Source organism: Corvus cornix, chromosome 10 (genome assembly GCF_000738735.6).
Source record: "Corvus cornix cornix isolate S_Up_H32 chromosome 10, ASM73873v5, whole genome shotgun sequence".
In the NCBI taxonomy this organism is placed as follows: domain Eukaryota; kingdom Metazoa; phylum Chordata; class Aves; order Passeriformes; family Corvidae; genus Corvus; species Corvus cornix.
The window spans coordinates 4,647,604-4,773,992 of NC_046340.1; the positions used below are offsets into that span (position 1 = coordinate 4,647,604).

General features: G+C 41.6%; 1 protein-coding gene and 2 long non-coding RNA genes across 7 annotated transcripts; 1 reads left to right on the plus strand and 2 right to left on the minus strand.

Annotated features, from left to right (window-relative positions):
- Window positions 1-2,918: 2,918 nt before the first annotated feature.
- On the minus strand, window positions 2,919-101,804 carry ARNT2 (aryl hydrocarbon receptor nuclear translocator 2). 5 transcript variants are annotated; one of them, XM_039557673.1, is made up of 20 exons: window positions 101,675-101,804; window positions 76,857-76,968; window positions 71,155-71,202; window positions 68,052-68,096; window positions 65,271-65,484; window positions 63,161-63,374; window positions 45,820-45,922; window positions 43,754-43,819; window positions 43,266-43,351; window positions 35,645-35,721; window positions 33,548-33,682; window positions 32,692-32,766; window positions 28,573-28,724; window positions 22,743-22,815; window positions 22,462-22,585; window positions 18,286-18,382; window positions 15,561-15,699; window positions 12,560-12,725; window positions 9,880-10,016; window positions 2,919-7,494 (listed from the first exon to the last, which is right to left on the minus strand). In XM_039557673.1, the coding sequence occupies exons 1-20, from the start codon at window positions 101,703-101,705 to the stop codon at window positions 7,396-7,398; spliced, it is 2,193 nt and encodes a 730-aa protein (XP_039413607.1). In that variant the 5' UTR covers window positions 101,706-101,804; the 3' UTR covers window positions 2,919-7,395. The 5 variants fall into 5 exon arrangements, with proteins under 5 accessions (XP_039413607.1, XP_039413606.1, XP_020439103.1 ...); XM_039557672.1 differs by having other exon boundaries at window positions 18,286-18,385; window positions 101,675-101,803; XM_020583514.2 differs by lacking the exon at window positions 101,675-101,804 and adding an exon at window positions 82,876-83,017 and having other exon boundaries at window positions 18,286-18,385.
- A 341-nt stretch (window positions 101,805-102,145) lies between these two features.
- On the plus strand, window positions 102,146-104,412 carry LOC104683949. The gene is made up of 2 exons (XR_005602780.1): window positions 102,146-102,530; window positions 104,113-104,412. It is a non-coding gene; the product is annotated as an uncharacterized LOC104683949 (long non-coding RNA).
- Window positions 104,413-107,501: 3,089 nt separating this feature from the next.
- Window positions 107,502-114,409, minus strand: LOC120410523. Its single transcript, XR_005602726.1, has 4 exons — window positions 114,071-114,409; window positions 112,305-112,351; window positions 110,528-110,687; window positions 107,502-110,414 (listed from the first exon to the last, which is right to left on the minus strand). It is a non-coding gene; the product is annotated as an uncharacterized LOC120410523 (long non-coding RNA).
- Window positions 114,410-126,389: the final 11,980 nt, after the last annotated feature.

The window sequence follows — 126,389 nt, forward strand, 5'->3', positions numbered from 1 at the left end:
GCGCTCTCTTGGAGAAAGCAGCAGCAGGTAACAGGAGGAGGATGAGACACATCCACTAACCGTCCCATTTAAAAATGAAATAAAATTTAATTCAGCAGCAGCAGCACTGTACAGTGTTGCCTCCTGATGACTTTTGCTCTGAATTACACGAACCAGAAACAATGCAACATTTGTTTGAGTGTGATTTACATGAAGGAAGGAATCCCACAGCATTTACATCCCCTCCGTGAGTCACGCTTTGGTATCCCTGGTCCGTCACATCCAGGACGTGTTGAAATGACAGGCAGGGAGAGGAGAGCTGCTTTTGAGACAGTTCCACAGGACAAACTCCTTCACTGAGTGGGAAGTATTATTATCCAGCCTTTGCCCCCTGCTACACGCACTGCAGTGAAGGCAGTGGGTTGTGTTTACAGTGCCAGGGCAGCGTCTTCTCTTGTGTGTTCATTTAGCAAATTGGAGGCCTCAGATAACAAAGCAAACAGCACCTCAGGTCTTCAAAATCCTTGCTCCTCAGTGGCAATGGGTCTAACAGGCCAGTAATTCCAGTGCTAAATGGAAAATAACTATCCTGTGATTTTATTTTGTAGGCTGAAGCCGCTTCCCATCAGGGCCACACACAGAACTGCTCTGGGCTCCAAGGGAAGGGCCATTAGCCACAGCAGCCAGGGATGGGCAGTGACTGGGGGAGGCTCTGAGAGCCACCCAAAACGTGTTTGGGATGACAGAGTGCACCACAGTAGTTCAACCTTGCACTGCTTCATGTTTTTAGAAATGTATTTAAGTATTTAAAACCTCGCCTTCCTCACTGAAAAGAGGTACTTGCTATTTCTAACAGGCAGCAGGACACCGAAGTGTTGGGGGATTCAGTCTCCTCCAACAAGGGGTGTGTGCACTGGGGAAAGCTCCCAGATGGGGCTGTCTCCTGACCCCAGGCTCTTGCAGTGGTGTGTGTACAGCACTTTTGCCTGCAAAAGCCACGGCAATGCACTTCTGCACTGCTGCATTGCCCAGGGGTGAGCCTAGCAGTGACATTTTTTTCAACTGGGTCCCAAGTGGCACATTTTGTATATTAGTATTTAGAGCCAGTCTATAATTAGAAGATAATTTTTTCCAGAGCTAATGAAAAGATGCCCCAGCAACCTCTGGATCTGATCCCAAATCCATTAATACAACTCAAGTGATTCCATTTCATTTTATGCGGGACAGACCACGAACTTTGAAGAAAGATGCTGCCAAGTATTTTCAACCAGGAATATGTTGAAACTTGGTAAAAAAGGATGGAAGAATTCATCCTGTATCTGTCCCTGTTATATACAACTTGGCGAGAAACTGGGAAAATTTAATGAGTAATGCTTCCTGAACCATGATGGTATTTTGATGGAAATGTGGCTAAGAAATAGCTCCCATGGAAAAATTAAGAAAAATGTATTTCTATCATCGTAATGAAGACTTGACCTGCTGTTCTGAGTCATTAGTGTCAGCTGATAGAGGCAAAGATGGTGAGTGTAGGGACACAGTGAGCCTTAGCTGCAACTTTTCCCTGCCTGCCAGTCTGGGTGGATTTCTACCACGGCATCCTGCTGAGATGCAGCGACCATCAGTCACCAAACACGTGGCTGCATTCCACATCCAGCATCTCCAAACCCAGATTCCACACCAAAATCAGTATCTCCCAGCACTCCCACACCCAGCTGTCACCACGGTGTCCAGAAGTGCACTTGATTTAGCACGTGAGAGCACAGCTAATGATGACCCGTATGAAAGGAGTGCCAGGAGGGATCTTAAAACAGCCCAACCACACTGCACCCTGCTTGGCATGGGTGCAACACCCATTCTGTGTGTGCCTTTCTGTTTGGATAATGTTCTTCAAAAGCAGCTACAAGCCTATTAAAATGCACCGGAAAAGCTCCAGGATGAAAGTGGCTGCACTTCCAAATGGGGCTCAAGGTCTGGCACATGGCCCCTTCATCAGAGACGCTCACCCAGCACCTGAGCAAATGCCAAAAGAACATCACTGCGTTGAAAACCCGATTTTCACAGCAAAACAGCACGAATGGCCCGTTTTCACTGACCAGCCTGTGTCTCTGGGATGAGCACACAGTGAGCAGAGCCCAGCAGAGCAGGGGGGGCTGGTGGCTGCATCTGATTCAGCCCATCCCAGTGCCCCAGCTCCCGGCCGGGTTCCAGCAGAGCCCATGCCTGTTCTCCACAGGCAGAGCCCTGAAAATGGAGTATGAGCTGTGGAAACACCACCTACCCCGTGCCAGGAATGCAGGCCCTGGAGCACAGTGCCCTCAGCTCCTGCCATGGCCCAGTCACCAGCTTTTTGGATTGATGAGCAAGGTAAATCCCGCTCACAAAGTATCAAGTTGACAAAGAAATAACAACATAAATGCAATGCAGATCCACAGTGAAAGGCAAATGTGCCTTACATAGGCAATCTGAAAAGGTCAGCAGAATGTTTGTGGCAAGGATACAAGTATTTCTAACTTTGAACAATGAGACCAAAAGGTGGACAAGGAAACCACTGTGATAGCACCCCAGGGAGTGAATAAATACTGCCCCAGACCATGAATTAACTCTAAACCAATTGTGTTCTAATGAAACCCTCTACAATACAGACACCAATTCACACACCTCAGCATCATCAGTAGAACAGGCTGTTAATTAATGTTTTTCTGGAACACTTTTAAAAGTTGAGCTCTCAAACCATCATTCCTCTCCTGCTCCCTCTGGACAGCCTTTACAAGGGATGAAAGGGAACATCCTGTCCCCAACCACACAGCACTGGAGGAGATTTCAAAGACAAAGATCAATGCCTCATCTTCTGATTTTTGGCATTAATCTTATAATTCAGGGTTATTTCTTACTTGACAATTCCCAACAGCATATTTTACTTATTTACAGAAAGACAGGAATTAACAACAGCTCATGACATTTTTATTTTAATGAAATTTAAAAAGGCAGTTATTAGTTATACATACACACAACTGATTCTGTACTTGTTAGTCATAAATATAGAACATTCAGAAGTACAAAATACACTTTATCCACAGCACAATTTCACATCAATATGAAGAGTTTAAACAGATACGTAGCCAAGTGCCTAACAATGACAGAAGCCCATTTTTGGAGTTGTTTTTTTTTTTTTGTTCCCTCTCCCTTTTTTTTTTTAAAGACCATTAATCTACACAAAGTAATCAGTGCCCACAGTCATCAATATCATGAAATGCACTCTGGTTTAGAGTAGGAAAAGACTGACCTTTTAAAGACAATTAGATGCCATCACCTTTTCTTTGCTCCATTAACAGCAACAAGCCCAAGCCCACATTCTCTTCTTCTCACAGTTAACAACTGTGAAAAATGGGGCTCTGGCAAAAATCACCTGAAGCCAAACTTGAGCACTGCCAGGAAAAGTGAGAATATCTGAACTAGAAATTAGTCCACTCGATACCTTGCAAACAAAGAGCAACAGCAGTATGACACCAATAAGGCATTAATGACAAAATGGCTGTATTATTCTCGAAAAAAGAGTACACCTATGTATAAAAATATATGTCATAGCAATTGGGTAAATCCAACACTATTTAACACTGTGCCAGAAGTAATTAAGAGTTAAAAAGGCAGTTCTGCAAGAAGTATTTACAGTTTCATACTGTACTTCAAAAGAAAAGAAAAGGCAACAAAGCTACAAATGGAACTATCTGGTTAAAGCATCACTGTAAGTACTGCCAGTAGCACTTGTACAAGTAATGTGATGGAGTCTTGGATTGCTTGTCTGAATAAATGAATAGAAATATTTTAGTATCTAAAATTGTCTCAGTCTACATGTCTGCTCCTTGAAATAACTCACCCAGACCATCACTATTTGCAGTTTCTTGCTCCATTAGTTTAAAACCCAAAAGACTCAGTTTCAAGAAACACCGTCTTTGCAACAGTTCGATCAGAAACCACAGCTTTATTTCCAGCTTAGAAAAAAAAAAACCACGAAAGAAATCAGAAATCCACCACCTATGAAATTCTGGAAATTGGAAGCCAAAGTGCCAACAAAGCTACACTGACAGCACGTAATAAAAACATCAGCATTCCCAATGCACCTTATAACTGCAGCTATAGGATAAGTTAAGTCGCTTTAGTAACCAAACACGAGATACAGCACAGCCAAGGCTACACAGCTCTGTCAGCCACAGGACCTGGAGCAGCTGTTTGGGAGCAGCAGGCGCGGACACGGCCAGGGCAGCGCACGGCGCCCCGCAGCACGAGCAAAGCCTCACCCGCAGCGTTTGCTTGCTCAGAAGCACAAAGTTGCCAGACTCACTGATTGCTCCCTCCTCGCTGGCTCTGGAATGGCAGCCCAACGCCTCCCACCCAGGGTGGGAGAGATGGGCTGGCCAGGAATGGGAGAGGAGCAGGGGAAGGGTGGAAATGCCGAGAATAAAGCGCTGGCTCGGGATGGCACAACAGAAACGGGGGATGGTAAGGGCTGACAAGGAAAACCCAAACCTGGCACTATCCACACTGCCCTTAACAGAGCAGCCATCGCCTTTCCCAACCAGAAAGGCAGGAGGAGTCCACAAGGTGAGAAGGAGTCCATGCTCTGATCCCTCAGGCGTACTGACTTCAAAAAAACAACAAGAAGAAGAGAGATGTGCTTAAAATTCTTCTAACAGTGCACTTCTAACGGCACAACCAAAATCTGTACACAGGGAAGCCTTCTCCAGTAGTATAAAACCCACGACACGCTGAGGAAGTTATCATTGCTGATGTCAGGAGAAAGAAAATTACTTTAAAAACCTTATTTTTAAATTGAATTCAGGAAGCAAAATAAACTATAAATATACTTAGAGCAGTTTGTTGGATAAAATAAAACAGAGGAACAGCACTTTTTCACTGAATTCATTACTCACTTTACGGAGAAATTTATAAAAATTTCAGAAGAACTGACATTTATCATGTCAACCATCTTCTGTGCAGAGACAAACTGCTCACCTACTGCTCCCTCCCTCACAATCAGCCCGTTTCAAAACCCTGCACAGACACTGAGCACCTCACTCACTGGTGCAGCATCCAGGCACATCTTACAGACACCAGTGAATTTTACTCTGAGGCAGCAGAGCTTTGCCTATCCAATTCCATGAGCAGTCACTCATTTGAGCAGCGTGAGGGGAAAGGGAGATGGCTCCAAGAGAGTAAACATCCATGTATTTAAAAGAAGAGTGCATAAGCACATGGCTTGCTCACCTAAGATGGTATTTTCCTGATCTCTGGGGGAGAAGAGATAGGAGGATTTTTGTTTGTTCTCAGTGTGATTTGGTGAGGCAAGTGCAGACCAGGAGATCTGAGGCCTCTCCAGTACTTCATCTAGAAATATACAAAACTGTCCTAAAAAAAAAAGACTCCCTAGCCCCACTTGCACATAGGGTAAGAGATTGGTCCCAGATTTAGTGAGAGAAATAGTAAGGACTCTTCCTGGCTACTGAACACTGCATGCTGATCTGGGAGAAGGCTGGGACAGCAGTGTCAGATGGGCACAGCCCCACCTGTGCCAGCCATGTCCCTGGGCCACGATCGCCTGAAACCTGCATGGCCAGAGCGGGCTGTGGGGGCAGGGCCTGCCTGCTCTCCAGTATGTTATCCCAAAAATATGGACTGTGGTGATATGCACCATGTCCCCCCTCCTCAGAGACACCCCAGAGAGGGGCTATGAGAAGGCAGAGCTTAATCCTGTGAAGCCTAAGAATCGCTGCACACACTGAGATCTTCTGGATGGGAGCTACACTCTGGGGCTGCTCTTTCAAGGTCCGTGATGGCCCCTGAATGTCCAAAAGCTGAGGCAAGCTGCCCACTCCTCCTCTGCAGAGGCTGGCTACCACCACCCAACCTCAAGGTTATGAACAACCTGCATGCAGGAACTCGGGGCATCGTGAGCAATTCTTTCTCCTCCCATCCCAGAAGACATGATCAAGATAAAATCCTTACAATCCAGCCTCTGTAAAGTCATCATGCATATGAAATAGTGAACAAAAAGATTCCTACCACATCTCTGATGAAGACATAAGGCAGGTGACTTGCCCAAGAGGAAGGTGATTAACTTACCTCTCTGGAAAAGCATACGGCATTCAGAGAAGCCAAGAGTCCTCAACAAACTTGGTAAGCTGAAAATCCCATATTTAACGGAATAGGGTTAACAGGGTTTAACAGAAGCATTTGCTTGGGAATCCAAGCAAAAATTCAAGTTATCACTGTGTATGCAGTGGACAACAGTCCAATCAATATCTATTACCAACTCACTCTAAAAAAATTACACACTACAAAACCTTCTCATTGCTTGCAGCAAATGAGCTTGAATGATTTCCTAGTAACAGGCCACCACCCTGCACTGTTAAAATGTGAGGTTTCACAGTATAAAAAAGTACTTCACAGAAAGGAAATGCAGCTAATATAGAAAATGCAATCTCGATGTGTTTACAGTCATTTTTTAAGAGGCAATATTTTTGGGAAAGCAAGAACAATAATAGTTAAAGCAGCCAGTGAGAAATGTACAAGGTTATAGGCCTCAATTCAGTGCAAAACCAGACTAATAGCTTATGTAAGTAAATGTTTGTTCTGAATAGAGAACCACCTGAATTAAAAGTAAGAACACCTATGTGAAGTGATGGAGACTTCCACGATATTCAAATCCTTCACATACATCATCAACCTTTTCAGTACACTCCAGAATGGACCCTTTGTAAAGGCAAAAGAAACCAGTACAGGAAATCACTTCATACAGCACAAGATATACATAAAGTACCAAAATGTACACACATTCAAGTTTAAGTTAGAAAAGGCAGAGCTGAATCTTCTGGTGAGAGAGGCCTACATTATGTTGCTTAATCTCAACATTTAAAGTGACCTAAAACCTACAAGAATCGAAGAAAACAGAATATTGTGTCTGCTTTCAGAAACTTAAGCTTAAAGCAAGGCATCGAAATTGAGCGGTAGGCACTGTAACGAGACATGAGCTTACCTTTTCTCTGTTAGTCTTTGTTACTTCGTTATCTATTGAAAAATTACCATTCAAAGGAAATATTATGTATCATTCACATTCAAATATTTGAGACTCAGAGATTTTTTTTTTTAAAAACAAGCAAAATTTTTATCTCTGAGGTAGATGACAATAAAATAAAAAAAAAATAATGCAGCTGTCAATGAACACTACCAAGTGCTGGAGCTCCTCTGTCGGCACTGATGCACCCCAAGGAGGAGAGAGCAAGCCCTACACCACTATCTGAAACATGAGAAATGTGTCTTCTGGTTTAGTAGCTTCTATAGAAATGCAACACAGAAAAAGCAGCGCCAAAATTACACTGAAATGGCCTTGGAGAAGAAGAACTTCCATTTCTGCTTCGCAAGCTACTCGGAAAATGGTGGAAACATGCCCAGGTCAGCAAAATCTTCAATGTTGTAATTGCCAGTACCCTGTGTGGGATCCCCCGGCATCGGCAGCATGTCCTGCACGATAAGGAAAAATCAAAGTGAAGTGTCACTTGCCAACACATTATCCAGACACAAACTGTTTCCTGTTCATCTTTTCAGTGTAAAACCAGAAAAGGCCAAGTTTAGATAAGTAAGGTGAAAACCAGACCTGTGCAGGGGGCTGGGCTAAGGTTTATGTGCTACTTCTGTTTTGCTGCAGTGTTTTTGAACAAGAGGTGGGACTTAAGCAGGACAGAAGTTTTGGATTGCTCCTCTGAATAAAATATATTTGAGCTGCCTCCTACTCCTCCCAGACTGAAACAGCTCCCCTTGGAATGGGCAGCTACGTACGGAGAGAAGCAAACTCTCTGGTTTCACTGCATGGGGAGTACACAACATCTCACACACTGGAGCTCCAGCTGTGTCAGGATGGCCTTGGGCAAGGTCTCATCTCCTCACCAGCACTCTCTAGGTGAACGCTGCTCTGTGGAACACCCAACACTGGACATCCACCCCAGCTAACAAGGTGCCCAAGCAGCCTTCATGAATGTACAGAGGCAGAGGAAATAGCAGGAACTCAGGAGAAGTGGGATTTCGTGGTAATTGCTCTCAAGGGTCTTGAGCCAAGTGAGGTCTCTGCAGGAGCCTTCAAAAAACACTCAACCTTTCCTCTCAGCTGGAGACTGAAGCCACAGGGAAAAGATATCCCTTGCTGAGAAAACCCGAGTTTACGCTTGCTTTTCCTGTCAGTCCTTACAATAATAAGCTCTTACCACAAAGCCAAGTCTTGTCAGGGATGGCTCATTATCCTTACAATAAAACAAAACCAAAAGAACAAGTAAGAAAGCTCACAGGATCTGCTTTGTGAAAGAACAACCAAGAGCTGCTGCATACTGTGAAGTTCCCCCAAAATAAAGACTGATCAAAATCCATCTGAAGTCTTCACGCATCCCTGTCAACGTGGTGAGAGAGACGGTGAACACGACTGGCAGAGTCTGAGCTGCCAGGGTCAACCTTCATTTTCTGACCAAAACTTGCATTTATTTCATGTTTTCCCACATTCCCTCACAGCCAAAGGGAAGCTGTAGCTGCCCCCTCCTGTCTACATTTCCATCTCTGAAGGCATTTCTGCTGCTGGGGCCTCTGTGGCAAAGTCTCCTCAGGCACAGATTCAGCAAGGTCTCCTCTTGAGTCTGCCTCTCTCCTTAAGCCCAGCTAACCCACGGCTGGCTTTGGGCACAAACAATCCAAGCTACTTCTTGGAGGCCTTTAAACTCATCCAAGTTTCTGATCACATCCAGCTATTATCCTACTTCCCTCCAAATGCACGCTCGCCTCCAAGAGCTCTGCAGATGAGCTCAGTTCTCCTTTTATCCCACGGTCCTCCTTTCCACTAACTCCATGAGAAGTTTGTTAAGAAACAAGCAAGACACTGTCTCTGCTGGCCATCAAACCATGCTGTCCTCAGCGCCACTGGAATTACCCTGCATATCCTCTTGGATAGCAACTAAACTTTGCTAACACAAAGAGATGCAACAGACCAATCCACCAATCCTGCCTGGGCCATGGCTTAGAGCACGCAGACAGGCAGTTATTCCAGATGAAGTGCTGTTGTTTGGTCTTGTGTGGAAGCATTGGTTCATGCACACAGGAGTATTCCCATGCTCACATCTCTTCTGCAGCGTTCCTGCGAGCAGCTGCACACGAGCCCAATCTTGCAGGTGAATTTACTTTCCGAAAGATAAGGAGATGCCCCACTTTTAAACCTTGCTTGGGGCTTGAACTGTCTTTCCTGCATTTATCTGCATTGTATTCTTGTAAACTGTCTTCTTCATCTAATTTAAAAACCAGTTAGGCAAGGACAAGTATGTTATTAGCCAACTTCTGAAAGCCTACTCTATATAGGACTTCACTATGTGTAGTCAAGGCTCAGAATTATAGCTAATTAGGTAGATGAAGACGACTGCTTACCACCTATCTGATATCTGACTGGGTTTAACCTTAAAAAATTATTGGTCACTATCTGCTATGCAGTATCAGACTCCTTTCCTTCATGAACTGTCAAAGAGAATGACATTGATACCTAATTGAACCTGAGAAGTCAGAGGCCAGCACCAGAATGAAAAAGACACTTCACTTGGGAATACTTCACGGGTTCTCTGCAAAAGAGGCAAGCCCTAAGTACAGGGTGCAAAGAGAAGGGAAAACAGTGTTTTGCATCAGCAAAGATGCTGCTGTGTGGCAGAAACCCAAGCCACCTCAGTAGCTAAGGGCAGCTAAGAGCAGTGCAGGCCTATGGCAGCAGACAGCAGCAGGGAAGTGCTCCAGGCCCTGCTGCACCCTGATCCTTGAGGGCCACGGCTCTTCTCTCAGAACTGAAGGGCTCTCAGAGGGACTCTGGGCTCGCTGAGCGCTCCTCACCTGGAACACCTCGGTCTGGCTGGGCTGCGGGTGCGAGTGCTGGTCGCCGCTCTGCTGGTTGTGGTGCTGGCTCTGCCACTGGGACCACACTTCAGAAGGTCTCCCCTGGAACTGCCCACTGCTCTGGCCACCTTCAGCTGCATGGGGAAGGAAAGGGCAGAAGTCAGAGAGCAGCTCCTCCGAAACATCTGCCAGCTTTGGTGCGGCATCCATCAGTGCCTGGATTTGCAAAGGAGCCTTGGAGAAAGGCCCTGAGTGACACCAGCCCCATGAGGAGGAAGCTGGAGGGCATTTCAGCCCCAGAGCAAAGCTCAGGGCCATGGCTGCACAGCCATGAACTGCCCAGAGCAAAACACACAGTGACACGGTGAGCCAGGCACTGGAAGACAATTTTCAAGCATCTCCCTGTTGTTTTTTAATCAATAATAAGGAGCGCTTTTTCATTTCACTTAAAAACCAAACTTCACCATCTGAATGCGCTTTCTCTTCAAAAAACTGAATCCTTGCAGAGCAGTGGGTGCATAGTTTGCTACTCATCTAAAAAGCATGTAAGCAGATCCAGGATTTTTTTAAGCAGATGTAGAAACACTATGATCAACAGACAACAGCCTCACTGATTAAATACAGGCATGGCTGGACTGTCTTGTCCTCCAATGATACAGCTGCAAAGGGATTTATTTAATATGCATTTCATAGCAAATTATTATCCTGTCAGTATGGTGATACTTTCTTAGAAGTCTGAGGCCATTTACATTTGACAGAGTAACAAGAATAGCAAGGCTTTATTGTAAATACACTTAAAGTGATGATTTCCAGGAGATTAATTTCTTCTAAGTAGTCTACCAGAAAAAAACCATGTTGCCACACATTAATTTGGTTACCTATTACACATACATTTTTCATGAGTACACAGTAACAGATTACACTTAAGGTGGACTCATTTTACCTTGCATTTCTACAGACTGCCACTGAATTACAATATTTTTGGACAATTTTCCATTCATTAGTTACAGTATCTCCTTCTAAGAATTAGCATTTTAGAAAGCTTGCCACCAGGCTCATGCTTTTCTTCCAAACATTTCCTCCTCTTTCTTCTTCATGTTTTTTTCTCTGTAACTGCTCCAGCTATTTTTGCCTGTTTCCCTCTCACAGCAGAGGATCAAGCTGTGTATCGCTGGTTCTTCCTGATCACCAGCATCCTCTGCCAAGGGTGCCAAATTTCCTCTGCCGAGCTTCCACACCTGTGCTGTGCCACACAAGTCTTTGATAGCCAGACTCCATCACGTCAAATCAGCCACTACTCACAGTCCCGACTTCAGAAAATACAGCCACACGTGTTCAACCCCATCCCTCTGGGTACCAGCAAAGCCATGCAAAACTGATAAAGGGAAGGTTTTACAGGAAAGTAAACAGGCTGCAGTGATGCACTTCTATCACATCCGAAGTAGATGACTACAGTTCTTCCCTTACTGACATTACCACAACCAGTAATTCAGCTGACTCAAAAACCCTGCAGACATTTTAAGGGCCAAAATACAATTCATCTAAGCTACGCCATAAAAGAAAGCTGCAAGTTTGTTTTGGATTTTTTTCCCCCTCAGAACAACACTTTGAAATTAACTGAGGGAAACAAATGATGCTTCTTTTCAGCAGAACAGCTCCTGCCAGCCGGCGGTCGAAGCCATTCGTCTCCGTGAGGGCTGTGTTATTAATAGCACCCAAACTGATGTAGGTCAGGAGATGTTTCTCATTAAGTGAAAGGGTTCTTGCCAAGTAGCTTAAGCCTGAAATACAAGGCTGTCTCATAAACAAATGTACAATGCCTGGTGCAAATGGAAATGGAGGCAGGAATAAGCTGTGTGGGAAGAATTCCATCTCAATGCCCTTTTTCTAGGCACCAGCAGGGCCCATCTGCAACAGGTTTGTGCCAGATCTGCTCCCCAGGGACAGGAGGAAACACCACACATTAGCACACTGCTACCTGTGCTTTTTGGAATTGCACATTATTATCAGCCAGTGACATTTTTCATGGAACCCATTAAATTTTTTGCTCTCGAATATTACTATTCTGGTGGAGTGCAGAAAACTTACCAAGGGGTCACCTACTGGGTCACGGTCTGAAAGCCACTAAATTAGCACATAATAGGAAAAGAAAACCATTTCAAAATCTGGCACCTACTCTGAATAGGTTAGTAGCAGTGGGGGTACAAAATAAATCCCATTTCCAGCCAAACACCAACACACAATCTCTGTGCAAGAGGACATCACCATGAAAAAGAAGACAAAAACCGAAAAAAATGCAAATTTGTGCCTTTTAAGTGTTATCCTGATAAGTAGAAAGAAATTGAAGAAGCTGACCACAATTTGGGAGGATGGTTACTAGTGATACGAGCAACTTCTGAATCTTTCAGGACACCATTTACTGGGAAAACATAAAAAAATTCCCTCATACCACAAAATGACACAATATTCTGAAGTGTATTGGATGTGGGGGAGATGCAGCGTGAAGGGAACAGGTCAGCTCTGTCCTCTCTACTCAGCAGCAGAAAGCAAAACCCTTTCACTACCTGGGTTTCCCACCCGACCCACCAAAAGAACCTGCTGGAGGATTTTTAATGGAGTTAATGCTGAAGAGTTTCGTTTTTATGAGCATTTCTGTGTCACACCATTTAAAACTTACCAAAGCCTGCACTTCGGTTTGCTAAGCTGGAGTAGGCATTCCCACTTGGAGAAGAGGTGGCTGGGCTGGACAGGGGGCTGTAGGATGATGGATCAGCTGGGTAGGTGTGACTTGTTCCAATGCCAAAGGGAGACGACTGAGCCTTGCCAGACTGAGATGGAATTTGCTGCAGAGTAAAGGGTAAAAGAAGGAAAAAGTTTTATTGTTGAGGAACAGCACAGCAGAATCACCTTTTACAACATAAAGCAAAGACTAAATAAACTCTGTGGATGCCAGCAGGCACGTTTTTCCTCTCTCAGCCATATTTCATTTCTGTCCAAGCCAGCTTACTGCTGCAGAAGGAATACAACAGACTATAAACCAACATTTACAGCTCTCCTGCTGATTAGCTCACATGTACTCTATCAGAGGTATTTGGAAAACCAGGATTTCCTTCACCACTGTTATGAGGATTAATCTCAAACAGAACAGGTATGAAGAATTCATCCTTATTTTCCAGGTGTATTGATTTTGCAGTGCCACAGTAAAATCAGTTACCTGAACGTCTTGCAGGACACATGCAGGTCTTACATGACCAGAGTATCCAGTGCTTGGGACTAAATGGCCAAAGAAGTTTCAAAACTAATGAGCTGCTTTCTCTTCCTGCCTATGAAATACAGGCAGCAGTTATTTTGCTTTGCAAAAGGCCTGGAAGGGTGAATCACCAAGTCCTGGTAGAAGAGAAGAAACAGTCTAACATTGCTTTAATTGGGCAGCTGAGTTAATTCAAAGGTACTAAAATCCAGCTTGCTGTCATTTCACCTACATAATGGCTCTGTCACAGGATCTTCCAGAATGTTACACAAATGATGAAACACTGCAGAGGCTGCTTTGAGACATGTACAGCTTGAGACTAAAGGGAGTGAAGTGTTCCATCCCAAGTCATGTGCTAATGCACAGACAGAATCTGCTTATAAACCATTTCCCACATTATGAGTAAGTCCAGCAGTCCCAAGAAAAACTCACTAACCAATCCCACAAACAGAAATTAAAAGTGATTACACCTCTGGATGCCTGTAATGATGTGCACTGTTACTGGCAATCAGTGCATGCAAATGAAGCTGGTTTTCCCTGGAAGAGAGGGATAGAATGAAGCCCCCACAATCCAAGGGGAAAAGGTCAGTGACCTGCTACACCACTCATATTACCACAGGCCTGGGCCCTAGGGTATATCACCGTGTCCCACAGCTGTAGGGAGGAGGAGGAGAGAAGATCCAGCAGGCAGGAACTGTGCAGCAAGATTGATTTATTTAATTATTTTACAAACTCTTTTACAGACTTTTTTCTTCATAATCTAATTGGACAAAGGATCAGCCACCCCTTGGGGGTGATTGGCCAAAATCCTAAAACATCCATTGTCAAAATATTTTTCTACTGTACCATAAACAAGACTTTTCAAGGCTGCAGGTGTTTGGTCATTTACATAACTCTGCTCCCTCTTCTGTGAGAGAGAAAAGTCTCTCATGGACTTAGAAAACAGCAAGAAAATCCTTGCTAGCAGCATTTTTGTATCCACACACTCAAGACACACACAAGTGCATGGGTTGGGCAGGGTCCACCCAAGGGCACTGAGGGAGCTGGCAGAAGTGCTCACTGAGCCACTTCCCATCATTTCTTAGCAGGAAAAATTCCTTCACCAAAAGGGTTGTCAAGAACAGGAAGAGGCTGCCCAGGGAAGAGATTGAGTCACCATCCCTGGAGGTGTTTAAAGGATGTGCAGATGTGGCACGTGGGGATGTGGGTTAGTGGTGGAATTGGCAGCAGTGGGTTAATGGTTGGACTGGGTGATCATAAAGGTCTTTTCCAAACTTAACGACTCCACAATTTTTGGGCAAATGCAGGGGAGCTGGGGGAGGAAAACAGATCCCAATAGGCATATAACGTGGAAGATGCTATTAAATCTTCAGTTCCAAGCTAAGAAATTGTACATTTCTGAAGGTTTCCACAATGGCAGTGGGCGCTCTGCATGTCACTTCTGCAAGGCCTAACTCTATTTTACTTTATTTAAGATGGATGAATGAATTCCAATTTCCTTACACTCATATACAAACTCAGTTGACTTGGACAGAATTTGTGCAGTAAGAGGGATGAGTAATTTGTTTTAGTCATTTTCAGCACCTTCCATATGATTTAAAGAAACGAGTTAATGTTATGACTGGATTTGATTAACCAGGTGTGACAGATAACCATGACACACTGAGGGCTGGGAATAATCAGTGATTAATGTGGAAACACTTCAGTTACTGAAACATTATTTAGTGACCACCCCAATATGCCATTCTGGCCTGCCAAACAATGGGAACTCAGGAGTGATTAAGAGCAGCATTATTAAAATCAAGCTTGATTATTTCATATTATTTGTCTTTTAAGAGCGTTTCAAAGCATTTTTTAAATTGTTACACAGAACAAGAAATGATTTCTGGGCTAACACTGACAAGCACAGCGCATCTGATGGAGGTATGTGCTGTTTCCTCCAGCACACAACAGTGTGAGCTACACTGGGCAGTGCTAACAGAGGGGCAACAGGCCGAGCAGCCTCTCTGAATCCATGCCTGGATTTGTACGTGCCCCTTCTGCCCACCCTGATAACAGTGGGTAACATTGCTGGGTGCAAGGTGCTGCTCCAAGAAAGATTTAATTCACAGGCTTAATACGAAAGCAGAAGATTTGTCCTTTTTTCCTTCATCCAGTGCACACATAAAACAAATGCAGGACAAGACCTTGCACTGGGGTTTGGGTCAGTGCAGCAGCTGCCACCTCAATGAACACCATCCCAAACCAAATGTGGCTGCACGTGGGGCAGCTGCTCACCCCGCCAAGGAACAGAAGCGAGAGACCAGCTCCACCCCAACCACAAATTAATTACACTGACATTATAAATGGGTTTACGAACACTTCTGTAAAAAGCACAGAAAGTGCAAATCTTTAATAACCATGAAAATAAAGCACTTGAAACCAGTACCTGTCCTGGAAATGGTGGGCGATTTCCTGTCCAGGCCACCTGGCTCTGGTTGAGCTGCCGGGATATCTGTGTCAGGTTCTGGCCTGTTGAGGAGGAAGACTGGATGTCGTTGACACCAGGCACGTGCACCACAGAGGAACTAAGGGTTCAGAACACAGACAGAGCCTCATTCGTAGGGCGTATTCTCAAGGCACAAACCCCAGATACAGAAATAGCGACGATACATAAAAACGAATTATTCGCTCTATCCTGATGAAAAAATGACCGAAAACCATCACAAAACTATGAAACATATTGGCATTCTAAAATGTCAGTTCTAATAGACACAGAAGGCAAAATTACTTTGATTTAGACTTCAGTAATCTCTTCGAAAGGGCTTCTAAGAATAAAAAGTCTCACACACAGTGCATGCACACTTAGCCCCACACCAGCTTAACATTTAATGCATTAAAAATCCTGCTTGCAGAGAGTATTTGAGCAGGTACTTCATCATAAATTTGTGCCTAAAGTCAACAGTATTTAAGCATTTGCTTAAATGCCATTTTAAATGAAGATGGGCACAAAAGATGATACTTATAACCACTTCCTTATTTGTTTCCTGCCTGGGAAATGAAGTATGTGCTACATATTAAAAAGAAGGGCTTTTAATTCCTTTTTTCACCAACTGATGCTGAAGAAGAACAGGCAGTTATATACCCAGGCAAAAGAATAATCAAGACAGGAAGTTAAACTCATGTAGTAACTTTAAAACACTAATAATAATAAAAAAATAATGTTTTTAAGGAACTTTTTTATATGTTAGCTGTTTCCTAATTACTGAATTTCACTAGAGAGAAATACCCAGAAATTCCTAATTATAAGAAAAAATTTATGAAGGAACAGCTCCACATCACTATTTTATTCTCATGGAAGTCTTGAGCAACAGAATCTACACAACCACACATTGTGACTGTACTTTTATACATAAAACCATACTTTTTACATGTCATATATAGATGAATAAAAATGAAGACAGTACACAAAACCACTTTTGTGCATCCACTGAAACAGCTTGTTCTTTTCTCCAATCCCTTCCCTATTGTTTATTTTCACAATCTTACACAGAAAGAAGAGAGCAGATTGGGGAAAGGAAGTAAACAAGGCTGAACAGAGAGAAAGCAGGAATCTGAATCCTCGGAGAAGGCTGACAGAATCCCTCCCAGAGTGTAAGCAAAACGTGGCAGGCATTTGAATATTGGAGTTGTTATTCTGGATTTCTTAAGCTGCCTAAAAGCAAAGTGTATGTTTAGAAATTCTTTGCAGAGTTTTTCTAATTTTTTTAAAATTTATTTTATTTTTATTTTTTTACTATCACAGAGTCTCCAAAGAGGGAAACGTAGACCAGAAAGTCCATCTAAATCTGGCTGGAGCAGACAGCAGCTGCAGGGGAGGGCTGGCCCTACTGCCAACATCTTCTCAGCTGGACTGGCAAGTCCCATCATCTAAGGAGCTTGGACTGTATATGGAACACGTACTTTGAGAGCAGGATTCTGCAGAATAGTGCCTAGAGACTGCCCAGGCTCAGTGACTGCACGGGCCAGGCTGGAGATTATTCAAAGGGGCCAGTTCATTGAGAGTGGAAGTGCTGGCAGAAATGCAAGCCATTACTTGATGTAACAGAATAGCACTAGGAAAAAAGCTATAGTTAAACATCAGGAATTAACACAGGAAACGAACAGAACACACACCAAACCCCACGATGGCAAGTCAGCCACCCAGTAGTACACAACAGCCAATTAAAAGACATTTTAATTTACTGTCATCTCCCCAAGTTATACTTGGCTCTAATTTGACAAAACACACTCACATGGATCTTACTTCTCCCCACTGAGATTATTAGCAATTACAACTTTAAGAGCACATTGGTTTAAACAAAGTCAGTGTTTGCCAATGTTTTCCAGTTCCTGGAACTGAGAGGCTCTGAATGGCTGTTCCCTCACTTTCACAGCCTTGGCTGGTCTGAACAGGAGAATGAAACTCCAGTAAGACAGTGGTGGCATCACAAGGCACTAAGGTAAGTACAGTTGCTGTTATCACACTCTCCAGAAGCGACCAGAAACGAAGACAAACTTCAGATTAGGCAAACCTGTACTGCCAGCTGGTAGGCAGTGACACACACTTACAGTAATTCAATAAAGCCTTGGAACATGCCAGACCACCACCTTACGTGTATTTGGAAGCTGCCTTAGAAAAGCATTCATGCCTCTGTCCCAGTCCTCACCCAGGACTATGGATGCAGCATCCCTCTGTTCCCTTTGATGAGGTACCCACATCAATGCCCTTCAATGCAGCCTGCAGGAGCAGTGACAGCTGTGAGTGCAAAGCAAATCTTTGCACCTTCCTAGGTTGGCTGAATGTTCCTCAGATCTCTGACCCTGTCACCTCTCAAGAGTTATTTCCCTTCAGGATTTGTTGATGCTTCTTAGCTTTTTTCCAATTACATTATCACAGCAAGAAATACCTACTTACCAGACAATATTTTTAAGAGAGATACCCAAATCATCTCAGCTTGTAAGCCCAGAGTAAGTGATAAGATACCTGCAGCAGTGAAGTGTACACAGAGTAAAATTCATTCATGTAAAGAAAGCTCTTGCACCTTGGGTTGGTTATGTTTCCACCACACTGAAGGGGGACAGTCCCCCACTCTCAGACAGAAACTGATACATTCAGGATCTGGACTAAATACCTGAAAGTCTTTCCTGAGTGTCCTGGCTGAAATGGGCTTCCCTGTGAGTAAAGCTGCTGGTTTCCAGCTGTGGATGCAGAGGCCATCATTTTTTTATCTGCTACAAGAGAAAAACAAATTACAGAAAAAGAATTTATTTAGGGGAGGAGATAATGAAGGAAGAATTATTTAAAGACAATTGCAGTGTATATATGCAGCAGGAAGTTTTCTTTCCTTCTTCAAGCTCCATGAAGAAGCCCTGTGGAACACATTAGCAATGACACAAAAGGGCTGTATGACAATTCAGTGTGAAACCAGAGGCACAGCTGGTTTGTGTCTCCTCTATACCCTCCTCACAGGCTGTGCCTCGTTAATGCCATTGTTTGCATGGAACGCTGTGCTGGTTGTGCCCTCTGGCCACACAGCCCAGACCTGCTGGAAGCTGCTCCTAACTGGACAGAGCACAACTCTGGCCAGAGTGAGGAGTGAGTGGTGCATGGCCCCCAGCCACAGAGTGGAAAGGGCAACAAAGCTTTTCTGGAAGAAAGGTGTGAGGGTCTGCCCAGGGGGATGGAGGGATGGCACATGAAACAAGCCTGGTCTGAGAAAGGTGTGATGCACGTGCACCTCCATGGCTCAGGTGAGGGCACATTTCTGGCACCAGGAAAAGCCCTCCAGCCCCACTGCTGTTACCACAGACTGACACCCCACCGGGTTAGAGAACCCAAGGGAGGGTGTCCAAGAGCTCTCTCCTAACCAGCTGCTGATCTGCTTCCCTCGGGACAGCCCAAGCAGCACCCAGCTCCCTGGCAGCCTGGTGGCACTGCCTGCTCATCTCGGGGTGACAACCTGCAGCCCCACCTGCATCGCAGCCCCACAGGTGGCTGGAGGCACTCTGCCTCTGAGTGTCACAAGACCTGCATACCTGAGCTGTGGCAAGGCAAAACACAAGTCTCTCGTGGAATGTGCTGTCCTTTTGTGGCTTGGGGGAGCCATGAAATAGGATGGGGAGTCATGAAACAGGATGGAAGCACCCCAGAGGGGTGGAAGACAAAGTGAGTAACATGCACAAAGAAATGGCATTAATTTTTATAGTCTACCCTTAATGTGGCAACTGGAGATCAATCTCTGATTGAATGAAACAAGATTGGGTGAACAGCACCTTAATTTAATTTTCTGGCACTGGATTATTCCAAAGCCCAGGGAAATCTCACTATTAGTTTTCTTAAAATAATTTACATCACCCTTTATTCACTTTCTCCATCTCCCCTCCAAGTGCAAAACACCCTGCAACTCACTGATGGTTTTGCAACCATGTGTTGCTATGTACCTGACAGGCTTAGAAATCAAGTCTGCCTCCTCATTTTCCCCTTTGCTCTTTTCAGATTCCCACTCACTTCACAAGATGCTCTCTTGGACAAAAGGCCCACTCAACTCATATGTAACAGAAGTATTTTTTAGGTGTTTAAAATTTTTTTAGCTTTCCCTAGCTTTTAGAGACCTCCTGAGTGTGACTCACCAAAGGCCTCCAACACACACCAGCTCTTCTCTGTTACCTAAGTTGTTCTTACATTATGTTCCTAACAAGAATCTAAGCCTGCCTCCCAAAAGAAAAAAGTCACCTCAAATTCCCTCAGAGGAGCCTCGGGGAGGGCTTGTGGATGCCACTGATGCAAGCTGTCATTGCTTGTCCTTTGTAAAGCAGAAATTTGTAGAAATTCCTCCCTGGCTACCTACTGGCCAGCACAGAAACCAAGGCTGGGCTGCAAAACTGTGCTCTTGTATTAAAAAAAAAACAACAGGGAGAAATGGGCACAAACCTAGAGAAGGTTGTATATATAGTAGGAAGAACTGAGAATGGGTTGGGATAGCTCTGAGAAGAAGGACAGATGAATCTGTCTTTTTCTGCAGTAATGTCATTCTTGCATGAGACGTCCCATTTTCTAAGGCCACCCTTTGCAGGGACACCAAACTCTCAGGGTTGGAAGAGACTGAGCCAAAATCCTGTGGGTGCTTTAGATATTTGACAACAACTCACCAGAGAAATTGAGAGTGCCCCAAATGAACTGGGATTCCTCAAGTGCAGCAGAGTTGCCATGGCAGCTACCAGGGTCTGTGCCACAGGATGAGGCCAAGACAAAGGGAACAGCTATACTAATAGCAAGCAGCTAATTCTCCTTCCTGAGTTACCCTGAATGCTCTTTACCCTGAATACCTCTGAATCCGGCCCACATCTCTCCCAGCTGTATTCCTACTCAGCATTTTACACACAATCCTCTGCTCTCACCTTTGGTACAGCACTGAATTTTTTTTTTTCTTTGGTATGTTTTACTTGTTTCTCTTTAAACTCTACCACTGTACTGGACAGTGATGTCCCTTCTCCCAGCAGGACCAGTATTTCCAACATTTCTGCCCCTTGACTGAATCCCTCTCTAAGAACTGCATCATCCTGTGCTTCAAAGCACTTGCATGAATCAGTAAAGCCAGGCTTCCTCTCCCAGCTTTTGGGGTTTTAATTATGTGTGGCCACTACATGCAATTATGGCAGCAATCTCCCCGTGTCAGCCCATGTTCTTACAGAATGAGATCAGGTATCAACATAATGCAAATGTCTGGCAGGCAGCATGCAGTCTTGTCAATATTGGTTTTGGACAGGGTATCTCATCCCTGACCGTGAACCATCCTTTATCATTCAGAGGAGACCTTGATCACAGCTCCCATGAGAAATTCAGAGAGGGAGAACGTCCCAAAAAAAGCACAGCCTGTAAATTGATAAGAATGAAAAGAGAAATGGCATTTCCAGGAACATAACCTCCCAGCTACCTCACAGCTTGTGACACCCTTAACCTTAACCCCTCCCCACAAACAGCTGAGAGCTGCCTGAAAAAAGAGCCAATAAGGCAGCCAAAAAGCAAGATGTTCTTGCTTGGAAAAACATATTCTGGTGTTTAGGGTTGGAGTCCTGCTACCTTCTAATGGACCCCTTTTATGGCCTCAGCTATTGACTCCACTGTTAAACAGACAAAGATGAACAGGAACAGCAGAGAAGTCCTAGCAACAGGAGGACAGAATATCAAGTATATATTGCAGTTACAATGTCTTCTCTCCATTTGAAAAAGCCAATCCAGACATAAGAAACCAATGGAGCGAGGTCACTTTCCAACACCCCTGGAGTCAAACCCTGTGGGTTGTTTCCTCCCTGCACTGCATGACACTTGCACATTGATTTATTTAAAACAAATGTAAAAATTCCTCTTTTTCAGTGAGGACAGTTAAGAACAATAAACAATAAATGAATTCTTCCACAAGCAGTGGAATTAATGAACCTGGTTTCCTACAGATATATTTCAGATGATCCCTTCAGCTGCCAGCCTTAGTGATTTCTGTCTGTTAGGGCAACAGGCAGCACAGGCTGGGGCTACTTTGAGACAGCTCCATCTGTCTGACTGGCAATGGCTGTCAAGCTGGCTGTTTCCTCTTAGAACAGGGCTGGGAAATCCTTTGGTGAGGGCATTAGTGAGGACTCTGTCCTCACGGTAATTTCCAAGGAATATAGAACAACATACTGTTCCTGAGACTCCTATCTCTCTTAGAAGAACTTGCTAACAAGTTCAAAAGTTGTGGGAAAAAGAGTAGAGACTCCTCACAACCAGGTAACATGACTGGAGGTGCCTCAACTGACCAGACAACAAGTATATTATGACACTTCAAGGCACCATATGCCCCTGAAAGCACTGATACAAAAGCTGGTGATTTGATAAAAACCTGCAGCCTATCTTAAGACTATATGGTAAGTTTCTTGTCCCTATTTAGAGAAATACATCCCTATTTAGAGAAATAAATTTATATATCCTGTTTAAGAAGTCAAATATACACACTTAGAAATGGAAAGTTCTGCTCAGTATATTTAATATCTAAGAGCAGTGCCTAAGGTGTCCCTGTGAAGCGAAAAGAGAAACAAAACCAGGTGGCCCTGATGACACAAAAGCCATCCTTCTCTCCTTTAATTTGCTGCTATCATCTTTAGGGGAAGCACCAACTAATGACAGATCCTAGGAAAGGTCCCAAAGACTGATGCTGCTTAGAAAATTCCCTGCCATGTTGCAGTTTCTCTTCATTCTCTTGAAGCTGTGCTCTACATCATGTAACCAAGCTTAACACAGTATTAAAAATTAAACATCAAGGACATTCACTTACAAGCAGTTATTCCAGCAAACATCTCAGCAAATCTAGGATCTCTCTCTTGGGAGAAGATAGCATCAGGCTTTTCCACAGACTTTCCACCCTCGTGAACATTAGCTGGTATACTTGGAACAGGCACCTGTTGAGATACACAGAGGAAGGTAATTCCCTCTACTGTATTTGACTAAAAGGAATTCAGGGGGAGTCACAATGTACTTTCAGTATGGCTGAAATCTGCTATTGTTTTACATTTCAAATGATCAGAGGCACAAAGAGAAAAATCTGAGAAATTTCACCTGAGATAAGTCATAGGATGACAGCCCATCTCTTTGATGTACTTCAAGTTCTGCTTGCTGTTGCTGAAGTTGTCTGCAAGGGAGACAAAGTGACTTTCTTACAAAAACCAATTAAGATACAAAAAGGAATAGTCACAGTCCCCTATTTTACAATCCCAGTGAAACGTCTCTCAGATGATTTACTAAATCCTTTCCTGTGAGATCCATCTGGTTTTACAGCTTCCTCACTGAGAAAACCTGCACCACAGAAAGCAAAAGGGCACAGGAAGAATTTTGCTGTGAGAGCACAGAAATGTACGTGGGTAACGGAGGATGGCACACAATCTCTTGAGAAAGGATTTTTAAATTCACTGTTCTTCATTCATCGTCTTCCTCGTGTTAATGTCGAACACACCAGACCCCCTCTCTGATTCTGCTGAAGGAAACAGTAAGCTTGCTCTCCAGGAAGATGCCTAATGACAGAACACCTCAGCAGCTGGAAGGTTATCCAGATGTTTTGCACCTCCCATTAACAGTTGCTTTCTGCTGCTTGGTCACAACAAGCAAGAAACCTTCTGGCCTGGAGACGCACAGGTAGAACACTCAGCTCAATTAGCAAAGAACATATAAACCCCTCCAGTCATGCTAGAGCTCAGAGATTAGGATAAGATTGAACTGACAAAATACTTGGATTTGATACTTGTAAATGATCCTTGACATTGCTCACAGTTTGTGTATGTTTCTGGCTCTTTCTGGAGGACAAATCACCCCAAAAAATGGGAATGACACACTGTGTGCATCTTCCCCCAGAGAGACATGATACTTGGACAGCCAGGAATAGATGAGATTTTGCAAAACAGCAAGATTGTGGATTTGAAACTCTGGAAAACTGCAATATATTTTTAGCCACAGGCTTAAATTTTAGATTTTCATCCAAATCTTCTTTTAAATTTTGAAATAGATTCAAATGCCAAGGGATTGAGAGACAAATTTGCAGACGAAGTCAAATGACGAATTAGACACAAACTGATGGAAACGTGAGGAATCACTCAAACAAGTTAGGGAAGTAAGTAATAGATTTTGCCATCCCTTGAATCTATTCCAGAAGACACTTTGGTCAGTTACTATGCTTCATGGCACAAATCTGTGATCTGCAACACACAGCAGGTCGGAGTAAGTGGCCAAAAGCCTTCTGCAAGCCTTACAGTGTGAGAACACATAACACAAGGAATCTCTTTTGTCCTAGCAGTAACATGCAAAAAAAGGCAGTCCTCCAGGTCATTAGAGAGCCATGGATTTTCCCTATTATTTTAGCTAACAGAAAATTCCTAAAAATTACATCTGGAATGCAAAGACATTCTTTGTTCACAAGCATAAAATGCATACTTTTCCAACAGAACTACGGGAGGCAATTTAATCCTGGGGAATCTATGGGGAAGTTTCTAAATACCACCCCGTGGACAATAAACACTCATTAAATCCCGTTGTTAACGTGAAAGCTAATTACACTGTTTCATTTGTTTTTACTACCACCGACTCGGTGCGTGTGTCAATAAACAGCACATTAGGTCTCCTCTGTTCCCTATAAAGAATGTTTTCTTGATTCAGCCATATACATACAAATGAGCCAAACCAAACAGCACACTCACTCCTTATTTGTTTTGTAGGCACTTCTCTAACTTAGTGCTCCTTCACCCTTCTCTATCTTTCATCTCTAATACTCATTAAGCTGCAGTACAATATAAACACCACACTGTGTTAACAGCACTGAACTTTGGGAACAACCTCCCCAAATCCACTTCCTATAAAAACCACATAGTTGCATGTATCTTTACTGAACTCTGTGCAAGCTATGCTGCACTTAATTAAGACTGAAATGCAAAGCCAGGATAGCATCTTCTGTTGTTGTTGGCTGCTGCTGTATAAATAGTTTAAATGGTGCTTGAAACCTGAAAGGAAATGTGCAGCAAGTCATGGAGCAGCCGACCAGGGAGAGCTCAGTGCTGCTGCTGTGGCTGCTTCAGACCCTGCCCTTCTGACAGCCAACACAGGCAGGTCCCTTCAGTCACCCAACTGCTGGACAGTAAAAATGAAACAGAACAAGGGATTATTACCAGTTTGGGGCAAAACTCAAAGTGCCTTCTGACTTTGAACCCAAAAATTGTCCTTGGTTTCAATTTCAGTTTCAGGGGTTCAAGGAGTAAATGAAAAATTTTTTGGCTATACAGGATAGCCAACACAGCAAGTGAGGCATTGTCTGGGTCAACAGAGGATTCTGCAGTAACTCACTCACAGGTAAATATGAAACTGGAAAAGCCCCTGGCTTGGACAAGGAATGGTTCAGTAAATCAGAAGGCTTTGATAGTTACTTCAAATTTACTTTAGTAAATACACATGGAGGAAAAAGGAAGATATTGTGCAAGTTCTTTTTACATTCGAGATGATGTTAAGCCCTCTCTATGAAGTCACTGGTTCCCTTTTCAAGCATCAGAGTAAAGAAAAACAATTTGAACTTTAAAATTAACAGGCTCTTTGGTGGGAGATAAACAACACTACTGCATCCCTACCAAGCTATTTTTATGTAATACAGGCACACGTGCTTCCTGTGGCTGATTTGGACAAAAGCAGAGTAGTAAAAGCCTTGGGGCTGTGGTTGTAAAATCCTCTTTCAGAAATTCTCAGTATCTCCCTCTATTAGCCTAGAGCTTCAACTCACTCCTGTGAAAGGGTCTGTCTAACACCAGTATCAGACAGACCACAGATGGCACGAGAGCATGAGAAAGTCTTTACCACCACTACCACCAACTGGAATTTCATCAGGATAGTTGATCTCTTTAGTATTTTGGCCCACGAGAATCCAGACCAGAAAGCATCTCTCCCAGAGGCTGATTCATCCAGCAGGCTGCTTCCAGCAGTGACCTGTGCCAGCTCACTCCGACACAGAAAGTCTCAAGACTCAGGACAACCACAGGATTCATAAATTCATACAGTGCAGTGCAGGATTTGGGGCTTCCGAAAATGAAAGATCAGATATTCCACTAAGGTCATAAAACTATGTCTCTTCTTTATTTTGATGTATATACATATAAATAAATAAATATATATATATCTATATAAAAGACCTTTATATAATCTGCCACCACAGCATTATCATATTCAAACACTGTTCTATCTGTCTATTAAATAAATGCTGATAACAATTATTTTTTCTCTTTGGAAATCAAACAGTCCCAACTACACAGGAAGACGTGGTCAAACAGGGGACTCTTCAGCTGAACACAGCACAAATGCAAAAAGTTAAATGGTTCATTTCTCCAGGAAGTTTCTCTTGGATGACTACACCCAAGTGAAACTGAGAGAAGTTTTCTTTTCTTTCTTTCTTTTTTTTTTGCAAAGAACTAAGTGAACATTTGAACCTAATGTTTCCTCATCCTTCTGTACCAAAGGCAAGTTTGGACATTTGACTGTGTGAAACTCCAAAGAAGTATCTTTATTTAAAAAAAAAGGAAAAAAGAAAAAGAAACAAACAGAAAAAGAAACAGAACAACCAAACCAAGCCAACAAATAACAGCAAAAATCAATTAATCCCTCCACAACTGGAATCATCACTGCCCTCTACAGTCTTTTGGGAAAATGCTGTTCACTGACCAACTTGAGCTGTTCCATTAACAGACACACACTGTGTGTGTTATGTTCTGTGGCTTTAGGCTATCTTAAGTTAAACACTGATTTAAACCTAGATTTTTCAGCTACATTGTCTTTACAATTCCATGCTGAATTTTTAACTGCCTCAAGCCTGTATTTTATGGGGCTGCCTCGGTTACCACAGTGATGGGCAGATCAAACCTGTCTCTGTGCCTTCAGCTGGGCAGAGCAAGGCAGCCCTGCCTGGTCTCCATGGGAAGCACCTCACTGGACCCAGAACACCTTCCAGGAACACACAGGGATGGCCACACACACCTGGGCTGGTGCCAAACCACCAGTCCCAGCAGCAGCTTAACGAGGAGTTGGAAATCACCAGCTACACCGTGACGTACAACTCTTCAGGGCAGCTGGAAATCAGAAGTCAAAACATGACCCCAAACTTGGAAAAAAAAAAAACCAGGCAGGAACTTCAGTAACAGGCAGGAACTTTACAGTAAGTCCTCTTTGGAAATCTGAGAAGGGGGAGAGAATAAGGGGAAAAACAAAACCAGTCTGAATGATGCATTCTTTCTACTATTCAAAAGCAGGAGTATAATGGGCTGTATCTTGCCCATTTCAGAACATTTTCAACATGACAGGAAAGAGGGAACATCCTCTGTCAAAGTAGCAGCAGGCAACTTCCATATTAGGTCAGCATTTCTGGGTTGTTATTCAAAGCTAGCAAGAGAGAGGGAAGCAGAGCCAGGAGCTGGCACAGTCCTACTCATCACAGCGAGTGCTGTGGTGCCAAGCTGAACTGTACAGTGCAGGCTCAGGAAAAAGCATTCCCAGAGTCAACACAGCATAAGCCTCCAGCCCCACTTTTTCATCCGTGGCTTCTCAGGAACAAAGCACAATTAAGCCAGCCTGGGACAAACCTCAGAAGATGTTTTATACTTTGCAGGCCTGTTTTTGCATATACAAATTATTTGGGAAAATATTATGGGACAGCAGAAATGTGGAAATAGCTATTTTGATGCACAGTGCAGACAAGCTGTCTGATTTCAAGACACAACTGCCTGTTTTCAATGAGCTTAACTATTCGGTTTAAGCCCAACTTTCTGGGTATGCAGAAAAAAAGTGAGGAAAACAATTGTGATGCTGGGTTTCATGTAAGTGAATGCACAGCCCTTCCTTCCACTCCAGGTATGTGCCATGTCCAAAGAAGCAAGACAAGGAACGCCCAGAGGCACTTCCAAACTCCAGTGCCAAAGCCCCAGGGGCTTGTTTTTGCGGTGGAGCTCTCAGCAGGCACCTCCACCAGCAGACTGCTCGTTCAGCATTTCTGATATATGGTCTAACAGGCTGAGATCTCAAACCCAATAACTTCCTCTCAGCTGAAGACCTCGCAAAAAATCTCTGGTCAGACCAGAAGCAGATTTAATTTTAGGAATAGATTAAGTTTATATTGGAAAGAAGAAATGTTTATTAAAAAACCCCACACTATAAAGCAATCAAGGCCAGATTAGCTTCTGCAGTTACTGGCTGAGAACTCAGCAGGCTCCAAAAGCATCTCTGCTCAGTCCACAGGGATGAACCTCCACCACACTCTGAGTGTTACCTCCTCCTAAGACGCCAAATGAAAGATTTTTGACAATACTAATTCCAAGACAGAATGATTTCATTTCTCTCTTAAGATAAGGAGTTGGATCACCCCCATACTTGGGGATATTCTATCAGACCTAAACTATCAGGAACCCTTCCCACTCAAACCTACTAAGAAATAATTTTGCCAGCTTCATTAGGTCCTAAGAGTAGACACAGCTCAAGCAGAAGAGCCCAGAACTACAGAATGGTATGGTCACAATGAACATGGACATGGAATTTTCTTCTGGCTCAGGAGTCAGGCTAACCTTCCTCCAGGATCAGGACAGCTGCTGTGCTGCTGGAAGCTCTGTGTTAGTTCAAGGTAGCCTGGATTGAGATCAATGGCCTTGTTTAATGACATAACAGATAAGTGACGTTTCCCCCCAGCACAGCCAGGTCCTGGAAGCATCACGGGGTAACGACACAGAGGAACAGCTACACTGGGAGATGTCCTGATGCAGAAAAACCCTGTTACAGAAACAAAGGCACCTGTTAAAAAATTGGGATGTGCTTCACAGCGGAAAAGAATGGTTACAATTCCCTCAAAAGCACAGGGCTGAGCACCCAGGAAGGCACATACTTTACGTTAGTGTTGGTGCAGATGATGTACTCGATCTCATCCGAGTAAGGATTCTGAAACGTGAAGCTGCTGGTTCTGATCAACATCCATTCCCGGTTCTTGGTGCGAAAACGATACATCACAGACAGGACTTGACCTTTCAGTTTCACCACCTGCAAAGCCATTTGGAAAGGTTAATAACAGGAGATTGCTACCTGCTGTGCAAATGAACAGTCAACAGCAGCAACTGGTACGTTTTAAACTTGAATTACAGAAAGCTAAGGACACAGCAGAGGAACTCTTAATTTGGAGAGAATACGCAAAATCCTATCCACGTTTACAGCTATTTCCTTCAGAATGAAATCCTCGTGCTTTGTCATATAAATGCCAATTTCCAGCCTGCTTATTTAAAGAATACAGGACAATCATCAGGTTGTGCTGTTATCCCAGCAGAGAAACTTTTAAGAATGTTTAAATGTGAAACACTCATCGAGAGATTGACAGAAACCAAACTGAGGATCTTTTAAATGTTTATATGTAAACCATAAACCAATCACTGCAGCTGAACAAAAGCCTACAAGAAACACCATTTTGAGGTTGACTGCTTTTCTGCTTGGATACCCAGCTATACAATTAATACATGTGATAAATCAGCATCAAATTTTAGGACAATGCTTAAACACAATGGTGTTTAATTTTTGGTTTTTTAGAAACCATCAGGTTCCCCCTACCCCAAACATATAAAAAGACTCTCTAGGATAGCAAATTGCTAACAAGCAACACTTGGTTCTGGCTTTCAGAAGAAAAAAGAGTGAGACAGTGTTTGAATGGAGAGAACACTGATAAGCCACTGTCCATTTTAATACTATGAATTCCTTGCTTGCACAGCCTATTTGTTTGTAACTAAGAATTCAGATGTCTGGGTTTGGTAGCTGAAGTTTTGTTCAAGTCAACAGTTGGGCACCAAGTGAGCATTAAGATGCAGCCAACTGAAGCACATTCAGAGCAATCTCCACACACTGGCCCTGCAACTGCATTTCACGTGTCATCCAGCAATCTGGGGTTATGCCAGAAGGAAAATTTCATGGGTTTAAGTCATTCAGCTGGCACTTACCTGGCCTATCTCTGTTTATATTTTACAGCTTTTCCACCAAGCTATCTCAGGGCTGCCTCAAGGAAGGAAAGGGAAGGTCTACTGCAAATAAATGCCATATCTTGTGGGTTCTTAATCCTTCACATCTGGAATTTACTTTTTATTAGCTATCTGCAGCCCGTATTCTCTAAAAGTAGAAGTCCCACTATGTACTTTCTGTCTTTACTGACAAGCAATTGGATTAAGAAAAATGTTCCAATCCTGTTTTCTTCAGAGGTTTGCACTTCACATTAATCAACTGGATATAGGATTAAATGGAAAGAATGCAAATAGAACGACAATTCAAATAGGAGACACAAAAAGCTTTAGCAAAGCCCAGGAAAGTTCAAAATCATCCTGAAGTAAATGACTTTCGGTTGGTTTTGTTGGGAGTTTTTTAATGCTTTTATAGGGTTTTTCTGAGTTTACTGAGCGACATTCTTTTATCAGCAATTTTTTACTACCACACCCAGGGTAGAAACCACAGAGCTGGTGTAGAAGTGTGGAATCTGAATAGTATCCTACTGGGTATCCAATAGTTGTATTCTGGACCCTTTGATATTAACCTGTATTTGTTGGCCTTAGCCTTGAGACTATCTTATTCTGGCCTGATTTTTCCCACCCTGATGAATGAATTTATCTTACCAAGGAAGTAAAGCCCTGAGATAGATACTGGCAATTGACCAAAAATTGCAAAACCCTCCCTCCCTTCTCTGTTATGCACCAGCCTGGTTCTGATGCTGTCAGCAAATTAGAAGTGTCAAGTTTTCAGGTTTTAATAAAAAAAAGAAGAGTTTATTCACAATCACAGTTACCTTTTTAATTAAGAAATTTTTAAGTCCAAACTAATAATAATAAAACAAATGGCAGTGATCTATTACCCTGAAACCTTGATTAAGCAAACAGTAATTCTGTAATAATATATAAAGCAGAGAGATTGCTGCTGGGAAAATCCTGAACTGCCTTAAGACAGAGCACACAAACAAACCAGCACAAAAATTTTCAAAGCTAGTGATTAAACTCTACTTTCTTGTATTCTTTGGAAATAAAGACCACCTGGTGCAAAACTTAACTGTTTATTTCAGTCTTTTACTGCATGATGGGAGTAACAGGCCCAACAATCACACTGCTACTGTACCCAACAAAAATATACCAAAAAAGGCATAGCCTGCTGAAGAAACAGCACAGTATTGTCACAGACTGGACATAGACTGAGTGAGCAGGAACTTTCACTTCTAACTGCACTTTTTCCTGCTGTCTTCCTGTATGACCTTAAGCAGATCATGAAGGTCCCTGATCCAGCTAATCACTTATGCACATGCCTAGCAGTGAGTGGTGACAGTGGGGTCCCCAGCAGCTGAGCTCAGGGACACTCTGGCAGCCTCCTACAGCCTGATCTCCCTCCCGGTGAACACAGGGAGGCCCAAGTCATTAACTGCAATGTTCATTAGTCAGCCCTGCTGAGACCCAGGCAATCCCAGGATGGATTCACTGTAGGCGGATGTTTGATGGGCCATTATCCAGCAGCTCTCTGCCACTGTCTCTTGGACAGATGAGTGGAATCAATCATTTGGGCACCAGTGAAAAAACAGCATATGTGTTCTCACTGCTCCCGCACCGCTGACGCCACCAGGCACCAGCTCAGGGAGCTGAACCAGCCGAAAGCTGAAAGATCCATGCAAAAGGAATTAGTGCCTTAGCCTTCCCAGCAAGTCCATCTGTGCCAGCACCAAGGCAGCAGGAAGGGTGGGGAGGAGGGCAGGCAGGAGAGAAGAGGGGAAGCAGGACCTGACTCCAGGTGACAGGTTGGGAAGGTTCAGCTGCAGTATCACACCCCCAACCAAGGTGGGGCAGAGGAGATGTCTGGGTGTGGTGACCTGTTTAAAGCATTGAAATCTCTCACAGCCTGTGAATCAACATCTTGAATTTTAAAAGGCTGCTGTTTGAACTCAGTGTGTGCAAGGGAACAGCTCAGGAGCACTGATATCTTACACTGTCTCCAACGCTTCTGCAGAGACTATAACCTCAGTTTCACAGTCTGTTCTAGGGACACAGCATTTAGTTGTTTTTCCCCAAGAGGCTGTGTTTGTGCATGCTATGCCTGAACAAACAGTTGGCTATACGAATTATTTAGAAGTCACTTCATATTCACGTTTCACAGCTGAAAATACATCTCAGCATCCAAGGCAAGGTGGATCAACACAACTTGGTTGAGCTGTTGGCTGTTGTTAGAAAATCTGGAACCACTTAGATCAACTGAGCCTCAGCAGTCGGTTAAACATCCTGTGCTGGGCATTCTGGTGCAGCAGGAAAAGCACTGAAAAGCCCAGCAGTAAGGAGGCAGCTCAGGGAAAGCACTGCTCCTGCATGTCCCAGCCCAAGCTGGAACAGTGAGCTCTGAACGGAATAAATGCCATGGATACAGCTGATGTAAATGTGGCCCATGGTAAAAACAAATCCAAACCAGTAGCTCTTCCTGTATGTTGTATTTCTTTTGTTACTCCCCTCCACATTTCAATTTCTAATTGGGAAAAAGGGCCAAATTACACGTTGATGTAAAGTGGCGTAACTCCATGGAAGTACATGAAAAAGCAAATCATCTGTGCTAGCAGAAAACTCAGTTACAAACAATCCAGTGTCACAGAGGGATGTAACACTACTTCCAAAACAACAGCACATCTTGGAAGGCAAATCATTTTGGTTACCACTTAACATAGTGGGATCAATTCAGGCATCTCCAAAACAGCTCACCCTGTGCAGCAAAAAACCGAATATATAACGAGAAGATTTATTTCTGAAAACACTGTCAACCCATGCTGCAGTTTCAACTACCATTTAATATGCAGCTTAACTGATTGCTAACTGACCAACAAATTGATTTGTATCTTGCCACTCCTTCTCCTGCATAACAGAAAAAAGTACCTTGAACTATAAAATAAAAACTACTTCTGTGGTCAAAATAATAACAAAATAATAAAGTGTGGAACAAAAGGAGCAGGACACAGCACCTGTTGGAAACTCTCTCTCAAATGGCTTTGATCTTCAGGATGGCAGAACTCTAAAATATCTTTCCCCAGAAGATCCTAGAATAAAACATAAAGCTATGTAAAAAACCCAAACCACAATACAAATCCACATGCAGACCTGCAAGTAATTCTTGCGAACACAAGATCTACCACCCTTAATGGGGCTACTCAGTTAATCAAGGATGAGCCACACAAACAAGGTTTGTAGGCATCATGCCCCATGTTTTTACAAAAAAAGTTTAAGTGATTTTCTAACACCTGTGAAATGGTATCTTGAAAAGACTGACATCTACTACTACAGCTCATTTTATGGCACTATTTTTTGTAAAAACATTTGTAAATTTAAAATAAAAAAGATAGGAATTAGCAAATGAGCAAGGAATTACTTTTGCCTCTAAATTGCAACTGTTGGGAGTTATCTGAGGGAGAGCTGTGGTTCATTTACTATTCTGCTCAGTTCTGCACTAGCCTCCTGTTCAGAGGAGCAGATGTAAGCCTAAAGGAAAATAGATGCTGTAAATTATGTTTGCTTACTGTTCAAGAGATTGGCAGAATCAAAGGTCTACAGGACTAAAATTCTCTCCAAGCACTGTTAACTTCCTATCACAGAAATGTCTTCATTGGAAAGCTGTGCAAGGTTCGGAACACTCTGCTGTTAGCATTTTAATCAGATCTAAAGGTATATAAAGACACCCCACACAGAGGCACGGACAGCAAAGAAAAACGAACAGCATTTAGTGCATGATGCATGAACTACCAGCTACAAATAATTCATGTTTGCAAATGGGATTTTCTCCATTAGCTCAACCCACTCTCCACATTCCCAGTGGTCACAGACCTGGGGCTGGTAGCCAATGACGCTGATGCACCTTGGGTCCACGAAGGTGATGACCCCATCAGAGTTGTGCCTGGACAGGAACTCCGTGGGGACCGACATGCCGTTCATGTCCATGCACACGGGAGAGCTGGTCACCTAGGGCCAAGCAAGTCCACACCACAGTCACCTACAGCCAAATGGGACTCCACAGCTAAAGAACAGAGTCTGCTGGCAGACTGCTAACTGCTAAAGGAGGTCATAAATAAAACAACAGCACAGATAAATGACAGAACAGCCTTTAGGGCAGTTTGCAGGGCAAGCATCTCACCCCATGGCATCTATCAAGGCTTAACAGCACAGCAGAAAAACAAACACACCACAAGTTCCCAAGAAGGGGGGATACAGTGAGGACAGAAGTCCAGCTGGATTCACCTCACTTTGCAGCACATCAGGCATCATGGTTCCTATCTTTGTCAACCAAGAATGAAAGACTTGCAGAGGACAATACTGGCCACTCATTTTAGGATAGGAAGCCAACCCATTATCTGTAAACATAACCAACAGGACTGTTCAGACTAAACACTCATGTTTCAGGTGACATGAACCCCACCTGAAACACCTACAGAACATGAGCCAAGTCCTCCAGAGGCTGAGGTAGGAGACACTAGACCAGCAAGTGGCTGCTTATAATGAAAAACACAGTTCTCTAAGTATTTCTCAAATCTCACCAGAGAGAACAATGTGTTTTCAGCTCTCTGCCTGAAATCTGTGCCATAAGGCCACTTCATACCCATTCTTTCCCACTGGAGCTACAAAGGAGACCACTGATTTTCTTACAACTTCCAGAGCTATCTCTGCTAACAATGCAAAATGAGCAAAATCTCATTTTTTTGCTAACTTGGAGTTGATTAGCCAGTTAACTGTACGCAAGATTTCAAGTTGCTGTTACAGAACAAGAGTTTCTAATTTGTGCACCCTGACTCCTTTCTGATTTAAGCCACCCACAGAGCTTCCTCCTGCCCTCCCTCACATACCCCAATGGCTCCTCTAAAGTAACAGACATTTTGACATCACTTGGAAATCATCTTTCTTTGGAAGCTGTAACACACAAACCCCCATAACTTCCTTCTTTCCATTAGTGGAATATATTACTCTTGATTATGAAAGCATGATTAACCTAAAAACCATCCCGGAGTACTTCTGTAGCTCTTGCATGGCCATGGAGAGCCACTCTGCAGACGTGCTAACGCTTGCAGGCTGTTCACCTTGGGTAAGACAGGTTTGGCACCTGTGAAAGGGTCAATCCACCTTGTCAGGAGGAGTGATCCCCTCCTAGCAGATGGCAGCGAGTGCAGGGGATCATGCAAGAGGCTCAAACATGTTCACCCATGGCAGAATTCCCAGACCAGGAAGATAAAAACTGTCCTCCCTGCTGTGGTGAAGGAGACTCACCACGACTGCTTTAGCTCAGAGCTCTGAACTCTGCTCAGCAATGCACAAAGGAAGGAAATGCACTACAACAATTGCAACTGTCTGCACAAAAAGGAAGGAAAATTCTGTTCTCCCAGTTCCTTCAGCTCGCATCTGATCTGAATGCACAACACAATACAGGCTGAGAATAAAGCTATGGTTCCTGAAGTGCCTCTTGACTACCTTATCTTTACCATTTTCAGAACAACTCCTGCAATCACAGTTTTTCAAGTAGTTGATTAGCTGGAGAGAGAATGAATGGAAAAATGGCAGGGAGGGCATCACTGGCTTTGGGGGCCCCTTTAACCCAGCATCTGCAGCACCTGTACTGCCACGTTTCTCACTACCCACAGTATCCCAGCCCTACACATCCTAAAGACTGGCAGGTCTGTACACACTCATCTTCAGGAGCATCTCTGCTGTTGTTACTGGATTAAGTACACATATGCACCAAAATCAGCTTCATTTTGCTCTGCTGACAAGTTCTAGACAAGTCACTGACTGCACAGACATCAAGGCACTTTATAAACTGGAGGTATATTACAAGTTACAGTCTAGTAGCAAAATAGCGTGCAGATCTTTTACAACTACACCAGAACAATGATCATGCTTTCAGAAATAGTTTGTATATGGAAAGACTGGCATTACCTGAAGCCTTCCTATTGCCACGAGGCAGTATTTACTACCTTGTCCCACATCAGCATCTTCTTCTGGTATCGTCATTCCTGGAGCAAATGATAACAAATACTGTTATAATTAGGAAATTGTGATAAATAGAGATGCTGCTGTCCTGGCTCTGTACTTTTCTAGATGTTCTAACTCTTACACAATAACCTTATTTTCCCCTCTAAGATTCAGTCATTATTTCTGGGTTCAGATCAGATGATCCTTCTCAGTTGTGCTCAATCCTACATACCTCACATATATACACACAGTACCCATAGCAGCAATTTTGATTGCTGCAGACAAAGCAGATGTTAAAATCCCATCATACACTGAGATGGCCAGTAACACTTCCACGAGTGCTGCTGCACCAGCAGGAACCATGGGGTCACTTAATGTGGTCAGTGAATGCACACTATGTTCAGTTTTCTTCGTGAATAATATCTTATAATGAGCCTTAAAAACAAGGCACAGCCTAAATTAATCATTAATTCTGTGCTCATATTTAACAGCTGGTTTTACTTTTTTCTATAATGGCCCAAACGTGCGTCGTTACGTTGGAAGACTGAAAAAATGTGGATGCTTTGCTGACACTGCTCGTTCCAGCTGTGTAACAGGAGTAACTACCATAAACACAGGAACAGTTTCAAAACATACATGTGTACTATTTTCCATCTCAGCATTTCACAAATAGGAACATTCAGATTAGCACTGTTTGCTTGCTTGTTGGCTAAGCCTTGAGTTAAGGCTATTTCCCAACTCCAGTACTGAGATACCAAGCTCGTATGAAACACTTGAAAAAACATCCTCCAGGAGTGACACCACTGACCTATTTTAAGTGATCTATAAAACTCTTTCACAAGGGTTTTTAAGGAACTCAGTCATAACAGGCAGTGAATCATTTAAAAGGCACTTAAAAGCATTAATGGAATTAATTGCAAAGCAGCTACCATTTCTGAAACAACAGCCACTTCATTCTCTAAATGTATAATCCCCAGTAGAAGTCAATCTTTGGACAGTGCAGAGGATGACAGCACACCACTTTCTTAAATGACACCTCTAAAAACAGCTAAAAATGCTGCTGAATGAACTGAAGTCATATCTAAGGATGTTATTTTGTATCAAAACAGTGGAATCTTATCTGACCATCAGTGTCTAAATAGCACTTTACAGGTATTTTTTGGTTCTCTGATGCCATGAAGATTTTTTGCCTTTTTATACTCCTGTCATACCTTTTTACAACTTCTGTATTCTTAGTGCTTTTTGCCTACATTCTTGGACTTGTTTGTTCAGCTAGGAGACTAAACATTTTAGAAGCTTCACAGGTGTGCCCCAGACCCCAAGGTCCTCTCCAGAACACATTCTGTAAACCAAGATAGAACCATCCAGGGGAAGGTTCCTCGGAGAGGGGGGCTCATTCAAGCCTCTCATTGGGGAATCTTTGATAGATCTGCTAATTAGTAACACCTATAATGTTACACCAGATCTTTTGGGGGTGCATTGCACTGTGCACTGAGGTGCATATGACCTGGACGTGTGCACCTGAGGATCCTTAAAATAAATACCAAGGTAAAATCCCTTTTTCCCTTCTAACCATGTATGACTCTTGATTTTAAGACCAGGAAAAGGCATCACTCACTGAACTATAATAAAATAAAATAAAATACAGCAAGTCTGAAAGAAACCCCCCCCATGTTTTTGTATAATATATTGAAAGTTGTTGTGCAATAATTTCACAGTCTGGGGGGCACAACATTATTTACAGTGCCCTGCTGGCAACCAGAATTTTACCAAGGGTTCTCAAGAGCTTTACAAAGGAGGAGCATTATTGTCCCATCTAACAAGTGTTGTGTTAAGGACGCAACTCCTGGCATTTTAGCTGGATAACCTTAACCAAAACATCCCTTTCAAATGGAGTTTTCCATTTGAGAAGGACAAATTTTAGGAATACTCCCTTCATTTCAAAAGCTTTTCCAGTCATTTCCTTAGTGGCACAGAGTATTGCAAAGGACAGCAAAGATAGAGCTGGACAGCTTCCACTTTGCATAATCTTTTTTTCTCTTCAGCTTTCAACAATGCTTTCCTTTTTGGGAACTTGGTCCATGCTTGCTACTGCTCAAATAAAATCAAAGTAACATGAACAACCTCCAAAATTAAACCTAGCTAAGAAACATTATTTCTGATGTCACTCTGTTGACAAAGGGAGGCTGTTGTCCTAATTTTCATCTTTTTTTTTTTCCCTTTTGCCCAAGATGGATTACATTTGGTCTGTATAGCACATTGGAAAATGTATTAGTTGGGTTATGCCACAAGAGACTCTATGAATAAAAACCAATCTGCCTGGAATTAATCAATACATGACCCAGTGGATTGCTAACCCCTTCCCAAAGTGCCTAGAGGAGAAAATATGCAAAATAATTGTCTGCTTCTCTGCAATGTAGGTGCTATTACTGGCAGCATTCCATATAGAGAAATTATTTTCTTTACTCTTCAGCTGATATTTCCAAAGATTCAACTCTGAGTGTCTTTATATGGGAGGGTGCATTTGCAGACAAGATTTACTTTTGCTTTAGCCCATTTCCTACTGAACACACTCCAGTATGGACAGGTAAATAAAGATGTGCACTGCACTTAATACCAGTTTGTCCAGCTCTTAACACAATGTAATATTGCTCCTTCACATCACCAAGTACCATCATTATCTCCAAAAAAACTTGTAAGAGCTTGGAGGAAAACAGCCACGAAACTGATCTTTAGGGGGCACCAACAAAATAAACACACTCCAGTTATTCACATTCTTTATGTGTAACCCTGCAAGAAGCTTTATTTCTCAACACCAAATATGCACCCCTCTTGAATAATAAATACAGCACTGTGCTTCCTGAGTTCATATCAACAATTGGCACAGCTAAGCCACAACTGAGCATCACAAATAAAACGCTGTGCCGTCAGAGGCTATATTTAATTTCCAAGTGTCCTTCACACCAGCAAGCAGTTTCCCACAGGGCAACAGCATGTGTTGGTGTGGACACAAGGAACTTTTCAGTTTTCCCAATGAGCTTCCAGTTGGCTCTAACAACCGAAAAGCTTCATTTTCTGCTTTCTTTCTCTACCCTTCTGCCCCAAATTTTCTGCGAGCCACAGAACAGCGTTAGTTGATTTATAGTTTTATTTCACTACACTAAGATGGAATTTAAGTGTCCAGTGGTCACTGGCAATCCCCTGATAATGCCTGTCTCCATTAGAACCATTTCTGATAGTTACTTGCCAGGGAAGGAACTACACTGCCTGACTTTATCTCCCATAGAAAACAATGGAAAAAGTCTTTCACAAAAAAGGCTGTGGATAGCATACCAAGGATAAAAATCTCATGAAAAATCCCAATAAAAACTAAATTAATCACTCGTTCAAAAAAAAAAATAAAGCCTTAAAAATGACAGCACTGCAAGCAATATTCAAGCAACTATTTTGTTTTGTATTGGAAGAGGGAGTACTTTGCACAAATGTCCAGATTCTGGCCAAAACTTTAAAATAACCTAACAGCTTTGGCATGCTGTGGTTAAGATGTTACCGTAAGTCTGACTTGGAAGACTAAAATGTTTCTTTTTTAACTAAAGGAAAAAAAAAAAAGATTTCAACATTATCTGAATTTAACATTATTCTGTGACTTTTTATTTGAAGTTTTTGAAACATGTATCTATCTCTTTTCTTCACTATGTGCTTTCTGCAGATCCTTGCTTTGATTTACAGAAAACTACCAACATCCTGACAGACTTTATCTTCTCTCTCCACCAAATCCTATGGCATGAAAAAAAAAAAGCAAAACAAACCTATTAGGAAAGTATCATATGGACCACAGAGGACTCATTTCCTTCCAGGAATGAGATCTTCAGAGGGGAGAAAAACACAGAAGAAAAGCAAATCTTGCTTAAGTTGTAAATGGGAAGAAAAACCCAGAAGAAGGTCAGCACTTCTCAGTTTTATGACTGGTTATGAACTCGAAGCACTGTCTAGGCTGAGGATCACAAATTCTACCTGTGCTGCTTTGCTGGGAGCTGAGGGACAAAGGCTGGACTCGCTGCTCAGCTAGTTTCACACAAGGGGTCCTTTGACCTCATTTAGAATAACCCAACACCACACTCATTATTTAACCAAACACACAACATGACTGGCTGCAACATCCATCTGAAATATCTGACTCCTTTTTGCTTTGACTTCCACACCAAGTTCACCCTGATTACTTGAGGCCAGCACATAACCCATGGGGATGTAAGTGTGTAGGTATCTTATGCCAGGTTTTGTACTTGATCTTAATTTTACCTGTCTTTTTAGCCACAATGGAGGAAAATGAACAGACCATTAACACATCGCCTGAACGGAGGGCAAGGCATGATGCTTCCTGTGTTTTCTCTCCCTTTTCTCAGTGAAGAAGGGGCTGAGGACAGTCTGTCAGTACATGAGCCTTGCTGCTCCACACAGGTGAGAAAAAACACAAAGGTAGGCTGGATGTGCAAAAGTGTTTTCACATTGAACATAGATCTGAGCCACAACACAACAAACCCAGTCCTTAAAATATGCCACCAGCTGTCTGTAGCTTATTCATTTTCACCTGTTTGAAGTACTCAAATGACTTCAGATTTGCACACACTCCTCACTGCAGCAGCACACAGTCTGTCACACCAATAATGATCACAGAACAGTTCTTCTCTGGATACATCTGTATCAACACTGATTGTTTTATTCAGTGCGGGACTAAAAAAACTGAACAGTGGCCACAGAAAATGCAATTCATCCCAGAAAGAGAAAATACCAAGTGCTAAATAAATGAGACTAAGTACAGATTAAGGGCATTTGGTAAGATTTGTTGTTTTGCTTATGAACAAATTGTATCGTGTACTAGCTATATAATGCACATGCCACACTGCATGTTTTGAAAGAAAAGGATCTGGAGTTTATATTAGAGTGTCCACTTGGCAATTGAAAAATAAATGCAAATTATCTTTTCAACTGCTGAATTTTTAAACAGCTGTGATTTAGCACAAGCCCATTTATTCCCAAGAATCCAGGGATGATGCAGGGCTTGCTGATTCGAACAAAGTAATTTTATTACAGGGTAGAGAAGCCTTGGCAAATTCCATTACTGCTGTGGTTATCTCATTTGCTTTGCAGATTATGGTTGAATTACCACTGGAAATGAGAACAAATGCAGTGATGTTGTCACTTATTTACTCAAACATATAGGGGAACAATTCAGCCTATGGATATTCCCATTCAACTTTGAAAGTCAATGGATACATGACAATCACCAACACAAAGTGGGGAAGACTGGGAAGGCAAATAAACACTCATGAAAAAGGCCTCGATTCAGTTCTATGTGCCCTGAAAAAGGCACTCAGACATGACTAATAGGAGTAACAATTTCGATGGTAACATAAAAGACCACTGAAATTCCACATAAGGCTGCCAAAATCAAAAACATCTCCTAGGATTGTGCTATAGTTTGGAGGCATGAACATTGTGAAGGAGCACTGGGATATCATAAGGGAGCACCATGTGATTTTGAGGAGTGGAGTAATAGAAATGGGATGAAATCCAACATTACTAAATGCATAAGCATGCACTTGGGGAACAGTAACAGTCATAAGCTAAAGCAACAGAAATAGGATGGAACTTGGTATTACTAATTGAAACATCACACAATTCAAAGCAAGATTTGCAGTTGAGAAGTGAGAAGAAGGCAGCCTGGAAGATATATATATATTTATATCAGATGTCTTAGGATGCCTGCAGGATGCAGCACACAAAAGAGAAGGATGCTGTATCCTACACTGCCAGGCAAGACAGGAAATATTGTTTGTGTAATCCATCTCTACAATCTCATCTGAAACAGGAATGTATAGTGCCAGTGACCTACATTTTGAGAAGGGGAGTGAAAACAAGAACAATTGCAGAGAAAAGTCACAAGGGTAAAGAGAATGAATTTTGAGAATGGAAAGTAGAAGTGGGCTGGATTGTCTTTGCAGAGTCCAGGCTGACAGGGTATAACCTCCTTCTGGAAATGCACCAGAACACTGGAGAGACACAGAGGCACAAGGCAGGAAAATTCCCATAAAGTAACTGACCTTCAGTGAAATAAAAACTTCCCATAAAGCAATGAGGATTGAAAATTAAAGAAGCTGTTAGGCATGGGGAAGCAGTGATGTTTTGGAAGAGATGAGATGGGGAAAAGACCTCACCAATACCAGCTGGGATTTGCAATGTGATTGATACCTGGGCACTGAAAGACCCAGAAGATCCTTTTAATCCCATGCTGCTGTCCTGCAGAACTGGTGGCTGAAGGGCACACACTGCCAACGTCAGGACCTAATGCTGACATGAGCTCTTGCATCTGCAGCTTTGCACCAGCAACACCCACCCCTGAAGAGTCAGATCTCTTTAAACATCCCACAACATGCAGCAAGATTCTCATTCAAGCTAAACAAAATCTTAGTTGACCTCCACCTTCCTGAGGAGACATCCCATATATCAAGGTTGAAATTCCATTATGTTTGGAATTACCAATAGAAAAGTAAGTCTTTTTATAGAAGAAAACAGAACAGAAAAAAACATCCATTTTCAGAGCACTTTACAGACACTGTGCTCTCACACTTTTGAGATAGAAGCAAAATTGAAACATCTTGACTCCTATTAAATCCTATTAGCAACAAGAGGGGAAGTTTTCCTCTGCTTCCGAAACCGCCTTGCAGCAGAAAACCAACAAGAAGTTCACATCTGCATGCTGGTTGCACCCATTTGGTACAAACCACCTCTCAGGACTCATAATCCCTGGATCAATGTGATTTATGGCCGTGGTGTACAACCACAAAAGGGCAGGACAGCTCCTGGTTAGATTCATGCCAGCAGGCGCTGTCGCATTGCAAACAACCTCTTCAACTCCTGCCAACGCCAAGGTCAAGGAACCCCGCTCATAACGAGGTCTGGATGAGCTCCACTGTCTCCTCCTGGAATTTTTCAAAGGTAAATATTCCCACATGTAACACCGAGTTCCAGCAGGTAAATGTTTTTCTCCGTAGATCAAAGCAATATGCCAAGACTTGATTCCCAGAAAAACAGCCTCAAACCAGAATTTATCACAAATACTGAACGTTCTCGAATAACACCATCACTGTGAACATCCATGTGCCTAAACCGAAATGACATGTTTTCATAGAGAGGTGCTTGCAACTCAGCACTTAAGTACAAAAGCATTAACTGGTGTTTTCTAGAGGTACACATGCTTTGCATCCACCTTTTTAAAATCAGACCATTTCTATGTTGGTTTATCAATATAAGTTGAAAACTTTTGACCCCAGTTTCTGGAATCCTGCATTACTGGCAATTCCTACAGCTGCTCTGTGACAGTGAAATTGAGAAGGGTGCCACGTGGAAAAAGGGCACTGAGTAACCTCAGCTGATTTTTTCTTACCAAAAGCTTCTCAAGGTAAGCTTTAATTGGTTACCACACTACAGTTCTCCCTGTTTTTCTTGCAGCATGCAAACCTGAGCCAGGTTTTCAGCTGTCCTAAGGACAGTTTGGTGCACACTGCCTTCCACGAGGGATACAAACCTGCTGGTGGCCAAGCCTTGATATAGCCAGTGCAATGGACAACAGCATACTGTGCTTCACCTTCTTTCACCGGGCCCAGGCCATTCCTGAATGAACAAGAAACACAAAAACATCACGTTGATTGATATGAAGAATAGCTTTATGCTTTCAAACTATGAGTACTAGTGATTTACCAGTATTTGCAAGTTATGTTGGAACCACCCAAGCGTCAGCCTAGGGTCCTGTACACTGCCAGCTCTGTTATGTTGCTATTCAAGCTGTACCTGTTTTCTTGTAATATTTCTCTGAGAAAGATATTGAAGATTGATTCAGAGATGGAGCTGGTGTAAGACAAAGAATTGGAGTGACACTTGCAAAGACATTTTGTTTGCAAAAAGATCCAGTGGGTGCAGGACCAGGTAACACTCCTGGAGTGGGCATTAACCCACTGGCAAGTGAGAGGGCCGAGGGCAACTACAGCTGCTTTGTGGTAAATCAAGTAATAGTACCTGTATCTTTTTCTCATGGTGGTTATTCTGTTCAGAGGTAAATGATCCAGAGGAGCATTTCCACACCTAAAAGTAAATTAATACTTTAAAAAGCTAAAAAATTAATATAAATACACACAATGAAGATTTTGAGATCTTTATTACCATATGTAAGTAGGCAATTATGGATACTTATTTCTGGCAAAAAGTTGCATGTTCATGTTTTTTTAGAACGTGCTGCTTCCATAGGCTGAGCTTTTTAGGTGTGCTACAAATATTTTCTTTGAGAAAAATAAAAGAGACTAGGAAAAGATTCCCTTCCAAACTTCCCCAGCCTAAAGACTATTTGAAATTGATATCCCACATGTGGCTAAAGAATAGACACACTTCAAAATGCCATAAAACGAGTGTGAAAACTAGAGAAAAGTATGTCAGGTATCCCAAATATCCACACAGATCAATCTCAGTCTTCCTACAGCTTCCCTGAACAGAAAAATTCCACTGCCATCCACCAGCTACAATGTCTGTAGACATTAGGATAATGTTTGCAAGATCAAACTATTTAGACTGTCAAGTAACTTTGCTGAAGACTTGTTCATGTGTATTTTGTGGTATTTGTAAGTATGCCTAACTGTATAATTTCAACAATCCATCTGAAGCTGAGTAAATAGTTTGAAGGGTAAAAGCAGTTCATCTTTAATGGAAAAATAATAACAATGAAAGAAGCAACCACAAGGAAAGTTCACATTATCTGAGGCTCATTCCTCCCAGAAGGTTTTCTTTTTATTCCTTGAATTTTTTTTGCTTAGCAGTCACTGCCAAGGAGAAGAAACGAACAACTAAAATAAGATTTAGAAATACAAAAACAGTGGGGTTACTGGCACGTGTAAAATCACTCTCATGTACTGGAGTTTATAGAATCAGGGTGCTAGGAAATAACTGCAATCTGAATTGTTTTGAAAGCTGGGGAACAACTGCAAACAGGACACTAAGCCTGGTTTTCTTTGCACAAACAAGTCCTCTTAATATGATGTGCAGCTTGGAGGAAGAAAAACCAGTGTTCTCAGTGCTGCTCTGCTGGGCTGTATTTCTTCCATCCCAGTTAAGAGGGGAAAAGGTTCTATAGCTCTGAAGTCTGATCTTACAGATATAAAGCATATAAACACCTCAGAAAGGCACCCAGGAGCCAAACATTCAGCATCCTCACAGGACTGGAAAAAATCCACCACATAACCAGAGTACAGGTATCTGTACTTTAATATGTCAAGTATTTTGCTTTGTGTGTTTCATTCTGTCATGAATTTTGCATTTGCTGTTTTCAGCATTTACACTGGACATAGCCTACAGATGATGTACTTTCATCAGTCTGTAGTTGATGTACAGCTGTGTACTTTCCCCTCCTAACCACTGACAAAAATTTATTGCAATAGAAACAGGGGTTTTAGCCTGCTAGCACTAAAACAAAAGAAGTGCTCATGACCCCCCCAAAAAAGCACTGGGCAGACAGATCTCTTAAAAGCCCAAACAATGCAGGAGAAGTTGGAAAACTGCAAATTAAAAACCCTCTAACAATTACTCATTTATCTAGCATCAGCCAGCTGACATCTGGTTAATTCATACCAGGCTTAGGTTAATTCCTACATAGCTGGCAGGTTTGCAACTGAATTCCTGTTTATCTTCAAGATTCTTCTAATATTCTTGGTTTGCTGAACAAATACACAGAGCTGGGCATTCGTTACCCTTGCAAAAGCTTTGTTTCCAAATTGTCAATTTGAGTAACTTTACTAGAAAAGACAATGGCTAACAGTCCAGGGGTGAAGCTGTCATGAAGTTCCCTGGAAAAAGGAACCCACACCCCACACTGACAATACTAACTACAACAGAAATGAGGTGCTGTTTCGCCTTTAACTGTGAAGGAAGACCAGGTTCAGTTTCACTCCAGTTGCTGAAGTAGTATTCTAGAAATACATCATGGGAGCGTGTCATTCCAGCTTTAGCTTGTAATCAAGGTCAAATTAGTGCAACAAAATGTCTGAAGTCTAAGCTGAGGACTGGAACCATTATGGGAATACAGGGTAAATGCATACCTCATCCTGCAAATGAAAGAGCGCCTGGATCCCATGCACATTCTCATTGAGGACTGCTGACCCTCTTTCTTTACTGTCCCAGTCTTCAAGTCCAGGATTCGTCCTAGAAATGCCAGGGAGAGCAACTGGTGTTGAGTACATAAATTTAATTCCATTTACTAGAAACTAAGATAACAAAAGTTCACGAGCTGAATGCCATTAGCCCAGTTAGGGGAAAAAATACCAACAAAAAACATCTTGATCCTGGGTCTCACAGGGGAGGATCAGTTATGTGCTGGTTTAACTAAGGATTTCAGCAAGGCTGACTCTGAGTCACAAGAGTGATGGCTCCTTCCTTGGCTGGCCCAAGACCAGCTTCCAGGGCAGAGTCAAATGCCTGGAGGCAAACAAGGCAATGACAGCAGGCACAGCTTTTGACTTGATCCGCTTGCTCCACTCTTTACCAGAACTGTGGATAAAGCAATATTTATCAATCCCCTGACAGCTGCTCCTCTTTTCCTGTACTTGTGCCTATCTAGAACACTCTCACCACAGCACCACCTCACAGTGGGAGCTGTCAGGATGGTGAGATGCACAAAAGACCAACCTTTTCTCCTTGATGATGAGATACAGGATTTGTTGCAACAGCACTTATGGTGGGGGCCTTTCAAAGCTGATAAAGAACTGACATGTCAACAGCATTTCTAATTTTCAGACAGATCAGTGAGGTGATCTGATTCACCACACAGCAACACAAGCCTGCGCAAGGTCCAGGGCCAGACCCTGCTCCCTACAACCCTCAGAAGCACACACCACAGGCACACCTTGGAAAAGGGACAACAGCCACCCAGTCAGCTCAAGAGAGGACAAGACAAAGGGAATGCAAAGGTAGGAAGGGGGCAACAGATTAATTTTTTCATTTAAAACAGAAGACTGATTACTACAGACAGGTTCAGATCAGGGACTTCAGGACACTGGGTATCACCCAGAATCCTTCTGCTTATCACCAAAGAACTAAGAAAATGGACTTTCACATCTACAGCTCAAATGCTAAGAGACGACTACAAAACCCAGCACAGACTAGAAATGAATCACTGGCCCAGATCCACAATGCTCAAGGGCTGGATGCAGCCACAAAAGTGACAGTGGGCAAGAGAAATGCAGTGGGAACAGCTGCCAGGCAATTAAACGCCGGCCACCAGTGCTGACAACACACGGCCATGAGCAAACCCACATGTTTAAGGTGGGTATCTTTCAGTAACTGAAACTATACAAGCCTGAGTCTTCACTGTGGTAAAAGTAGCCAGGTTTACAGCAATATAAGGTGCCTATTCTGTCTGTACTGAATTGAAGACAACATGCAGAATACATTCAAAGTCTCCCTCACCAGACCGACCTAAAAGTCTCTGTCCAAAAATTCAGTTCTGAAATAAACCTACTGCCAAACACTAAGTTCAGAGTTACTCTACCTCTAAATATTTACTTCCATCCATGAATGGGAATGAAATCATTACATAATAGTTTAAAGATTAACATTTTACATAAGGAATTAGGCAGCAGCATTTTAGTTTCAAGGTATACTCCAGAAAACTCCTTCCGGAGGAAAGCCACCCCTGCCAACAGAAGGTCAGACCTCACTTGGTGTCATGTCCAAGGTGCATCTCTGGTTAAGAAGTCAGCATGACTGGGGAACAATTCCTAGGGGTGCTTCAGTTTAAAGCACTGGTCTATATATTAATCCTGGTCTATGATTCAGGTGTGAGCTGGGAAGAAATCACACCAGACTTCCCAGCTCAGCTGTGCTGACCCCACAGCGTAGGATGGATCTGAAGTTCTAACACTCTTCCCTTCCCTGCACTGGACAGTCTCTCTCTGTCTCTATAGCCAAAGTCACAGTCTATTTCCCCATCCCTTCAACTAATCAGACAATTGAGAAAATAAAATACCATCGGGCAGGAGGCAAACTTGTTCTCAAACCATGGCAATATATGATAAAGCACATAAAGACAGAATATATGTGCAGGACCCAATGGCTGTCCATGTGAACAGGCCAGTGAAATCAAACCATTAAAAGCAATTTTCTCCCAGGGCACAATAGCTTTGTCATACACACAAACAAAAGAAAAGTTGTTTTCTGTGCACATTCTTTTTTCATTCCAATATAAATTCTTGAAGAGACACTAATATTAATCAAAAAACAGTGACAGTAAATGTAACTCAAACAGCTAATAGGAATTTCTGTTTTTATCATCCAAGAGCATCTATTAAAAAAAAAAAGAAGGATATTTCACAATTACGTGGCCACTAAGTCTAAAACTGCTGACACATGTTCCTTTGGCATGTCTGGAACCCCCAACAACAAGTGTCAGAGTTTTTAAATTTAGCTTTTTGTTTGGCAATGTCTTTGAAATATGTACCAGATAACAAATAGAGTTCTAAATTTTGCCCTGACTTACAAAATCACTGCAGGGGGTATGTGAGTCAGAGAAATGCTTGCTGTCCTGATATTATGACAAAGCTCTCTCAGCAGCTTGTTTCAATAGTCCAGTAACTATTAGTCCATGTGTCAACCTTGTAGAGCTCTAACAATGTGCTACAGATTTTTATACAGAACAAGCAGTTTGTGCCTCATTTGTTATTAGAATCTTATGATCACATTATATTAAAAAGAGGAAGAGTTATAAGAGTGTAAGATTAATCATAGCTACATATAGACATATAGAATTATAATTAATTATAGATTAATAGACTAAATCAAGGAAACTAACATAAATTGCACCTAAGAGTCACACAGGCAGCTCAGTTCAAGGAGGTGGAATGTCCCAATGATAGCTCTGTCACAGAACCATAAAATATTCCTATCTCTGTTTGTTCCAGCATCCTTGGCGATAAATGTTCATTTAGGTTTCTCCATGGACAAACACAAAGCACATCTGATGTCAAACTTGGCAATTATATTCTTATTAATAAGAAATATTAATAGGATGCTCTCACAACTTCTGTTAACTGAACAGTGCATGTGTGTCTTTTTTTAATTTCTCCTTCTAGTTTCTTCAGAAGAGCCGTTTTACAGCCCAGTGCCACCACCAGCTGGATCCCTTATGAGCTTCCCCATAAACTGCTAATTGCATGTAGCTCATTTTCGTGTTAAACTTTTCCCCTCACCAGCTCCAGACACAACCCTGTGTGCAGCAGCACTGCTGTGACTGACACTGCTGTCTTATTGCCCTTTACAGCAGCTGCACAGCTCAGAGGAAACCAGAGTTTGCTCTGCTGAAAGGAGAAAGCAAACAAATGAGCACAATGCTGATTAGAATGGGCACATAAATCTCTCTGGCTGGTCTGGGTAGAACTGATAATCTGCTGAAATCTCCCCACTACAGTCCCCATCCAGAAGGCAGTATTGACTCAACCTGTAATAAACCAGTTGTTCTCTGAGCAGGAAAACCACTGTGTGATCCAGGAACCTGATGTCAGCTGCTGTGACAGGCAAGGGCTGGCACACAGAGACATGGAGGTGAGGACAATGGGCAAGTTCATTATTTGGGCACAATCAGAGAAGCCACATAAAGCTCTTACCAGTAAAAAGATAAGTTGGTAACAGATTCAAGTACTGAGCACATATGCCAGAAACACTCCCTGCAGGGTGTTTGCAAAGATGCTCTAAAAACATTCTCATGATGATCAAGGGAGCAAATGTTCATGTTGGCACTGATGTGCCCCTTGCGTGTGCAAACACTGACTGGATTATGCAGAAACCTTCCCCTTTTGGATCTCCAGTTGCTACTGAGAATGTTCAAACTTGTTTTCTGTGCTTGCAATGTTTTGAGATGAAGCTAAGCCAAGGATTGGCCTGGGCCTACTGAAGTTCATGGGGTTTCAAATCTGGGCGTTTGGCTCAGATCCACCTTCACACAATAGTACCAGCCTGTTGGAAGATTTGTTCCTCCACGTTTATGCACTGCATGCTAAGGTTTATAGCTTGGTAATCAAACACAGTCTGCTCTTTTCACTTTTTTCAGTTTCTCTTTTTTTTTTTCTTTTGTGGATTCAAAACTCCATAAACTTCAACACCTAATTCTGCCACAAATGGATTTCTCTGCTGGATTTCCAGCTCCTAAGAATGCTGCAGTCTGCAGCTATAAAGAAGGGTGGTTGCATAAGGGCATTCTTCTGCAAAAATTTCAGTGCAAGTTGGAATGGTTGGGTCTGAAACAACCATACAGTGCTCACATCCAGTTTGCAGCATGGAAACACCCAGCTCACAGATCTCAAAAGAAATTTGTTTTGGCCTCATGTGCACAAATATACTGCTGGCAAAGTACATGATACAATTTTCCATTTCCTTCTAGCTCATCAGTAGATGGACTTTTGTCTTGCACAGAATCATGGGCCTGATAGGGAAACAGTCTGAATTAATATATGGACTCTCACCTCGACCTCAACACCTTCACCAACCCAGCAAGTTTCACCTTTCAGATGATAACATCTTGTCTTAAAAAGTCAGATATTTCATAATTATTCTCAGCCACCGATTGTTCACGTATTTCTTTCCAGGCAAAATAAAATAAAGGATAAACTAAGTTTGGTTTGGACAAGGTAACAAAAGATGACTTTGTGCTCATCAAAAATACTCCACAGGCTGCTCAAGGAAGACAAACAGAACACAGGAATACTGCACCCAAAAATCCTTATGAAAACTAAAACCATCTTTATCTTACTATGAAACCGGAAAAAGCAAGACAAGGATGGAGGAAAACAAGAGGAAATAATTAAAAATGAAAACAAAGTGATGGTCAAGGTACTGTTGCTGCTGAACACAGCTCCAAGTGTGAGCTCACCCTCAAACTAAAGGGTCAGGGAACAAAGGACTTCTGTGGCGATGCTCTGTATTAGTACATTAAATCTTTAGAAATTAGCAGAAAAGATCAGCTTAAAAATCTTTGACTGTTCTACAGTTTGTAGAGAATCAAGATACAGGTCACTGCTTGGGATAAACAGTCAAGTTCAACAAGACAAGGTGAAACTCTTCTTGAAACTGCCATTTATCAGTTTACACATATGCACTGACTACAGCTGAGGTGCTCAGCTGACAGAGTTCCTCTTCAAAACAACAGATGCATTACAAATGCATAAACAAAATGTCTCCAGTAAGATTAAAGAGCCTAAATTTGATCAATTTATGTTAAATTACTCTTGATAAGCTTATGCCAGAGCAATTATTCGGCATTAATTCAACAAGTAAAACGAAAGAAAAAAAACTTTACAATGTACGCCTTACTAATGTAAGGGATACAATTTTACCTCGTGTTTAGTGCAGCTCAGCAAGAGCTTTATGCTCTATTAAGTGTAATAAATATACATCCACCCTGTGGATTCCAATATAAAAAAAAAAAAATTACAGAACACATTAGGAATCATAACTGCCATGCAAACACAGTACTGGAAGGCTCTCCTTCCAGGATCTCATATTTACATAAACCAGAAGACGTTTGCAATATACAAATAGAACAATCTGAAAATGAGCACGGACAGTCTTTTTCTTAGCATTCTGGGGTTTTATTATTTACATAAAGGCAAGGCTCATAAAAGCAAAGATGTACCTACCATGCACATACCCATATCAGAGTACACACCAAACAGTGCAATCCTAATAAAACTGTACTGACAAGAAGTGCATCTCTCTGCCCCCTCAGCGAGAGGAAAGCAAACACATGAGCAATAGGAATAGCATCAATACTCAAAACACAGGTGAACTTAAGACCATCCTAACTTAAAATTACAAAGTTAGGGCAGAACCACAAGACTGGCATCAGTTACCCAGTGCACCTAGAACCAGTGCTGATTTTTACAGCCTGCCTCTCTTGCTGACATCAAGGTTACAGCGCAGCTCCCAAAGCAATACTCACTGTCCTGCTGTTTACTGTAACATTCCTCTTTCACATTCCTCAATGAGTAAATGGTCTGTTCTCCAGACTGTCTCCCCTGTGGTGCAGGAGCCCCTGGTTCTGCCTGGCAGGTGTCTGGTAGCACAGGTCATCCCTTACTGGTACCACAGCCTTTATGGACCAGAATCACCACCTCCATCCCTGGCTTGTGGGAAACTGAGGACCAGGCAGAGGGCAAGGTGGGGGGGACAACGACAAAAATGGACACGTTCCTATCATGTGGAGATTGTTGATGCAATCTAAATCTTCCATGATATTAAAATCATGATCCTTTCAGAGGTTTCAAGGAGAAAGAACCACTGCAGGTGGAAATAAGGTCTCCCCATGCACACTGCCCACTCTTGCTTCCCAGCTGGCCTGACTCTACAGGGAGGATGGGATCTGCCCACGTGGGACTGCACCCTACCAACCTGCTGTACAGCAGCACATTTACACCTCTCCCCTCTGCCATTCAGGATTTTGTGCCTGGCAAATCCTCCACAAGAACAAAGCCAAGGGGACATTGGTATACTAATATCCATTGAGAATACAGTAGAACTGTAAAATCAGCCAGCCTCAACACAGCCTGGAACAACATCAGGGACCACACAGGACTTCCCAGCTGTGATTATACTGCACACATACCAACCAAGACACTTGTGGGGTGGCAGGGATAAAATGCAGTTGCTCTTGCTCCAAAGCTGGCACTGCCTTCCACCCGAATGTTATGAGACCGCTCCAGCTCTTCCAGGCTGGGGCTTCCCTGCCCTCACATCCTTGTTTTGTCCTGCAGCAGGAAGCAGCCCCATAACCCTACCCCACTGCACACACCACTACATTGCAAAGCACTGTTAATACACTGAGAAATAAATGTGTTGACTTACAAAATAGACAACTGGCTTGGAGCACATGTGCTGTCAGCAGACATCACAGCAACTTCCAGAGGACTTCTACACCTTTACTGTTATTTTGAACATGAGGACACTGAACCCAAAGGAATGGTTTCTCCTGCCTGCAGTCAGCCAGCAGCAGAGGTGCAGCTAGGAACAGGGTCCAAGCTCACATGACTAATATGAGTTCTCAACATGCTGTAGATAAAAATACTCAGTAATGTAATGCACACTGATTCTCAGTAAGTCCATATAAATCCCATGACACCTATATGCTTAACAGGGCATAATCAGCTTAAATTTATGCTTCCAAGAGAAGACTACAGGCTGAGTGTCTTATTTATCTTTATATGCAGTGGTAACCTCTGGATGTATCAGCATAAAACCTGAAATAAATTAGCCCAAAGGTCACAAAGATGCTCAGACGGCAGGAGCACCTTTGCAGTGCAGACAGGCTGGGAGAGCTGGATTGTTCAGCCTGGAGAAGAGAAGGCTCTGGGGTGACCTTAGAGCCCCTTCAGGTACCCAAAGGGAGCCTCCAGGACAGACGGAGAGAGATTTTTTACGAGGGCATTCAGCAAAAGGACAAGGACGAACGGCCTTCAGCTGAGGAAGGGCAGGTTTAGATTAGACATGAGGAAGAAATTCTTCACTCTGAGGGTGGTGAGGCCCTGGCACAGGCTGTTCAGAGAAGCTGTGGATGCCCCTTCCGTGGAAGCATTCAAGGCCAGGTTGGATGGAGCTCTGAGAAACCTGGTCCAGTGGAAGGTGTCCCTGCCCATGGCAGGGGGGGAGCATGGAACGTGGAGATGATCTTTAAGGTCCTTTCCAAGCAAAACTATTCCATGATTATAAATATAAACCATCAAAGCTCACTCTCCTCACTAGCTTAGCTTCTCGGGGGGATTACTTGAACCTCTCTAAATATGTTAAGGTTTACATCATCTAATTGCAAAAGGCGTTGTATAAGCATTAGAGTCAAGTTATGACATTCCCACAATAGAATGAAGAGTTGATCCAATCAACAGCAAAGTTAAAAAAATAAAAAAGAAGTAATGCAATTGAAATGCACCTATTTTTAAATATCTGTCTGCTTCCTACTTACCAGCTGGAGACACTGACCCACAAGGGGGAAATTGAAAAGCTTTCTCACCCCCTCTTGTTTTTCAATAAGAAACCCCTCATGTTACACAGTTGTTTGCTTAATACAACTTGTTATTATAAAAGCTCACGAGGCCAAAAGGTCCCTGCTGTGCCTGCCTTCATGTTTGACTAACCAGTCTGCATCATGTCATTCTCCACAGTGTTGGGCAAATATGCATCATTTTAATTAAATTAAAAAGGAAACTATGTGGGCTTTTGAGCCTTGCTATTCAGTTAATTTTAAGGGACTATCTGAAGGGATAGTGTTACAGATCACATGCAAGTCTCTCTGCTGATGGACCTGGAAAAACTGGACTTGAAACTGGAGCAAATAATTCAAAGCATATGTTGAATGTCAATTTGTAACACAAAAAAGCCCCCCTCAAAAATCAACCCACAAAACACTTTAACTAAATGTATGTTGAACTCCCAAGAATGGTTACTTAAAGCATGGGACACTTTCAGAATACTAAATAAAATAGCTTATAGAAGCCCATACAGATGTGTAAACTCTCCCTAGACATAAATACACAGCATCTATCTGTGATCTCTGCAGGTGTTTTTGGCACCTAAACAAGCACCTATGACAAAGTTCATGGTTCCATGATTTGGGCATCTGGGGTAGCCCTTCTGTCACAAATATCAGATCCACCTGAAGGAAAGACTGAGCTGGAGAAAACCATCATAGTAAGGCCTGCCAGTGATCCAAGGTACAAACAGCTCCTCAAAAGACAGTTGGACTTTCTCTAACTAGAAAAAGGGATGGAAACCCCAGAAACTCCAAAGCACCATCAGCAGACACTCCCAGGACAGAACAGCTATCCAAAATAACACTGGAATACATAATTTATTTTTCTACCATTCACAGCTGCATAATAAATCAATAGATAAAGGTTGTAAGTAGCTCCTAAATTAACCTATTTGTTTCACTTGGATGCTCAGCAAGAAGCTTTACTGAAAAGCCCTTTTGCCAAAAAAGCCTCAGCTCCTGGCATTCTATATTATTTGTACTTCATTATCAAACTCAAGTAACTGGGATTTATGCTTTATTAGTAAATACTAGTATTGTCTGGTTCTGAAATCTGGCTCTAGTGACACACCATGGAATAGCTCATTAGAGGAAATAAATAATGACCACAAGATGACCTTGTAAGATATTTTGCTGTGGACAGAATTAAATTTAAACACATGAGAAGGGAAAGAGAGGGAGGAGAAAAAGGCTCAAGGATGTTGTCTGGTTGTTTTTACAGACTACTTCTTTAGTTCAATTAAAATAAGGTGTGAGGGGCAAAATACATCATTATAGTATAGTATTATATGTACGTATATACACATCATTTAATTCTCTTTTCAAAGACTCAAGACACTTAAAAATTCCAGGCAAAAGTCTCCATATTGCAAAAATAGAAAGAAGAATGTTTGATGATGTAAGTTCACATCCCAGGGACTGCAATAAAACAGCTCAAACTGAAGAACACTGCCCATGGGCCACGTTCCCACCCTGGTTGTGAGCTGCCACACAGGAGGCTTTTCCCTCCATGGCTCCATGCAGGGTATCAAAGAGGAACAAGTGGGAGCTGTGGAAGGCCAGGGAAGGATCAAAGACCTAGAAGTGCTGCCTTTGCTGCCACAGAGCTGAGCCTCAGCTAAGGATGGAGAGATGACAGCAGCACAGGATAAATCAATTATGGGTGGAATACAACCACACACAAGGCACCCCTCCTCCCCACGCCTCCCTAGGCTGCTACTACAACTCATCACAAATAATAAAATATTTTAGTGCCTTGTATTGACTTCACTGAGACAACACAACATTCAAAGCTCCTGTTCCACAAGGCAGATGTTAAGGCTGAGCTCTCCCAGCATCTGTTGCCATCAAAGCACAGAAGCACCTGAGAGGGTTGCAAGTTTGCCAGTGCCAAAACCCTCCAAGAGGCACACTTGGACTGTTTTATTGCCAATGTGTTAACCAAAGAAGTTGTTTGGGTATTTGAAAACACCAGTATTTTTGAAAGGGGGGAAAAAACCCCACTAACTCCATATATCTCATCATGTTTAACAAAACAGAGCAGGTTGAACAAATACTGACCATTAAAGAAGTACCTACCACCCTTGAAATCCAGCAAGAGAAAGTGATCCAGTCCAACATCTGTGATAACAGACCCAAGAATTCAGCAGTTTCTGAGTGGGAAACTCAAGGTGAAGACGGAAAAGAAATGGTAACCACAAAACCCACTTACACGTGCATGTCCAAACACCTGAAAATTCACCCTAGAAGCATTCCCTAATGCTAATCAGGTGTAGTAAGTTTGTCTCAGGAGTACTAGGCTAAAGTTCTTTCCCTGTTTTGGTAAAAGCATGTACTGACCTCTTTAAACCACCATTATAATTACCAAAGTAATTTTTAAAAAATGCCATTTATTATCACTGGTTTTCCTTCCAGTACTATCCACCCAAATGGAATGTGTGAGCAGCAGGGAGACCACTGGACCACTGTGTTTGTGTAGGAGTTGCTTTTGAACTCTTTTATACATAGTTGGCTTCTCCGAGCATTTGGGATTTTTTTTCCCCCCAGAAACAGTCCTAGAGACCAAAGGAAAACAAAATTCTCTTGGAATGTTTGAGAGATTAAATGTACTATACATTTAAAATATGATCACTTGGAAGTACATATTTTTTGAGGGCAGACCATGTGTTTTCCTATTTCTGTGTTACCGTCTAGTGTGTCAAAGGGCAGGAATGGCACCCGAGGATGCCCTACAGTCACAGGCTCCTCGTTTCCTGCACTCATTCATTTACTTGCAAACAGAATGGGGATGGAAGAAGCAGGACATTCATTTCCTCCAGTAAAAAACCTGCAGGCTGAACAGACTGAAGTTGAAAATCCACAAATTCCTATGCTTGGCACTGCCCAAGTTCTAAGGCCATCTCTGGCTGGCACTGTGACCCTCCTGCTATGAAAACAAACAGTCCAAAAAAATGTGGGCAGGTCTTTTTCTCTGGAACAACGGCACAGCAATGGGCTGGTGTGGATGGAAAGTCTCACATCTGAAACATCCTCTTCACTCTCTGCAATGCCAGTGGGACCACATAACTTTAACTGAAAAACAGGTATCACATGATGATTTGGTAGTTGTCAACAACAAGGCAAGTCTCTTTCCAGATTTCACACTTAAAAAGACAAAAAGATGCCTTGCCAAAATGGGCTTTTTCTACAGTAAAAACAGACTGGAACCTGATATATTCTGTTCACATCAATCACACATATATATTCTATACATGGCAGTATGTTTCAAGAATTGTCCCTTCTTATTCAGGGCAACCACAGTCTTGAAGCACCTATTTTCAAAAATCTCTCTGTTACCTTCCTTTGCAGGTACAATAATCCTGACACAGCTGCCTCCAGCCTCCACCCCTCCAAGGAATAAAGTGGGGGCTGTGTGGGTATGTGTGTGTGGGTGGAAAATCCCATAAAATACTGAGTCAAGTCTTGGACAGTTCTGCAGAGACATAAAAGAATTCAGGACATATCATGTCTATGGAAACTTTCTCTCCTTCCCATCCCACCAGCTTTGCTGTGTGTTGTTTACTGGGTGCCTTGCTTGTCTTCACTCTACAGGTTGTGGTGCTTCCTGGACATTCAGTGAAAACAGCTGATGAGGAACCTCTGTTTTTTCCTGGGATAAAAAGCATGAGTAGCTATTAACTCCCTATAAACAAAACATTATACAACTCATTCCCTACCTGCCCTGAGGCAACAGTCTTACTAGTCAGTCATTCTGTACTAAGATGTTAAAATCAAAAATACTGGGATCTGGTTTTAATTCTCTGTTCTCTGACTTCCTGATCTGCTGGGCTGGGCACGTTTCAGAGACAGATGGTTCTTTAGGATTCATGTACTTAAAAGAGCTCACAGACAGAAATGAAAAAAAAATAAAGAAATCAAGTGCTGTTAGTTGAAACAGCCCTCCACACGCAGAGTACCTTTCTGATGCATAAACCTCTGATAAATGTGCTCTTCAGAACCAAAGGCTACAGAACAAAGTCCCAAAGGAGCTCTACGACAGCTTCTTGTTTAGTCAACTGTCTCAGCAAGAACACACTTCCCTGAAAAAAGGGATTTTTTATTTCTTTTCATTTTTTTTCAAGGAGTGTTAAGAGCTCTGAGTAGAAGAGTATCAATCTTTGACAAGTCTACAAAAGACAGAGGAAAGACAGACCTTCTGACAATATATTTTTGGTATAGAACTTCTGGCACAAATACCTACAATAGACTTTCTTGCCCTTTTTTGTTTTTTTTAATAAATAGGCTGATACAATTTGTAAGTGGATGTGGAGAAACTAATATGGTGATTTGCCAGTATAGTGCAGAACTCAACCCATACATTGTTTTGATAATGTATTACTTTTCCATTAGACATAAGTTCTACTGTTACTGATGATGACATTTAAGGCAGGACAGAACTGTATTTGCCAGGGCTGTGTTTCTTGTCATGCCTCAATTCAGTCTTTGAATTTCTTTGGAGAATTTTATATGGGAAGCCAAATAGGAGTCTCATCCAGCTCTTCTCTGTATCAGCTGGAGTTCTAAATAATTCATGGAAAGTCAGAGTTCAAAACACATTTGCATTCCCTTGGCTGGTTGTCAATATGAGAACCACCCCCTTTCTTCTAAGAAAGATCACGCAGAAATCAGAGCTGGGAAACAGACATGGCAGTGAAAGACAGCTCACAGACCAAAAAATCCTGTGCTGATCTTCAGGAAGAGTATGTGTTGAGGAGAAAAGTCATCCCTAATCTTCACTTTCACATGGTTATTTATCATCTGTTCAGTGCTGTGGAATGCTTTACTCTGCTTCTCCACTGGTGAGCCTCTGGTCTCTGGCACTTCCCTCTTTCGAGCTGAACACTAATTTTCTCGTTTTCACAATTTGAGTATCTACAACATCTGGATTTCGTGGCTGCTTGGTAACAAGGGTTTGCAGCTGGACAGAAAACTGCCTAAGCTGAAATCATCACTGCAAGACAACGTGTTATTAGAAGGTTCTGTGAGACAGGTTCCCCAGTCCAAATCTCTGCTTGTGTAACATGGAATGATGCTTCCATACTACACATGAACCACAGAAAACTGTCACACAATGCTCTTTTCTTCTCAAGGGACACCTATCAGCTCAACGTTTTCTGTGGTCAGTCACCATTTCCATCACGAAGTTCTACTTTGTCGCACTTATAAAATATGGCAATAAAAGATCACGCCAAGACTAAACTTGGCATACAAGTTCTGCCCAGAAGTAACCTCAACTAATCTCTTTCAGTTAGCAAGTGAAGTGACTTAGTCATTTTTGAATCACTTGAAAATGAAAGCTGTAGAGGTTCTGGTTCCCATCATTTTCTTGCAGCCGCTGCTCTGCACTTTCAGCACCCCTTAAATGTTCAGCTGAAATGGTTTGCAAGGACTCCTGGGGAACCTGACTGTCCTGAGGAGCCTTTGTCATGGGTGGGATTACATATCCTGCTGCCTGCCTCGTCTAAGCAGAGAGGGTGAGGCTGAAGGGAGATGTTATAGCTGGATTTCTATGTGCCATGCTGCCTGCAGCCCAGAATTGAAGGTGACAAACCTGGGTATTTCCCACTTGCACCACTGGAGATGCTGGGTGCAGGAACAGGGATCTTACAGCCCTGACACATCTCAAGACACATCATGGAATCACTTGGGGTACTTCCAGGCAACCATACAGAGGTGTCTGTATTCATCACTCTTCTCTTTCATGAACTACTTATGGAGAATTAGATTTGTAGAAATCAGTCTTGCAAAGTGCTCTGGAACACTGTATTTTAATAGATGGACAGTCTACAATACTTGCTCAGTGGTTTTTTTGGAAGTTAATGTAGCAGGGGAATTCTTCAAAAGTGTTTTTTCTCTGCACTTAAATCTAAGTTCTGTCTGTTCCCTGCACCATTAGAGATTTGCTGTCTGCAAATGTTGAGGCTCTCACTTGTACTAGGACTGAGCCTGCACCTGAACCCAACATCCACCAAGTTCCACTGGTGCACCCTAAGTGCAAAGAGGTCTCTGTTAACAGATCCTCCTGTGGGATCTGATCTTCATCCGTGTTTGAAGTGATTTATTTTGACATCTGCAGATTTTCAAGAACAAAGAAAAAGTGAAAAGAAAGAAAAGGAAAATGAATTATCACTCTGAATAACTGCCCCGTTCCGATTAATCATGCACATGACGCACATAAAGACTTCTTGGGAGTGCTATTTGTTGCCATCATCACGGCTCAGCTGCTCTTTTCTAGATCATTTCAAATCTTTCATACATTTCACAGTTGAGCTTTCCTGTTGCTACAATGTGTTAGCAATTAATGCACCATAAACAAGCAGACAATTGTTCCATTTCCAGGGAATAAAATCTCCAAGGACACACAATGAAATAGCAACTATCCATCCTTCCCCATATCCTAAGACTTCAAAGAAGAGCAAGCAATGAACTCCCCAAACACACCACATGGTTGAGGCCATGATTAACAGGCACTTCAATCTGACACACATTTTACAACTCCTGAAGTCCTGTCTCCTCCGAACTATCCACTTCCTGCTTCTCCTTGGTGTCAGGACTCAGAAGACTTCAAGAAACCCCAGGATAAGGTGGGCCAAAGAGTTGTCTCTACCAAAACCAAGAGGTTTTAGCTTAGTTCAGCTTTCAGCTGGATCAGACCCTTGATGTGACTCATATGTAGTACCACATAAATGCCAAAGGAGGAGAGGGTGAAATGAGGTGAGGATTGCATAAGCTGTGTGACTGCCAAAGAAATGCTCATGTGAGCACAGCCCCAGTCCCAGTCTTATTCCTGGGGGCAGAAATGTGAGCAGGAGCCTGCTTCCTCCACTGGCTTGTTCCCTGTCGCTCCCCTTTGGCAGTGGCAGCCTCCCAAGTTCTCAGGGTCTGGAGCAGCATCTCTGTGTAGCAGGACTGCTAAGAGGTGCTGGGAAAATCCCAGCATCACTGCACTAATGATCAGCACTCACAACAAGACAAATACAACCAAGGGACACTGCTCGGATCTGCCGCAAGGCAAGTGAAGTTTCTCCTTTCTGTCACTGCTTCCCCAGCTCAAGGGCTGAAGGGGGAGGTTATGGCATTGAGAAAATGGACCCTGAGAAATTGAGGAAGAGAGTAAAATTAAAAATCATAACATAGTGTTACACTTTCACTTGAAAACCTAGGCAGATCCTGTGCTCAACAGCCAGAGGTCACTAAAAGATGAGGATGTTCCTGATGCCTGAAGGGAACTTCACTTTGAGCAAAAACCATTTCACATGCAGATGACTGGCTTGTGGTTTCCATCACTTTCAAGCTCTACATTGCTCTTTGTTCTGCATGAAACATGCCTTTGGAAAGCCAATGAAAACTTGGTTTAATAAACACCGAATCAGAGGATATGAATCTGCCTCCTTGACATCTTCTAAAATGTCACTAAGGCACACATTATTTCAGGTCACTGCAGTATTTCACTCAGGACCTGTTACAAAGCTGCTACTCTCAGTGTGGCCTGTGTTACAGCAAGGGAAGTGTAACTGGCTGAATTGACTCTAGAATCAGCTCTCTCCCAGAAAGGTATCTCAGAGGAGCAAGAGTGGAGTGATGGTGCTGAAGTCCTGCTGCATGCTGCTTATGAACAAATTGAGGCTGGACTGACAGTCCCTATAGAAGACTGCTTCTCTTATTTAATGGTACCTTATGGAGCCAAGGAAATACAAGTTTAAAATAATAAATCTAGAGCTTTCTGGTCATCTATATGCTCCACAGACTGACAGAACTACTTGTATACGAAATTACTGCACTTCACCAGCCACACCTTTAAAACAAAACGACTCAAAAAGCTGAGCAGGCGACCCTACTTTGCTCACACTGGGAAAATGTTCAGCTCTCCATGTACACCAGATTTACAGGCCTTCTGTGTCAATCTGACAACTCCAAAACACTCAGGCAGGGAAAAGATTTCGCTCTATAAATACTACTGAACTTCTCTTTCCACTGGCTACGGATCAACTCAGTGCAGAAGAAAAGCCCATAGCTAAGGCTGGAAAAAATACAGAGCTGGGTTTTCAGAAGTGCTCTGCATTTGTCTAGTCCAGCTCTAGTTTGAGCAGGTTAAGTCCCATAACTGAGCACTTCTGGAAGTCAAAACATGACTGCTCACTGAGGCTCTGGAGCAATCACTTCTTGGACAAGACGGTACGTACGTTAAAATGTATTCCAGGCTACATAATAAAAACAGAGGTTGTGCTCTTTAGCAAGTCTCGTGGTATGAAACTCAGCTGTTCTGCCCTGCACAGGTTTCCCTGTTAACTTGGTTTCTATCCATCTGGATTTTCACCACAGAATTTTGCTTTGAGCTTCCAATTTGAATACATGAGAGCTCTGCCAAAACCACATCACATTCAAACCACAGGAAATCATGAATTTGGCACTGTTTTGACATGGAAGCTGTAAACAGTGTGCAGGTTCACTCAAAACGGGATCACTGTCCTCTGAGTTATGAAACACAACAAAACTTCCAGCAAACCAGGTCAGAAATCTTAACTACTAAAGCAAAAAGAAATTATGTGACTTTTGTAAGGATCAGGGCTTTTTAATATTATCCCCTACATTTTTTCCTTCAGCTATAAGCCTAATACATGAAGAATAAAAAGAGAAGTTAGGTTTCCTCCTTTCAAAGTTGAGTTACAACAGGATTTAGCTAATTCTCAGCTCTAGCACACACATATCCTATTAAAGACAAGGTAGTTTCCTATTGGTAGCTTTGAGCATGTATAACTGTAAAAGCCAGAGTTGCAGAGGAGATATGAATATGGTTTAGTTTTACGTGCAACATGATAGGTAATTAACTTACAAGTAACTTACACTACTGCACAGGAGCCTCATGATTAAAATCCAGTATATTTTCAGTTGCCAAACACTGGATTTTTTCCCCTCAAGACTCTGATTAGCAAACCACAAGGAACTTGTATGAAAACAGAAAAGTCTAAAGTATGATTTTTGACTTCAAATTAAACGCTGCCCTAAAGAAACACATACTTGCAAAGAAGTCACAAGTTCATTGAGGATGAAATGAAAACAATCTAGATTTCCAAACCAAGCCTGAGAACAATCCAGATTCCAAACCAGAGTTTGAATGTAGAGCTAACATGAAGATGGCTTGACTGAAGTCAGATGAATAGGAAGCAAAATGCAGTCACTCAAAAGATTTATGTTACTGCATTGCCTGCAAGAAAACACAGTTTAATCTTGCTGAGTTTCACTTTAAGCAGATTTTTAAACCAGGCACTCCAAATGTCAGGAAAAGCTCTCCAGGGATGTTGAACACATAGAACCATACATCAGACATATCTGACCTGTCATAGAGTTTTCAGATGTACACAGTTGCTCTCGCAGCTTTTCCACATCGTCTGGATGAACTTGTTCATACAAAGTGCTGCCAAACCACTCAGACTGAGGCTGGTTTAGCACAGGAGTCACAGAATCTGATACATAGATCACTCTTCCCGTCTCAGCTGCAACTACAAACAGGAACCCATCTGCAGCCTCCAGGATAAGATGTTTCAGTTCCTTCCAAAGAAAGAATTTGATTAGAATGCCAGCCAGGAAAGGGAATTAAATATAACATTTGTCACTGTTACAGAATATTGTTTTCTTGTGATCTTAGTAGCTGATCAAAACCCAGACAGAAATTTTCACTGATGTAACAATACAACCAAACTCGCAGCAAGGCATAAATTGCCCATCTCAATAACAAACAACATTTTGTTTTCCCTCACTGCCTTTCATCTGGTGATCTCCACGCACTTTAGGAAAATAAACAACTAATACTCACTGCATATACTGTGATAGGCATCTAACATTAAGAACTAAAAAGATATTTCAGAGTACAAACAGAGGAAATGAACAGCTCTAACTCATGGCAAACTCATCCCTTAATTAAAGGTACTGAATAATTTAATTGGAAAGAAACCAGTAAGACTTTCTAGTTTGGTTCCCCCTGGCCCTGCTCAAGATGAGCTCTGTTTGTAAATCAAACAGTCACTGGATAAAAGGCAGAAAACCTAATGGGAACAAGGAAAGAATCCCCAGGCTCTTCTTCCATTAGGGGGCCTGAGCCACTACACAAGAAGATTCCATCGCTTTTTGCTTTCTTTTTCCAGCCTGTGAGTACAAAGCCTCAGCATCACCCAGAAGTTCTACCTTTCCTTAACAGAGCTTGAAAACCTCTCACAGCAAAGGATGGCAACTACCACTCCTGGAAAACAAGTGTGAACAGCCTTTGGTGGCTCTTAAGATACTGCACCTGGAACTCAAACACAGAGCTCTGGACAACCCCAGTCCCATTCCAGGCGAGAAAGCTCAGCAGGATTAGTGTGCAAGTGGTAGGTATTAGCTGATAAAGTGAGGATAAAAACCTGGCAAGCTACTAAGAAATGGGTAACTCATCTCAATAAACAACAGATTGTCAACTTCTGCTGCTGTGCTATAGAGAAAGCACACTGATCCTGAACCACTGACTAAACCAAAAACTTCATAGCACAGCTGGCCACACTATACTGAGGATAATAGAAACAGTTTTGCACAAATTATTAAAAAAGAGAGGAAAAAACTCTGTAATTCTGCAAGAATTTAGAAAATTTTAAAAAATAATTAAAAAATTAAAAAAAAAAACCCAAAGAAATTGCAATGAGAAGTGACTAGGGTGTGCCACCAGCAGAATGGCACAGTCCCTCCAGAAACACACCTCAGGAGAGCTGGAATAAGCAGCAGTGAGCACAGAGAGGTCAGCAGCAGCTGCTGTTTATCTAAGAGAAAGAAGTATTGCCTCCGGCCATAACTTCCATTTGTAAGTGCTTAAATCACTTCAGACCACAAAAATGAACATTAGACCCATAGGACTCCAAAAACAATGGAGGTGGTAGGAATTTTCAATGCACTCAGTAAACACAGGTTTCCTTCAAGCACTGGGTGCATCTTCCTTCTTCCATCAAAAATGCAACCAAGCACAGCCAGCACAGATGGGATTCATCTCTGCCCAGTTCAGCTGCTGGGAACGCCGGCATTAAGACTAAACAAAGTTTTTAACCTTCCTCTAATCCCCAGAGGGAGAGGCAGGTCTTTCCAGACTCATTTTTACTTATTTTAGAGAATCTTTGTTAGGATGGGAAGAACCCAGATCTGGAGGTGAAAATTCCCTTCTGCGAGGCAGCGAGTGACTTGTTCTTCAGGTGGACAGACCACGATAAGAATGCCAATTTGATTCTCCTAAAAGAAAGATCTGTCACAGTCACAAAGATCAAGTTCAAACAGTCACAAAAAACTCTCTGTATTCACACCTTGGATATGTAACTGGTACCAGCTGCTACGCTACAGGAACGGATCAAGGCTCTACTCCTCTCAGCATTTCCTCACATCTTTTAAGACCAAAAAAACAGAGAAAACCAACATTTTTGTAAATTCTACCTGCTCTGTAAGAAAGGAAGGCTTGTAAGCTCCATCAGTAGATTTGTTTCCAGTGCCCCTCATGGATTTCATGTGGGAAACAGCCATCCGAAGAATGGTCAGCTTGTCAGGTTTACGAGCCAGGGCGCTGCACGTGGGCACCATGTCCGACAGCTCGGTGATGTACTGGGTCATCTTATTCCTCCTGCGCCTCTCGATCTCACTGTGATTCTCCCTGAGCATTTAAAGAAACACCAAAGCAACAGAAAAGAGACATGAGTGGTGTAAATATCTGAATTGGAGGTAGTGAATCATAATGATTCGCATTTGTTTCGCTGCTTGCACCCCAGGAGAGCAAAGTGCTTTACAAAGCCAGCCACTGTTACCTCTCAGTTTACAGACAGAAAATCCAGGCCACAGACAGATAAATATGATTTGCCCATAGCTGTGAAAAGAACCCGTATTCCTACTTATTGGCTCACGGCCCTAATCTCTTAACCAGTTTAATCTCCTTTGGTTTAAGGACAAAAATGAAGTAGAAATGTGTGAGGAACTGACATCTGCCAACTCCAGTCAAACTCCCAAATTTGCTGTGATGCATCTCTCAGCTGCTTATGAAAGGTGTGCTTTAGAGGAAACCTCTCACTAACAACTGGATCAGGTCAGCAGGAAGCATCAGCACTGACTTATGAAAAAAAACCCCACTCAACGACAACACAGATCCCCAACAATGCTGTTTGGAACATCCCATATCCCTGCAGGGAGTCACTACATGCCTGCAGGATCAGGATGCAGCACTGGGACCATATATGGGATAACAGTACATACCAAAAAAAAAAAAAATCCCAATAAGTAAATAAAATGAGTACAAAAGACAGCAAGTAAACATCTGGCTCATCAGACATAGACTGGAATTTATGTTCAGGGACAATTTAGCACAGCAGGGAAGCAACAATGACAGTACTTGATGCTGCCCCAAGTTGGGCTGGGCTGCAATGTTGTCATCCTTTAGAGGAATCATATGACTGAGGTGGTGAGTCAAATTTGAGAAATCCCAAAATGGACACCCACCAAAACCTTTCAGAAACAAAGATCTCAGAGTTCAGTTTTCCCATTCTGGACATCACCATTGCTTGACTGGCATTAAGGAATCACACCAATATATACATTTGAAATGGCCCAAATGGACCTAGAATGCTTCAGTGCCCAGCACTTATTCTTCTCATACTGTACCTGTCAGGTGGCAGCTAAATACAAGTACACGACAGGTAGATGATGCTTCAGTTGTCAAAGCAGCATCTTCCACTGATTTCAATGAGCTGTGCATGGCATTGTCTTGTGGGATCGCTGGCTGATCCAACAAGATGTGAGAGGTGATCACTTGGAGAGTCCACCAGCATTGACTGATGTGATAACACAACATTAAAAGAAACTGCAACATTCTTTGGAGCTGACTGCTATGAAGACTGACCATGAAAGCAAAAGCAGGGCTTGGCACACTTTTGGGACACTTTTAGGCATGAAGCCTTTTCTTAAAATGCAGGAAAGAATTGTATGCTGCTTCCTGAAACGAAGGAATGCACGGCTTGCCCTGCTTTGGGTATCCTGCCCCTGCACATACAGGTGTTACATGCATGAGGCACTGTCTGCAGAAATACCACTTGTTAGGGCTACATGCAGAGTTGTTATTACTGTGTGGTAAGCAGAAAATCCAGCTGTGACAGCCCATGGCTGCTCAGTAAATTACAGCCAAGCCTTGCCTGAGGTCACTGTCTATGGCTCTGTAATAGTGAACCTTTCATTTCACCTGGCTGAGGAACAGCCCTTGTGTGGGGGTCTGCACAGATGTAGGAGGGAACAGGGCCTGTGGGCGTTGGATCATACACACACCACACAGAACAGCTGGTGTGACAGTGCACGTGTACACAGAGCACACGTGTGCACAAGTCAGCTGGGACACGCAAATAAAGATGGACATGGGGAAGAAAAAAGTGTTTTTACATGATGAAAGCTTGCTCTAAGTTCAGCATTCTCACAGAAGCGGTGATTAAGAAAAAAAGAGAGAGAGACAAAGAACAGACATATTCAACATACATTTTACACTTATAAGTACATATTACATTGTCTACCACTCAAGTATTTTCGTACTTCTGGACATTGAAAACAACCATTATAGAGAGTAAACAGACTGTAAAACTTCCTGAGAGAAAAAGAGTAGCCCAACAGTCCATTTCATTTATGATTTTAAAAGCTAGGAAGTAATAGCATGTTAATCTACTGGCTGTGAAAATGTTCAAGCAGACAACACCCCAGAAGTTTCCTGAAACTAGTTCAAATTTAAATCCTTAAAAGAAAAAGAGGGGCTGTGCTCCTCTTCCAAAGTGTGTGTCCTAGGAATCCTGGCATTCATAAACTTGAACAGAACAATGTCCTAACTCTGTCATTTCTAAATTTTTTTTTTATATACGGAAATTAATTTATATGGAAATTACAGAGGGACATAAAATTTTGGGATACTGGTAAGCTGATCCAAAACCACTGAGGGTTTGTAATTCTGATTTCAAGCAGTTTTGGAACAGCCAAAAGATTAGTATGAACAGCATCATATAAAAGAAAAATGGGGGCAAACTATGTTTGACTTCCCTTTTTCCTACCTGTCCCTTCTGTGTTAGCAATACTTTGATCATCCCACCTACAGCAAAATAACCATCTCTCTAAGCTAAGGCACACGTACTGAGATTTTTTGGACACGAACATCCCCCTCTTTTCTCTCAGCAGCAGAGCTCTACAGGACACGCCTACCTTGCAAACTTTTCCTTATCACCAGTGATTTGATCACCATCATACCTAGAAACAAAAGATAGTACATCAATCAACAAGGGTTATGCATTGCATGATAGCCAACACACAGCAGAAAGCAAAAAAATTCACAACTGCAAACAGTTACAAAGAGCAGCAAGAAAAACGAGGGAATGAGAATGATACAGCAAAGAAAACACAGAGTCTGATGATACTTCCAAGCCATGCCAATTCAGAAGCTTCATTTGTATATTTAAAAAAATAGAAGACACATTTCAGTGGATTTAAGCAAACACTTTGACATACACTGATTTCTTGGGAAACTTAACAAGCAGCACCAGTACAGAAAACACCAGTGAGCTTTAATCCACGGCAGCCCATGAAATATTCATTGCTGCGCTGGAAGTGAACGGGCTGTATCTGTTCCAGCTTGCAACCACAGCTCCCTCCATTCAGCAGAGGGCACTGATGGTCTACAGATAACACAGGAGGGCAGAGACACGGCTGAAGGGTGATGCCTTATGTAAGGGAGCCTTCAGGAAAAAGTTCTGTAGGTACAGACACTGTACTGACTGCTGTGGAGGCTGGCAAGAGGCAGGCAGGCAGGTGAAAATGCTGGGTAAATAGAAGTGAAATTTAAACTGGCTTAATTCCCTAGAAGTAAACAGGTACCTCATTCCTACACAACTCAACAGAAGCTGGATGCCCAGCCAGGTATGTGTGGTGTTTGAGCAGCACCTTCATGGAAGAAATCCAAACCAATGGCATTTTTGTCCTGTGGGACTAAAGCTTCACTGTTTCTGAAGCATTGTCCCAAAGACAGGCAGCAATGTGACATTTCAGTAAAAAATTACATGCTGCTCCTCTTTCTCTTTCCTAAAAAACACACTAATCATTTGAAATTAGATTTTGAGGACGACTCATTTGTTTGAAATCAAACTGCTAGTTCCAAAACACAAAATGTACGTTTTGGAAAACACAAAAATAAGGTAATGGCTTTTCTAGAAGTGAAGAGTGTAAGTGCTCAAGAACAGTTAAATGAGATGTTGTATTAGACTCACACCTTTCCAAAATGATGTAATTTATTGCAACAGACAGCCTATGAAGGTCCCAGGTATTAGCTAAAAAAGTAGTACAGCCTAAACAAGCATGTTTTTCCTCTTCTAACAAATCAATAGTGAACTTTTTCTTTATTTCTGTCTGAAACAAATTAAAACTAATCTTAAGTAATCCACCTATGCAAGTTCCTCACTCAAACACTGAAGACAAAGCTTGAACGAGTCTTGAGCTGTGTTTCTTTAAGTTGTGTTTTAACACCAGCACCCTCAAAACATTCAAGTGACAACACCACTTTATTCCCCTTAACTCTGCCCAGAGAACAGGCTGAATCCGAGTAATTTTCAGCAAAAAGACCAATTCAATAAGGAATGGGCACATTACAGGGGAAGCACATGCACAGGCTCCGTGTGAGGATGAGGTGCCATGCAGGGATACCTGAGCTGAGCTGGAAGCCCTGGGAAGCAGAGCGTGTTACCTCCTGTGGAGCACTGAGCTAACACCACTGCTCCTGCACTCCCATGAGCCTGGAGCTTCTCTCCTCATCCATCTCTGCTTGACTGGGCTGAAGATGTTATTGCCTGCAACTACTGGTATTTCCCTTCCAGTCTCCCAGCTGAGCTCTGCACACATGCTCCTTCAGGCACTCCAGTCAAAGCCAGCTGGGTTAGCTTCAATATTTAAACAGCAGTTCTTTGATAAATTTGACCGAATTATTATTATTAATCAAATAATTTTGACCGAAACAAGCTAGGAATAAGTCATGGGAGCAATGTGGAGAAGGGAATAACTCGAAGAGGATGTCTGAACATAGCTCTGGGTGTCTCTGCATGGGTTTTCTGTACTCTCTCAAAACAGAACAATCTTGGGTCTATACAACATTTACAACGTAAATATCAGATTTTGATCTGACACCTAAAATCAGCTGTATCTAAGCATAGCACAGCACACCTCTCCATTAAAAGCAATGGAATTATTGGCTCAACACACCACCAAAGTTTGAAAGGCCAAAACCAGAATGGGGAAGGACCAATGCACGTGTCCCCATGTGCCCAGAAACCCTGCTGCTTGTGCAGGCACAAATCAGGTCCCATTCCTCACAAATCTTGTTCCCATAACATGTGTCTTCTAGCAAATACTAGGACTAAGCCCTCAAATCACCAGTTTTAACACCAGGGACTGGAATAGCCTTTCTGGAAATGACATCAACCAAACAGGAGTGCTGTTGGTATTGTCCAGTAAATTATGATATGGTGTCACAGTGTATCTTCAGCACACTTCTCCTTCGGACTGACTGGGATAACCTTGTTAATAAACCCTACAGTGACAGCTGTGTTTCAACAGGGCTGCTGCTACAGAGCTGCAATTACAACGTGGATAATCAGCAGTTACCCACAGGCTTCAAAGTACCTACACCCCTCACTGCAGCTGCTTGGTTTCTAATGAAAAAATGCAAACAGTGTGACCAGAAAAAAAAAAAGGAAAAGTGAAAAAATCGCAATGAGGCTTTACTGTTTATTTCTAGCTTTGAATATTCCGTGTGAATTAACATTTTTTTGTCAATTTTTACTATTCGGTTACACTTAACGGTACATAATGTAAAGCTCATTAACTTTAAAAAAACAATCCACCTCTAGGATCTGTCAAATTGTCTTAACAAGCAATTAACATCTGAAAAAACTTAGAAATGAAATTTCATTTTCAGTGGCCGAAAGACAACTTCAGCAACGTCAAATAACCAAAGTTCATCTACAGCAGTTGAAATAATAAGCTAAAAATCACAAATTTTCTCATTTGATATAGCTGCAGAGTGAAACTGTGACACACACACACTGTCAGCTTTATAAGCCAATAACTACATCAGGCACATTTCTGCCAGAATGCCTAATTTTCAGAGGAAGCTGATAAAAAGAGTAACTAGTACTTGGGTCAAGATGTTGGCAAGTTCTTCACTCGTATTTATATTGCTTTTAAAACATCAGTAATGAGACAGCTGTCTTTCCCCACTGAAAGAAGTCAGTGATTTGGCCAACTCTTTGTACATGCTCACCTTGAAAATTTGCTGGGCCCCTCCCCATCTTCATCATCAAAGTCCATTCTGTAAAAGCAAGATTTCCAAATCAGCAATCAAGTCGTTGGCAATGGTGGCATGAACATTCAAGCCAGCTGTTCTCAATATTGCTGGATTTGTGCTTTGACTAGAGGTGTTAACGACTGAGGAATCCAGTCTTGCTCACACTCTCCAGTCCGAGGAGCAGCTCATTAGCTGATTTATGTCCCAGACCTTCTCTAGGCAGTGGAAGAGAGGAGTCCTTCCTTGGGCCAAATCCCAGCCTGCCAGTTTGGCTCCTCCAGGGAGCCACAAAAAGCAGGAACCTCTTTCTTCACGCCTTACACAGACAGACCAGGAAGATTATCTCCTTAATTTAGACATCTAAATTAGATTCCTATATTAGGCAGTGTTATTGTCTCATTCTCATAGATATTATCACTACAAAGTCATACGACAGTATAATTTACAAAGCATTTTAGACATTTTTATACCTCTAAAAAGAGGTGGATAAATATCCATATCCCAAATTACAAGGCTGTAACTCTGCCATTTAAGTAGACAATCAGGCTGATATAAAACTATCATATACAGTTATTGTGTTAGTGTATTTATTTTAATAAAAAAATACATTAGTATGATATACAGACCTTGATCAATCACTTTTAATTTGTGTAGACAGGAAATCATAGTTTTGTTTTGCAAACACTTTCTCAGATTTTTTCAACACTCTAAGCTTTCTAACCTTTCAGTGTAATAAAACTTCCTACAACTGCAGATTCCATGTCTCCAGCACTGTTCATATTAACAGGTGTAAGTCCTGTTAAAGGCAAAACCCCTTCAAAGTGACAATAACATTTATCTCAGTATTAAAAGAAGTCCTGCCAATTACAAATTCAGATTTGTATGTCCAGAGCACAGGAACAAAGATGCCAAAACACTCTCTGAAACTACAACAGCACAGAGAAGTACGAGTGCCAGTCAGGCATGCCCTTCCTTCCTAAATTCTGACAACCAAGACAGACTGGCCCATAAAGGATGTGTCTGAGTCACAGCAACCTCTGTACAATTGGGATGAGGGCAGCAAGTCAGCACAGGAACTGGACATGGCACTAGAAAAGTTACAATAATATTTTCCAGATGGCAACAGTGATTATTCATTTCTGGAGGAAGCAAAGAGAAGACCATTTTCCCAAAAGAGCTCTAAGAAAAGCTGTGTATTTAACTTGCTTAACTTTGATGCAATCACCATTTTCACTACCAATTACGTCTTTGCTCACCTCATTACCACCAAATCCGGTTCCAAGGTCCGTGACCCCTCAGCTGCCTTGTGCAGAACACCACCGGCCCCCAGTGGCCAGTGCCCCCACCTCTGCCACAGGGCTGCAGCTAAGACAGGACCCTGCTGCTGCTGGCACCCCAAATGCAGCCTTCAGTGCTGGCACCAGCAGCCTGGATCCCCCCTGACCTGCAGCACATGCAGCACTCCCAGGAATTTAACATTTACACACCATGGTCCAGCCCAGGGTCTCCTCTCACCTACCTGCTTCCTCCTCACATGTAATAATGTGCCTGCAGGTGACATTCCAGAACAAACTTCCCAGTTATTTTAACTGCAAAGTTTCTACCTGCACTGAAAATGTGAAAGTCAGTGTTACAGGAGAGCTGTTGGTTTACAAGTGGAGGGCACTCACAAAAGCATCACATCCTTACTTGGTTTCACTGGCAACTGAAACACAACTGAGAGAAACCCAGTTTCAAACAGGGGGGAAAGGGCTGCAGAAAAAATTATACACCTGTGGGGGAAAGCCTTTTCTTCAGGGATTTTATGAGACACTGGTTTAATCTGGGACAGATTAATTTTGTAACTCCTTTCCTTCTCCAGTACACTGAGATCTCATGCCTTGGTGGATATGGTTCTATGATTTACTTTGCTTCCAGCCAAATACTCCAGCTGAGTGCTAAGGGATGGATTTTCCCCAAAATCAAGTATTAGCTGTACTGCATTTAATCTAGTTCATTATTACTGCAATACAATGCAGAGAATTAGAGAAGATGGTAACCGTTTAAGGCTTGATCCTGCTGCCTGCACTGTATCCCCACCTCTGAAGGAGTAAGGGGGACTAACACACCTATCTATTTAGATGGTTGGATATCAGCTTCTCACTTTAGGAGATCCTTGATGGGTTAATATCCACAGGTAACACCTCCCACATTAACTGTGGGCTCATCAGAGCAGAACCTGAATGCATACGGTATAACATCAGTCTGCACCAGACTAAGTCTTTAAAAAACAGCTTTGCTGCATCAAACTACCCAAACCCCTTTATTCCACATGAAAATTGAACATAAATTCCATTAAAAATATCAATACTTTTTAAAAATGCAACAGCAAATGCATCTCTGTCCCATCTTTGTTAATAAACACATTTCCTAATTTCACTGTGCAAAATGAGAAAACCCTTTGAAACATTTAAAAAAAACCCTTCAGGTATAAAGTCATTGATTCCAATGTCCTGTCTGATCCACCGTGTCTGCTTTACAGCGAGGCAAAGACAGTGAATCAGTTGTAACCTTTAGCAGAACACAGCAGAACACATAAAAATAATATTCCATCAACCTCCTCATACCCTGACAGATAAGATCTTCTGTTTAGATAGAATATACTGCACATTAGCAAAACAGTAGAAGCAGCCTCCAGGAAGACAAATGACATCATTTCAGAAGATTCAGAAAGACTATCTTTTATCTTCATTTAAAATTCCCATTAAAAAGAGGCTTTAAAAAAGAGCTGCACTATGCTCTTTTGTTTTGAAGAGACAGCATAAATCTTGTTTTCCTCTTTCATACTGTTCACATCAATCGCAAAAAGGCCTGATGCATGAGGTACTTATTAAAATATATTTTCCTTAGAAGATGCGGGGCTACCATAAATACAGCGATAAAAGTATTTTTTAAAATTTAATTATTCTCAATTACACACATTTCCATAAAAAACCTCAACAAACCAAAACCAGAACTCCTCCAACAAGACGGACCTGCAAAAAGATTGACATGCAAGAGGATTTCAACACTGCAACAAAATTAGTATGTAAAACTCCCAAGAAATGTCAAAAGATGCTTGCCGTGATTACACAGTGTAGGAAGGGGGCAGGCAGGAATGGTCAGGAGCAAATGCAGCTGAGAAGCAGATGGGGATCTGTATTACAGCCTTTTATTCAGCACAATATTGGGGGGTAGAATGATGGGATGAGGTCTCTTTTCCCCAGATCTTTTCTCTGGTTCAGAGAAAAGGCAAGACTACACAGTGAACCAAAACGAAACCAATGCAACTGAAACCAACTCATCAAAAAACCCCCAACCCTCCCTGCCCAAGAACAGACAGCCCAGGAAGGTGAAAGAGCCCCTTATCCTCTAATACAGCAAAGCCTAAATTAAAAACACATTAAATAAAGAAGTGAGAGTGCATTAATCTAAGCTAGTCATTGACCACTGCAGTGCATTATCTTATGCTGTCACTTTTTTCTTTGAAGTAGTTGGTATAATTTATAGAAAGGAAAAATATTTTTCCAAGCTGTCAATGAAGCCAAGTGCCGACACGGCAGAAACACCTTCTGGATAGCCAATGAGTTTAAACTGATCTACATTCAAGTCCACACAGCAATTATTCTGCCAGCTTGCCTCAGCAATTATGAGAAAAGAAACAATTTTTAGAGATAACCAAAACTGGGAAAGCTAGCTCTGTACGCAAGCTCCGCTCCTTTATGTTTGACACAAAACATTCACTTCTAAAATGCCCAAGGATTGAGGTGTACGAAGATGTATCACCAGCAATGAAAGGATCGAGTGTTAGCTGCAACTTTGTTCAAAGAGAAGCTCAGAGGAATTAGACACAGCAGGCATTCTTTCCCTCAAGGTCTGAATACACACACACTGAACATAAAAAAAAAAAAGAAGCACTCTCAGCTCAGGCTTGGAGAAGGGCTATTAGTTCAGAGCTATGCTGCACAGATGAAATACCATGGTCTGGGTATAAAATGGAATCTGTACTAATTTACTCACTGAATTTACATGTTAAGTACATTTAAAATAATTTGATTTTATGTTCCTCCCACCCTCCCCTCACCTTCTCACAAATAGATGACAATATTTTAAATGCAACAGTTAAAGCATTTCAATTAATATCAAGTCAGTATTTAATATAATCAGAATATTTCACAGTCAGCAGCATCAACCCTTGGCAACAGTAAATTGCGAACTGATATTCAGAGCTGACATGGTTTATGATCAAAAAAGAGATCAAATATCCTGCAACTCAAGTACAAAACCTTATCTGTGTTAGGTAGCAATGAAAAGATGTTAATGCTTTGTCTTTTCTTTTGAGCTCAAGTTTAAAAAGGTTTTCCCACTGAGCAGCTTGAAAATAAAAATGTGATGCCTGTCAAAGACAGATTTTAGGAGTTTCTCAAACCAATTTCATACAGTTAGCTCAGCATAAGAAGGGCACTTAGTGGGGGGAGATATTCAAACTGTTCTGTCCAAAGGAACACCCCTCACACAACCACCCGGAGTGTTCAGTCACACCAACTTAGCTCCACGTTCCAAGGTCAGCCTTCTCCCTTGTTAATTCACTCCGAGATTGAGACTCCAGCACTGACACTGGAGCAGACACCGAGAACTGGCAACGTACCTTGCTGAACAACTCCCAGAGCAGCTCTTGAAAGGAATAATATCCTCCTTAGGTGTTCGCCAGTGAAGGTTTTACTCACACTGTCGATCCTGTTAAGCCCTACCACTGTCTTATTTAGGGCTAAATATAAGACTAATCAATCTCTTTCGAAGACACTCTCAGATCAGGTATCTCTAAGAAAGCATCACCCAAAAACCATTATTATTTGTGATCAACCTTTGACAAAAACAGGGTGGTTGTCAACACTAGAGAGTAGTTTTCTGCTCTTCCCAAGCTCTTGCTACACTGTTCTTCTAACACAGAGAACTACTACGAGTTGCCACAGAGCAATCTGGTGTGGGAAACTACCCCTACACCACATCAACCTCTGAAGCTAGGTAAAACAAATTTTCTTCTTTAGCAGAGCTCTCAGGCTTGTGTAAGGGCTGATTTTGATTCAGGCCCTTCTCCCAGAAGAACATCGTGCTGCACTTCCAGTGAGACCTAGAATATCGTAGTCCACAAGCTCTGAAGAGTGAGTGCTCATGTTATTTCTGTACCTGGAACTACTAAGAAAACATCTTTAACTAACAGGCCTATCTTTAAGAGATTCCAAGTGTAACCCTCAGAGGAAGTTGATCAAGTCTGCATGTGCAGTCTTGCTACCTTATTCACATGATAAATCAGTGTGAGGTTAAACAGATGTAGGCAATATGCATTCATTGTATCTACAACAGCCACAGGATCCAAACTCCTTTCTGGATGCTTTGCCAAACCTGAAAGTCTTTTGAAACAAGCAAAACAACAAGCCATACACTGATCAGCAAGTTTCATCTTGCAGAAAGAACAGATGCATTGAAGAGAAAAACAATACATCAGTGACTAATATCATAATGCAGTTTACATAAATAAAACATTACATAATAAACATACACATATATACAGGTACATTTGGAGTTTTACAACACAAGTAATTTCCAGTTTTGGACCTGAAAAGAAGAAAAAAAAAAAAAAAAAAATAGAGACAGCTTACCCAGAGCGACGCTTTCCTCCCCTGGAGGGCATGGATCCTGCCATCCTCACTTGTCCACTCGCCATTGGAGCCACTGGCAAGGCCACCGAGCCAGGAATATCTGATGCCATTTCTGTAAGGCAGAGGCAGGGGAAGAGGTGGGGGAAAGCCTTTAATCCACTACCTTCAAGGAGAAACCTCTGCTGATAACATTAGAGACAGGCCCTTCCCAAAACAAACAGAGAAAGCTTTCCTTTTTATTTCTAAGGAAAAGTAAAGCCCCGCAGATTCACAGATCCTTTACAAGAAGCCGAGTTGGGTCAACAGCCATTACAGTGCCTGGGAGACAGAGAGAATTGCAGGTAGGTACCTCTGTAATTCCACTGACCTAATGGTTCTCATTTTAGGTCTCAAAGGGGCTTGTCAGATGAAGGCAAACAACTTTCTGCAAGTTAAAGTGCCCTATACAGAAACGCAGAGCTGAATTCCCAAGGCAAATGAAGCTGCGGATCATGGTACCAGGGCACCAAGAAAAATAAAAGTTCAAGAACTCAGTTTGCCAGATAGGCCAAGAGTTGAGAGCAGAGATGAATGATCAGGTGATACTGGTTTTTACTATTTATATTCTGGAGGCATTCAGAGGGCCAGACTGAACTTAGAAGAGCTCAAAGGCTTCCTGCATTTCTGTGTGGTGTCTTGCAGAACAGAACTGAGCCCAAAATCCAGGCTGATATTCATCCCTTTGCCAGGGCTCGAGGTATAGACACAGGTTAATGAGATCCTCAAACCTCAAAACTCTGATGTGAGGACTGCAAAAGCTCACCTTATGAAACAGTTTTCAGACTGCTAATGGCAAGTACTTCTGAAGTCTGTTAATAACAGTTCATTACACTTCAAAAAAGAAAAGTGGAATATAACATATTTATACCCTTTTCTTCTATCCCATTATTAAACATGGGACTAAGAATATTTTTCCTCTGTGTAACTCTCACAAACTATATGAGCAATTAAAACTTTTTTCTAATGCACATATACTTTATTCACTCCGGAGGCAAAATCTACAGTCAAAACATTTAATTATCTTGAAAGAAAATGCATCTTCCTTCCAACTTTTTTTTAAAAAAATATTGGCAAGGTGTCTGGAGCTACAGCTAAATATAATTACTAATGGAAAGCAAATCTGTTTTAAAAATCTTGCTATTTTTTCCCCAACAGATAAGTATGAAATAACTTCAATTATGGAAACAGGAATCCATGCTCTTTCACTATGTCTGGAGAGCACTTCCATTTCTGCCACACTTTACATACATCCATTATGCAACATTATGTATTTCAAATAATAACATTTTATCTGTTCACTGATTTCACGAATTTCTTCCAGTACATTTAGTTTTATTAACTCCTTTTCAACTAAAAAGCAGCAGAGCACAAGTCTGCAAGGCCAAAAAATGAGACCTCTGCCTATGCCCCCACACCACAGAAAGTTCCGCAGTGGCTAAAGCTGCAGCTGTGTGTGGAAACACAGCATTAATGCACATTAGCATATCTCCAGACAAATAAAAGCATCAGCATGCAAACAACTGGTAAATCACTATTTCCAGAATAAGTACCCTTAGCTGTCTAATGCCCATAATTCACTCAGAACATTCAAACTCATCTCTCATGGGTAGAACCGAAGGTCATTTTGAAATGCTCTGCTCACTCATTTATTAAAGCAGATGGTAAAAACCATAATAAATCTATCTGCAAAGTGTCCCTGTCACTCAGAAACACACTTCAGTATAGATCATCAAGGAGATCAGATTTTTTTAAAGTAGTTACTGTAATACAAAACTGTATTTTAAGAGTAAGAACAACACCATATTTGATACTGTGACGAGAAACTCTTGTAACCTCATTTTCCTCAATCTAAACCAAAGATGATGAAGGCCAAGGGATGGATTCATCTACTCTTACAAGTCCAAGAGCCAAAGCTAATTATTTAAGGTAACTTTACCAAAAAAAGGAAACAAAGCCCCCTTGCCCTCCTTTATGCATTCCATGCTTAGAGGTACATCCAAAACAGACTGAGCAAACCTCTTTCTGTAGGGCCCTTGCTCTCACCACTGACAAGTCAGGGAGACCCAGACAGATAGCTTTGATCATTGTCCAATTTAGGTGGTTGTGGACAGGCAGAAGGAGTTGTTTTTCTGCACTTACATTCAGCCTTCATTGTATGCAGATATAAGAAGCAAGGGCAGCTAGGCAAGATTCAAGCAGGAAGGACAAACAGAACTGTGTATTTTTTAGAAGGGGGAAAAAAAAAGGGTTAAAGGAATGGCCAAACCAGAGGCATTTTACAACAAACAAATCATCTGTCTAACAGGGTATAAGCTAAAGAATTACTGTGTAGATATCTGGATTCTATAGAATGGCACATCCAAAACAGTGCAATACAGAAAGGGACTTCTTAGACAAATCAGCCTTCAGATACGTCTTCACAGTCCTGGGAGAATGAAATCAAGCTCATTGTGCTGACTGCTCTAAAAGGGGGTCTTCAAAAATTTCCATTTCCAAGCTATGAGCACAAGAAGAAAACAAAATTTAATCAGGGGATGCACCGACACTCATCCACATGAAAGCTCATCTAAGAGGGAGGAAAGGTTCAGGCCCTTCCAATCACAAGACTTTCCATTATGCAGCAGTGTGGTGAAGTTGTGACAGACCTGCACTCAGATCAGTGTGTAAGACACCCAATTTACCCTTCCATTTCAGAGCTTCCCATGCCAGGGACACCACCATTCTGTGAGCTATTGCAGCTCTCGTGAGGTGCTCAAGGGTGGACAAACACTGCTGAGAAAAGCAATCAGCTTTCCAGGCTCTCTCTCCTCACACTACAGAAATACGAGATCTGCAGATGGAGAAACCAAGAGGCTTTGGTCTCTTTGAGGCCACACAGCAAAGGAAACAACTCCAAGGGCAACAGCACCATGGAGCACGAACACCCTGAAGCTGACCCACCCCAGCCAGGGCAGCAGCAGAGCTCCTCACACACTATCCTGGTGGGCCAACAGTGACACCAGAGCACTACAGGAGGACTTCAGAGACGACAAAGTGACCTCAGTGCTCAGCTGCAGCCAGCTGGGTGTCAGGAGCCCTATCCAAGTTGTATGGCTGTGCAGAAATGTAAGCAATAGATTGTGGCTGTAAAGACTTAACTCACACGAGCTGAAGGCCGCAAGAACATCTGGAAAGACGAAGGAATGGAACTGAACTGCTTCCCAAATTATGTTCCTCTCTACTCATTCATGAGAATATCAAAAAAAGAAGCAGATCTTGATGATATTTTTACATCTATAAAATATGCCTGGTGAGAAGCCAAAAGCAAAATCTGATGGAACAATCAGCTGCTTCTCTGACTAAGCATCTGTGAAGTTACCTGTCTGTGTGTGCTCTGGAAAGAAAACAAGAGAAAGAAGAAAAACAACACTCATAAACTGGAGTCTCAGATAGAAATACTGTGCTAGAGAGGCATTCCAGGGAGCCTATTAGCATAAACAAAACAAAAAGCAGCATACATCAGATACAGACCAAAAGAAAAAAAATAACATGAAAAGTCTTGAGAGCAGCCCACAATTCTGTATAGTTACATAAATTTAGGGCAGTCCCAGTTACTCCGTTGGAGCATAAAATCATATGGAAGCACAGACCTGCAGCATCAAATTGGTTACAGATATATTTAAAAAAAAAAAAAAAAAAAAAAGACATGCTGGGTCAACAATCATAAAGATCATGTTTTCAGGCATGAAAAATGCAGAACTAAACCCACATCCAAGATACATGTTAACACTGATGTTCACAGAAGTGTTTCAGCAGCAACAAGTGTTGCGAAACAAGCTGTGCTCTTTCTGAGATTGAATGTTCAAAGAGAGGACTTCCCTTCTGCCAATGAAAATAAAACTAGTGTTGCTTACTTTACCCAAAATTAAAACACCAACATAAGGGTATAATTCTCAGGAAGTAAAACAAGGTCAGGCTGAACATTCATGAAAATCATCTGTAACCATCAAGGCAACGTTCTGAACAAATTTCTTTAAAATCTTTAAAAGGTGTTCCTCAGTGTCAAATAGAAATTCTTTTTTTTTTGCTGAAAAAAATGCATGCAGTATTTCATCTGGAGGTTACAAAGTTCCTAGAGATCTGCCAAAGAACACAGAAATGTTATTAGAACAAAACCCAGCACAAGACTTGCAATCTTTAGTGAACATTCGTCCAGCTGGACAACACTTAACAGCTCCTGTCTTATCACTGTCATGTCTGCAAGCAGGCCAGATCCTGCCACTAACATTTATGTTCATCTTGGGGATCCCTGAGGAGCTACACTAACCCAGAACCATGTTAGTGCTCAATGTAAAAGCAGAATTAGTCCCTCCATTTCTGCTCAGACTTAATTTCATTGCTGAACGTTCCAAGTTTGGACATTACACTTTACTTCAGTGCCACATGTAGGTCAACCCCAAAATATTCACTGATGTTTCTGAAATAAAAGACAATCTGCAAACGTACATTGACAATACTGGGATAAAATAGAGGGATTTATGCCCCAAAAATCGACGTTCATCTCAAGCTGTTACATAGATCTGCAAAAGATATAGCTGCTTCACAAAGCAAAGCACAAAGAGCAAGCTAAATGCTGCACAAGGATACCATGAAACTGCATGAGAACCCAGATCATGGCAGAATTACTAAAAAGTGCAGCATGCCAGGATGAACCTGGACTTCTCTTTTATGGCAGGGAATTATTAAACCACAGCTCTTAAGCCCAAACTTTAAATCCCGAGCCCCACCCCAGATCCGCTGCCTGAAATGCAGCTCTATCTTGTTTCTGACACAAATTTGGGACTTGCTGAGGTACCCCCCAGAGAAGGGCAGCTCTTGGGCCAGGTATCCTCACAGGGAGCATCACACAGCCCTGGAGATGGTGGCCCCTGCTCTGCTCCTCTCCACAAACCACATCCATGCATCCTGCTGGGAAGCTTTGAAATACAACCAGATGCTGTGCATGACAAGACTTTCTGACAAAAAGTCCTGTTAACTACACTATTTTCAGCCACTCGAGCTATATTCCCCTCACCTAAATACAGCAGACACAGACAGGGCCAGGTTAAAAACCCAAAGTCTACCGGAGAAATGTTTTTGCCAACTCCCAGAGACTTTGAATCCCTGACATTAACTGTAAGGATCAATTCCAGGTTTGCTATTCCATGTCAGGTACCACTGAGCATGCTCTCCACAGGGCTCTTTTATCCTTCAGCATCTACTGTAATAAACAGGATTAAAGTCAGATACCAGCATTTGACTAAACGAGAGGAAATTCTACTTTTATCAATACAAATGTGACAGATTTCCAGCCACTAATCCATAGAACGATTGAGATGTCAATCACTTCCAAGTAAATGTGAATCTAAGGCTAAACACAGAATTATGAACATGCCCAATCCCATCAACAGCATCGTACACAGTGATTTCAAAATGTTCTTTTAAATATTCTAAGAAAGCAGATTTCAAAAACTTCTTTAGAAACTGTATTTTTCATTACCCTGAAGTCATACGGGAGTTAGATGCATCTCAGTTAAATGGTTTTGATTGCAGTCAGTTGCAAGGGGGATTTTCTGCCTAGTGCAGAGACATTTAAGAATATATCATAGCTCTTACTTTAGATATGCCAACAAAAATACAAAGCCATCATGTAGTCAAAAATATTTCACAGAAACACTAATGCTAAAAATCTAGCTGTATATTTAGTCATTGCTTTTACGTGTTAACTACGGAGATGATAAAACAGAGCTCACTCTCAATATAAAAACCCCACATTTTCATTGTTCCTGATAACTCTGTTAATACTGTTTTACTTGCATTCCTTTGCCAGACACTTTAAATAGACTCCACATCAAAAACATCTACTGTACAGAGAGGATATGCAGAAAAGCAAAAACATTCCTTTCCATGCTCTCGACAGAATTACGATTACAAAGAAACCACAAAATATAAGAAATCCCACCTTTAAGGAAGACTCTTACAAAGATGCTATTTCTTTCCTGCAAACAAAACCTTCTTGGAGAGAAATTTTATCCGCATATAAGAAGAGTCAGAAACCTCTGGGAAGAAATGTAGCAGCATTGGTATTCTGCTCAGAAAATGTCATCACAGATCTGTTTACCTTAACTGTGGACCATGATTCAGCCGGTGACAACCGTCTTGCATACTGATCAATTTATTTGCAGCAAAATTACTAACATTTTCTACTTTAACCATTTAGGTTCTGGAAAGAGCTACTAAGACAGGAATAATATAAAAATCCTAATTAACTAAAAACTTTCCCCTCCACCACAATGCCCTGTGCTTTGGGGTGTCTCCACCCGTAATCCTGAAGATAAATTAGGGCATATGGTGAGCAGTTACTAGAGAAACGTTCTCTTTTTTAAAATGAAAATCAGAGCTTTACCCTCTGTCTGCATCACAGGTGAATGTTAAGCACACTTGAAGGGGGGGTGGAGATGATGTGATTGAGCTGCTCAGTTGAGGGGGCACGGTCTGTTCAGCAGGGATGGAGACCAAGCATTTAAGAGAGTGGCCTAACTGGTGTTCCAGAGGCCAAATCCAGCTACCTTGCTCCCTGCCTTCTCTGCTGTGACTCTGGAGGAGATGCCAGAGTCAGTGGTATCTATCACATGCCCCATCAGGAAACTGAAGAGCAGGTTTCGAAGTCAAAGAAGTGAAATCCTCTATGGTGCCTCCACACTTGAATGTTGTGTTCACACAGGCCATGCATGTGGGATGCCCTGGGATCTCACCGCAATCCAGACCTTTCTGCGTGCCCCATAGTTCAACATCACCACCTGGATGTGCAAAAGAAGGTGGGATGCAGACACTGAATTGGAAGTAAACTGTGACAAAAGAGAGTTTTGGTCTACTTTAGGGGAATTCTTGCCGCAAGTGCTCAGCTTGAGGGACAAGGTGAGACCAATCACTGCAGGAGTGAGACCAATCACTGCAGGATGAGAAGTCAGTGCTGAAAACCAGGATCCAATCCTCTGAAGCATCCAAAATTAGACATGCCGTGCAGAAATCACAGTACCCAAAAACCCCACTGTGGAAACATCAGTCTTATGATTTGTAAAACGAAAAATTATTTCATACATTACTACATGATTTTGAATGGTTTTTTGACAGTACTTCTTATGTTTATTTCCAATTTTCATGTTAATCACCTTATTCATTCCAGTCATATCGGTAATTCCATTTATCCATACCTACCCTGTGGTCAAGGTACAAAAATTTCCAGAGACATCATGGAGTAAGGGAAGGATGTGGATATTCACTGCCAAAATGACCAACACAGCCCATATACAACTGAATAAACTCAGAATGCTCTTCAGCACAATCCAGAAGAAAACCTGGAGTCACATCTCTGCACCGACTGCACAGAATGTTATAGACTAAAAATTAAACCTGGAGCACTGACAAAAAATGCACTTTGCTACTTAAAGTTAGGCTGGGAAGAAGGGAAAGGGTAGCTGCTTCTTCATTCCTCCCATCTTCCTGACAAATGGCATGGAAACTATGCCTCTGCATTTTTCCCTGGCTATTTTTCCACTTCTTATTCCTAATTCCTTATTATCTCTTCTTGACCTATTCAGCCTCTGACTGAGGTGAAATATTTCTTGTACTCTTCAATAAGCCAATACATCCAACAGCTGACAAGTCCTGCAAAACTATGACCATTTCCCTCAAAAGAGGTTGCTGAAATTCAAAACAGAGAGCAAAGGTTAAAAAAGAAGCCTTAACGGCTCCTGTTCTGAAAGCATGTCTCTAGTCTTGGAAAACAACAAACCCTCTCAGAATTAAAACAAGGCTTGTATCTGCACTGAAGAATGAACGTGAAAACTGACCTGAACCTAAGCCTACCCCTAAAATTTGATAATCTTTCCCACTGCAGATGTGGGGGCTTTAGCTCAAGCAGAAGAGTACCCAGGTCTCCACCGTGATTATGATGGATTGACACATTAGAAGAAAAGTACTTCTCACATGCGAAGTCTGGAAGTGCATGAAGGAGTGAGCCAGAAGCAAATCCAAGGACCTGGGGTAGACTCACGCTGAAAACACAACCTGAGCCTCCAACACTTGGCAAATGTCTCAGGTATAAATAGTCACAAGTGGGAAAGTGCACATGCAAATCGGGCAGGGAAGTAGGGCAGCTACTGTAAAAGGCCAGTTTACAGAGAGGATGAAAATCTGACTTTGAAAGGCTGTTTCAGGATTGATGTAAACATTATTAAAAGAAGAGAGGCGGGTGCTTAGCTTACGTGAAGGGTCACAGTAAAACAGCAGACAACAGCAGCAGGACCATTTAAGGTGTCTGAATGTGACCCTACCTGGTCTTTGGCCATTATATACATGATAATGCACTCATACAACGTAATTCCACACATAATTGTCTCTGCATTAATTTGCCCTGGTTTTATTGACATCATTTTGGCTGACATTACTGACATGTGGCAAAAGCACTAAGCAAATCACCAAAAAAACAAGGCTCCCCAAACTGTGCATCATTTCCATTTGAAAAGAATGGTGATTCTCCCTCCTTCTCTGACATTTCATATTTGCCAAAAGTAACTGCATAATTACAAGTTATGTGCAAGAAACAGAAGGTAACATTCAATGTTATTTTCCATACTTTTTACTTAGCATCAGACCCAGCAAATAGCATATATGGCTGTTCTGTTACGTACAACTGCCCACAGCTGACCCATTGATGAACTCACAAAAACTGTGCAAGCACACGCCCAGCCTGGGCAAACAAGCACCAGGAAAAAATAATAAACTCCAATGACTTTCTTTTAAGTTTCTCAGACACAGATCATGCTCAGTCCATTAATTCTTCATTTAACAAGTCTGTTCCATTTAGCTTGTTTTGGTAGGCATTCAATTAGAAATTTATGTACAGGACAATTTTTTCCCTTTTTAAAACAGAACACTTGCTGTATTTCATCCAGTAAAACATTAGGAGGTAAAGTGAAAGCTCCAAGACCAGCTAAAGCTACACTAAAGCCAGGCACAATAATCCTGAATTAGGGAAATCGCCTGCACATGGCCCTCTCCACAGGATTACCACTAATTGTTAAAAGGGCCTGGTAAAATTTGTTTCTCAGTAAATAAGCAAAGAGAACAAACTGAGAGTTACCCAGATGGCAACTGCAAGTTAAAAAAAAATAACCCTCATGGCCATACTATCAGCTTTGCTGTGATTTCAGTTATGGATGAGTTTTGTCATATCTGCCTCTACATTCTTAAGATTTATTGAGATCAGGACTTCTGTCTACACAGAAAGAAAAGCCCTCTCATCCAAACACTTCTCATTTCCTGCCTTGCAGACCACCAAGTCTCTTGCTGGCCACCCTCATGACTATATAGATAGATAGATAGATATATATATATATATATATATATAAAAACCAGAAGAGTTAAGCCTGGATTCCTCCTCCCACTGCATTGCTTGTCCCCTCTTGGGAGTCACCCCAAGCCAGTCCACTCCTCAAAGGCAATGTCAAACTGCTTCAGCCACTGTCACACTATCCCACCACTTCCCCCTTCTCATCTTTCTTACCTTCCCACACCTTTAGTGCTTTTGCCAAGCTTTCCAGACCAATCACAACTATCTCTGGATGCCCCAAACTCCCTGCAATGGGCAACTGTGGATGCCAAAAAACTATATGGGTTCTATGCAGAGCCTATCCAAAACTGTGGAAAAGAAATTCACTGAGCTCTATAAATCAAACATCATGCCTGGCTCAGGAAACCTCTGAGTCACACATGGCTGGAGGGTGGGACAGTAGCCAGGGGAAGCACCACACATGCTTATTCTGATTTTTATACTCCTTCAAGCACTTGCTTTTGGTCAGTGCTAAAAAAGATATGCTGGGCTCAAAAAATTTTACTTTCAGGACAAGACAGCATGTTTTTACATCAGGAGCAGCAGACACGGCATTTCTTAAGGGTGTTTCTTCTATAAAGGTAAGAAAGAAAGGAAATTAGCCAATTACCGCTCTTACTTTATTTCATTAACAATGAAATCAAGCATTTTCCATTATATGCCCTTGCTCTAGATCACCAATTATAGTTTTATACCATCACTGCTACTTGTTCTTTCCTAAATTCATCTTGTTTCCTTTCCCTCTTCTATAATCATCAAAATATATTTGCAAGCAAATTTCCTTTTAGAAATTCCTATGTAACTGTTTTACGATAAAGAAATAACAGTGACAGTAACGGCTCAATAGTTTATCTGCACTGTGTCACCATTTGAGGTTTCATTTTTGTTCATCCATCTTCAAACTATTTCTTTTAAAATAACATTTCTGCAATCTTCTAGCAAGTAGTCTGGCTTCTTACTACCTATCTAGCACTTATTTTCCAGCAATAGAAGCTGGTTGAGATTTCAAGCAGTTTCAGTGCTTGATCACAAATCTATTTCGTTCATGTACAAGTTCAACTGCCAATTTGTGGAAATTATTTTGAAGCTGCTATTAAAATACTTGCAATGGTATACATAAGAAAAAAATTCCACTGAGATCAATACTCCAGAGTTTACATCATAACAAGATGACAGCACTCTAAACTCCTATCAACTACATAAAACATAGTCAATAGCTGTATAAAGGCAAAGAAATAAAGCTAATTGGTAATAAATCTGTCTAGAACATTCACCAAAATGGATTTTAACTAAATGCAGATCAGGGGAAGCCTAGCTTTCTCACAAACCCAATGTCTTCTCTCAACTATTTCATTTCTTCCTCTACCCAGAAATGCACAGAAAGTCATTGCCAACATCGCTTGTCCATATTTTCTGTTAATTACAGGAGAAATCAGCTATCAGATTTCATGAGCATGCGAGGCAGTATTTATGACTATAACTTCTGGTTCACATCCGAAGAAATTTGACAAGATACTTCTTAAATAATGAGCAGAAATATTCATGTGAATTAATAAATTCTTGGTCCCCTCATATAATCATTTCATAAAAACATTCTTATATCACACTTTCATTGAGAAAGCACTGTCTAGGTTCACAGGTGCAAGCAGTTATACAAGTAGTTTATCCCAAATGCAGACATTTGAAAATCCACGGAGCCAGACCAAAGCAGAAGTGTTATCCTGCCCCTGACCTGCCCACTACAACAGAGCACGGGGCAATCACCAGGAGGAATCTTCTCTACAGTCACTTTATTGAGCCAAGTCACCAAGGGGCTGGCAAGGAAGACCATGAAGGATTTGTACATCCTTTTTCCAAGGAAGTGGCCACTGTCAAACTCCATCACACCAAACCCAGCACTGCTCTGGCAGTGGCCCACGAGCTGCCCTGCAAGCCACTGACCACGCTGGGGTCACAGACCTGAGGTCTTTGTGGTGTTCCCACACAGCCCAAGACATTTACTCCCCATCAGCTGCAGAAAGCTCGGGAACAACACAGTCCAAGTACAAAGATGTAAAACATGGACCACTCTGGTTCAAATTATTCATTGAAAATTACTGACTTGTGTCCTTCAAATGCCTTTATTATTTATTACAAAGATTTTTAAGTGTGCCTCAGAAGGGTATGTTAATTTTAAATTTCATTCAGAACAGCAACTTGCATTACCAAATACTTAATTATCAGTAAATTTACAGTGTCCTTGGGCACTGTTGGGTAATCAGAATGCTATTGTTTTCATTAAACAGCATTCTATTGATAGCACTAATGACTTCAGTTCTGCTTGATCAACAAGCAAATGATGCTTATTTGATGTTATGATAATTAATTGGCCTTTCAGGTGTTTTCACACCCCAATTCATTACTAAGAATAAGAATTTTAATGTGAAACACCTTAAAAATAATATCAGCATTCATCAAAAATACATTCTAAAAAGTGGTTTAATACTTTTTCCTTTTCTCATGATTTCTAATACAACATTCTCTGCCTAAAAACTGCAGGGGGAAAAAACCACACTTAACTCCATTTCAAAAACCCAGGCTGAGCCTGAGCATTGTAAATATTCAGTTCATTTTATGCCTGTCTGAAATTCCAATAAGTCTAAGGAGACTTTCTGATTGAAACTTCTTTTGTTTTTTCTCCTCTGAAGATTGAAGAAAACAGCCAACCTCACTTTCCCATAGTAGCAAGAAGGATCAAAAAATATGACTTAAATGGACTGTAGAAGTGAACAGACTGCTCGTGCAACCCAGCCATTCCTGCTCCAAACTCCACACCTGGTGGATGAAATACTGTAGTCCAGCCTTCAGACCATGGAAGAGGGCTGTGGATAAGAAAATTCCAGATTCAAATTGAACTGCACCTTGAAAAGCCACCTGAAAAGAGTGCACCAGTCTTCCCACCTGTCACCAATGTGGATGCGTTCAGTTTAACCTCCCAACAAGGACAACCTTCAGAACATCTTCCCATGTCTTAACTAATCTGATATACCAACCCACATCAGCAGTTACCCTCTTCTTTGCAGATGAGTTTCTCAAACCCTGGATTTTTTCTGCAAGCAAAAAAGCCCCAACATTTCAAATAAAGGTCTTAGTGATTTTTCTACTTTTCACTGCCCCTTCACTTCACTAAATATTTTTAGAACATTCTGCCTTTTAGGTCATTTCAAAGATTATATCTTTCATGTCTGCAAATTAAAAAATAAATACTAGAAGTTCACAAGCTTTTGGGTGCTCAAAGGTAACTGTTATTTGCTGCTGTTGTTGTTACTTTCTAGAATTTTTTGTTCCCACAAATGTTCCAAATGGCACACCCCAATGTTATGGCATAAGGGAAACCTTCATGGGCATGTAGAAAATACAGAATACTACTAAGCTCTACTGAAGAATATTCCTTAGTGTTACTTTAGGTTTACTACACTCCCAAGAATTTGTCATGAATTTTTGGAACACTTTTTTTTCTGCTTAACTTCTTCCCAGAGCTACTTCCTGAACATATCTCATAAAACTGAATCTCATGCTTTGCTTTTAAAAATTATCAGTTTTTAAAGAGAGAAAATGCTGTTTCCAGGTAGGCTGTGCTAGATTTTCTGACATGATCAGCTGTAATGGCGATGCTCTTACTTGCTTTTTCAGAATTACAGAATACAAGATTTGCTGGATGTTCTACCAGTGAACTATCAAACAACAACAACAAAAAAGCATACAACAACAACAAAGCATTATTCTTCTATGTCCCCATATTCATATTAAACATGATTTGACAGCCATTACAAGCCACTTGTTCCCAAAAGCATACAGACAGTTCTGTGGATATATCAAAGGCAGAAGTGAAGAATGATACTGAAAAAAACCTCACTGTAAACAAACTGGATGTTTGTCAAAAAACAAGCTGATTGTTTGTCTGTAAATATTGACCAAACTAAGGTTTTAGCTTTGCTATTTGCTGACTGAAGAGCAGCACAGGCAAGTACACAGGACACACAAGATTAGTCTGAATTCCAAACTTGGCAATCAGGTTCCAGCTACTACAGGGACTCTACGCAACAAAGCAAACAACCAGTGGCAGCCACATGCATTTACCAAGAAATCACTACAAATATTTTATCATTATACTTCAACATTAGAAAGAATCACGATTTGGTTGCTGAGAATGTATTTACTTCCAGGGACAGCTCATTGATTTGATTTAAAGAGCAGTTTGAGTTAACCCACTAATCAAATACCCACATATGATAGATACATTTTCCTGCTTTTTAAATTTAACTTGCAAATGCACAATGAACACTTGAAAAGTACCTCATAATTTTCACTTAGTGTAACTGTGTTTTTCATACAGTCTGATCATCTCTTTGCTGCATGAAGCAATGTACATTTTGTTCTCAATCTTAATAGAAACTGTAACTGGATGAGAATGAACTAACACATTTTTAAAGGCAAATTTAAGCACCAAAAGCAACCGTAAGACAGCAAGACATAAGTTGTAAAACCCATACTAATACTTTAAAGCCAGGTGGATTGTTGCTAGTTCAGCACTGAAATAACTATCTATCGTGTATATTCTGCCAAGACACTTAAAAAGCACATTATCCAAATATCCTACCTACTCTGTAAAGAAAAAAGAAATTAATGGTTATTCATGTGCTCAGAATAAATAATAACTGCTGTTTCCAGAGAGAAAGGAGCTGTATATTTTCCTTTTGTCTCTGTTTCTTCCCAAAGGGAGAAAAATTTTTTGCTAATCCAACATCAACACGGTTGCAATAAAAGTCTATTAATAAAATATTATCAATTAGTACATCACAATGAAACACATTCTCTTCTTGTTCCAGCATAGGCATTTTACACTCTCTTACAAATATGCCATTTTTACAAAAGACACGTATGAGAAAAGTATCTCAAATCAAGCAGGCTTATAAACAGGATTTGCAAACTGGTGCTAAGATAAATAAAAACAAAATTCAGACGACTTAATTATGGCATGTGAATGTTATTTGTCAGAGATTCAGTAGAAAGCCTGTAGTAAACGTGAACCCTGGCAATGCCTGTACCACGAGGCTGCCTTCCTGCCCTGGTCAATTCTCAGACATGAGACAGCCAGGGATACACGAGAAATATGCAGCCAGCATGCAACAGCCAGGAATTTTCCTACACAGCGACAATTTACTGGTCTCTGAAATTCTTATTCATAATTACCACGTTCATTTTAAATTCAGCAATGACGAAAGAGTATTTTGTCCTTAGGACCATCTTGAAAAACCAAGAGAGGGGCGTAGGTGGAGACACAACGAACTCCGGAGCCAAACTCGGATACAACATCATTAACCTCCACACGTAACACTCAGAGATGGAGCCAAGGCTCCTCCAACCCTGAACCATTTACCACATGCATGCCCTTCCTAGAGCAAAGTGAGGATTGGCATGCTGCCTGTGTCTCAGTTCTGCCAAGGGCAGAAAGGCTTTTGCACATCAGTAGATGAGGCAGAACCAATTCCTTAATGTCATATCAACCTTTTCATCAAAGTCGTCAGATACTACTTTAGAGAAGGAATAAAGAGGCATGTGCCAGCTATGAGACTAATGAATAGCTTTCCTCCAGCAAAACATAATTCAGCATGAACTTCACGTTACTGTTCTTTCCACCCACTCACACATCTCCAGCTGATACTACTCAACCACAATGCCAACAAGTAAAACCACACACCTTTTAATTCAGCTATTGTACACCAGCACTAGGATTTCATTTTACAGTGCCATCCTATAGCTGCCTAACCTCAAACATTATTTACATTATTTACGTGCCTCCTTTTTTTAAAACATGCATGGAACCTGGAGGGAGAAACACAAGTGACAAAAGAGAACACTGTGGAGAGCAAAGATATTGAGACTGGTAGCTTTCATTAAAACATTAAAGACCATTATAAGCCTCAGTCCCATTTACAGCTCAGAACCAAAGAGTTCTGAAGCAGAAGGAGAACACCACTAAAACAAAGTATGATTAAGTATTGAGTCAGGAAATGGTTTGGAAACATATAATATTAGCTCGTCTGAAGAGTGAAAGAGTATCAAGATATATTTAAGCAAAAGACTAATACATCTCAGAAAGGCACATGTTCACTGAGTGTATCAGGAAGAGATCAGAGAGTACAGAAAGTCCAGGAACACTCGGGTTTTATTTAGAAGAAAAACAACCCAACATCTGTGATCATTCAAGAACCAAGCCTCAAGTATGCATAAACTATAAGGAGCCCAAAGACACATATACACCCAAGTACCTCACAGTGATCATCAACAACAAAGAAGGAAGAAAATTCCCCACTGCTGTCTTATTCTGTAAGTATCCACAATGGAAATGTTATACTTAAAGTGTCTGTAATGGGCTATCTTTGATAGGGGTTCCATGTAGTCTGATCTAGAACATTTTGTTCTTAGTGAGCATCCAGTTCCAGAGAAATAGTTTCACTTGGACCGACCCTAACCCATAGATGTCAGGGAATATACAGAGGCATTACACATTTTTAAGGACTTGGTTTGGAAAACTGGGAAATTTGGATTCTGCACGCCTCCACACGTGGCATTTGGGGAAGCTTGTTATGTTCACTTAAAACATTCTTAATTCCAGCAGTCCACTGTCCCCTTTGCTGGTGATGCAGTTAGAAAGTATTCTTATTTTCCAGTCCTCGTAAGAGAGTCTGGAAATCCTCCTGTACTTTTCTTAGTGATGGCTCATTTACTTTAATTTCAACAATGAAAATGCATATTTCAAACCTTCACTGGTAAGCAAAAACATACTGCAATGACTGCTCCAACAAACCTGATTGCACAGCAAAATAAAGTTACTTTCTTTCTCTTTTTTCCATAAACCAGAAATATTGCCTATTTTAGATGAAAACATAACAAAAATTAGCAGAGGAGCTCTTATCTCTGAAACACTGAAATCTTTACATAGCTTCAATAATTTGCCATTATATTCCTACACTGAAACTCTCATTAAAATAAAGAAAAGTTTTTATTATGCAGCCTTACTTTCTACTGGTCAAACCACTACTTATTAGAGAAAGAGCAAAACATTCCCAGGATGAGACATCTATATGCACATGGCCAGGGTATCTCTTATAGATGCTTTCAAAAAAAGAAAAATTTAAAACCAAGGAAAACATTGGTGTCCCCATATACTATGACATGAACATGACTCACAGGAGTAGACAACAGACCGACCACATTTTTCCCAAACCTTCTCAAAGGGCAACCTCCACAGATTGATGCTAAATGAGCCACCTCTCAGTGACTGGGAACACAAGAACTCAGCATTTCAAACTCAGCTTTTCTAGCTATCACTACTTTCAGTATTTAAAGCTGGGCTCAAAATTGAGCTAGGAACTTGGCTAGTAACTTCACTGGACACAACACAACGGAAACCCAGCTCATCCATGGGCCTGCAGTACGAACAGCAATACACGTTTTTGTCCATGAAAGGATGAAACATGATGCAGAGGGCAGTGACACACAGCAGCTAGTGCGTTTTAATAGCTAATTTTACAGCTATAATCCACTTCCCACGGCTACTGTTAACAATCAGCACCTCATTTCAGGAGCTGACTTCTGCTACGTATTGAGGGGTCACTGTGTGTTGGGCTGATTAACCACCCTCCATGTGGCACAAGCTCAGCAAATTGAAATACCAGCCTCATTCTCACACGCTGGTCACAGCAAACTTGCCACATAACTTTAGCAGCCTGTCCTTCTTCAGGATGTTACTGAATGACTTGCAGGCACACCAGGTGCAGCCTGTTTTTACTTACTGCAGTAGTTATGTGGAGATTGGGGATGCACTCTGCAAAGCACAGTCCAGGAAACAGGAGACAATGTTCTCAAAAGAATTAGACAGTAAATTGAGTAAGATCTGAGACTACTGCTGTGATCTATTCATAAGAAGTTACTTTTAACTCTTCTTGCATTCAAAATAATCGGTTCTATCCCAAGCTTTAAAAGCATTTCCAGCTCAGTATGAATTTTCCATCCAATATTACAGATATTACAGGCAATACAATTTTAAAATATATGCATTTCAAGGGCATTTAACAGCACCCAGATGTCCAGCTACCTTCACTAATAGAAAGAGCCAGCAGTAACAAGTTCCTAAAATTACCTACTTGGATAGAATTGTGTTCTGGATTAGTACTGGGAAAGTATTAAAGACCATTTTTCAAAATCAGGCCTGCAGGTTCCTCAGAAACAGGTTTTGCTTTTACCTCTGAGGAATACAAATATGCAGTGTTTTTGTTCTTTGCAGCTCAGTGATTTACTGGCATGCCTCTTCCCATAAAATATTTGCATATATCTGAGAGTCAAACTGTTCTGATACATTCTGCATTTGCCAGGAAGTGAACGCTTCAGTTCAGTGTAACTGAACATTTAAAGAACGACAGGCACCAGGACAAATGGCAGCATAATTAACATACCAATGAAGAGCCAGTTGTTAATTACTATCCATTTTAGGCATTTTGTATGAGCAACTTACCTGAAAAGCCTTTCCATCTGCATGCTGGCAAAGCCAGTAATTAAACAATTCAACACCCCTTTTGCTTGATTAGAGAAAAAATTACAATTATTTTATATTATTCTGCTTGTCACATGCAGTTGACATTCAGATGAGAAAAACCTGCAGCAGCCCAGATCCAGGCATTTGAAATGAATACTATGAGCTGTACTTGAACAAAACAGCAACACATACACATCCAGGGCAGATGCAAGCTAACAGAGGCTCCTAAATTGACCCAGCTGATTACACCTCACAGTACCTGCTGGGCTGCAGGGAAGGCAGCACAGTTGCTACTCCTAACAGAGAAAGTACCACTTTCCTCTAAGGGGGACTTCAGATGCTCCCTACAGAAAGGAATCTGAATTTATAAGCTGTTGAAAGACTTGGGAGTAGCACCAGCACAATGCCAGGATTCATTTACATTTCAACAACACTAACTGAGAAGTCAACACAAAGCTCAGCACAGCTCCACAGAGAAAAAACAGTAGTTACAGGAGTTGTGAGAAAGGTAGAGGCACCTAGGTGTGAAAAGCAGGATTGAAACCATGGGATAGAAATACTAAAGATAGGCACAAGGAAACAAACGCTGACAAAAAAGAGAGAGGAAGCAGAAAGTTTAGAAACATTCATCAGTATGTAGAGTATCCAAAACAAAGGATTTCTCTTTCTCCCTGTGCAGATGGCTTTGCTCAAGGAAAACCAGCGTGCTTTGGGTACAAAAAAAAGGAAATTACATCTATCTTGAAAACAGCTTCTAATTCATTACACATCGCATGACTATGGCCACTAATCCATGTAAACAATAAAACTGAGATCCATTTGAAATTCTGACTATCCAAAATAAACTCTGAATCAGCCCTTGCTAAAAAAATGTCATTCCCCATTTCATCCTGCATTTTCAAACCATGTAATTTCTGCACATTAAAGGGCAGATCTTGCCAAAATCCTGTAACATTTTGTGACAAAGTAGTCTTCCTGGAACAGACAAAAAGTGCATGGTCCATGGGGGTTTACTCAATCTATTAATTTTCATGGGGATTTTTATTTGAAACAATGGAAGACGATGAATGATTTTTTTTTAAAGTTTTTTCTTTAATAACAATGTGCATCTATCTCACTTGGGTTATAATCAGAAGGTAAATAAAATGTACAAATGCAGCCTCATAGAATTTTTCCTTTCCTCACTTGACAGAATGATTGATGCAGATGGGGTGACAGGAAATGCTTTAGAGCTGAACAAAGAAAACACTGTTAGCAAGAAGTAAACTGTACCAATGGTTTGTAGAGCAAGCATCCACCCACGATTTCTGGAATGTCACATTTTTAGCCCGTGCCGTCCAGCAAATGTGATGTTTTGCATGAAATAAGTTACAGAATGGTGAAGGAGCACCTCTGACTCCGCAGATTTCTTTCTCACACAACCTTTATTGAGCACACCCCTACAGTCAGAGAAGTAGCTTGGGTTGCTATCTGCTATCTGCACCCAGGGCAGCATCTCTGCTCTCCCCAGAGCTGGCGAGACAGAACAGCTCATCCTGAGCTGATTCATCCATCTCTAAGTACTGCTGGCCAGCCAAAGACACTTTGCTATAGATAGACTGGAAAATCTGCCAGAGATCTACAAGAGCCGCGATCTAAATTCCCATCTCTTAAACTCAAGACCCCTCTTTCTCTTTTCTACTGCAAATTTTAATAACATTGTAATTTCTGCAGGTAGCACTGAATTAACATATTTTCCATTCCTGCTTGTCAGTTATGAAGCAGTAAGCCCCCCAAAATTACTCTGAACGACACACATATCTGATCTTCACAACCATTTAAGCATAATCTGTGAATACATCTTCATAATGACAGCCCCATTTCTGTCCTCTTAATAACAATAATCACTACATCAACAGGGTTATTTTGCCTTGACTATTTTGAAAAGGCTATTTTTTTTCTTTTCTACCTAATCTCTATTGCAATTTTCCTTACTGCTAAGAAATATCAGCAACACCATATGGTATTACAGAAATCAGCAATATCTCTTTTGTTTTGCGTTTTTATTAGAGGCATGGGGAAACATCATTCTATTGAAAAAAAATACTTGGAACTAACCACAAGCTACATATGCAAATTTTAAACAACTATTTTGTGATAGAAGAGACGAAATCTTTTGTATGCCCTATACCTATATATTAGAAATATAAAAATGACACTTTTTCAATGCCAATTACTGCTCAGTACACAGTCCTGAAGGACAAAACATAATCACAGAACAATTCAAGAGGCATTGGCATCTCATACCACAGTTTGACTGAATTAAGGACCAATTCTGCAGTACAAGAGCTATGAAAACACAAGAAGAAAAAGATCTGCAATGTACACCTCCCATTAGCTAATGAGTGTTCTAATTTTGAAACCTTTTTTTTTTTTAACTTTATCTTAGAATGATGACTACTTTTTTGCATACCAGAAACATCAGAGCTCATTATAACTTCCATCACTACAACACTCCATTTACTCCCCAGGATGCTGTTAAATTGATTTTTTAGTTTACTGGATAGCCTGTATTGTAATGAAGGGCAGAGCAGCAGCAATAAAACACAACTTTTGGGCTTTGAGTTGAACAATTCTGAAATCTGAAACATTGAAGTAGATTCTTTTTTTAAAATCACCAATTTCAAAGCTTGATGAAATCTAAAGAAAAGAATGGCCAGATTGTCAGAAAGCCAATTCCTTTCGGGAATATGGACTGAGCAGCATCAAAAAAATTCTTCCACAGCACTTAATACCTTAGTAACTTCAGCCCAAATGTAAGAATGGGTAACAAATTATTTGGTTCTCAGAATATCTAGTTCAAGTAGGAGAATGATTTATCCCCACTTAACTCCCAAGCCAAACAAACACATAAAAACCAAAACCACCTCCCAGAACCCACTGCACTTGCCTAAACCAAGAGCCCAGATGCAGGGCTGAGTTGCAAGTCTTCACAAATAGGATGGAAAATTTGCTGTTAACTCATTACAAAGTGAAAGTAAAGAGAGCTTATTTAATAACCTTTCTTCAAGTTAAAACACCAGGCTTTTTTTATCTTGGATTAGCCACAGGCTGAAAGTATCCCTCATGAGCTGCTGTGGTTGCAGTAGTAACGTCCTAAGCCCCAGCAACCCCTTTCTCTCGTGTCATACCACCTCTCTACACATTTCTAGCAGATGCCCTTTTGAGGACGTGTTGCTCCCCATACCTTTGTATTTTGGGCTCTCTGCTTAAACAGAAATCTCTAAAAGGAGCTTCAGAGATTACATGAACAAGTCAGTTACCTTTTTTTTTTTTTTCAATTAAATATAAAAATACAACCCTAAGGATTCATAAAATCTTAAAACATAGCCAAAAATGCATCCGATGGGATCTTGTCTCTAAAGGAACTCCAGATAAACTCCAAAATCTCATGATACTTGACTTATGAGTTCGTGCCATTTTGGCAATACAGCTGTGTGTACTACTTTCCATCTAGGGGTATCTCACTGGGAAGAACTGAAAGGATGCCAACAGTTCATTTCGCATCACCTGACCACAACAGAAAGTTGGGTCAGACTGGAACTCCTCACCCAAAACCAGGTAATGTCTCAGGAAAAAAAAATTCCTAAACTCATTAAGAGCTTTATGTTTTCATCCCACCCTGGTTAATACAAGAATCACCACTCCATGGATCACACTCAGGTTAAGTAAAAACTGAACCCAGAGTAGCAACAGTTACGGACAAAGTTTGCATTCCAAAAATAATACATTTAAAACAGACGTGGCACTAAGTTACTCTGCTGCAAGCAGTAATTTACGAAATGCTTGCTACACCTCCACAGTTTTTTTGTTCTTAAATCCCATTTAATATGCCAATCTTATTGCAGGAGGAAATAAATTAACTGTGATGCTTTGTGCCAATGCAGATGAGCTTCCCACACACCTGTATTGTGTTTCGCACTCCAGTTCGTCATCCAGAGTACGAGAAGCCAACAAAGTGCTCCTAACCAGACCCGCTCCCAAGGCTGAGCGTGCAGGAAGAGGAAGCAGCTTAGCCCACACAGCCCCTCACTGTGTCAGGGCGATGTCCAGCTGCAGCTATGCACAAACACCTTCACCAAAAAGAACCATCAGCGTAGATCTAACACAGCCCAGGAAACCCACAGAGGTGGCCTTACCCACACCACAGATTTGGTCCCTGACACCGCAGTTCCTGTGAGCTTCAGACGGGTACGGATGCAAACTGCCCCCACTCCTGTGAACTTCCCTAACCCAAACTCTCCATTAGAAAGAGATCAGCGGGAAAACAGATAAATCTGCATCTAACACAAGAGAGAAGATGCTGCCACGGAGCAGTGCATGGTTCTGTAGCAGGAGATCCCACACTGAAAGACCTTCACATGGTTAGAGAACACCCAGCTTTTCTCTCTCTCTGCTAATCCCCATTCCACTATCTAGAATATGACTAAAACCACATGTATTTGTATTGTGGTAGATGCAAGTTAACGTCCTGCCTAAATTACCAACTGTTATTAGAACCCCAGACAATTGCTTAATAAAAATTTAATCATATTGTAATTTCTAATCATCATTAAAGATGCTTAATAAGTTAATCTCTCTATTGTGCTCCCCTAACATTGCAGATCAGAAAGTCAGCTGGTGCAAGGTGGCACAGCTTCACCACTACTAATAGGGCTACTTTCATGTTACTCCAGCTGAGGATCTGTCCCCAAGAGAAAACAACAGGATTAAAATCATTGCACTACAGATTTTGACTGGTTTCTCTGCATTGCTTTGCAGCTACTTAAAAAAAAAAAAAAAAAAGAACAGCAACAAATTATGATTTTAAAAAGCCACAGTACAAGTCAAGGTATTTCACACAGCTCTGTCTTCTGCTGTCCGTGGTAGAGCAGAGGCAGCATTATGCTACAGATCGAGGGTCCCCTTTCCTCACAGCTCCCCACTTCGACTTCGCCCCTGGTGTCTGACAACAATGCTCACGCATGGAAAACGTGGGAGGATCATTAACAGGCAGCGAGTTTGTCATTCAGCTCAGAGCCGCTCCAACCGCCCAGACAGGGAGCAGAATGATGCTCTGTAACCTCAGCCTTGCAGAAGGTGATCTTGGTTCACTTCAGGAAACCAACACGTCTCCTCATCCTTCCCACGGACCGGCAATCTGTGCTTCAGAGAGTTTGAGGACCACACTGCAAGTCAACTTTCACCGTGTCACATGCACAGAGATGCACACAGACAACACGCTTGGCTCTTCTTTCCCTTTTTTTATGTTTCCTCGATGACCCCATTACACTCCCTCAATTCACGAAGCGGTCACAGGAGAACAGTGGTGAAGCCCTACTCAGAGGCAGGAGCAGTCCGTGCATGCCGTACCTCCTGCAACCACATCTTTTTGTGGCTTCAGCTGCAGGCAGGTGGGTACAGAAAGTGGAAAAGGCTGGTGCAAAAGGGGCACTGGGCTCTGCTGTAACTCAGCAGTTTCAGCACTGACCTCTAAGCGGACAGGGCCGTTCCTTCAGTGTGTAACTTGGAGAGCAGATGGGAGAACGGCAAACCAAACCCAAGTCAAAAATGTTGTTTGTATCCTCCTCTGTCTGCAAAACTGATTGTAGCTGTGAGTGCACACAGTGAAACTCTCTGCTACGGTGCACAACATGGCACCCTGAAAGCTAAATAGTATTAATTTAATAACCTTCCATTAAATATTTATTTTCATTTAATATGTAGAATTCTGATATTAAAACTTAATCTGACTGACAAATATCAGTTTCTGCTCACTGTATTGACGCCTACTGAACCAAATTCATTGTTTATATCATAATATTTACTTTCAGCATGACAACTACACTACCAACTACAGCAGGATTTAATCTAATGAACAAGCTTTAAACATTAATTGGCATTTACTCAAATAAGCCTTTAATTGTCAGAACTCAATCTGACTCCACAATAAAAAAATGACACAATGCAAGCACATATTAAAACAAGTAAAACTGGAATTGACCTTTAATAGCAATATACTTCCTTAGCATCGAGCCCAGTGTAAGATCTGTTGTTCCACTTATTTTTAGTGTCAGATACTTGTTGATCCACAACAAGTTGACCCAATACCTCTCCAAAATACCACTCTGTCCTTTCATCCAAACTCACTTTATTCCATCACGCACTAATGAAAACAGATGTTGCATCTCACAGACACGTAACGCAACGTCGGTGAACGCATTCCCTCAAGAAAATTTCAATGGGAAAATGTTTGTAAGTTTCTTTTGTCAATTACTCTAGTACTAACAGCAAATATTTACTGCATCCTTTGGAAAGCAAACAAACACAGGGCACATGCCGAGGTGCCCTTGGTCAGTTTCAACACCCTGTCCTGGCTTCACGAGCCGACAATAACGCTGACAAACGCAGAGGCAGGGAAAGCCAATGTTCCTACTCATGCCCAGGGCAGGCACGGCTCCGCACTGCCCGTCCCCGCTGCTCTCCTGCCCTATGCCCGCGAATGCTTATGCACAACTCTTCATTTCTGCAGGGCTGCACCCAGCGCCGGCAGCCGGGGCGACAAGGGCGGCGTGTCCCGAGGAAGCCCCACGGGCTCCCGGCTATGCTGGCCCGGCTCTGCCCGGCCCGTGGCCCCGCGGGGGCGGCGGGAGGAGCGGCGGGACCGCCCCGGGGCTGCGGGGACTGCGCCGGGCCGGGCCGGGCGGGGGGAGCGGCGGCGGGGGCGTGTTGTGCGGCGGGGCCACTTGGGGCGAGACGGCAGCTACTCACCGGGAGGGTTTACCGCCGCCGGCGTTGCCATCTTGTCTCTGAGAAGGATTAAGACAAATGCAAGAGGGGCGGAGGGATGCTCAGAGCAGCCCGGGGGAGGCGCGGGAGGGGGCAGGCAGCTGGCGCCAGGGCGGGCGGGCCGGGCGGCGCGGGGGCGGCGGCTGCTCCCGCCCCGGGACCGGCGGCGCTGCCCGCTCCGTGCCCAAGATGTCCGATGGCCCCGCGCCGCCTCTGCTCATGCGCCGCGCTCAGTGAGCATGTGCCGGGCGGCCGCACATGTGCGCTGGGCCCGCGGCCGCCGCTGCCCGCCCGGGACCCCCCGCAAGAACCGGCGGGAGCGGCTCCCGACACGGCCCCGGAGCGGCCGCCCCCGTCGGGGCTCGAACCCGCGGCCCCGGGGCGCGAACTTCCCTGAGGCAGGGGCAGCCGGCGCGGCCCGCGGGCGGTGGGGGCGCGGCGCCCTGGGTGGGTGCGGCCCGACGCTCCCGAAAGCAGCGGGGGAATGGGTGCTGTCCGTGACCTCCGGCACTGAGGGGGAAGGTTGGGATGCTGTGTGTCACCCTTAGATTGAGGGAGAAGATTGGGGTGCTGTCCGTGACCTCCGGCACTGAGGGGGAAGGTTGGGATGCTGTGTGTCACCCTTAGATTGAGGGAGAAGATTGGGGTGCTGTCCGTGACCTCCGGCACTGAGGGGGAAGGTTGGGATGCTGTGTATCACCCTTAAATTGAGGGAGAAGATTGGGGTGCTGTCCGTGACCTCCGGCACTGAGGGGGAAGGTTGGGATGCTGTGTGTCACCCTTAACTTGAGGGAGAAGATTGGGGTGCTGTCCGTGACCGCCGGCACTGAGGGGGAAGGTTGGGATGCTGTGTGTCACCCTTAAATTGAGGGAGAAGATTGGGGTGCTGTCCGTGACCGCCGGCACTGAGGGGAAGGTTGGGATGCTGTCACTCAGCCCCTAAATTGAGGGGAAAGGTTGGGGTGCTGCCAGCTGCCCCCTAAACCGAGGGGGGAGATTGTGGGGCAGGTCACCACCACCCAGAGCTGAGGGGATGCCGAAGGGGAGCTGTAGAACAATGTTACCGCCATCCGTGGTGTTCCGAGACAATGACATCCCTTCTCCCCTGAGGTGATAATGTATTTTGGGAGGTGGAAGGGGGATGGAGCCCCATGAGTTCACACTTACCAAGTGTACAGAAGTATCCAGGAATTCAGACATTCTGTGCCCTTCCAGGTGGAGTATATGAATGGTATCATATTCCTCTGAAAACCTTAGTTTGGCTCACAGTGCGCTTGCTCTCACACTATCAATTGCAATCAAACAGTTGATCCTTTGTAACTCAGCTCACATTTCAAGGCTTTGGATCACAAACACAAGGACAAAAAATACGCTCTCAATGAAATGGGAGATTTTTCTCATAATCTCATAACTCAGGTCTTCGAGGGGAAAAAAACTCCCAGAATTAAACTGTAAGATTTCTGAAAAGCCACTGGTGTGATAACTGCAGCAGTCACGTGTAATGTGTGTGAAATACTGGAAAAAAAATAATGAATTTTGATGGCTTTGTCATCCCCCTGGAATGCTGCAAAGTCCTGTTAATCTTTAAATGCCTGCCCATGGCTGTGCTCAGTTGCCCTGAACAGCCCTGCAGAAGTTGATGGGAGCAGTCAAAATGAAAAGTTGCAAATCAATCCCTTGCTTTGCCAAATGAGTAACCTGAACCAGTTTATCCATTAAGATGTAAATTGGCAGAAAGACGGGGAAAGCATGGAGGCTGTGTTTACTCATTTCCTGTAGAGGAGTTAATCAGAACAGCACTAAACGCCCCTGGTTATCTAGAAAGTTTACTTTATCTTTGATTTATTGTGCTTTTCCCTATCAGATGTGGAGCTGTTTTTCTAAGCATCTTACTGCCTTAGTGCCTGCTGATGCTGTCGAGTTTTGGATGCTCAGCAGGCAATCTTAATTCTTATCTCAAGGCATTTACCCTGCTAATATTAGACTGTTAATATCAGCAGTTTTGTAAATGCAACTTGTTTCTGTTCAGATAAAACATCGTAATTTGAGGGAATCTTGGTCACAGTTTTTCTAGACCCTCACATTTTATGAGGAAGGCAACATTTGGAGTGACCCTGCTAGAGAGTCATAGCTCAATTCCTTTAAGTTTCTGCAAAGTCTGGTGTTCAGATTGCCCAGGTAATGCTGGTCATGAAAGCTTTTCCATGAGCTTCCATTATGTAGGTGAGATATATGCATAAAGGTTAAAAGATCAAGCTCCTAATACTATAATGATAGTAAAATACCTTCTAAAACCAGAATTTATAGCATTAGGCACTTCTGAAGTGTCCTCCAAAGACCCTTACAAGTGTTCAGAGGTTAAACTTTATCTCTCCCTTACCAGAAAAGCACTAATATTTCTTATTTCGTTCCTATTTTAGAGATAAGGAAGCCACCCCAAAAACCCTGAGAGATACGACGGTGCACTATCATAGCTTTCAACGGATGGAATGAGTCCTGCAAAGACTGAATATAAACCAACAAAACCACTCAAGTGCCTGTGCTGTCCCCTTGTGTGGTATCCCGTGAGATGTTAGATTAGCCCAGAAAAAGCACATTACAATGTATTTCATACTGTGTTCTGCCTAAATAAGACCTTGGGGCTTAGAATAGAACAGGTTCTGTCAAACCTTCTGTGATTCAGACACAATTATGCAAAATAAAGCTGCTTTCCTTTTTTTGTTTGGTGTCAGCTTTGTTGACTCGCTCTGTTCGGTTTCACACGCAATTCTTTGTTCGCTTAAATAGATTGAGAAATGAATTGATTTTCTCTCCTCCCCATCTTCTCTATCTTAAATGCCAGTATTAGCAGATTCTTTCAGAACCCCTGAAACAATCCATAAATTAATGGAATTATTCCCTGTTTATCTGAAATACACTACTTCCTTGCTATCTCGTCCTGAGCCTTTCCAGATCTGTGGGGAGATCCATAACACTGGCAACTGGAGAGAGAAACCATCGCTGCTCTTAAAATTGTTTTCTAGCTATGGAGAAAGTGCACGCTCCGTGTTTTACTTGCACTGTAATTTAAGAAACACGTACACAGTAAAGCAGGAAATCAATTTAGTTACTGAATGAATTCATGTTTTGTTAAGTTCGTGCTGAGCTATGTACCTTGAAAGCCTAATTCCTGTGGAATGGGGCTCCTCACAACAAAAGCAGGGACAGCGCTAGACTCTACCCTGGTACTTGCAGAGAGATTAAAGAGGGCTGTATCAATACCAAGCACAAAATATGATGGATATGCAAGATAGCAATATGCAAACGTTTCACTGTTCCTGCGTCACAACAGGCGGGCACGTCACCTTTTTAATAAAATTACAAACAAGTGTTGACATCATGTGTAGCAACGGGAAAGTAAACGAATTAAGAGAAGTGATTTTTATCTCAATCTTGTTATTATGTACCAGAGAATGTCTGTTAGGTGTCTTTTCAATGATTGCTTCCAATTTAGAGGGCTATTACCACTGATAGCAGTGCTCAGCACACATGTGTATTCTGTTTCTTGGCTGGAGAGGCAGAAATAGATCAGCACACTGAAACTGCTCCCCATTAATGCCTTTCCCTGGAAAGCTCATCACTGCTCTTCCAGTTGCAAAAAACTGGACTTTGTACCTTTCTATGTGTTCACCCCATGCTTTAAACTAGTAATTTCTAAATTTTTTTATTTCTTTTAAATAGAGGAAAAGTAGGGGGTTTTAAATTATTATTTCCTTTGAAAAACTGAAGTCTTTCCAAGATGGATGTGAATGAGTAAAAGCCAGAAACAAAAATCATAAAAAAAAAAAAGGAAATAAATTGAAGCAAATGAGATTATATATTCAGTGTCAAAAATGGATTCAAAAAAATCTTTAGTGTTTTTTACCAATTTATGAAAAGTCCACTTTAATAACAACACTGAAAAACAAGGTCTGAAACCTTGAACTTACAGTTGCCCAGTAGAATTTTCTTTTCTGGGAACATGAAGAAGTTAAGTGAAATTTCAGACACTTTAATCCAGTGTAATCAAAACCAGTGACATTTTAATGAAGTCTCATACTTTAATAAGACCTCCCAGCTACATTCTTTGATCTGTGTTTCCATTGTAATTGAGTTAATATATTGTACCCAATTCATCCAAAGGTCTTTGATAGTTTGGAAGAGCATGATATATGTATATTAAGCAACCCCATCCATCCAAGTACTTGAAACTGGAACATTATGTGCCCTTTTTAATTTGTTTCGTCACATATGGGTGACCACACTTGCCTAAATAAGCTATAGAAAAAATGATGAAATTTAAAACATGAACTATCATAGGAAGGTCTTAAAAGCATTTGTTAAGGAAATTACAACCTTGTTCTTTAAACTATCCCATATAATTTAAGAGAAAATTGTATTCTTCCTATAAAATGCAATAAAACACCTCAATAGGAATGTGCAAGTTATATTAATCTCTCTTCAGTCCTGCAGGTATAGAAATGTAATTTCTATGATGTTCTCTACAGCTATTGCTGTTAAATTCTGCAGTGGCTTTCCTTGAGAGAAAATGACATTGAGTATTAGAGGAAACCCTTCTAAAGGTGAAATGTGTGTGGCAGGTGTCTCTTACCTAGGAAATGTAACTGAGATCAGACAAGTGTTCCTATGCTAGTGGAAGCATGGACGAGGAGCCCAACACCTGACAGACATCTTTTATCTCTTAAATTCAGCTCTATCATTTCAAGCTTCTTCAAATTTTGTATAAATTTAACCCCATGTGAACAGCCAAAATTTAAACAACAAAACTTGAAAATAAAGCCTCAGAGAGGAATAGCTGGTGCAAGCACATTAACACCTAACCTGTTTTCTTTACAGTGTTTACTAAGCAGATTTTATTTTATTTCCTGACATTAACCTCACTCTCTGGCAGAACCACTGCCAACAGTAGACATCATTAAGCTGATAGAGGCTGTTGGTGGTTACCTCAGGCAGAACTGACCACGAAGCATCTGGGAATACACTTTCCACAGTGCATACCTAATTATATCCCTGAAACCATTCTCTAAAGCAAATGGGTAAAAAACTAAAATATTATAAACAATACTGGTCTACTTACATAAACCCAAGACATGAGCAAAAAGATACATCCCAGAAACAGCACTGAATCAGCAACTGAGATCAGAACTATGCAAGTCAAGCTTTTTTCTCCCAAATGCCATATATCTCATTTTGAACTAAAAGCTTTTTCTTCTGAAGGGATGCGTGGCTGGTATATTTTAATTCAGATATAATGATTTAAAGCACGACGTGAGTGAGACCTGTTGGATTGGAGAGACAGAAATGGAGTTCCACATCAGTGGAGAGTCCTGAATATCTTTATCTCTTTTGACCTTCAGAAATAAGAAACTAAATTCTGCAGAAACAAACATGCACCTCAGTCGTAGCTGCAATAAGGTGAAGGCTTCAACAATTTTTCCGCTGTGTGACATCACCCTACTCACTAGTGCTATAGTACTAGCTGGAGTAAAAGATCAGCCAGTTTAGTAAAAATGAGCAGTAAAACCAGAGCTGGTCTTTTGCAGGGAAAAGGGCCTTTTTCTCCCACTGCTCAGTGTGGCACCAAACTGCCATTTTCCCAGCTTCCTGCTGCCCCATCTGCTCTACTGCACAGTCTATGAGTGTAGTAAAATATAAAGACTCAAGTAATGCAGCGTCCACACTACACATCTTGAAAAAAGTGTTTCATTCCTTGGTTTGTGATTTCTAGTTTTACAATATTTCTAGACTTGACCTGTTTGTAACCAACAAAACATTGATAAGTTGTGACATACAATAAAGCCAATGGTAGGACCAGGACACGTTTACATTTATGGCAATGCAGTTTAAAAAGCATACTTTAAGAATATGGTACATTAGAAAAATACTGCTGCTAACTTAAGGGATGCCTTTGCCTTGTTTGAAATGAGAATTTATGAAGAGTGTTTTGGTAAGTTTTATAAACTATATTCTATCGTCTTTACAGGGTTTTCTTTACCTGATCAGAGAGATTTACTGAGTATCATAAACTGCAAAGAGAGTAAAATAGCAGAAAACCTCTCACAGTTAATTGCAGCAAAACCATCTGAGTCCCATGAGACATAGAAAGCAAAATAAGAAATTCTGAGGAATGTGGAGCATGCTGTGCTATTTCAGTTGAGCTCAGGACAGCTAGAAAAAACAAATATGTGAAGGAAGTGACTGTCTGATATTTGCCCTCTGTTCTAATGCTAATTCTTCTAATTCTTCTCTGCTTTCTTTAGCCTACTTTCTCCAGCTATGCAAGATAATGATTTCCAAGAACCATAAAAGAGAAACACATGCATTTAATTGTCTTATAAATTGAATTATGGTTTATGACAGTTTTTACATTTCACAAGTAAGATATTATGCAAATTTTCAGCAGACCCTTCTATTCAAAGAGCTTGCACGAAATATTTTTGGTAGCTTGCTACTTGATTTTATTTCTGAAAACAAGCTGAACACATGTACCTGTGTCTCAAAGACCAGGCAGTGCATGCTTAATTATGTTCAAAAATCTAATCCCTGAATGATGGAATGCAGCATAAGTCATTTCTACATTAGCTAAAGCATGCTTTAGAAGTGATGGAGCATCCCTTGCCATATGCTGTATGGTTCTGGCATTTGCATTAAAAAGAAGGAACAACCATCTTGAATAGCTGGATATATAGCCGTAGATAATTCTTCTTTCTTATCTCTTCTTCCAGATCACCTTGAATATGACACAATTCTTTTATCATATCTGCTAACATATAAAAATAAGATTGTGTTAGTGTGTACTTATATTAAAAACAGTTGCCAACACGTAACAGCTAATCAGACCAAAGATCCACCTGGCTGAGCATTTTGTTTCTGTCAATGTCCACTAACTCTGCAACAATTGAGGAAAGAAGGCAGAGACAAGGCAAATACTGAGCTATACTTCCCTCTGCTGTACTCTTGCAGCTTCCAGCAAACTGCAACTACAAGAATTCATGCAGTAGGAGGTTTCATTTGCAAAATAAACCCACTCTGAGCATTAGCCCAGTGCTCTGAATTTATTGTAAAATGTCACATTGATTAATTTCTATCTATCCAAGCCGGATCCTGTACTGATTCCCCTCAAACAGGAGGCTGTCAGGATTTTAAGCAGTGCAGTGATAGAGTTGGCACACAGATTCCTGTTTGGTAGCTGCATCTTTTGAGGTGGGAAGTAATGGTACAGTGCAGATAGCACTGCAAGGCAACTGAGATGAATGCTTGTAAAGAAAAGACAAGCAAATAGCAATGCCTGAGGTGTGTGCTTTGAACTGGACAAAATAGTGAGGAAATTTCTCACTAAATGTCCTGGGTATCCAGAGGTTGAAATGCATTTTTACTGTGTTTATCTCATCTGAATTCACAACATCAGAGTATTCACATCCACAGAGTTTTGAGGATAAGCCTTCCAGACAGGCAAATGAATTTTGGGGTATTTGGAAGCTGGAAAATCAGTGTCTTCCTTTCCCACTCATCCTGGTCTAAGAAAACAAGAATAAAAAGTAGTTAGCTGTTTCACAGTTGTCACCATATTGCAAAATGGAATGTGATGAGGGCTGAGATGTTATGTTGGGCTTCTCCTGTTTGGCTCGTGGGACAATTCACACTTTTGGAAGAGCCACTTACTGCCACTCCAGAGGAACATTTTTCCCTGATTACACATGGATTTCACTCCAGGGCTGCATGCTCACAGCTAAGTTGGAAAGGACATAGCTTTAAAGCTTTGTTGGTAGAGGGTAAGCAGGGCACAGTTTTTTTACATACTGCCTCTTTCATGATGTATTTTATTCTGCCCATTGGTGTGAGGCAGAAAGACAAAGCCAAAAAGACCAGAAGAATGGTGGGTTATGGACTGATTCCTCAGAGCCTGAGCTACCCTTTTGTAATGTGATGTTTACAGGTTTTGTCACGGATTTCCCATTCTAAGCACGTTGTGCTTCACCTCAAAGTTACCATCTATCAATTAGAGTATTGAGCGGTGATGGAAGGCAAAATCAGAGAACAGGATTTTCCAGAAATGCCCTTGCTGCATCAGAGCCACAGAGGACCACAGAGATTATGCTAATTCCCAAGCCCCGGGAGGGAATTAGGATGTTAAGGTTCTGCAGCTCTGTCTGGACAGGGCCCCACGTTTCCCCCCATGTTACAATTACATGGGCAGGGTGCACGATGGAGGCAGAGCAGAGCACTGAGCAAGTGCAGGTGGGAGCGGTGTGAAATGGGATTAGTCAGGGCATAAGCAATAATATGGGATCACAGGAAGGGACTTCCCCCAGTGCTTCCTGGAATGGTGCTGGACACAGCTGGTCCTTGTCTAAATTTGCCTTTAATCATTCTCAGCATCAGGGTAATGTTTCCTTCTGCTGCTCCTGTTGCCTGAAACAGATTATTTCCAGGGAGAACAGTAAGACTTCCCAGTCATTATCTGACTGCCTGAGAGCTGCTGAATGTTCCAGAGGCACGTGGGTAGAGTCACCTCTGGAATGGCCAAGGTCTGGGAATGAGAAACATGTACATGGTTTAGACATTTTCCAGTGCCAAAATGTGGATTGGGTAAGTTCTGCAACCCCCTGTTTACCCTCAGCCACCTTACTGAATTTGCAATCTTCAAGAGGCCTCAGCAAATCAGGTCTTTGGGATTCTCCTCCTGAAATGAAAGGTAGTAATTAAAAATAGGATGGAATACTCTGTGTCTCATTCCCAATGAACACAATCTTCGGTATGTGTTTGGGATATTTGTTGTACCTCTCGCTGCCTTACCCCTGAGCACAGGTGATTGAATAGTAGGGATGTGTCCTGAAGACCAGAATCTGCAAAATGCATCTTTTCTTGCAGTATTTTCCATGGAAAAAATCTTGACACGACGTTTTCATATGACCATGACTAATATCAAGTGCTGTTCTCAGACATTTTTCAAATACTTTAAAAAAAAAGAAATGAACTTTTATTACTACCATATGGAATCAGATTAGCCCTGCTGTTAAGGTATTCACAAGGAAGGCAAATCCTTCTATTTTCTCCTGCCCAAAGCAATAGCAAAATAGAAATAAGCTGTGTGATTACCAGTCTGTGGGTGATGGAATTCAAGGTCATGTTTTATTACTAATCATCTAAGCATCACTTGGAGCACAAAGCTGCACATGCAAAGCTGACTCTGCTACAACAGCATGGAGGTAACAGGGAAGAAAAAGAATTTCTTAAAATACCAATGATTTTTCTGGCACTCACACTATATGCACCCCACATTTTTTATCTACAAATTAACTTTCATCTTTCTGCTTTTCTGTATTGTGTTTTCAGAAACAAAACTCTGCCGCCGACAAATGAAGGTTCAAGTACCCACAATTAAATGGCATGATTCAGTGTTTTTAAATTGTTAAGTGTGGTGCTGTGGGTCATGTCACAGGATTTAAATAGAGGAGAAGAACTCATCAGTAACTGCTCATTTATTCCTGTCTTCACTGCCAGGCAGCAGAAATAACACTCAGAAAATTCCTGTCTTTCCCTCACCACGGGATCACTTGGGGCTGGAGCTTCACTCCCAAATCGCCTGACATCCATTGCATAGCTCATCATCATTTTCATCCAGAGGAGCACAGGAACATGTTCTCTACCCACCTGGGCTTTCTGCTAATGCTTGGGGCTGTTACAGCCTAAGATTAATGAACTCTGAGCTTCTGTTCTACCAGGATTTGGGTGTTAGACATCTGCCTCTTGCTAGTGAGGTGCGACCATTTGTAGGAATAGTTTTAAGGGGCTCCTTTAGCATCCAGTCCTGCATAGAGCTTCCCTGGGTTCATCACTTTTCAGGCATACATGCCCACATAAAGAATGAGAATTTGAGTGCCAATTAACAGCTAATATCAAGTACTTGGCATGATGCCACAGACATCCTACAGTGTTAGAGTTCTAGTGTTTTCCAAAATTAATTTTCCTTTAAAAAAATGTATCACCAGTCCTTCTTGATTACAAGTGTTAGCTTTTGTATTCATTAAATTGCCTGAATGAGCCCCAAGATAGAGGTTGATGACATTTCTTCAGTGCAACAGCTTTTTCCAGAATCTGCAGTTTGATCAAAGTGTTCCTTTGGAACATGGTGCCTTTATTTTTTTTTCCCCTACCCCAAAAAAAGGTTTTTGCAAAAAGGTGGAAGCCTTTTTTACTTACAAATTTTATTTCAGTCATCTCAAAATCATTAATTTCAAAAGTCAGCATTGAATACTTCTGTCCTGTTAAATGAAGCAAGTCATGACAGCTTTCTGGACTTGAATGCATTGCTGCCACACCAGCCCCTCACCTAAAAGTTAGGGGTTTTAAACACATACCAAGGAAAGTCCTAGAGATGCTATAATACCCTAAGGAACTGCAAATTTATTTTATGATCAGCTTTTTGAAAATAATATTTTGGCTATCTTTCCAAATGCCTAGATTTGGAATTGGTGGTGTTATTGAATTGTTGACAATATTGACATTTTTAATTAGTGCCATTAGGTTTCAGAGTAAACAATTAAATTGCTGTTACTTTCAACAGGTTTACCTGGCTGCTCTGCTTGTCCAATGGTCCCAGGTGCCTCCAAACTCTGTCTATTGCAGAAAAACAACAGACATACCTGAGACAACAGCCAAAGGGTCTACAGAAATTACCAATATGAAAACCTGCACGATAATGAAATGCTGACATGGTGGCTATTGCTGTAAAATATTAAAAAAGGAAAATGGAAGTACATACAAGCGCAGTATACACATTACATCATTCATCTGCATTCGGTGAGATTCTCAGTTTTAAATACATGTATTAAGCTGCTGCACAATTTCCTTTTTACCAGACCAGATTGTGAAAGAACGTCTAAATTCTTCCGCAAAATTTATGTTTCATCCCGCTGCAGAGCATGAGGTGCTCTAATGCACAGCACACAAATTGTCATGTTCTTGTCTGGGGAGCAGTCTTGAACTCATTAGTCAGTTTGCCAGCATAAGGAACATAACACAGAACCTGTGAGATGCATATGGTAACAACTTAGAGTCTTATGACCAATCTGGTTTTTATAACAGTTTGTGAATACCTCTGAAGTGAATTAGATCTATTAATCTATCTGATTTTGGATGTTTTTTTTAATCTCATGTCAAATGTTTCTTTGCAGATTTGGATGTTTTCCATTTTGAACGTGTGTGCTGTGATTAGAATACCAGAGTGATATGGATCATTAAAATAACATTTATCATCTCAAACTGTTATTGTTGGGTTTGGTACATATCTGGCCATTTTAATGGGTTCTCCTTAAAGAGAAACAAATTCGTTTTCCTGGGATAGTCCAACATGGTTTTGCAAAAGCCTTGCTTCCAGGCTGCCTGGACTGTCTGCTTGGTTCTCATAATGCTTATTGTTGCTGTGTTTTGGTTTGGCACTGTCCATCTCCAGGAAGCAAGTTTTGCCTCTGGAAGAAGCCTGGCACGTGGCACACTGCAGGGAAATGTGCTCCTTGCCAGAAAGGCTGAGTCCCACAAGAAAAATTGTTTGTGTAAAAGTGGGCAGCACAGCTTTCATTTGCTCTAATTAAAGCATAAATGTCATTGTTCTCAGGTTCTTTAAATTAGGTTTATTTGGGTCTATGCCACATTTTGGAATGCAATTAATGCGTGCCTCAGCTTTCTGTTCCCTTTAATGTCACAGGGGATGTATTTGATATGATGCTATTAATATTTTAACAGAAGCTAAAGAAACTGAGATTAGGCAAGTTTGTTATAAATTAAAAGCTAAATAGAACTCAGTGAATCAATCTTTTTTTTCTGGCAAGAGTAATTTCTTCTGCATGTTATATTCCTTCTATATATAACTTACATTTCAGAATCCTATCCCTGACATCAAGGATTTATACACAGTTCACCCAGTTATGGGCAAGATAATTTTTGTTGGTAATTACATGAACACTAGCATTCACACAAGGGTCATGGGAGGTTATTTAAATTACACAAATGTCATACAGATGTAAATGAATGCCCAGATACTGCTTTCATTGTGCAGGGTGGACTGTTTATTAGTCCATCAGCTGAGCACTGGAATCGAGGTATTACTCTGAACACAAGGTGTAAATGCTTAAGTAGAAGAATCAGGTCCCAGAAAATTGCTTAGATTTGTCATTTTAAAGGGCTAACTAAGAAGAATTCACAGACCAGTTTTAAAGCAGGTTAGCACAAGTTCTTGCAGAATCCCATGCCGTGAAATGCTTTCATTAAAAAGAAAATGTAAGGATGAAATGCCAAACTGTACCGTGACAGGCTGGGGTGTGGCTCTCCCACACTCACCTGTGGATGGAAGCAGCAGGATGGAAATGGAGTTCATAGAAGCACTGGACAGACTCCAAGTCCCTCAGTGATGGGAACAAGTAGATCTTCAGGATCAATTCCTTTGGACCTCCAGGAGTTCTGAGAAAACCAAATTACCCAAAGATAATATTACATCAATTTTTGTACCCTTGGTACAAAGGATGAAGACAAGGCAAATAAAAGAACTAAGATGCAAAGGTAAATACAGTCCCAGTGCAAGGATTTCTGACTGATCACTAATTCATATTTGTAATGAAAAAGGAGTTTTGGATCCACAAAAGTAAAGTCTGGCATTGGTTATGTCACCTCTCATATGCTTCTTGGAGACAAATAGCAGCCTGTTAGTTGTAAGAGCTTGCTGAACCAGTGATCCCTAAATATGAGGAATGCAGAGACAGTGGTATTGCTGTATCACTGTTTTATCTGGGAAAAGAAGGAAATAATGTCTCCCCAGACATGAATTTGGCTTTGACACAGAACTGCACAAAGTCAAAAAACATTTTTTACAGTCCAGTGGAATTACATCTGACCAGCATTTCCAGAAATGCCTTCTAAAAATCCCCTAATAAGCTCAGTGGGTTATGAAGTAATGTTGGATAGCAGACCCAGAACAGCAAGAAACAATAATATATGTTGTTGGATTTATTTACTTATCACACAAGATTACTGAAATATGTGCTGGGAGAAGAAAAGGCAAGGACAGATACAGAGACACCATGTTTCTATCCTGTGGATCATGTTAGAACAATCTGGGGATAAAACAGGGAGCCAGATTGTCAAAATAGGGTAAGTGGATGAAAGCAGTTGCTTTCTGTGAGTACCTTCTTTGAGAATGACTGTCAGGAGACAGAACAAATACAATTTTACCTTGATATTCAGTAAGTGTGAGTAGTATTAGATAACTGTGTGAAAAGATATTTTAGAATTTCATTGGAGCAGCCTTCCATAGGACAGCCTTCCTTCTGTCCTGCAGTAAAAGTAGAGATCAAAATGGAGAAATTTTTGTTTCATACATATTAAGGTGCTGTGTTTAGTGAGGTAAAGGAACATAAAAGTAGACCCTCCTGATCATGTGCTGTCTCCTGGACAATATATTGTTCCTCCTGTCAAAATCTGAAATTAAATTTTTGAGTGGATTGTTAGTCTTAAATATCTTCAGCAAGCTGTTTTGAAGTTCCTGATAACTCCTCTTACCTATTTAAGCATATTACCATTATTTTATCTATTCAGATAATTATTTAACCTTTATCTCTGCCTCCCATGTTCTATGTCACTTCTCAACAAGGCACAGATTTAAAAAAAATGTATATTTAACCATTGTGCATAACTTCCTGTCCATTGTCCAGCTATAAATGACACCAGTGTCAATGAGAAGACTCCAAGTGACATCAGTGAGAGATGCTGAGCATTTTTGATGATTAAGAGTGTTTCATTATTTATTTGTAATCCCTTTTTTCCCCAAGGAAGAAAGTGGTGAGTTTGAACAATTAATTACATTTTAAAACAAAACACAATTCCTGTTATGCAGAAGAAGAGTAGAAAAAAACCAAGAGAATTCATGGGAAAGGGTCAAGAGCTGGAGCCAAAACAAAATTGCAGCAGAAATCCTGAAAATCACTGTTGAGAGAACACAACGAACTGCCCTGAAACCAGATGTGCTGCTCCCAGTTCCCACACCCCTGAACTGACATCCACTGGTGCTGCAGAGGAGATTCCCATGTTTGCAGCCCCTGCACAAATGTCTGTCTTCGTGGGCAAAGGTGCCTGAGCCTCACAGCTGCTTCAGGGCATTTGAGTATTGAGGTACCAAAGTCACAGGTGACTCCCCAGCCTCACCCCCCTCACTGGATGCCCTGGGCAGGTGCCAGAGAAGGCTCTCTCTGGGTACTCTGCAGAGCCACAACCATCTCTTTTTTTCAGTCACACTTCAAGGCTCACTTTTTCCTAGCCCATGTTTCTTCCAGCGAGGATCCTGTTGAGTAACAAATCAAAGCTGTAAATCTGTGATGATTTAAGACCTGGCCTTCCCCTGGGTTTCAGGAGGCTGTCAATGCCTCCACTGTGATGGCAGTTTCTTGGGAGCAGTCTGAGCCTTCCTTTTCCCTGCCTTGAGTTGAGAACATGCTTGGCCCTTAGCCAAGATGCAGAGAGTTGCTCAGGTGGATGTTAATTTTGGGGAGGCAGATGAGCAAGGATAATGCATCGCTCAGAAAACTCAGTGGCACACGATTTCTGATAGACTTTATAATCCCCTGCTGCATGAGCTGCGTGGTTTTATCATCAGTGGAAGCTTTAGGCTACTTCTCTACAGAGGTGGAAAAACCCAAGCCCCTGCACTGCTCAGTATTCCATGCTAACATTAATCCCTGGGTGGACCTGGACATGGAGAGCACACTGGCACAAACCGTTTGGCTCTGACACAACATCCATTTCCCTGAGGAGAGAGGGAATGGACTCGGCTACACCATAAGGGCCTGTAAGCAACTGCACAGCAAACTGGGTTATTGGTAGGGTCCACTAGCAGAACCTTAAGCACCCATAAAAAAAGAATATTTATTCCAATGGTCAGCAAATATTCAATATAAAATGCTGATCATTTGACACAGTTTAGGAGTATATTTACAGTTTTATTTTCCAACAGCACAACGTGGAAGTCACCATCTAGTAGTCCCATTCTGCTGTGGGCTATGGATGTTTACTGCAGAGGAATTTCCTCTCAGAAAACGTAATATTTTCCTGAAGATCTGAATAAGAAATGCCAAATTCAAAAGCAATAACTCAATACTTAAGTGAATACCACTTGGATGAGCTGTTATTACTATTTTATAGCAAATATCTTTGTAGCATGTAGTGGCCAGCTCATTGAAACATGAAGATAATGACAATTCATGGAGCCTGAAGCTTGGCTGGCAAGCCATAGCAGACAGACAACACAAATCTGTGGGATGGGACGGGGTGGGAGGCAGGCACGACAAGATTTCAAAAAAATTCCCAAACAAACCCCAGTCGGGGAAACAGCTTCCAAAATATTTATTAAGGTTTTCAAGGCTTCAAAGATAAAAGAGTCATTCCAAACATAAACTCTCATCCCACACAGACAGTGCTTGCACTTACACGCTATTGTCTCAGCAAGGTTTTGTTTTCAGTAGAAAACCTTACTGTTTCTGAATATAACTGCCAGGAGATGAATTTGGAGATGTGGCATTGAGTGCAGGGAAGTGCTGCATGTGGATGATCACAAGTTACCAAAGGGCTGAGTGTGGCTGTCCTGTGGCATAGGAGCAGTGTTAGAGGAAGGAAAGAAGGAGAAAGAAGAGAAAGGGAGGGGAAAACAAAGTATGTCACAATCATGGGCAAACAAAATGTGTTATCCAGAGATGTTCAACTTAAAGGCACTCACTTCCTAGACAGTTTCAACGAAACACATTATTTTACTTACTTTAATTTAAGCATATCTTGAAGACTTTTTTTTCCAATAATGGATAGAAACGCCAGCTCAGCCAACACGTGGTGGTTGATGAGCATTACTTGATGAACAAAGATATTAACACTCTACAGATCCTTTTCAGTAGAGCTGACAAGAAGTTTCTCCACTGTGTAGAAAGAACAGTCTTGCTAATTCAGAGAAATATTAGCACAAGAAGGGTGAATTCCAAACTACAAGGGAATTCCAGCTCCAAAGTCCAGTTTTAGTTTGCCTTCCTCCACTGAAAACCAAACTCCACCAAACCCCTGGTTATCAGTGCAAGTTCCTGTGGTAATCAGGTGTTTCTGGTTACTGTGTGCCCAGGTGCACTAGGACTTACTTCCACCTGCTGCTGAGATAAGTTCTCTGCAGGAGTGAGGTTTCAGCCCACATTTGCCCAGTCTGTTCAGTTACTTCCATCTTTGGGCTCAGCTGCATTCCCTTCCTTTTTCAGACCCTTCCTCTCATGCCCAGGCAGCTGCTCACAGCTCACTCCTCCCTTTCTTGTTCCAACACAGTCCTTTTAAGATTCATTTTCTTTTTGATCTCCAGGCTCTCAGACTTGGCAAGCCAGCTGTGTAACTGCCTGGGGCCTGGAAAACAGCATTTTCCCAACTGATTATTGAATTATTGCTGTTTTAACTCCCTTGAAGTTGTTTATCCCAGGTATCATGTCTCGATCACTGCTTTGTTGGTTTCCATCTTCTCCCAGACTAAACAGCTTTCTTGGACTTAACTCTATAAATAATCTTCACATGCACAGGCTGAAGCACATAAACTCTTCATGAAAGCAGTACAATTAATTCCCCTGGTTCTCCAAACCATAGGAGTTAGGATTAGCTATCTAGAACGTTATACTAACAATTCCCAGATTTATAGCTTAGGTCAGCGGTGGAAAAGGCTCCTGTGCTGCAGTCTCCAACTCCTGAATTTGCTTTCCTTTGTAGCTTTTCTCAGCTATTCACATGAATAGGGAGGTGAGGGGGTAGGTGAGTTGCTACCTGAGGTATTTTATGAGCAAGTATCTTCCTTCCAAAAAATTCCTAGCAACCAGATCTGTCATGCTTTGTACATTCACTTGCTAAAATTGTTCCTTTCTTTAATATTTTCTAGTGTTCCAAAACTTCTGTTTCCTTACCTTTCTTTTCTCCTCCCCTCCAACTCATATTTTCGTACCCCTTCTTTTTATAAACCATTTTATACGAAGAATGTTTTTGCAATATAGCCTGAGGTTTCTTAATTTGTTTGTATTCCTTTTAAAAAGTGGTGGGAACTCCTAGGAGAAAACAGAAAATATTTTTCAAGGCTTCCTAAAATATACTGTTTGTGGGTAGAGCGATGCACTGAAAACAGAAAACACTGCATCCTACTTGTTTGCCTAATTCCCCACTTCTGCTAGTTACAATTAAGATGGCATGCACTTAAAACCTCAGGAAATGAGCATCAATGCCTGGAAGAAGAAAAATAACTTTCAAATGTATTTCCAGTTTTCTGGAAAGATTTAGCTTCAACCAGTGTGTGTGTCATATTTATCAGCTGTCATGTACCCAGAGCCAGCTCATATGGTGAACACCTCTGACATGATGCCACAGAAAGCTGCAATGGGAATGAAAGAGGAGATAGAGCTGCACCAATTGTCATTGATTCCATCCTGTCCAGGTCCAGGCCACACAGTATTAAAATCTCCTGTGTCTTTTGAAACCTTGAATATGCCTGTGTCCCCAGTCTCTGCTAACAGGGTGGCACTGAGAGAAAGTCTTCCTTAAGTAGCCTGGATCCATCTGCAGTCAACTTCTGCTAATGCCTGGGGCTCTCTTCATACTTGGGGCAAGGGTAACACTTTTCTCCAATTTTAGCACTGAGCTGGAATTGCAACAGCAGGAGTTTTGTGGTACTCTGTGAGAAACTTTTGGAGCCACTGCAAAATCCACCCAGACAAAACATCCAACTGCTAGATAAAATGTAGTATCCCATTGCAGAATTAGGAAATGTTCCTTTGCAATGCAAGAAAAGCATTCAGCATGCTGGTATTTGTAAACAGCCACACATCACAGTCATGAGCTTCTGGAGGATGCATTGTTTCCAAGAGGAATGTCAGTGTTAATCCACTGAGGAGGGAGTGGGTGAGTGTGAGACACGGTGGGAACATGGGAGCACAGTGGCATTCGGAGGGATGAAGCCTGACTCTCCTGTTGGAGAAGGAGTGAAATTTAGCTCTTCACACAGCCAGCTGCCAGGGCTTGCTCATCCCCTAGCCCCCATGAGGTCCAGCAGCTGAACCCCTGGCATTGGTACAGTTGGAAGCTTCAGGCATTTGATGAACTGTTCTATCTTGATACAAAAGAGATGGATGAGAACTGCAGCACTTAGGGAGTTTCAGGACCATTTCTGTGCACTGGTGCTATGGCAGGGGAAAGTCCTCTTCCAGCCTTTGAAGGCTTTCATTTGAGAAACGTTTGGGATAGGATGTGGAAACAGATTTTGGAATGCCCTTAAGTCTATCCTACGTCTCCAGATTATCCTAGACAAAGGGACTCATTGAGAAGAATTCATTCTCTTTTCCCTGGCAGATGATGAAAAAAATCCATCAGTGTGGGATGAGTAGCAGAAAGAAATAAAAGTTGGTATTATCAATGGGAAAGGCTCCTCAGGAAAGGTCAGAACAAGCTCTGATTCCCTTTTTAGCTGAATAGTGAATGAGAAAGTCTGTGAAGGGATTCCCATTAATATTTCCATCAGTCACACTAGGATGGCTACTCTGGTGCAAACTCAACTGAGAAAGGACTCAGATTTTCTGGACTCTGTATTTTCACTATACTGAAATATTTAGCAGCACTAAATAAATCACAAACATCACTTGTATTTTCAAAAAGATTGCAGGTCACTAAAAAAACTAAAAGCTCAAAAGCCTAAAAGACATTGTATTACAATAACAAGGCTGAGGTCTTTTGGCAGAGATCTAAAAGCTGTTTTAGTAAAGGACAGATAATTCCAATATGAGCAAAAAATAAAAGAAATTTGTTCAGTACTGAGCCATTCACAGACACTTGGTCATAAAACAGCAAACAACTCGTCATTCTTAATGTTATTTTTCTCTGGGGAACTGAGTTTTTTGTTTGCTGTAATGAACTGTTATAATTGAGCTCAGTTTTACTGGAGTAGAGCTTTTTTCTAAAACAGCTGAGAGATAGAGATTTATTTTGATTAAAAAAGATGTTTGCAGCAGAATAAATATACAGGCAATATAACCAGGACCTTCTAAGTATGAAAACCCCCCTACATTCAGTTAATTTTATTTTCTGTTTTATTTTTCAAGGAAAGGCATTTAATTTTCATGGCTGATATATGCTGGCATAGAAGATCAGCTGGCAGATATTATAATGAAGCGTTCTTTGTTTACAGAAAAAAAATTGTGTTCATGATTTTTTAATAATGTTTGACAGTCTGATCAGAAAGAAATGGAGGTCTCAACTGGAATCGTTGTTCGTCATATGCCTGAGGCCTGAGGTTGATTTATTTTGTCCCCAAGCTGAGCTGATTTTATTTGAACTAGTAACTGAAAGTTTTCTGTGCATCTTTTGCTATGACAGTGCAATGAATGAAGTCCTAATGAATGAGCTGCATTTCTCAGAAAACTCCTCATTGTCTTGATGCAGCTTTTCCCTACACTGCCTGGTCATTTTTAAGGCTGTCCTGTTTTATAAGGAGACACGGGTAGTAGGTAAATCAAGATGCAGAGGTAACTTTGCTCTTCCTTCTATGTCTGCAGCTCTAATCAGAGCTGATCATTTGTGCCAAATCGAGCACTGACTTATGGAACAGACTAATGCATAATGGGTACAAGAGTGAAATGAAAATCCTATTCCTGCAGCTTCGTCTCAGGCCCACAGTGAGGTTTGTGGTGTGGCTGGATAATAAGCCCACAGGTGCAATTTAAGTATCTTACCAAGCACATCAGCAGGAAAACCTCAGAGATAATAGTTCTTATCTAAATTGGGCTTGGCATACTGTTTTACTGCACCCCTTGGAAATCACAGAGGATGAGCCTGGAAAATTATTTTGTCTAATCAACAAAGCTGGGAGCATTAAGTGATGCCTTTTATAGAACCAAAAAATGCTCTGCAGAAGAAACAGGACCATGACAGCAAAACACAGACATGTCCCACCCAAAGCCCATCACCTCTCAGCTCACTAACTCAAGGCCAGTTCCTGGCTTCATTCCACTTCCAGAGGAGCATCAGCTCCACTGAAGGGCATTCCAAAACAACCAGTCAGTTTGGGGTTTTCTCCATTCGGATCCTAGGTTTTTACATATTCCCTTTGGCAATAGGGCATACTGGAAGGTTTCTGTTTGAAGATATTTTCCCTGCAGTTCTCCGACCTGTATCAAGATGCCTGCTTCCTGCACAGAACCCCCAAAGCATCCATGGCAGGAATGCATGACTTGCTCTCGAGAAAAAAAATCAAAAACCAAACAACTTTCATTTGGCATGATGAACCGTTTTGTGTTCCAAGTCCATATTTTCATTTTGGTTCTCCTGGTCATAAACGTCTTGTGATGCTGAGTAACAACAACATAATCTGAAAATTATGCCCAGCTGAATGAGATCATTCGTAGCTGTTATTCCTCATCTATGACTTACACATTCCAGATATGATTAATTTTTTACCTGCATGCTGTTCCAAGGAATACATGCCATGGACAATGGCAAACACTTGAAGGGAGCCTGGCATAATGTATGACCCTATTACCCACATTCTTATGATCCATCCTTTAATAACCCATTTTTGGTTTGAGATTCTTCCCATCTCTTAAGAAGGTCTAACTTGCTGTAATTATATTTTGATTTAGTTTTGTTCCCTTGACATCTTAATTCACAAGTTTTAAGTTGTTGCTTAATACAAAGCATTAAAAACAGATTCACACCCAACTATTAACTGCTTGATGTATTCAGACATTAGCTAATAAGCTAAAATTCATGTGTTGAAACAAATTCTAGTAGTCAGTGTCTGCCGACAGACACCATCTGAGATGACAGATGAGTCCTTCCCATCACTGTAACATCAAGTCCCAGGTCACCAACCTCCCAGAGTAGGACCCACACTCATTTTGACTGTTCCACTGAGAGACTGAGCACAGGTTCTGCAAAGCAGCAGGAGCTCTCAGCTTTCATGAGGGCTCATTAACTCTCTGCTCAGCGCTCACAGCCCCACCACACACAGACTGTAAAGACAGGAGCAGTCCCGTTCTGCCCTGGATCAACACTGGGCTGTGAATGTAACTCACAGGTGTTGCTTCTAAATATTTCTTAGTAGATTCTTCAAAGCACTTCTGGCACAAGACCACCATCAGCCATGTCAGACAGCTTCAGAGAGCATCATGGACCCTCAGACCCAAACTCCTCTCTCATCCCAGCTCCTGACTAAATTAAGTCAGAAGAACATTAACGGGACAGCACAGGCACTGCACTTGCCTTTCTCTTTGCAGAAGATGGCTGCATAAAAGACTCATTTTGCTAATGCTTTCATTTTCAGCCAGATTGCTTTCTCTGCTACTGCAATTCTTTTGACCCAGCCTTTTGAGTGTTTGACTTCATCTCTGAGGAGAATAAGAATAAAGATGCACAGATAAGGAGGTCATCAGATCATACAGTTCCCCAAAGGCACAGGAGAAAGAGAAAAAAATATTTCTCAGAAGATCCCATTCAATTTTTATTCTCTTGGAGGCTTTTGGGAACTGGATACATAAAATAATTTGTTTTATTCCTTTGAATTTTCAATACCAAAGGAAGTTTGATAGGTGGAATTAATATTGTTCAAATGGGAAAGGAACTTCATTTTCTCTCACTGCTGTGCAATGAATAACTATCATAGAAGAACAGTAAGAGACCAGTGGCCTGTCCCAGCTTCATCCCATGGCCTGTATCAGGGCTGTGAATTCCCAGCCTCTGTCCTGGCACAGTCTGGGATAGCTGGGGTTTGTTCACAGACTCCAGGTCTCGCTTTCTTTTTTATTTCAGCGTATTGAAGGGGCAGCTAAGCCACTCTCTCCCACATCCCCAGCCCTCTCCTCAGCTGCTGTTCAGGGCTCTCAGTAGCTCCAGTCTCTTGCCACAACCACCTCAAGTTCTCCTCCCCAAGCTGGCAAAATCAAACCTGCACCACGTAACCTACTCTTCAGCCTGTGACTGTCTCATTTCAAGTCGAAACCACCTCCAAAATGAACACATGAGCCTTCAGGGTCAGTTCCCCAAAAATTCCAGTGGCAAGATCCAAGTGCAAAATGTGTTTGGAGAAAAGACACTCTCTGATCTCATGGACAATCAGGGCTCTCTGCATACCTCTCTGTTCACATCATCTGCTTTCCTTGGTAACATTCTGCTCTTTTTCCTCTCATCCTGAAATTCAAAACCACAGCTTCCCACAGCTCCAGAGCACATCCTCTCAGAGCACATACCTTCACCAAACTGAAGGACTTTTTAGGGCTGGGCTTCCCATCAACTGTGAAGGTTCTAATGCATTTTTGGGCACAGAGACTACAATTTATGTAAATTGATCTTAAATATTCTATTAGATGAAGTTCAAATTCCATGATCCCACTTTCAGTTTTACTGAGGACTGGATTTTCCCATGTGACAGGAGAGTTTCTCCTCATTCTTGACCTGAGAGAGAACAACTGTGTAGAAAGGGTAAGGAAAGTAAAGTTGAACTCATGGGTTTATCTGGAAAACATTATGGATGAAAAGTTGTTAATTAAATAATGCATTTTATTTGTACAGTAGGAGTAAGAGCATCCAGAGAAGCTAAAGAAGAAAAGCTGAAACAGATTATAGAAGAGTGTGGAATCTGTTAATTTAAGAGAAAAATATAAGCTAATTAAGATATTGATCCCCACAGTTAAGTGTCCCATTAAATTAGAAAGCACGTCTCTAATTCAAATGAGATGCTTTGCTGGCTAAATACTCAGTTCCTTTTTCTCCTCATCTTCAAGAACTGTAATATCTCAAAAGGAATACAATGAAATCAGTTTAAGAAAGATTTGGGAATGTCCTGCTAGAGAAGACAAACATAATTCCCATGCATCCACTTTTACAGGGTCTGACTATGTAGACATATTCAGGAAAATTCATCCGAAATAAGTAGATTCCTAAATGATTAATTTGTAGCTAAATGCTTATGTTGAAAATTAGGGTGTTTGTCATTCATCTTAGGTTAAATTATTCTGGAATAACAACATACAGATCATCAGCACTAAAGGTAGGGAACAGTGTCCCTCTCACACATTAAACACAATTTAACTGTGATAACTTAATTCAGTGTGGATGCACGTCTGATCTCACACATAAAAGAGACTAAGATTGTCCTAACTCCTAATGTGCAAATGTCTATTTTTTATAACTACTTTTCTTCTAGGACACAATATCAGGCAGATTTTCCTCCAATTACCATCATGAGATGATGTGTAGTAAGGAAGTCCTTTTCCCAGTCCTTGATTTCTATAGGTTGCAGTGAGCAGCTGATCACGGAGCCAGCTGAAAGATGACGAAGCAACAGAATAATTCAAATTTGAATGACACAGTTTATTTAAATATCTAAGGAAAAAGGATGATCTTTTGCCTAACTTTGGAAGGGGGCACAGAACACCCTTGGCTTTTTGTAACCTGAAGCTGTGCTCTCTGAGTCCTCTGAAGCCTCAAGTGACTTGAGCAACCTTTGCTCAGTGTCTTTCTCCCCATTTTTGTCTTGCCCAGCTGAAAGAGGAGTGACAAGGTGCTCTTCCTGCAGACATTGGCCTGCAGCTCAGCTTCCCACTGTGCAGGCCAAGCTCTTCACCCTGCTCCACAGTAACTACCACAAGTTATGCCAGGATGTTCCATGGGCTACTGAAGGCAGCCACAATTAACCTGTAACACTAATTCAGGCTGCTCCCAAATTTTTTTAAGCGTTGGAGCCTGTTGTTGACACAGCTATGCTGTTACTATATAAATATTTATATATTTATGACAAATAAATAAATAAATTTACAACAAGTGTAAATTCGTACCTGAACTGGTTTACTTTTCTCACAGAGAAGCACTCTGCACTATATGGCTCTCTTCAATAGTACACATCCAGAGTCAATTACAAACCCTTTATATTTCTCTAGCAGGAAGGTTAAAATTCAATTCTCCTTTATTGCAGTTTGCAAATACAATACACTCTCCAGCTGGCGTGGAAAATCTCCTCAGTTAAATCATCTTGTGCAAAGCTGCTTCTTAGTCACTGGTACCTCCCTACACAACAACAACCTGACAGCCCCACACTTCCAGGCTATTTATTGGTCTGTCCTCAAGTGGGAGAGTTATTTTACAACATATTTGGTTTTTTATTGAAGTGACTGCAAAGACAGGTTTGGGTTTCTTTTTGTTTTGTGGGGTTTTTGGTTAAGGAACAACTGTGCTTTTAGGCTTTCCATGTCTCCTAGAGGCTTTGAGTCCATACTGTCATCCTTTGTGCCTCTCCCCAGTAAATCAGTCGCCTGGTTCTTTGTTTTCAGGGTTTAAAATACTGTTACCAGCAGAAAGTGAAGTGATGTGTTAGCATAGCAGAGTTCCTGTGTTATTGAACTGAGGCAAGGAGCCCAGAAAACCAAAGGAAAATGATCCTCTGAAATCTATAATCCTTCCCTAACCACAGCTCCAGAACATGAGATTATTATGCTTGTTAGAATAATTACTTATCTGCCCGTGGCCAGGGCTGCTGTTTCCTGGAATGTTGAAAAGGTCCATACCTAATTACGGTCCTGACTTGATTATTTTTGTCCAACTCATACTTTAAATAAATCCATTACAT

What these genes read in the sequence shown, in the direction of transcription:
- ARNT2 (XM_039557672.1), bottom strand. Translation starts at nt 101,705, where the DNA reads ATGGCAACGCCGGCGGCGGTAAACCCTCCCG. An exon ending in ACCATGAGAAAAAGATACAG is followed by an intron (nt 43,352 to 43,753) that starts GTACTATTACTT and finishes TTGTTCATTCAG; the next exon opens with GAATGGCCTGGGCCCGGTGA. An exon ending in AAACCGAAGTGCAGGCTTTG is followed by an intron (nt 10,017 to 12,559) that starts GTAAGTTTTAAA and finishes TTCCCCATGCAG; the next exon opens with CTGAAGGTGGCCAGAGCAGT.